Here is a 144179-nt window from a genome sequence, read left to right as displayed (position 1 = left end):
AATCCCAAATTTTATGTATTTACATCTAGTTAAAAAGGTTGTTGCGGTACAGCTCACTGTGGTTGAGCTGTACTGCAACTGAAGATGGTGTGGACTTATAAACTTGGGGGAATTACTGCCGAACCGTCAACTCCTGGACAACAGTTAGAATAATTTTATCTGAAGATAATAATTTTTCATTCTCTTTGAAAAAAAACTTACTGTATGCCATAATGTTAAAATGTACTTCATTAAAGACCTATATTCTGAAGCCGCACGAATGACACACGAGGTGTGCATCGTTTTTCTATAATTTGCTAAGCACAACATTCACATAACGCCATCGTTCCTTTTCGTAATCATTATTAGCGACAAATCGCCATTTTTTTTATTTTTTTACGCATCGAACCGTATTGGTCTTAAATATATTTAATTTTAAAATATTTAATTTTAAAATATTTAATTTTAAAAGATTTGAAATGGCTAAATACATCTCTTGTAATTTCTAAAGAAATATGATCAGTAACGAAGTATTAAATCATGGATAAAACCACCTGGACATTCTTTATTCAAATTAATAAAAAAGAAAATAAATTTGCCACGCAAGCAAACCTACTTTTTCATTCTCTTTGAACACTTATGTAGTGTGTACATTATCATATTATGAATGGAAGTACATTATGACACTACGTAATCGCCGATTTAAAAAGTGTGAATTTTTCTAATTCGTTCTTTCTTTTAGAAACAAAAATAAATACGTAGTAGAGAAACAGAAATATACAGAATAGTACTGACATCAACCAGTATATTCACAACTCATAACAAAAGAAGAAAATAAAGGATACCTTCGCCGTTTGATGGTTTATGTAGTTAGCGCCGTTGCATAAACTATGCTGTTTATGCATTCACCACAATAAAATCGGTTTAGACATTGTCTCAGTGGAAAATGTTTGTGCTTGATTCATATGCACACAGGATGACTTCCCCTTTCAAAGATGTGCCCTTTCATATATTCAGCATTGCCAAGTAAGTATTATAGTAGCAATTTGTGCGTCATGTTCACTTTAAATTCTGAAAATTACTTCACAAAATGAAGTTCGATTAAGTGCAGATTATCAATTCTATTTACTTAACATCGCAATGATTTTTTTATGGCTTATTCTTTTATAGGCACAGCAAATTGAGAAATATCTCCTATTCTTAGTCAATCATTGAAATGAAATCTTAGATTACAAAAAGGGCAAAAGTAAAGGCCGGATCCATGCAACAACCGGATAAAAACGGTAACTTGTCTTAGTGCAGAAGTAATTTGACAAGCCAAGTTATTCGACAAGACGTACATACTCGTATACAAGTATGTACGTCTTGTCGAATAACTTCATCCAACAAAATCTTCCAACACATTCTCCTCGTGCACAGTTTAAGAAATATGGTAACACATTGTTAAAGATACCACCAAGCAATTTTATAAGCTAGGTTTTAATCCTTTTTCCCAAGTAAGCAAAGAGACACGCAAGTCAAGTTTGCGCCTGAACGTAGTTCAAGTCTGAGGCAACTCGTGTTAAAGGTCCGATCTCTTTCCTTAGTATTTCCCCCTAAAAAACTTTCTATAATAACACATTGTTGCTTTGCGTTGGCATATCGTAAGTATGCAAAGATTTGGCAGCTCTCTTTCAAACAAAACATTGCCATACAAACAAAACAAAACACAAAGAGTAGCGATGGTTTTTCTTTCATAAAATCTTTGGTTGCGTTACAATCATGGAATAACAAACTACTAACATTATTTAAAAAAAAAAGGAACAGCGATGCATATTTATGCATTATAACTAATGATTTTTCGACTTACTTGATCTACAAACTATGTGGTGTTTTAACGTGATCAGAGCTGCTAATATTATTTACATTCAAATTATATATATTCAAACAAACAGCATATTTTTATACACGATTGGATGTTCAACATTCACAGCGCATTTGCCACCTTCGTTATCCTGTTACATCTAAGTTGCCATTCTAAGAAAGAATACTTTTAGGATCATCGTCTACTTGGCCAAGAGGTTGTCATGCCAACAATGACGTCTTTTCACCGAATATGACGCAAGATTTAGATTTTTTGTTTGTTTAGAAGAGATGAAAAGCAGGAATACTCATATGATGAAGTAAAGAATGAGAAATATTCCAAGAAAAGAAGGGATATTTCTTCGGATTTCTCTTTCTAAAAGTCACGCCTCCCCTAATGCAAACACAGTGTTTTCTCGCTTTCTTCTTCTTCTAGAGATCTCTTTCGAGCTTTGCTTTCTTGTGTGAAGATCTTGACGTCAACAATATTTACGAAAGATCAGAATGCAAAATTAAGTTTCCTTCCTTTAATGGGCCATAATAAAAAAACGCCCATGCAACCAATTTGTAATGAAAGAATTTGGAAACGTTTTGAGCTTCGCTAGCAATATTTGTTTTACAACTTACTGATTAGATGCTTATGTGAATATACCTTCTAAAATCACGCAGTGTGTAATTTGAGAACATTTTATAAAGCACGACTGGATAACAAGGATATTGAGTTGTGCAATTTTTAGACTTTCTCACGTATTTCTGTTTTCTTATTTTCTTTGTTGTAGAAGAATAGAATAGAAATACCTGTGGGCGTTTAAAAATTGCACACTTATACAACTCGGTGTGTGAAATATTGAACTCATACTGAATCCTCACTTTCAAAGTTTAATACGAAACCGAATTATCTCAACAAGATTTTGATGGCTTTTCCGAAGGAGTTCATTTTCTTCCATTTGGAAGAAAATGAACTCCAACATGAGATGTAAATAATTATTTACATCTCATGTTGTTTTAATATCTTCTTGACTCTTAATTCACATATTGCCCATCTTATTTTGGAAAATAAAGAAACAAAATTATCCACGATTTTATATAAAGAAACAAATAACTTGTTCTTGAAATTTTTAAGTTCTCTAAGAAAGTAATCCAGAGCTATCAAATATAAAAAAAAAGGCTTCGATGTACGAGTTATTATGGGGCATTACAGTACTCAAATATATATACGAATTCTGTCGATTGGCAGATATTTCCGCCTTTTTACGAGTGATTCTTAGTGTTGCACCCTAATCGAAAGTTCAGTTCACATGTAAGGTAATTTCTATGATAGTTTATGTTGAATTATTTGAAGTTTTAATGAAAATTATTTAAAATTTTAGATATTTTGTTTAATATAATAGTGTTTGCATTTGCCATTTGTTTTGTTACGAAGTAAATTTTGTGTTCTCTTTTTCAATTAAAATTTTCGCACATAATAAAAATTCACAAATTGTTGTACATAAATGTGAAGCAATAGGTTATTTTAATAGATTGCCACCGAGGGCCTTACCTTACTTTTCTTCATTAACTACATTTCTGTCCATCATCATTGGATTGTTTGAAAATCTTGTTTACTTCGAAAATGTTTGAGAAACGTTTTTTTTTCTTTCACAGCATGACGGTAACATAAAATGATGATGATGAAGGTCGCTTTTTGTTCATTAATGTTTTTTAACACAAGATAATGAGGGTAAATATTTATTATTATTTCTGCTAATAATAATGATAAAATAATAATGACGATGGATGATTAGTGTTTCTTATTCTTTCTTTAATATGGATAATAAAACCATTTTAATAATAAAAATTATTAGTTATCAATGTTTATTTTATCTTCTTTTAAGAAATATACCGATGTTCATTATTAACAAGTTGAAGACGTTTAGTTTTTTTTATTAAAAAAATACGCTATTTAATATAAATAGTGAGAATGTCTTTCAAAAGAAAAACTTGAAATATTGATGTAGAAAGATGTTTCATAAATTGAAGAAAGTAGAAAAGTCAAAAAACTGAATTACGAGTAACTGAAAGTGAATGAAAAAAAAAGGAAGAAACAAGACTTAATAATATATACACTATATCGTACAATCTTCTTATATTTCTTTTTCCTCGAGTCCCTAAAAATGTGTTCAACAGCATTGCATAAATTGCGTAATATGAAAAAGCTGTAAAGTTTTCGATGATCGTTTATTAGACATAGCGGCAGCTTTCACACGATTCTCCACTTCTCGTATGACAGCTGTTACTGGACCATCGTCCATCTGACTGACATGTCGGAGTTGCCTGACACAAATGTATAGAAAATTATAAGTGAGATGGAAACCGCAGGACATCCGTTTTCCTCGCGAAGAATATCTGAAAAGAAACACGCTACATTGTATGACGTATCAATTCCACCTCCGTCAGCAACTTTAAAACGACGATGTTCTGCTTTGCTAGCACTAAAATGTCAACCTTTCATTCAATGTGGAAGCAGAAAGCAACTGACGAACGTTTCTCAGGAGTGGGAGGAAAGGGAATCGTTGGATAAGAGTCCGTTTGTCTGAACTATGGCAGCTATTTTCTCTACGTACTCTGCTTGCTTAATTTACAACCCTCTTTCGTGAACTATGTTTTGTTATGTTATTTTCGCAGTGGAATGTTTCGGTTCTTTTCTTGCTGGCCACTAAAATCATTGAAGGATTTCGTACGTTTATTAAGAGCTTAAGATTAGTGGGAGACTTTCTGATCAAAGATCAGAGACTTTCTGATCAAAAATGCAGGCTTCAAATTTAATTTACCTTTTATTTACCTTATATAAGTTAGTGATGATGCTAGATAATCATTTAGTTTTAAAAAATTCAAACCGAAAAGAAATTTTATTCTAACTGCTTCAAGAGTAGCTGTACAACTTCTGTTTGCAGTAAGCATAACAGCTGTCTTCCTGTCAACGTTTCGTTCGAACCTTCCACTCAGACATACAATGGGAGGTCACAGCGGTGCCCACTTCTAAAACTACAATAAGGACTAAATAGTTTAGTTTAAAAGTATATAGAGGTTTATTAGGTTATGAAGTATAAATAAACCAATATATAATAAACATAGGTTTAGTTATTTATATTACGTAATTTAATTTTTAGCTATTTTAAGTTTCATATTTATTTAATTATCTTATTTAGTTAGTAAAGATATGAGAACTAAATAAAACTATTATTCAGAAAGTTCCATAATTTTTTTTTAATTTAAATTTTGTATTTGATTTTTTTTTCTGTTTCTTTTATAAATCTAATGTCCCCAAAATTTATTTCTTTAAATGTATAAATTCAAACTATAAATGGCGTGCAACATTTTGTAAATTTATTAAACTAAAAATGATTTATCGTCATTGAATAAATTTAGATGTATTAAATGAATTAAGTGTAAGGTGGATTTAGTGACGAATGGACTACATTTTTGTGAGATTACTACTAAGTAGGAGATCTTACAAAGGATCTCTTACACGAAGACATATCGGCATTACTGAATCAAATGCCAGCAGCACTCAGCAGAAGTTCAAATCTCAGTTCAGGGCAGTAGTGGATTTACAATTCATAAACACCAAATACAAAGCAGGAGAAAGTCTGGCTCATACGTTCTCCTTGCTCTGGACTGCACTATTGTCTTCCTGCTATATTAGACATGATTACTATTGAGAAGTATTTGGAAAGGCTGAAATAATCTCCGATATAGCAACTGAATTATTATCAGGGATATGATGACAAATATTCATTCATTGACAAGTGGAAATTGAAACTGTTTTCTGGTCATAAAACATTTACATGCTGAACTGAAAAAAAATAAGTTATGTTCATAATATACAGAAAAGATACAGTTTACCCTTATACACTACAAAAATCTTGCAGAAAACGAACCAGAGAAAATTAACTCGAATTATTAGGTCAGTATTCTTAATAGCATGCCTATATAACACAATGATATAAATTTGTATCTCGCATATAAAAACCATCGCATTTTTATACTCTGTACTTAATATGGATATCATAAGATATAAATAAAGCTGCTTTTTATGTTTTTTTTTTCATTATATGTTTTATGTTCTTTCATGTTTCCGTGAATATAGAAATTCGCGTATATATAACTATGTCTGTTAACTATTCTATATATTTCGAAATTAAAATAAATAAACAGGAAAGATAGGAGCGGTGTAGAAAATTAAAAAAGAATGAGCACACTTAAAAAAAAAGAAGGAAGAACTTCCTACACATCGAATCGAACTTTTTTTAAAAGTGCATTTAGCTAGCTTTACTCAATAACATATCTTTTATAACATTCACTGACTTATCACAGCGCCTGACACTCCTTAGAGTGAAGAGCACGTGTTTACTAGTCAGCTTATAATCACATGGTCAGGTCGAAACGTGCGCAGCTAAAAATCGTCTCAAGATTTCTTATTGGAATTCTCTCTGCATCAATAATCTCACTCCAAAATTTCAATATATCTAGCGTATGGATTAACATGGTGCAAGTAAAATTTTGAACCAACTTTCAGCTCTGTGTATAACGGCAATGTGAACAGATGATTCTGACGCATATTTCATTATTATCTTTGCTTCACTTTAATAAAAATCTATACGAAATAAAACCACTATACCGTGAAGATCAAGTGGACCGTAAAATTAACAAATGGCAGTTCGTTGTCAATTCGCATTTGTTACAGTTTATTGGAGAAATGGAATTAATGGTGCATAGAAATGCATAAACCATGATCTAAAGAAAGCATTCTTTAAGATCGCGAGTGTTTAAAAGACAAGAAATTACAAAACATTTCACTATCCTGTTTCTTCGATATAAAAGATGAAAACACATTTCTTAAGATTCATAGTGAAGAATTTATGGAGACAAAACACACGTGCTGGAATAATTACTAATAATTAAGAAAGTAATATTCAATGGTTCGGCTTTTGTATTGAGGTCATCATCAGAAAAACATATGTACAGGACACAAGCTACATGACACTACACAAACGTAAGCTGAATCTAAATGCTTTGTTAATCGTTTAACTAGCCTGACCTCTGGTGGAAAAAAAATAAATCAAAACAATATTACTAAACAAAATACAGGCAGTCCCCGGGTTACGAACGAAATACGTTCCTGAGAATGTCTTTAAGTTGGATTTGTATGTAACTCGGATCCCTGATGAACAGCGCCATACGGCAATAATAATAATAATAATGAACTTCATAAATGACCGTTTAAGACTATCAACATTAAAAGCTTTACACAAATCTAAGTTAAAACAGCTCCACGTAGACGCAAATGCTGTGATTAAAACTATCACAACCAATAGCATAAAGGAAATAAATCAGCTCCTATACAGCACAGCCTATGTCATTACAGTGAAGCTTGGTTGCAAACCGCAAGAGCAAAAGCCGAGGATGAAACAATATGCACCGTGGAAAATCCGATTGGAACGAAAAGTCAACAAACTTCGAGCTGATTTGAGCAACTTACAGTTTTAAAGAAGGACGGCTGAAAAATAATAAAATCTAAAACAAACTGATTAACAAGTATAATTTCACCAACAAAACAACTGCTGAAATTACTGAAGAGCTAAAACAAAGCATTAAAGCGACTGCGCAGAAAATTAAAAGATATGAAACAGTAATAAACCAATATGTGCAAAATATGCAATTTCGACAGAACCAACGTCAGTTTTTTCAGTCTCTCCGGAGAAATAAAAATGAACAATCATTCACCAGAAAAAGAAGAAACACTCAAATTTTGGAAGACAATCTGAGATAATCCTATTGAACACAGTAAAGATGCTTCATGGATTAAGGAAATAGAATAAAAAAATGAAACAAAAACAAATGCAAAATGTCATTATCACTAAAGAATGGTCAGCGCACAAGCTAAAAATTAAAAAACTGGAGTGCATCTGGCAAAGACGAACTACATGGATTTTGATTAAAGCATCTAACCAGTCTCCATGATCGAATGGCAGAACAATTTAATTGTTTGTTGCAGCCAGGCTCAGTGGAAGACTGGATGATATCTGAGAGCATTTTTCTTTTCATGAAAGTTAAGAATAAGGGTGTAGACCCAAGTAACTATCGCCCAATAATATGCCTACCAACTATGCTTAAGCTGTTCTCTGCAATCACAGCAAATTCTATATACCACTACTTATCAGACAATCAGATTTATCCGAATGAACAAAAAAAAGGCAATTTTCAAAAATCATGAGAAACAAAAGACCATATCCTTATTAATGAAATGATTCTCAGAAATTCAGAAACGCGAAAAACTAACTTAAACATGCCATGGATAGACTATAAGAAAGCATTCGATTCCCTCACACACTCCTGGATCCTAAAATCACCACAAATATTTGGAATTAGCAAAAACATATGTTCGTATCTGGCTGCTACTATGAAATTATGGAAAACAACTTGAATAGTGAATGATGAACGATTCAGAGATATCAGTATTAAACGTGAAATTTTCCAAGGCGATACCTTGTCATCATTGCTCTTCAACATTTACTGTTATCTATGATTCTGAACAAAACAAAACTTGAATATGAAATTCCTAAATGTAATATTAAAATTTCCCTTCTATTGTATATGGATGACTTGAAGTTATATATGGAAAATAGGCACAGCAAATAGACTCTTCACTGAACACAGTTCATATTTTCAGTCAGGACATCAAAACGGAATTTAATTTAGATAAAGGCAATTTTATCTATTAAACGAGGAAAAATTAATGACACTAGCAATTTTAATTTTGATCAAGAGAAATATATAAAAGCAATTTCAGCTTACGAAAATTATAAATATCTAGGACTATTAGAAGCCAGTGACATTCCCCACGCGAACGTTAAACGACAAGCAGCAGCAGAATACACCAAAAGAGTTAGAAATATTCTGAAAACAAACAAAACTAAATTGATTAAATACAATTAGAGCAATGAATTCTTGGGCTATACTAGTGATCTAATAGCTGGCATAATAGATTGGACAAAAGAAGATCTGGACAATTGGAACCCTAAACTAGAAAACTAATAACTATGCATTATGCATTAATTCCACGAAGCGATGTTGACCGGTTGTACCTACTAAGGAGAATAGGTGGACGGGGTCTGCCGCAAGTGAAACAGACTGTGGAAAAAGAAGAAATTAGCTTAAAAAGCTACATCAACAATAGCTCTGAGAAAATGCTTCAAGCAGTTATACAAGAGGGTCTTCTGAAAGCAAAAGGAAACAAATGCGATTACGAAAAGGAACAGCAAAATAACCGATTTGTGCGCTGTAAAAATAAACCTTTGCATGGCCAATTTCTTCGAGATACTGAGGACAAAATTGACGTGAACAAGACGTGGCTACAATATGGATATATTAAAAAAGAAACAGAAGGATTTATTCTAGAAGCTCAAGAAGGCATTACAAACTAATGCAATCAAAGCAAAAATTTGAACATCAATAATAACAGCAAATGCAGATTATGCGATTAGAAAGATTAGACTGTAGAACATCTAATCAGTGCCTGCAGCAAAATAGCTCAAAGTGATTATAAATATCGCCATGATCATGTGGCCAAAATAACTCATTGTAAAGTATGCAAAAATATGGCTTTCCTACTTCTGATAACTGGTGGCAGCATAAAATAGAGACTGTATTGGAAAACGAAACAGCAAAAATTCTCTGGGACTTTAGAATACAAACTGATCGGCATATGGAACACAATAGACCTGACATCACAATTATCGAACATCGACAGGTTTGGATTATCCAAATCGCAGTACCTAGTGATAATAACATTAACAACAAAGAACTGGAAAAAATTACTAAATATCGAGATCTGGCAATCCAAGATGACAGGCTGTGGCTTAAACACGCTAAAGTTATCCCAATAGTTATCGGTGCACTTGGCGCAATTTCAAAGAAGCGCTCGAAATATTTACAGCAATTAAGCTTCTTCGAAGTGATCCCATATGACCTACAAACAAAAGGCATTACTTGGAACAGTCCATATTTTACGACGACGCCTGACAGACTATATTCTTGGGTAGTATTTGAATTGTTCTGTATAATCAGTCAAATTGTTGTTTAAATATGTCTAATCTTGTTTTTACTGACTGTATCAATTATGTTAAATAATAAAAACCCTGTACTATAATAATAAGTTACAGAAACTATTGTATTCTTTGTTTCAATTCAAAAAACAGAACATAAAAACAAACTCATACAAAAAGCTTTGATAGGAGACAGGAGAAATTTTAAAAAAAAAATAAATAAAGCTTGCATCAATGTCTTGCTTAGTGGAAGAGAATTTTTAGGAAAGAAGGGAGGCTAACATTAACCGGAAGATGATGTAGATGGTGCTAGAGAGGATGGACCTGGTGCTGGAGAATTAGGATTTGATTCTGTTGCTGGAGGAGGGGAGCTTACCACTGATGTCGGTTTCTTGGAAAAGGTATCTAGGGTTGTTTCCAAGCATTTTTCTTTTTTCATCATAAATGGCCTTGCAGCAGCTGATGTTTTCACTATTCTTGCTCCTCAAACTTAGCAAATTCTGCTTCAATGAGACGAAAGGCTTCATTTGATTCTTTTGTCGTAAACTTTCTTGGCTCTGGAAATTCTGATTCTTCGTGTTCTTGTGTTTCTATCAGCTGCTTCTCTATCTCCATTGGTTAATTGGTTTTCATTGGTTAATTCTTTCTTGTGAATGGGACTCTGGTAAGTCAGTGACATAATTTTCATTGATGTCCAGTTGCAGTGCATTGCCACTATCCCCACCGCTTTTCTGGCTTCGGCGATGTCTTCTTCTTCTGTGAAGCCACGAAAATCATCACATAATTAATGGCGCACTTTGTTTCACATCCCTATAATTGCTGATTGCGTCCCTTCTTTCAAAGAATCACCAGTGTTTTTGATGGCATCATGGTTGTTATAATTCTTCCAGAACTCTCTTAAGGATATCATATCATTTTCCGTAGCCCTGACTGCTTGCGAGAATGTACGTCGTAAGTAGTAAGCCTTAAATGCAGAAATGACTCCCTAGTCTATTGGCTGTAGTAACGAGGTACTGTTGGGTGGTAAAAATACGACCTTTATATTAGCATGAAGGTCATCTAAAGATGTTGGATGTCCAGTAGAATTGTTCAGCGCAAGCAGAATTTTAAAGGGAATTTTCTTTAAGTAGAGTCTCTGGGAAAAATTCCCATGTTACTCCTCTTAAACACTTATTATAATTACGGCTATTATAGCCTGTTTTTGTTTAGGAGTGTCCCTTACTTAAATACATTGGCTATCAATACTCAACAGGGGTATATATATTTAGGGCATTATTGGTCAGTATAGAAAGCAATTAAGGTAGAATAAAAGAGGTGGAAAATTTTTGTACATACCTTGTTTTGATTCCAGGATGTCTTCCAATTTCATGATCCTGCGTAAGGTTGTTTATGAAGGGGGGGGGGAGCGTGGGGTGTGTTTAGAGGCGGGAAAATAAGTTTGGATAACCCGGGTTAATATTAATAATATATATATAAATGTATACATATATTATTTTGAATTAGGGTGCATTTTTGTGGGGAGGAAGGGTATACTTATGTGGCAACTGGGGCAGGGTTAACGGAGTGTGGAACCGTTTCGGTCGTGTAACCGTCCTCGGAACTTTTTCGGGAATTTTCTTTTCCGAACAATAACGTTCCGAATCGGGAATAAAAGAGTTCGAGAACCAATCTTCAAAAAATGGCAAGTCTGACCCAGGTCCTTAAATTTGACTTCCAAATAACGGGAAGACTGCTTCAATGATGCGTTGAAGTGCTTTGTTTAACTGCGGGAAAGAAACTAATTCCCTAATTATTAATTTAATTATTAATTATCCTTATGTGGAGCCTTGAGAGTCCGTTCGTAAATACGGAACGCCGTAAGTCGGATCACCCGTAACCTGGGGATCGCCTGTATATAAAGCATTAAAAATTAATTCATGAAATAAACTTTTCATACATATCAGTATAATAATATGCCGATGATAAAAGAAAAAGGTTTTATAGCAGAACAACTACATTAACCAATTTCTAGTCCTCTCATATTCAAGTTTTCTTCAGTTGTTCTGGATGCTATATGGGAGATCTTTAGAAATATTTCTGCTATAAAACCTTTTTTTATCATCAAAATGCGCGTATTATATTGATATATTATACTGATATGTATGAAAAGTTTACTTTATTTTGTGAATTAATTTTGTATATATTTTGTTTAGCAATATTTTATATACTTTTTTTTATTATTTAATTTCTTTTTCACCAGTCAGGCTAGGTAAGCAAAGCAGTTTACAAGAAAGTGGCCTATATTCAACCCTTTCCCAAGATGGGCGACAAGTCACTGCTGTCTAACTACCACCCTTTCCCGCTCACCTCAGTCCTGTCTAAAGTAATGAAAAAATCATCAATTGCAAACTCCTGAACTACCTTGAAGACAAACACCTAATTAACGACAGTCAGTATCGATTCCGTCGCTGAGGGTCAACGGGAGATCTGCTCACATATGTCGCCAATCTTTGGACAAATGTCGTGGAGAAGTTTGCCAAATCTCTAAAAGTTCCACTTGATATCTTCAAAGCTTTTGACTGGGTCTGGTACAAAGCTAAACAAACTATCATTATCTGGTCTGTCTTAGGAATTCTGTAGTTGGATTGCCAGCTTTCTGCCTGGACGCACACTGTATGGGATGGTTCCTTATTCTCTCACCATTCGACTAATTCCGGGGTTCCCCAAAGTCCTGTCCTCTCACCAACCCACTTCCTGATATATATCAGTGACTACTTCAGCTGACCTCCAATCCAATCCTCAGTTTTGCAGATGATAGAACATGGTCCTCCGTTTAATTTGATAGACCTTACTCTACACAACTTACTTCAGCCTACAGAACATCAACCACTACCTCCCTCCATTCTAATCTCCAAGCCACTTCCAATAAGGTTCAGATAACCTCGTCAATTTCAATGCTAATTAAACCCAATTATCTCTTATTTCTCATAAAAAAGAACTATTTTATCCCAGGATATTTTGAAAACACTCAAATTTCCAGACATTTTGGGATTACTCTTCTTGGAATTATTCTGACATCTGTCCTCTTCTGGCATGAATACATCACAATAATTGCATCCTCAAGTTCACAAAAATTAGGATTTTTATCTTCCTCAAGATGTTACTTCATCCCTGAACAGCTGTTAACCTTATACAAATCACAAATCTTGCCAACTTTTGAATACTTTTCTCACATATGGGGTGGCCTCCCTTAAACGCTCCCTCAAAATGCTTGCGGGAGAGCAATTAGACTTATTAATAACCCATCTCTTACCAACTCACTCCAACACTTTCGCACAGATGATTAGTCTCGGCACTATGTGTAATCTACAAATATTTCCATGGGAAATACTCATCTGAAATAACAGCAATTATTCTCCCACTCAGTACTAAGCTCGCAGGAACACATGCATCTGCTGCTCAACATCCCTTCAGAGTGCATCTTGAAACCCACAGAACAAGTTTCTTTCCTCCTCCTTCATCCCTGCAACTGCTGTATTGCGGTACAGCTTCCCCCTGGTGTTTCCCAAGGAACAAGATATAAAATCTTTTAAATCAAATGTGAACAAATTTTTCCTTTCCCAACCCACTACAGATATATGGTATATATGGTAACGTATTGTAGTTTGATCAACAACAGTGTATGGGCTCAAAACATAAAATAAAATAATAGCATGAATTAGAGCTCAATTTGTTTTACCAAACTTCTTTTATTGGCTGCAACTAAAAAAAAAAAATGTTTAATGCTAAAGTTTAACAAATTTTAGTTTTAACTTTGATTTTTATGGGGGGGGGGGTAAAAAGAAAAGAAAAGAAAAGAGAGAGAGAGAAATCATATAGTAGCAAGTGACAATAAATAATGTACTTATGAGCGAAAAAGTTTAATCTGTGTCACTATAAAAGCATGTGTCATTGAAAACGTATTTTATGATAATTTGGCATTATTTCTGTATTTGGTGTGTAACATTTCACATTTCGTTGAACAAAAAGACTCGCGAAATCAATTATCAGGGAAAGCAGAGTATTCAAACGTAATTTACTTTGCATTTTAAGTCATTTTTGCACGAAAACCGAGTGTCAGATGGATATATTCGAGATCCCCGAATAAATTTGGGATTGACTTTTCAGTTCACAAAACCTTGCCATTGACTTACTATACTTGAATAAAAGGCCCGAGTGTATTTGAAAAAGTCCTCTTATATATGTGAATAACTTTGTATCGCATTTGAAATGTCATCGAATCAGCTAACCTGCTGAACACATTCGTGGCAAAGAAATAAATTTCAATTCAGAAAAGTGACCTAGTTCTCGTCTTTCTGAGATGAAGCTGATGCAAAGAATATCCTTTTATTCGAAGAAATGAACGGAATTTTATTCTAGCACTTGAAAGGAAATATTTCACATAAAGCTTTTTCTCTCCATCAGCGGAGAGATTTTCTAAGATGGGGTTTCATGTTGATTCACTGCATAATATTTTCACACACACACACACACAGATTACTACTTTTGCTTCTCGAATGTCCGCGCAGTTACCCCAGTGGCTATGCGCTTCACAACCATATGCCTGGGAAAGAAGTGACCTCGGTTCGATTCTCGTCGCCGACGTCATAGCTTAGGATATTTCTCAGATATATGAGGGTGGTCTGAAACGTTCTTGGCCTCGACTATAGATGGCAACACTATCGGCAAGATTTTTGCCTGGGTTAGTACGTCTGTCATTAGCATTCATGTGAAATTGCAAGTCATTCTATCAAGAAGTTTGTTTTATACAGCTGTCTGAAGCGAAAATGTTGTCTGTATCTCTTGAAATGGATAAAATTGAGTATCGTGTAGTGATAAAAATTCTTTACAAAAGAAGGTTTAACGCCGAAAGAAATTCATTCAAAGTTCACAAAAATTTGTGGGCGCTCTTCTCCTTCGTCTTCGACAATTAAGAAATGGGCTGCCGAGTTTAAACGTGGCCGTACCAGCATTGAAGATGATCCACGTGAAGGACGTCCAAAAAGTGTAACAGCAACACTAGAAATCATTGATCAAGTGCACGATATGGTATTGGATAAACGGCGAATCGAAGTGCGTGAAATTACTGAGACTATAGGCATTTCAAAAGAACTTGTAGGATATAATTTTCATGAAGAATTGCAAATGAAAAAGCTTTGCGCAAGATGGGTACTGCGTTTGCTCACAGCAGATCAAAAACGCACTCGCATGAAAATCTCTGAACAGTGTTTGGAGCGTTTTAACAAGAATAAACCTGATTTTGGGCGTCGCTTTATTACTATGGATGTGACTTGGATTCCCCATTACACCGGAATCTAAACAGTGGATAGAAGTCGGTTGTTCAGCTCCAAAGAAGACAAAGTCGATTCCTACAGCAGGAAAGATCATGCCATCGGTGTTTGGGGACGTTAAAGGCATTTTGTTTATTAATTATCCTGAAAAGGGTAAAACAATAACCGGGAAATATTATTCCGATCTTTTAACTAGAATAGACGAAAAAATTCGTCAGAAAAGACCCAGTTTGCAGAAGACAAAAATCATCTTTCATCAGGACAATGCACCTTCCCACAAAGGTGTTTTGGCAATGGGAAAATTAAGGGATCTGTACTATGAATTGTTGGAACATCCACCCTATTCCCTAGACTTAACTCCCGCTGACTTCTATCTCTTCTCAAAACCAAAATTCTTCCTCACTGGTCAGCGTTTTTCTTCTAATGAAGAAGTGATTGCAGCTGTAGAGGGGTATTTTGCAGATCTTACTGAGAAACTACAGGGACGGGATAATGGCGCTGGAATAAATGTATTACTCTTAAGGGAGATAATGTTGAAAAATAAAAATTTGTAAATTCTAAATTTATTTTTTTATTGTTAGGCCGAGAACTTTTCAGACTACGCTCTTAGACAAGTTAGCCGGTCTTGGGTGGACAGCAGGGTTTTTTCCTCCATAGTTTTTCTGGGGTTTTCCTCCTGCCAGCAGGCAATCCCTGTGAAGTGTGTGTGTGTGTGTGTGATTGCCAGCAGGCAATCACACACACACACGGATTGCAGTCAGGAATACATAAGCCCCAGCCATAGGTCTGATTCGTCAACTATACCGTTGCTGTTTCCAATGGTGTCGTACTCCCCCGTAAAAGGGACCTCTCGGCTGTTATATCATCATACGCTAAATAAATAAATCTTCTCAAATATCAAAAACACGTTTCTTGCTAATTGTATGTTTAACAGAAATGTTACGTTAAGAGGTTAGCATTAATATTTTTGAAAATACTTTTCAAATGACCGATTTTCAGTCCTTTAAATCTGTCAGCAAAATTTATCCCCTATGTAGCAGGTTAGCTGATTCGGCCATAATGGGAAAAATAACGGAATCTAGCAAATTGGCTTGCGAGTGCTTGCTACTTCTAATACTTTTCGTTTCCTTGGAAATGGTTCCACGTCCTGAAGTAAATTAAATCGTTCTATGACATGCAGTTAGTTTTAGCATCGTTCTTTTAAGTCAAATGATGACTTTTTTGACCCTTTCAGGGGAACCTTTACGTTTGACAACGTAAGAGGAGCTCGCAAGTTAGGCATCCGCAAGCACTGCAATACTCAGAGATAATTGGCACAAAAACGATAAATGCTGGGAAAACAACGCTGAATAAGTGCAGAGCAGCCATGATAATGAAACAAGTTTCCATTTTGCTTTTCTTTCTAACGCATGAGCGTCGAGGCGTTCTCGTGGAATGCCTCAGCTGTGCGGCGTGCCGGGCGGCCTATCTGGCGCGACTGTTTTAGCAGGCAACTAACAGCCGATCAGAACTGCATGGACCAGAGAAATACGACTGTCTAATTAAACCAAAGCATTGCGATGGCCGTTGAGAGGTGTTGACGCAATGTGATTTCTGCCCACTGCTGTTAATTAGTCAAAGTGAAGAAATTCAATCGCGCGCGAGTAAACGGTGGGAGTAACTGGGACTCTCATTGAGATGGACGTGACGGATCGAGCCCTGGTTTAGTCAGTTCTTAAGCCCGTGTTTGAAAATCCTGGTGGAAGCCCAGGTCCGGGACACCGTAAGGAGACAACCGTTGAGAGAATTTCAAGTGCTACTCTTTGAAACGTGGAGTTGGTCGCCCACCTTGGCTTACTTGTGTCTCCATCACGGAAACTTTAAGACCAATTGACAATGTCCATGTTATGTCGTGGAAGCGTCCTTAAAGGTTCTCATCTTGCCCCTACCGACGCAAATCGTAGGGAGGGTCTTTTCTGGTTCTCTGGTATTGATGTGCTCGTTGGACTGGGTCTGGTGGACATGATGAGACGATCCCTACCTTAATGAATTACTCTGTGAGATGAAACAAAATATATTTAAAGCTCCAGGATAGGGGAAGTCTTTCATTTAACTACTAGTATTAAGTTAGATTTAAGTTAGTTTAAGAAAAACAATAATAAGTCACGTACTTGGTCAAATATATAATGAAAGATACAGAAAAGGTGCAAGTTCGACTGGCCGAATCGTTGGCAGCCCTGACCTGGCGTTAACAGGATTATGGCCGACACCATCGCTGCCCTTAGGACCGAAAATCATAGTAACAGAGGTCATAGTTGGTTAGTGCATGGCCATGTCGTACTTCACGTACATATCCAAATGTCCAAATGAACGCCTTTAGTTTCAAGATGTGGGATGATTATGAGTGCAATTAGTGCATTCCACTTAAGCACTGAACGTCTTTAGGTTCTTAGTTTGATGAGAAAGCAGATTGCCCATTTAGCCAGTATCATCAAGAGAGTCCATCCTGCTGATGACTAGTCGTTGCGATAGTAATCCTGCTAAGTACCAGAGGAACCTAGCAGGATTCGGACACTTGGTACATGTCCTTGGTCGAGGGACCAGTGGTGCGAAGCTACCATGTGTGGAATTATGACCGAACGCCTCTAAGTCAGAATCCCGTCTAGTCACTGCAATGATACCGTGCGTGCCTCGCGCGTTGAAAGGCAGCGCTAGCCGGAGTTGCTTTCGTACTGTTACGGTGCGATCATTCTGGAGATGAGTCAATGGAACGGAAGCATCAAGGCAGTGGTTGTAATTCAGACTCTGCGACCGCTGCTTCCTATGCCGCACAATTCAGGTGTGACGTGCGGGCACCAAATCGTCCCAAAACCACCTAGGTCAGGGGTGGGCAATCTTTTTATACGTGCGTGCCAAAATCGCCAAATCTTTGATGCAAAATTTTCTCACGTGCAAACCGAAATTTTAGGGAACAAATTATTTGGAGTCTTTTAAAATATTGGGAGAACCTTTTCAAATAATCAAAAATCACACTAGAGCGATAAAATCAAAGAATATTGTAAGAGTGATTATTGTAAGTCATGAAGATTGAGTGAATGTAAAAATTAGTGACGGGATTTTTTAATTAAAAGTCCTACTCTGTTGATAGCGTGGATATTTTTTATTTGTGTTTAACTATGATTATAGCTGACATATATAACTTAAATACAATTTTAAAAAGCATTTTTTCAGATCAGCAAAAGAGTAAATACATGTAATAATTATTTTTTTTAAATAAAGATCAATCAAACAAGTTTTTCAACTTTTTCCAATATGTTACAGTGCACATCGTTCTCATAATCGTTTTACTTGACTAAAGCACAATAAAATAAAATTATTCTTTTATTAATTCGTAATCCCTTACGAGTCTTCTCCTTCTTCTTCAACCTTTTGGTTCGGTCCGCTGCTGGACGAAGGTCTTCCCCATGCTTTTCCAGACCACTCGGTTTTCTGCCTCTCCCATCCATCTCACTCCTGCAATTTGTTCCAGTTCATCCCTCCACCTTCTTCTCAGTCTTCCTCTGTCTTGCTCCATCCATTGGTCACCACTCTATTGTTTTTCTACTCCATCTCCCATCACTGCATCTGGCAATATGACCAGCCCATCTCCACTTAGCCTGTTGAAGGTATTTTATTTTACAATATCTATGACACCTGTTTGAGATCTTATCCAGGTATTTGTCTTTCCTTTAACGCTATCGCTATTTTTAGCATACTTCTTTCCATGCGATGTTGTGTTGTTCTCAGCTTTTTGTTTAGAACTTCTGTTAAAGTCCATGTTCCGCTTCCGTATTTTAGGACAGGAAGTATGCACTGGTCGAAAGCTTTCCTTTTTAGACTCATAGGGATATCACTTCTGAATACGTCTCTTATTTTCCCATAAGCCATCCATCCAAGGTGAATTCTTCGTTCAATCTCTTTTCTTTGGCACTCCTCAAAGGATAACAATTGGCCCAAATATACATATGAAGTGGCTTGTTCTATTTCATGGTTTTCGATTTTGAAAGTTCTATGGTTTATGTATTTATTCATCATTATTTTTGTTTTTTCTCTATTTATTTTTAATCCGATTACTCTGGAGGCTTCATTTAGCTGATTTAACCTTTCTTCTAGATCTTCAAGATTATCTGCTATTAGGACAATATCATCTGCAAATTTCAGATGATGCAGCCTTTCTCCGTTTATGTTTATTCCTTTTGTTTCCCAATCAAAAGGAATTTGGGAGATATGGTGTCTCCTTGCTAGACGCCTTTTTGTATTGGGAACTTTTCACTGTTTTTATATAATTTAATTACAGAAGTTGCATTATTGTAAATATGTTTTAGTGTTTCAATATATGGTTTTTCAGTTCCCTGGGGGTATCAAGTGCTTTTAGCGTTGCAGATGTTTTAACTGAATCAAATGCTTTTTTGTAGTCTATATACTGTAGGCCAGACATAAGGGTTTATTACATTCAGTTGATTTTTCAATGAGCTGTCTTAATGTGTGAATATGGTCCGAAGTATTGTAATTCTTTCTAAATCCAGCTTGTTCACAGGATTGCATTCAATCTAGTTTAGATTTTATTCTATTATTTATAATTTTTGTAAGCACTTTATATATGGTGGGGAGTAGGCTTATAGGTCTGATGTTTTTAATTTCTTCCTTATTGCCCTTTTTAAAAATTAATATTAAATTAATATTAAATTAATATTAAAAGTGAATTGTTCCATTTTTTTTGGAATTTTTCTCTGTTTTAGGCATTTATTAGAGTTTAGTCGGCTGTGTGATGACAGGTCTTCCTCCAAATTTTAAGAAGTCTACATAATTCCATCTTCTCCTGGAGCTTTTCTATCCTTCATTTCCCGCAGTGTCATTTCCACTTCACCTTGTAAGATCTCAGGGGAACCTTGTTCCTCCTCACTCGAGTTTTCCATAGATAATTCTTGGATGTCTCTGTTTTTGTCTTCATTGAGTTCAGTATAAAATTCCTGAATTCTTTTGGTTATTGCATCTCTATTTTTTATAAGTTCACCTTTGTTCCTCTTACAGCAGCTATTTCCTTTTTCCAACTGATAATGTTCGTCTTAGGACATTCATATTACCATTTTTTTCTATTGTTTCATTAATTTTCTTAGTATTATATGATAAAATATCATGTTTCATCCTTTTACGTATAGTTTTAGAAATTTCTGCATATTCTATTTTATTGCTATCATTGAAATCTCTTTACATATCTCTTCTTTTCTTCATCAGATTTAAGGTTTCCTGTCTTAGCTTTTCCTCTCTTTAGTGCCGTTTTACACCTCCTATTTCTAGTGCACAATTCAAGATAGATTTTGTTAAGATTTCATTAGCATCATCGATGGCAGTAGCTGTGGTTAACTTTTTTTTAGTTCATTTTTGAGTGATTCTCTATAACAGCTTTGATTGTGGTAGAGGTTTTGTAGATTCACTAAATTGGACTTCTTTTCATATGAGCTTATTCCGTTCCCATTTTTTGTTGATCCATACTTTTTCCCTTACTAGTCTGTGGTCATCACTTCCTGTGTTAAATCTATTAAGCACTTCGGTATTACTTATTATATATCTACTGTTCGAGAGGATGAAGTCTATTTCATTACAAGTTTGTCCATTTGGGCTTCTCCAAGTCCATTTTCGGTTGATTTTCTTCTTGAAAAAGCTGTTCATAATAAAGAGGTTATTTTGTTCAGCGAATTCAATAAGTCTTTCTCCTCTTTCATTCCTCTGTCCAAATCCAAATTTACCGATGGAGTTCAGATGGTCATCTCCGCTTCCAATCTTGACATTAAAGTCACCCATCATTATACATATGTAGAATTCTTTAGAAGTATTTAATGTGGATTCTAATGTTTCATAGAAATCTTCTATCTCTTCATCTGGATGGTCCGTAGTTGGGGCATATAGGAGTTTGTATACTTTTCAGTTGGTATCTTTTATTTATGAAGACCTACTTCAGCTATTCTTGAAGTTATTTTATTAACAAACAGGACATTGTTCTCGATTGTTTTATTTATCAGGAATCCTACACCACCAGCTGAGTTTCTGTTACATTCACAGTGGTAGAGTAGATGTCCATATTTTAATCGCATGAGAGTTTCTTCTTTCCTTCTTATCTCTTACGAGTAATACATAAAAATTTAAATGTTATTTTATCTACATAATATATTACACAGAGGTTAATCTTTACCAATTTTTAGCAGAAAACATCAAATCAAAACTAGAGAAAGAAAAATAGTGGACGTTTTATTTCTTTGGCATGAATAAGACTTCTGCTGCTGCATCACTGATGAGATAATTTATATCCGGTTTATCTTTTATATCCTTTAGAGATATACATGCGCTACTAGTTTCATCTGTAAGGCTACTGTTATTATTACGAGACTTAACAAAGTTCATCACTGAGAAGAACAATGATTTACAAGAATATGTATATACAAAAATGGATAGTAATGTTGTTACAAGGGTTTTTAAACATCCAATAGTTTCTGGAATAGTATTCCAAGTCCTTAATATCTCGTTTTCCGCACTTCTCTCTGTTACTCCCGTCTCTAATTGCTCCTTTGCAATATTTTCCGAGTCAACTTTGAGGTCAACAAATTTCTGCTTCCAAATTGAGTTACTTTGAAAATCAATCAACTGCATTTCAGGATCATCCATATCTATCCATGAAAACATTTGTAAGTTTAATTCATCCAGTCTATAGTGTCTGGAAACTTAATGAATTTTGCAGTCTCTTCTAATTGTCTGAACATAACAAACCTTAGAGAAAGAGAACTGCTCAACACAGTGACGTTTAAAAATATTTTGTGAAGACATTGGCGGTCGGTTTTGTCATCTGTTTGGAGGTCATTGATGTATTTCTTTAGGTTTGGAAAATATCTAAATCTCTCACTGTCTCCATCACTCTTAAAAACTCCTAGTTTCATTTCAAATGCGTTTATGTCATCAAACACATCAAGAGTCTTACTCCTTTACCATTCGAGAACCCTGTAGTTTAAGATTTAAGTCATTTAAATGTTCGCAAAAATCTGCAGAAAACATCAGTTCACAAACCCACACGATGTCATACATTTCTTTATAAAACATTTGATTAGTCAAAAAGAGATTTATCTCATCCAGGCATTCAACAAATCCTTTCAGAACAAGACTCCGACTAAGCCAACGAACATTGGTGTACATTAGTAGTCCTTTATACACAGCGTCCACCTCATTCAATGAATTCTGAAATTGTCTTTTATTCAATGCACGTGCAGAAGTGTACTTAACAACCTTGGTTACTCTTTGCACCACTTCTTGAAGTTCCTTTGGGTTAAGATGTTAGATGTGTATTTATTTATTTATTTAATTATTTTTAAGGTGACCTCTGGGTTGCGTGCGGAAAAAAGTCGTTGGCATGCCACGTTTGGCACGGGTGCCAAGGGTTCCTCCCACCCCTTACCTAGGTACTGTCTGGGTGTCGTGCTTAGAAGAGCAGCCACCATACTGCGATCTATTGAGACTCATCCTTTAAACTCCTTTATTCATATCTCTCAGTTTTAAAATTTTAAATTAAATGGGGCTCATCTTACTCTTCTACCCATCGCTAATATCATATTCGTTCATCACCTCTGCAATCTGCACTTCAAATTTCAAAGATAGTTTTATTATACATGTACATGATAATTTCATTAGCTTCTAGATTTCAAGCGACACGTTCTGATTCCAGGGTGTCCCAATGATACAAAAGCTTTGCTTTTATATCAAGAGTTACATATGCAGGAACATGAACCGTAAGTTTAGAGAAAATATAAAGCCCTTACATGAATTATTTTTGTAAGTAGAGCAAGTTGGAATTCACATTTTTCTGTTAATATCAACAGTCAGTGGGGGAGGGGGGTGAAAACATTGTTCACGTATCGAACAAGCATATTACGGGTTTACCGGAATATGTAAAATTACTGTTGCAGTAGGTTTATTGCAACCAAACTGTCGATATCAGGGATATTTGTTTTCCACAGCAATTTTAATAAAATGTTTCGGTTCTGGTGACAGTTATCCATATTTTGTGGTACGTTTTGTCATTTAGATCCCTATATTTATTTTTTTATGTCGTTCTCACCCACTAAAGGTTATCAGTAAACCTATAGCACATTTATACGTGGGTGAGATAAGGATTTGTTTTTCATTTTTATCCATTTTATATTTTTTGTAATTTTTATTCTTTTTACTCAGTCCGGAAACCCTTTTCTAGAGACCAAACATGGGACTTTTTTCAAGCCACTTCAGACGGGGTGGTGATCTCACACCTGTCGATGAAATGCATCCTCCATCCAATTATTATTATTATTACATTTAAGATGAGCAAACAGAGTTAAGTATGCCACCTTGTTTTTAAATACAATTTCTTTTTTTTTATGTTGCTCCCATTCACGAAAAGTTATTTGTAAAGCTAAAGAACATTTTGCGCCATGGGTGGGCTAAGGATATTTTTCCCTTCTCTCTCCTCGCCTATTGGTTGGTGGGTAGCATGGGCTATTGATAGTTGACTTCTGTCGTTTTTCTCCCTATTTTTGTAAATATTATTTATTTATTTGGTATTTTTAACTTATTTCACATAGTCCAGAAACACTTCTGTAGAGATCAAATATATGGAACTTTTCAAAGCCACTCCAGGCCTCCAATAAACAGGGAGATGGTCTCACACAGGGTGATGAAATTTATCTCCCAACTAAAGACATTCACAAACATCCTTGACCATGGTTGGATTCGAACCCGCAACCTGCTGGGTGGAGAGCGGGTGCGCTACCCACTCGGCCAACCAGTGTTTCAAACGAACATTCTTAACCGAAATTAATCGAGCCTCACCTGAATAACTGCTGCCTAAATAAAATGCTTGGGTCGAATGGCCTGGTTGACCGAGTGGTTGACGCTCCATTCTTATACCAACTGACTGTCGGTGTAAATCCCGCCGTGGGTGTCGATATTTCTGAGTACCTTTAAGTCACAGATGAATTTCTTCGCCCGTTGTGAGACCGCCGAACCAATTCTTGGATGCGCGAAGTGGCTGTTAAAAGTTCAGTGGATCAGGGTTTATCGGAATATGTAAAAATAAAATAAAAATTAAACATAAGTAAATATAACAAATGTAAATAATCTTTATAGAGCTTTCCAGAAAAAAAAAAAGATAAATTAATGGGTATCATAAAGTTATAGAGTTTTAAAAAAAAATTTCTTTATGAAACTTTTTTTTTTCATTCCTCAAAAACAGAACCGACCAAACAGAAAAAGAGAATGCCTGCAACTTGCTGACGTAATACGATACGAATATTTCGTTATTACGGAATGAATTGAATGAAATGTTTTCTTTTTTTAACATGAATGGTTGGAATTTCAGAGAAGCATTTAATTGAGCACAAACAGATGAGAAGAAACATAAGTGCGTTGATTATTTTCTCCTTCAGGATGAAAGCAGTCGCTTCATATTAAACAGTACCTTGAAATGGCGAGAAAAAGGCTTGAAAATTGGTGCTAGTTCAGTTTACTCAAGCAAACACGCCATAAATACGAGTTCCTCATAGCACTCTGAGGTTGCAACAACCCCTCTTCAGCTGCAAAGACTTGAGTTCGATTTACGTTGCATTGCCGGAAAACCTTAATATGTTTTGTTCATATGAGGTTCTGATATTTTGTTCTGCTCAAGAGTGAGACACAGTCGGTTACAAACTGAGGTGGCAGAAATTTCTTCTCAAGACAAATGTGGATCTTCTATTCTCCAAAATACGAAGAGCAAGCAGGAAGCATCATGTACGTGTATTTATCGACAAATGCAAGCCAACAAAGAATTCTTTAATTGCTTTGGCATAATTAAAAGCTACAAATAACAACAGCTTACTAAAGTAGGTCCAATAATGTAATCTGGATGGCGCATAAATAATGATTATATTATTATTACACATCCTGAAGGAAATTAGGAAAGAACACGAGGGCAGGTTTTACCACATAATCCAGAGAAATTTAAACACAGGGTGACGGTACACAGAAGATCATTTCCACATAAAACATTCATTCCAAAATCTTTTTTCGTAATTAAATAGTTGTTTGGTTTTTATTTGATATAAAAAAATCGATTCTTAGATTCCATACAACAGAAAAATCTGTTCATCTAGTCTAAATCAAGTAACCATCAAAAACGGGAAAAAAAGTTCATAGAGCCTTGACAAAAGCTGAAAGAAATCTTTGAATCTTCCTCCATTGTCACATTTTGAAAGAAATATACGAGGTATAAAGAGGCGTACTGTATTTTAAGGAAATCTTCTCTCTGTTAAAATAGAGTTGCATCTTGGTTTTAACTGCCTGAAAAACTAACCCAAGAATAAATACAATTGCAAGCACTATGGGGATGAGAATTGTTTCTCATTTTGTCTGTTTTACATGATTAAGAATCTCTCAAGAAGAAGAAGTAAAATATCTATGTGAGCCTAACTAACTCGACCGTAGTTGAAAAGGTCTACAAGTCTTATTTTTCTTTAAAAAATATTACGCTGAACTTTTCCACATGTAAAGTAAATACCATTCGTCCAAGTGCATCATAAAAATATATATATAAAAAAAAGAAAATAAAAGAGAAAAAAAAGTGAGATTGTAAAAGTATTGGAACTCCTTCCTCTTGTATTAAATAAATTAAAATATTTTATTCTTTTCAGATGTACATGCTAATTTGTACACTTATAAAATAAATTATGAAATTCATTTATTTTTTCTTGACAGGAGTTTCTGCTTCTTTAGATGATTAACAACATCCTGGACTGCGTTTGTGTTGTCCTCTGAGTTGGACACAGCATGGCCATTGATTCTCTCTGCTACACTGAAGCTTTCTGTCCCCAACTTAGGAAGGTTCAGAAGAACACTTGTGTTGTTTTGGACAGAAACCAAAGTTGATGAAGAAGAGCGAGCGAGGACATTGCTATGTTTGAGAATGCTCACGCTGCTGATTATTTTCTCCACGCATCGTCTGGATAGTGGTTTGTTTCTTTCATCGTGGGCGATTTTCTTAACTAACAACACATATTAAAACCGCATAAAGTTAATCATTAGCATTTGTCATTCCATTTTTCAATTAGGAAAACCAATCAAATGTCTGCTAACCCTTTCAGTTGTTAGCATTCATCTGGAATGTTTCAAAAGCAGAAGCAGGCAAAATAGCCGTAAATATAATAGTTTCAAAAGCAGTTTGTCTCAGTTTGAATCGAGAACACGAAACGTTTATTGAAGGTCGTGTTTTAATTAAAAAAGGTTCCAAATCATAAAGGAATTATTTCTGAATAATGGAAAACTAAAATTTAAATTCTGCAGAACTATGAAGTAAATGTTATAGATATTTACTTTAGAGAGCTTTTTGCACTAGTATTTTTGTTAAATATAAGCAAAAGCCTACTTACTTTATACTCCTGAAAATTCAGTTTTGATTACAATCAACTTCCATATGAATATGCAAAAATGTTGGCGTCAACACTAGTGAAAACAGTTACTTGCATCGATACTGTAAAAACGAGCTGTTTTCGCTTGTTGCTTGTTTCTTTTAAGATCGCTTTAAACGCGGCCTAAAGGATTGTTATTGCGAAGGCAAATGAATTAATGCCTTACTCTGAAATTGGCGTGTAAACGAATAATAATAGCTTTAATAAAGAATGGCTACAGGGATAATGGGGCTAGAAGAACGCTGATCAAATATTATTTAAATAATACTTTTCCTTAACATATTGAGTATAAAATTAACTAATTGGCAAAAGGAGGTGAAGGGGCAAGTTTATTTGGCCGCTTAACAAAATAATTATTTTTAAGTGTTTTCTAAATTCAGCTTGATTTGCAGAGAAATTTTTGAAAAAAAAATATAGAACTAGGATGAAAATAAATTATTTTTTTAACTAAATTAATTACTTACTCAGACCTTACGCCAGCTTAAACCTGCATTATCACGTGCGCTTTAAGAAAACACTAAGCGAAAGACCGAGAATAAAGGGAGCTCGAGAAGAAAGACAGTCACGTGTATGTAGAGCGACCTTAGCGCTCTCCTCGGTGAGCATCATTAATTACTAATGACGGTGGTGGTGGGGCGTAAAACGTTCGGACTTTGTGCGTGTGTCTGGGGATAAAAAAAGAAAGTTGCCAACCAACCAAGCAGGCTGCAGAAGGAACTGTATGAAAAAAAAAAAGGAGGTAACTTATGTTCTATAAACAATGACAGAAGTATCAGAAACACCATAGGATATTGAGTTTGTTGCTTTAGTTCAGTGAATACATTGTGGTCTGAAGGCAGCAGCGAAACCTAGCTGTCTTACTCGCATGTAGTGCCTGGATCGAGTGTAAGTGGAGTATAAATGGGATTACAGAATGAATAGGTGAGTAGGGGTGATAAAATTAGTAGGGGAATAACACCTGATAACATTATTCATAAATTATAGACATACAAAAATCAGCAAACGCCTTTTTGTTCCTGTATAGGGAGTAGGCGAGGCCGTTTTTTACTCCCTATACGGGAGTATACTTGTTAACTGGCCTACTCCTTATACGGGAACAAAAAGGCGTTAGCTGATTTTTTTTTATTATAGACATATATAAGACATGAATTATTCAAACTGATTGAGTAGTATAGAAAACTCATAAAAGTGAGCAAGAATTTATTGATCTCTTGGAAGACAACTCTCTAAATCAGCATGTGAAATAAAAAAATAAAAATAATAATAAAAACAAACTCAAAACGAAACCGTGTTTGACTTCATCACATCGTCAGAAGTGGTATTAGTTGAAAATGACTAGTTTGCCACAGTGACATTCTACACAATGACCTGGGTAGCAGCTAAGTGTGTGGATGTTCCAATTAGGATCGGTTACCTGCTGAAGTACAAAGTTGAAATTATTCCAAGCTCAGAAGATAATATGTTCTGTCTCGGTAAGTTACTGAATGAGAGAGATAAGAGAAGTATGGGAAACTTTGAAAAGATGATTAAATTATGCAGAATCCGAATACGCCCTTAGAGTTCAGAGAACACTAAGGTATGAATCAAATGAATGAATGCAACGATACTGAGCCAAGAGATTAATAAGAAGATGTCGAAGGGATTTCATGAGAATAACAGTGAAAGGAGTTATGAAACAAAGTGCAGACCAGAAAAGTAACGAGTGTTGTGCGGAAAGCTAAACCAGAGTATGTAAAGAAATTGGCTATCCAGGCTAAAAGCAACAGAAAATAATTTTATTGTTATGCAGAAAATAAAAGAAATAATGAATGTGGAAGATTTAATTTTTACTGATTGCGGATTATACACGTGTGTGAGTAGCAGGTGCAATTGCTCGAGTAATGAGCTATGATCTATCAACGTAGTATATGTAATTAAGCACAGAGAAACTGAAATTACATGAATATATAGAGTTACATGAGGAGGTTTGGCAGTGTTGCATAACCTGGATAACAATTTGGCAATAAGGATGGAGAGGATAATACCATCGTGTATACTAAATGAATGTTCCAAACTGGTTAGGACCATGACATTTTTATGTAATTTGAGTCCCAACTAACGAAAAATCCCACAGGAATGGAAAGAATGTATGAGAATCTCATTGCACAAATGTTATCCAAAGCCCGATGTACAATATCAATGTATCACTATCTCTGGTGTGGTTGTGATAATATTAGAGAAGATAGTAATAATTCGCATACAGAAATGGGTTGACAGAAAAACTATCCTTTGCAAGGAACAGCATGGGTTTAATAAAGGGAGATCGTGTTTGAGAAGTTTCTCATATTTTATAATAATGTTTGGCTGAGTTTACAGGGAATGGATATACTAATGGATATAATACTGTTGAACTTCGCTACGGCATTTAGACAGGAATCCCCACGAAAGGCTATTGCGTAAACTAGAATATATGATACAGAAATAAATACAGGATTTAGATAACTGGTTGGCTAACAGGCGATTATCAGAAAGTGGTAAAAGAATCAAAGTGATTTAAGGTGAGCAGTGATGTATTTTAGTGACCAATCCTTTTATCATTGTTTTTCAATATATGCATTTCTAATATTGGGAAAGACCTGTTCAATTGTTTGCTGATGATGCAAAAGTAGGCCAGGCAATTGGGGATGCTACTGATATACAGCAATTAGAGAATGATTTCAATAGGCTGGAAAGGTGAAAAAATGGTTGTCAACTCAACGTTCGAAAGTGTCAAGGCATACACTTTCCATACTGTAATATGCTTGGACAAATTGATTAGACCAAGAATCTTGAAGTTATGGTGGATAGAAATTTGACCTTCAAGAATCACATAGCAAGAACTGAAAATACAACTCCGAGGATAGATGTGGAAACGATAATTTGAATGTAAAAATAAGCAAGTCATTTTTCACTTTATTGATATACGACTTGACATGAACTACTGTGCGCAGATTTGGACGGCTAGGTTTCGTGGCGATCAACAAGCTGTGGAGATGGTGAAGAGGAAAGTTAAAATGGTGATACGGAATGCAAACTGCGGGGCAATGATAGTATGTGGACTGCAGACGCTAGCAGAAAAGAGAAAGAGTCTGATAAAAGTGTATTAACTTCTGAAAGGGTGTCATAGGATATCGGTTGGTGAAATATTTATATAGAAGGTGGAGAGAGAACAGGTGAACACCGTGGAGGTTAACGTGTGTGAGGGTCGAGAAAGGGGGTTAGAGCTAGTTTTTTCTGTCACAGAGAAGTGAGTGGATGGAACAGTTTACCTGTTGAAATTGTGAGTGCATCTGGCTTGAAGAGTTTAAAGAGAAGGTATGACAGCTAGTGTAGGTGAAATGGACTCCGCTTAATGAGTTTTTGTTTTAATGGTAGTTACTGATAATAATTATTATTAAGAGTATAGTTGTTTTCCTTTTGGATCTCGCTACAGTTAAAACTCCTATTGTAGCACCAGTCTGAATGAAAATTAAAGACAACAATGCATATACAATTTGGTCGTTTGTGGGTTAACAACACATCAGAAAATACAGAATGATACCTCTATAATCTTAGCAAAATTAATACGATTAAGCAGTTTTAGTTTAAATATGGAATCATCTAAATAACTAGAGCATTTTTGCCAAAAGGCTTTATAAAACGGGTATTTAATAAAGTGATATAAAAGTACTCCATTATTTTAAATGTGGTTATTACTTGTGATTCTGTAATCAAGCATAATTGCATTATCATTACATAAAAGTCTAGCTTACTCCTTTTTTATATAAGTGTTTCCCTGATTGTACTTTTTTTATTGACTATGATATTGGATTTAAAAAAAAAATTAAAAATCAAGTTAATATTGTTTAGAATATCACCGTCTTTCGTATACAGGCTAAGAGAAAAATCAAGTCAGGTTAAAACGAGTGTAACATTAGTTTCGAACAGTGAAGCATGCAAATAAATTATAAACAGGATAAGATTTCTATAACGGTGGATAACAAGAATAACTTAACGATTCCATTAGCTCATCAACAACTCAATTAAATTGCAGAGTTATTGCTGTTTGGTTTGATAGAGAAGACATGAGCTCAATGCAATCCCAGTTTTCTAGTAAAACGCAACGAATGCCTTTAACAAACAATAATAAAAAGAGCTAAGAAAAAAATCTTCTAATGGAAATTTGAAGGTTGTTCGCATTGAATCATCAGTCGAAATGTAAACACTGCAATACTAATTCGTTTTCTATTTAAGTTTCTAAAATTTTGTTGTTTCTCGAATATATTTGAGTTATTACACAGATAGTTACATCAGCAAAACAGTGTTCTGCGCAATGCTTATTCATAATATGCTATAACATTCAAAATTCTATTGCTCTGGTGCTCACTTGTTGATCAGAAAACACTTCAAAATAATTTACAATAAATACTGGTACGGCATGGCACACAACGCTATTTACAGTGATACTGGCTAATGACGATATATTACAGACGACATCTTGAGCTAGGGTGAACACACCGCATTAACCACTGAGCTCATTACTGGATCCAATTCGTTCATAAAAAATAATCACAGATGATACGATTATTCTTGGATTAATTCATTCTTCGATAATCATTCATTCGACCAAGTATTATTTAAATACCTAAAAACATGTGCGTACAATATGAATCCGTCATGTCTGTGAACCTTTTTAAAATGTACCGCCCCTTTTTTAAGTATAAAAATCACGAAAGAAATGGTATACCCCCCCCTACTGTTCATGAAGTCGAGGACATTTTAGACAATTATCCATGCTTTTTTGCTTCCATATTCAAAGGCAACTTTCTTTTTCGTTTTCCTGCATCTGCAGGTAGGAAGATGAACTGAGAAGCCTTTCCTGTTCATAACCATGAGGAGCACTCTTCTCACCAGCGCTTCCTTTTTCTGCACTCCTGGAATTATATGTCAGTAACTTGCCATTGGAAAAGCAATGATCCATCTCTAGTACCACTTCTGTTGTGTGAGTCACAGAATCGCACTGAAGTTTCGGATCTTCAAAATTGGTAAATTGAGCCGAGACTTTTAGAGATGTTGTTGATCCACTTTCACGTTTGCACTCATTCCTGGGAATATTCGGAGAGGGACTGCTACTACAACATACATCTCTTTTATCTGGAACAGAAGAAAACAAATAGGCCAATAACTACCATCCATGCATTGATCTTTGAATTATGTAGTTTATATATATATACACACACGAAGCAATAAAAATATTCAAGACAGTTGGAGTAGAACAACAATACTCAAGTTTCGTTTACACAGTGAATGTGGAAGAGTTTATGAATATTTATTAGCAATCGTAAATGAAATGATTCTTACCAGAGGCCGAGTGAAGAGAGAGAACCGAGCTCCTTCCTTTACTCAGGTACGTCAAAGACTGAGTGAGAAACGAATTGTTAGATCGAATAGCTTGATCGGGTTTCGTATTCCACCTCTGGATTACCTTCCGGAGTTCGCTTTGAACCTGAAAGCCAACATTAACGATCGCTTTTTAATAATGGCACAATAAATTCGGATAATTTAAAATTCTCCTTGTCAGTTGTTTTATGACCTTTCGTTTATTTATTTGTTTTTCATAAAGTAGTTTATGCAAATAGGACTGATTATATATTTTCTTAATTTCATGTTATTAGAAATTTCAAGATATGAGGAAAGCGCAAATACACTAAACTAGATTTTTTTTTTCAAAAATGCAAACCTTCCCTGATTAATCAACATTTCTTAAGTTTGCAAAAATGATTTTTTTTGCAAAAATTTCACGGATATTTTATGATTTCGACAATAAAAAATTAAAATGGTTTCTCCTGCAAATTTATTTTATTTAGAAACAAATTTTTATAGCGCAAACATTGCTGACATCTCATTGTAAAGTAAACCGTTCATAGTGAAAAAGAACTGACGATGTTTTACAATTCAAACGTTTTTAACTTACACTTTTTTGTGGTTCTGCAAGCATATTAGGAAGGGTTTCCTTAGGAAATGACATCCTAGATATACGTTCCCCATGTGTGTGTGTGTGTGTGTGTGTGTGTGTGTGTGTGTGTGTGCGCGCGCGCGCGCTTTTTTTTTTTCCTTTTCCCTTGGCCAAGGATACTACGAACGAGTACCTTGAAGTAAGCATATTGTGGGTTTTCTGTCGATGAGCATTCATCGTTCTTTTAGATGTGTTTCTCTCAAATCACGAATGCTTTCTCATAACTACGATAACCAAAATGCTCTATTGCAAGCTTTTTTATTCTCTCTTGTAAACAGCTTTTCGATTTTAAATCAGTAGAATTAAAGCTATTCAAACCTCTAAATTCTAGGATCGTCTTCATGACGAGTCTATAGTCTTTAAGTTTATTAAGAGCAGTCCTAATTTTACCTGATTTGAAATCGAAAATCTCTTTAGGTGAAAATAGAAAATGTATGACGGAATATTTTTTGTGCAGCAGTCATTGAAAATGAGAATAGCACATGTTTGGGATTGAAGTATTGGAAAACACATCTAGAAGAACGATAAATGCCCTTTCAGAGATAATACACGGTACACCTGCTTCGTAGTATTCGGTAAGAATTCTGTTTAGCTTTGAGGAAAGGGGGGCCTCGGTAAAAGGCAGAAACCCACGGTGTACATGTTTTGTCAAGGAAAGGAATTTTCTTCGAACTTAATTTTTCAGGTTAGAAACAGATGAATTCCATCGTAGTATACTCAGAAAACCACACATCAAACCCACGCTGGTTTCGAAATAGGATCTATAAAGACTATGCAATATAATTTAATTGCTGTAACTTGGTTTTATAAAGCATTCATAAACAATTTTTTACACGTTATTAAACAAGTCACTTTCACTTACCTCGCCATTGAAGAAACAATAAAGAAGAGCCACGAAACACCCCTAAAAGAAAAAATATATAGTGAAACATAGTGATCGGCTTGAGATTTGTTTCTATATAGTAAACTATTACTGATTATAAATTTAAAGTTTTGTTAATTCACGGTCTATTCTGTTAACTTTATTTTTCAGCTAGTCCGATGAAGGTCAACTAGCTCAACTGCAAATTATGACTGACTGAGAGAGCAGGTTATTAGGTAGGGAGCATGCTGAGTGTGGTTTTTGCTTGTTTTGGACCGAAAACTCTCTACCACTTTTGTACACGACTTCAAATAATTGTTGGCAATTCTACAGTAATAGTTTCATCCTGCTTCTAGTCAGTGATGATTTTGGGGTGAGGGGGAGCTTTATGTCTTGAAAATATAATTTACATTAAGAAAACACTTATAAATTCAGTAATATTTGATATATAAGACTTAATATATTTCTTAACTGTACTAATTTTTTTGTAATGTGTGTTACAAAAATATTCGCCGCAGCGGAATGCGGCCTAGTTGCCAAACGATAAAATATCTGGGATGTCATTTAGGAAGTTCTATAATGGTTCAGTTGTCCAACAATCATACACTTTCGTATTCCACTAAATAGCGATAAAATAGAAATCATGCAATGGCTTGAGTTCATTAAGTATCAGTGGAGAGGGGCGGGTGGGCGGTCCTCTAGTAATACCGTTAACATTTACAAGACGGATATATTAATGCAATTAAAATAATGGTCATATTTTCATTATTAACAACACTTCCAGTTTGCATGGCGATAGTGATTTTACTGGGATTTCAACTTGTCAACTAATAATGATCAACTCACTCGACCAATTAAACACGTGCAACCATTCTATAACAGAAGTTCAACGCGAGGCTCACCTGAGAGGAAGAGAACAGCTGATCAATGTACAACCAAACAACTTCCACCATATCGTTAATTCCCGAAGCCAGGGACATCGCTAAAAGGACGGCATAGTGAACTCCAAACAAAGGAACCAGGATCAGAGTGGACTTGAACCACTTCCTGAAATGCAGTGGAAAGTTTGGCTATCAACAACCTTCAAAACAAAGTAATAATTGGTAGTTAAAGTGTCCAAATTAACACATCAATGAGCAAGGGATCTTAATTTAATATTTAAAAAGTGTGCTCTTTTTCATATTTGGATAATAATCTAAAATATGTTAATAGATTAACCGAAATAGATAAAATCATAGCGATTTCTCCTTCTCACCTGTATCGATACCGCCTTGTCTGTAAAGTATTCGATGCAAACATCTTCAGGAACAACACTCGAGTGATGTTGACGAAGAAGATGAAGTTTACCTAAGTAAATTAAAAAAAAAATTAGCAGACTTGTCACAAGATACTTCAATGAGCTAAAGTCATTTTTAATACCTGATGCGTATTATTATAATAGGAGTCACAACTTTTATAACAACACACCGTGCTGTTCTTGTAATTTGATACAATAAAATAGACAAGGCGGATACGTCCTCGACAACAATAAAATGAAATTGACAAATAGCATTTCAAAAAATCATCTGCCTTGGACATAGTTTATATAAACACCTTCAAAACAATTAGGTTTTTTTTTAACATATCAGTGAACTGATTTTGAAAGAAGGACCTCTGAATATAAATTAAAACTCAAGAAATTCTGCAGTTGGAATATAATTTTGCTAAATGACAGCTCGAAATTCAGGTCGCACTTTTTTCACTTTTAAACTTAATTTTTAAAGATGTACGTTATATGCTCTGCTTTCCACGAAAAGATTGGGGGGGGGGGGGATTATACTGGAAAATGCGCAAGCTCTTTGCTTATAAATGAATAACTAAATCTTGAACTCTCAATTATTTATGTATAAACACGATTCACGGAGAAAAAAAAAAAGGTTTTTCCCTACTTTTTCGGTTAACTCAATAAAACTGATTTCGTAATTTTTCACTTACCAAAATGGACGCTGTGATTGGCCCACGGATGATCCAAAAATATCCTTGGTTCACATTGGTCGTCCAACATCTGTGGGAAAGTAAGAAATCGGTGTTGCGTTACACTCCTGTGTTATTTTTAAGAATATCAAAAAATAAATTTATGAAAATAAGAATGCGGAATATCTTTTTTATGGGGATTTTTATAGCAAATCGGTCTGCGACTTTGTGAGACTGCTTTACTGTGATGAGGTAGTGTCGAACCCACAGAAGAGAGACAGAGAGAGAGAATGTCTACTTTTTTTGACAAATTTCAAGAAGCCGCTGCCTTTTATATTCGTTTTATTCTACACTGCTTCTGTGTATCCACAGATACCTTCAGGTGGGAGTAAATTGGAAATAAAGGAAAAGATCATTTACTTCCGCTATTAATACTCTTCTCCTTGGCTTCCCGTGTTAGGCAATTGATTCCCTGTAACGTTTTCAAGGGTTTAAAAAGTCTCCTGCCCATCTACTCCGGAGTAATCCTTTTGATCGGCGTCCCTTTGGTTTATATTTCCAGGCAATATTGGCCATCTGTCCTCATTCATTCTTTCTATGTGGATTTTCCAGTTCTATCTATAGTTTGTGATGTCTTCTGTTATGTTAATGGATAACTGTTTTCTTATTTCTTTATTTCTTATCTTGTCTATTCTTTTATAGCCAGCGAGCGGTCTTAGGAACTTCATTTCTGCAGCATCCACTTGTCTTTACCTCGTTCTCCCCAAGTCCATGTTTCACTGCCATATTTCAGAATTGGTTCGGCTTTTATTTTATATAGTTTTATAATTAGGCGTCTGTTTACTGAAGTGTGTTCAAAGTTCCAATGAGTGGCAGGAATTTTTGCTTTTCATAAGCAATGTCGATTTTTCCATTGGGGCTTATGTAATTTCCTAGATATTTAAATTTGTTCACTTGTCCTTTTACTTTGTTGTGGATGAGTAGTTTACATCTTTTAATTTCTTTGCCTTAAAACTCTATTGATTTTGTTTCATTTATTGAGATCTTCATGTCAGACTGTTCTATTGTTTTGTTCAATACGTGTAGATTTTTCTGTAACTGGTTTTCATTCTCAGCAAAAATAACTTGATTGTCAGCATACAAAAAAATGGTTAATTCTTTATTTTCTATTTTAATTCCTATGATTTTGTTAATCCTCCATTCTCTTGAAATGTTTTCCATATATATATATATTGAAGTGTCTTGGTGATAATCCACTTCCTTAATGAGACTTCTATTGGTTTTAATTTTTTCGATTTCATTATTAATTTTAATTTTATTATAGCTTTCTTCCATTATATTTGCTATTGCTTTTGTGGTTTAATTGAAGTTTTCAGTTCATACAGTATATTGATTATTTTTGTTCTGTTAATTTGATCATATGCTTTCTCATAATCTAGGAAGGCCATATATGTTGGCTGGTTAAATTCTATTCTTTTTTCTATAATTTGTTTGAGAGTAAATGTGGGATTTGTTCAGGATCTTCCTTTCCTAAAGCCACATTGTTCTTCTCCGATAATTTCCTCAGCCCATGGTTAATTTACTATTAATTATATCTAGATATATTTATATATAGCATGTATTTAATAATATTAAATACATGATATTCCTCTGTAGTTTCCAATCTTTCCGGTTTTCTTTTTTGAATATGTTTATGGCGATTGCTGTCTCCCATTCTTGTGGGATGTTTGCTTCTTCCCATATTCTGTTTAGAAATTTGATTAATGATAATTGAAATGGTTTAGAGCTGTATTTGTATAGTGTTCTGAATTTATTCCATCTTCTCCTGTAGCTTTTCTATTTTTTTTTTTTTTTTTTTTTTGGTTTTCCAATATTTTCTTTAGATCACTTAACTGTATTGGTTCTTCATTATTTTTTTGACTTATTACTTGTTTTATTTCAGTTTGATTATTCTTTAGAAGCTGAGTGTAGTGATTTGTCTATTCTTTTGTGGATTATCATTTGTTTCTTGAGTCATTTTTAATGATTTTATAGCTCTTTAGTTGACGTCCATTTATGTCATGTTCTAATCTTGATACAAATATTTCCCAGTCTTGTCTTCTGATTATCTTGTTTTCTCTTCTTGTTATTGCTCTGATTCTTTTCTATTATATTTCATTTTCTATGATTCTGTCTTTTAACTATTTAAGGTAGATTTCTTTTTTCATTCTTAATAAAGATTCTATTTTTGGTTTCCATGTTCTTAGTACTTTCCTTTTCTTCGCGGTTGTGTCCCTTTGGCTTCATATGCTGCTTGTTTCACTATTTGTTAATGTTTTGCCATTCATTTTCTATATCTGTATCTTCATTTATTTTCTTTGTATGATTTGCAAGTCTTCTTCGATATAGTGCTCTGATACTATCTTGCTGTAACAGTTCAATCTTAAATTGCTCCTGCTTTTGTTTTCTTGTATTGTTTCTAGTTCTCTGGTTTGTTAATAGTCCTGATTAATAAATAGTGGTCTGAATCAATATTGCATCCTCTCTCTGCAATATACTATATACTCTGCAATTTCTTACCAACTTCTTTAGTTTTTCACCCACTACTATATAGTCAATGACACTTTTATATCCTATGGCTTCCCATGTATTTTTATGTATATCTTTATGTTTAAAGAAGCTGTTGGTAATTTACAAGCTATTATAGGTCACAAATTCCCTGAGTTCTCTTCCATTGTTATTTATGGTGTTTTCTCCTTGATTACCTATTAAATCTTTAAATTTATTTGATCCAATTCTAACATTGAAATCGCCTGCAATAATTAAGTAATCTTGTTTATTTGTGTTCTGAATTACGTTTTTATAGAATTCTTCTGTTTCAGATTTTTTCCTTCTTTGGGTGCATATATTCCTATGATTGTAATAAATTTCTTATTTAAGTCTAGCCGTTATTATTCTTTCAGAGATCCAGTTCTATGATTCAATTTTGTCTTTCCATTTATTGCTGATCATGATGGCTATACCTGCGGCTGCTCGTTTTTCGTTGGGTATATTAAACTGCATATTAAACTGTAGTTCTGAAGGTAGAGCTTTTTGATTTTTTCTCTGTTTCTGAAATTACTGCTACTTCTATTTTCATTTCTCTTAGAGCTTTTTGTATTTCTTCTATCTTATGATTGATGCCTTCTATGTTTACTGTTTCGATCCATATTCAGTTTTCGTAGTCCTTTTTTTCACTCCGTTTCGTTATCCGTTTGGGCTGCCGGTTTTTTATTCCCTTAAAATATCCGAGTAAAATGATTTTTCAGCTGGGCTGGTTACCAACCATCCGCAGCCTATTTTAGTGATGGGGCTGCCAGCTTACGGCCTCCAGACATGCCCGCTTTGGTCCGGGACTGCTTATTGGGTATTCGCAGCCAACCACCATCATTTCTGATGGCCGTTCCCATATCCGCCACCTGGGGACCCGCTCGGTCCCAGTAACTGTACTGCAAGGGCATTAATACTATTTTGCTAAATTACAGTTTAAGGAACGCTATATAAAAAATTATATAATATCTAGACTTTGATTTTTATTTTATTTAAGATTCTGGAAAGTGTCCTGAGAACTACCTCACATTCCTTAAACGTCTACGGTGAGGAGAAAAAAAATCGCCACTTGTCGGTCAAGCTGTTAACAATCGTAGCTTTTCCGATAAAAACAAATTTCCTGGTTTGCTAACATAGCAATTGCAAGATGAATCTAAGCAAAAAAACAATGATACATTTAAATAATGAGTTTATTTTCGACTGTTTCGTAAATAGTTGATAACCTGCTCCCGTTTGTATAATTCAAGACTTACATAGTGACAACTGTTGCCTTCCATACAATTTTTTTTTATACTTTTTACTATGAAGAGGTCGTGGATATTTTGGAACTTGTTCCCTTTGGAAAACTGTTTTAGATGAAAAATGTATCTTCACTTATTTATTTATTTTGTCCATTCTTCCATCGAATAGCATATATAACCTCATCTACTGAGTGGAAATATTTTAAAGAAATTTGGTATTGGGAATATCTGGGGATGGGGAGAAGAATTCAAGACTTTTTTTTTTAATTTGTCCAAATTAGTTACGAAAAAAACCAGTAATTAAAGCGATATCTTGTCACTTGAAAATGTTCAGGGCTATTTCTCTGTAACAAACCATTAAATGCCATTCCACTTAACTAATTTAATATAAAGTGTGTTTTAGATGTGTTGTTTACAATGTGAGAAATAAATCGAGTAAAATAATTATTTTACTCACTTGATCTGACAGATCATCTGTAACAATAAATATTATATTAACTGTTCTGCTTAAATGATTAAAGATTGTGATGTTTCGCGTAATTCAGTGTGGCCAAACAGGAAAAAAGTAAAGTACAGACTTACAGAATATCTTCCAACGTAGCTCTTACAGCAATCCACGGGACAATAAAAATTATGGGGACTCCTGAAAAATAGAAAATAGAATGAGGTGGAAGCGTAATAATAACAAATGTTAAGAATAAAAATAATTCACTTATTAAGATCTCATGAATAATTCTTCTTTGAAACAGAAGGCGAATTAGCAGTTACTTACCCCACCCCAGTACGACGTACCGCAGTATTCTGCTGGTGTCCGTGAACATGGACAGGAAGACCAGATTGTGCAAGTACAGACCCTCCATTAAGATCCAGCAGTAATTGGCCAATAAGAAATAATGCCAGAAGCTTGTAAACACTTTGCACTCCACATTCTAAAAAGAAACACCTAAGACATAAAACGCCGTTTCTAAGTGGTGGCTTTACAAGAAATATTGCAGCTATTAACAACTTTGGTCTGAAGTAAAAAATAATACGCGGAATTTTTAAGTACCAAGCGCAGCCTCTGTGGCTCAGTCGATATAGCCCTGGATTCGATTCCCGTCCATGACGCCAGGAACCCTTATCTGGTCTCTTTCCATTAAAGGTGAGTTATCCCGTCTCATACGGAAGTAGGTGGCTTTTTCACCCTTAAACTCGAGTTTTTCGCCCCTCAGAACAGACAAACTTGCCCTTGAACACACAGATCAACAGTCATAAAAGACATACTTAATCCCTCACTACTCAACCAGTCATAAGGGACGGTCGAGGAAATGGGAGGAACCCCATACGAATAAATAAATAAAAGTACGAATAATTTTAACCAAGTGATTTAGTATGCTTATTTCATTCAGATTGCATGTATATACTTATTAAGATCTCATGAATAATTTGAAACAGAAGGAGAATTAGCAGTTACTTACCCCAATCAAGTATCGCAGTATTCCGCTGGCGTCCGTCAACATGGACAGGAAGACCAGATTGTATCAAACAATTTATCAAAAGATCACAATAGCGCATGTCTCAGAGAGAGAGAGTGTTTGTGTTCAAAATAGTAACAGATTGTAACAAAACAGGTCGTTATATTCTTAAAGAATCAGCCCATCATCCTTGACAAAAAGCAGGAATCATAAAATGTCTAATCAGAAGAGCCAGAACTAATTGTTCTACTTCTAATTTTCTACAGAAAGAACTTTCTACTATCCAACAACACATGAAACGCAATGGCTTTTCCGAAAAGAGTACACAACATCTTCTCGATTCTTATAATCCACCACTAAACAACAAAGATTCAATACGTCGAGTTCCAATTCCATACATCTCCGGAATTTCAGAACCTATCTCAAGAATTCTGAAGAAATATGAGTTAACAGCTATTTATTCACCTATTATCAAATTATCTTCCCATTTTCCTTCTCCTAAAGACAAATGCTCAACTATTTCTCTTCCTGGACTTTATCAAATTCCCTGCAAATGTGATCTCTCCTATTTTGGACAAACTGGACGCTCTCTAGAAAAAAGAATCCAAGAACATCAATCCTCCATTCATCACAACAAGCCCGAAAAATCTGGATTGGCTCAGCACACTGGATAGAAACTAACCACAACATCCTTTGGTCAAAAACTCGCCTCTTACATAGATCATCCCGCTTTAAATGTGAACGTTTATTCATTATTCAAAGAAAGCGTGGAGGCCTTGCTCCATCGTCCTAACCTGCATCGAAATGATTGTATATCTGTATCAAAAATCTGGGAAAGTTTAATCAGGATAACTCATTAATTCATATTAATTGTATGTTATTTAAAATTATTGAAAATATTAATTAATCTTTATTTCAATCATGTCTCTGGTTAAAAATATTTCCTTTAATACTTAGTGATATAACATCACGCGGCTTGTTCTATTTTTAAATGATCTATTGTTAGTATTCCACCTTGTATTTTTTAAAACTGTTCTTGTAGTGCCACTGAAGATGATCTGCAATTTTCCGACCGAAATATTTGGCTAATTAAATATCTTTTTTGTGTTTACATGCTTATATTACACAATCTTTATGTCACAAGTATCCTTAAAATATCAAGTCATACACGACTGATAGTCGTTAATTGCTATCTGATTTATGTTGAATCAGAATCCTATCACTCACTTCATATACAGTATTATACATTATATATGTGTACGTTTTCTGGCACAACTAATTTATATCTAAATTATATGTTTAGTATCAAATATAAACAGATATAAGGTCATTTCTCAACCAAGATGCAACTTATAATTCACAAAAATCAATCTAAAATGAAAACGTATGTTAACAATTCTTTAATAAATAAAAAAAGGCCAAAAATATGAAGAAATTACGAAATGACCTTGCTAGATTTCAGGCAGCTGGATAAATTCCTCGGTGAAAAATCGAGGTTTTTCATCGAGGAATTTATTTTATTATTTTACTGGAAAGGGCCTGTACTTGACAATTGGAGCCACGAAGTCACCCTTCGTGGGCTCTAACTCAATCAATTATACATACGTGAATTACAGTTTCAGGACTTGTTCGCCTGCAGTTATGAATATCAGAATTTTTTTCTCTTTCCGATTTCGGAGAAGAAAACTTTTGAATTGATCCTCTATAAAATGTTCTGTCCTCTAGAAAAACAAACTTTCCATCATTCTTTCTCTGTTAGTGCATTTATAGGCAGTGACAATGGCGCTACAAGTTTAATAACATCCGAACGTCCTTTATTACCCTTTAATTACTTACTATTACAATTGCAGAAAGTGCAGTCACTGGCATTCCGTCGGTTGTCCTTACTTCCGTTTTGATTCCGACTCCGCCCACGAACAGAGCATCCTTCAAGAGAAACATCGTGGCCCTCATGATGAAGGACAGGAAAAGCTGCAAGTGCAGGTTATTTCTTGGACATCGCAGTTTCCTGCAGAACGATAAAATGCCAGAATCACATTTAAACAGCAAGTATCAACATACCATTATTAAAAAACTCAATAAACAAATATGAATCTTCTGTTAAATTATGACATATTTAAATATTCGGTAAGAAGATAATAGAGAACAACTCTCATTTCCTTTTGACATTTTGAAATACGTTACTCAGAGTATAAAATTTGTACAGGCAAATATTAACTTTGAATGCAACTTAAAACGGATATTTTGATGTTTTTATCAATCTTTAAAAGCTAGTGTAAGAAAGGACTCATTCTTACTGTAAACCTTAGGCAATTTTTAAGTTATTTTATTTCTTTGTAAAAGCAGGAGTAACTTACTTGAAGAAGGCTAAGATGAAAAAGGCGATTAACAGCGTGACTAATGAAGTGGTGTATCCAAATCTCGAAATTAACTTGATGTTTGGCAGATGAGGCTGAAAAAAAAAAAAATTAAGCCTTGCTTCGGAAAAAAATCAAAACATTCGTGCATAAAACGCGCGCACACACACACACACACATACACACAGACAGAGCAAAGTAATCACATATGAGGTTTTTATTACACTTCGTTCTGCATAAATGAAATGCGCAACACTTTGTTTTATGAAGTTTTTATGAATATAATACGAGTATTTTCCAAATATTCTTTCATAAAGCAAATAATCTGAGCATCAAAATGCATCTTTCAATAAGTAATAAGATAACCTAAACTAATAGGTTTAGAGAATGGTCAATATTTTAGAGAGTTTAGTTTAAATGGACATTCTTTGAACACCTTATGAGACTCTTTAACATACAACTTTCTACATGGTAAGAAATCATGATTACTGTCTGATCCTGGTTTAAAGTACTTATATAGAGGTTAGCATTATATCGAAATATGTAAGAATGCGTAAACGCAATGTTCGGTATTGAATTCATAATACATAAATGACGTCGACAATTTCTTTTCTGATATCTTGCTACAAGAGTCATTTCACAAATTCTGCTAAATGTTCTCCCTATTGTTAAATCAAACAAAGTGCATTCTCAGACGTTTAATATAATATCTATTCTATCTTAGTATTTCTTCTCAACGTCTTAATAAAAGTTTTGTATTTCGGTCAACATTTTTTTTCGATACATTTGCAAAACTCGACAGTACTACTGGAGCAAGTTTTCCACGAAAAGATTTCAACTTAGAAAATGGATCGAAGTCTGGACTATAGGGGAGTTGGTGAGAAATAGTTATCAGCCATACTGCACCCGTAATACTATACGCAAAACACGTGACCTATCTGCCATGCAAAATTGCAACCTGGGTCACGTTCTTCCTCCTCACAGTTTGACTCACTCATGCTTACAACTGACATCAAAGTATAAATCATTAGCCCATACTTTTTGAAGTGATTTTGAAGAAATCTTAAGTGATCGTGGTATAAATGTAAAGAAAATTCTGAATGCCGCACATGCAAACCTAATAAAAACAAAAGCCAAGCTTTTTCATGTTTAGCTATCCGCATCGCGGTCGGTGGCATCGAATGCTGCGATTGCACTTCTGTATCGCAGGTGAATTAAACTAAGAAAATATCAAATCCTTCTAAACTTTTTTTGTATCTATTAGTTAGTGCATAATTTTGGAATCCTTGTTAAGTTGGATCGCATCTCGAACACGAAATACACCACAGAATTTCAGCTAATTTAAAAATAAACCGAGTGCATTGTCTATTATTATGTTACATTTTGCTAATTTTTATTAGGAACGTTCTAAGAATAACAAAGGAAAATCGCGAGTATTTCGATCAATCTTTCCTTAAAAGGAATTATCTCGCTAGAAAATGCATGGGCAAAATATGTTTGTTTTTTAATTCACTCTGGAATAATCATCAAAACAATGAAAAAAAGCAGCATCTGCTATGAATTATATAAATACCTTCAAGTTCTGCAAAAACATCTTGAACACCTTTCTTGGTAATACCGTGAAAATGGATATAAAGGAGTTTGGATAAGCATATTTTTTCTGAAATATCCAAGCCGCATCGATTGAGCAAAGAAATCTGCATAATAACATTTGGACATAAAGTACAAAAGCTATGCAAAAAAAAAAAAAAAAAAAAAAATGAAATCTTTGAAATTTTATTAAAAAAATTAAAGGATTACCGGAATACAAGGCGAGAGTTTTCTAGCTGCTTCGTGTATGACTAATAATGTTTACAATAAAGTATATTTAAAATATTAAAGGATTTCATAATCACTAAACTTCACATTTAATTTTCATCGGAATGTACTTTAAAATGAAACTAAGAAATGTATAATACAGAAAAGAATAATCATACTATACACCCAATTACGTTTCTAATACTAATATTTTATAATGGTTTTAGCACTTAGCACAATGACAATACTGAAATGCAACAGGATTCTCAGGGTTCGGATGCCGCTATTTCTCCCAAAGAAAAAGTGCCTCCGATCATCCTTAGAGAAAAGCATAAGTGGGTACCTTTAAGATCCACAATGTCCGATTTGCATATTGGCTTCATTAAGGCCAAAAACATCGATGAAGGCATAAAGATCCAGCCAGCAACAGTGACAGACTATAGAAGGTTGACCAAAGAACTGGACGACAGAGGCATCCAGTATCATACCTTTGCGCTCAGCTCCGAAAAAAACTTAACAGTAGTCCTTCGTGGTGTCTGTGAAAACATTGACACAGCAGAAATAGCTGCTGACCTAAATTCTCAGGATCTGCCTCCAGTCAAAGTCAGCAAAATGTACAAAGCAGACAAGACTCCCATGCCATTAGTCCTTGTTGAGATTCATAATTGTTGAGATTCATAAAATATACAAGGATATTTACAACTTAAAAACAGTCTGTGGTCTCATCGTCACACCGGAACCATTCCATAAAATATCATCTTCTGAGCAGTGCCATAGGTGCCAGAAGTTTGGCCATGCCCAGAATCTATGCAGAGCGGAATATAGATGTTAAAAATGTGGAGACAGCCACCCAACCAATACCTGCACAAAGCCGAGGACCACCTCGGCCAAATGTGCAAAGTGCAGTGGCCCTCATCCTGCGAACTACAAAGGATGTACTCAGCACCCAAAGAACAGACGGATGGAGGTAATCAATCAGCCCTTCAGTACAAGAACACCAGAGGCCTAAACATCAAAACCGGAGACTCAGCAGCCACAGTCGGAGACCTCCAATAATAGAGACACCCGAAAGCAAACAAGAAGTTATGCCGATGTGACCCGTACAATTAGACCAATTTCAGAACAAAATCAACTAAGAGCACCTAAAAACCTAACAGCTGTTATTACAGCCTCACTAGCAAACATGCTACAAAATTTCAGCCTATCAAACCCCTGAAACCTCCACTAAAAGATTTCTTCGCGAAACACAGGTCATCCTCACAGCTCTCATAAATGAATAGTAACAAACTCATTCCAGCATCTCTTCAGTTAGTTGCTTGGAACGCAAATGGCCTCAAAAACAAAATTCTGAAACTCCGAGACTTCACATATAGGTATCAACCAGATGTTATTTTAATCAGTGAAACTCATTTAAGACCCTCGGACAATCCTACAATAAGAGGGCTATCACCTATACAGAAATGACAGACTACTCTACAGAGGCGGCGGTACTGCCATCTTCATTAAAAACTACATTAAGCACCACTCTGTGAGCAATCCTTCAACCACTAACCTTGAGATCACAGGAGTGGATGTAGTCACCAGCTCCACTGGCAAACTGAAAATCTACTCAGCTTACAATCCTCCCCAAAAATCTCTACTTCACTCTGATCTAAATGCCATCTTATGCATCAGAGAGCCCACCATTATTGCCGGGGATCTGCATTCCAAGCATCCTGTGTGGAATTGTACAACTACAAACAAGAATGGTTGCATCCTTTCCGATTACTTAGGATCAAGCAACGCTGTTGTGACAGGCCCCACCGAACCAACTCATCTCAGTACGTTCGGCACAGCTGACATCCTGGATACAGCTATCCTGCAGGATATTAAACTTCAATACAGCATCATATCTATGGATGAACTATCATCCGATCACAATCCAATTTTACTACAGCTGGGAAATCAAGAATACCTGTGTCCTCCTTCTCACTCCTACATTGCATGGGAAAGACTGTCAACAGCACTCAAGGATTACATTGGACCTGTTCCTCACATACGCACAAAAGAAGAAGTAGAAACTGTAGTTACAAATCTCACACAACAAATTAATTCTGCTATAAAGGTAGCTTCCTCCTAAAAATCTGCCCGCAAGCCAGATCGTTTGCCTGAAGACATCATGAACTTGATCAGAGACAAAAACAGAGCTAGGAAAAGATTCCGTAACACGTGTGCACCACAAGATAAAATAAATCTAAACAGATTAAATGGGGCAGTAAGAGATGCACTCAAAGCTCATAGAGACCAAGTATGGGATGAAAAGTTATCCTCCATTTCACTTACTGATCACTCCATCTGGGGACTACTGAAAAATATCAAAAACAAAGACAGATCCCTTCCCCCAATATTCTCTGACCAGGGCCTTGCTCACACAGATGTAGACAAAGCAAAAGTTATAGCATACAACTTAGAGGAGCAATGCAGGCTTTCGTATGGAAACCTTGACTTTAACCACATATATAAGATTCACAGCAAGGTCAGACACTCACTCAAACTTCCTATCACCAGCACTGACCATATTGCACCAACATCACCTGCTGAGATATATGACATTATTAAAAAATTAAAGAACAAAAAAGCTCCTGGGCCAGACGGCATTACTAATTGGGTGATTAAACTTCTGCCCCAGAAAGCAGTAGTGCACCTGACCAGTATAATAAATGCAATTTTAAGATTTCACTATTTTCCTTCCACGGAAACTGGCTGACGTAATTCCTATACATAAGCCAGGCAAAGACCCACACCTACCGCAAAATTATCGTCCAATCAGTCTCATCTCAAATCTGGGTAAGGTTGCAGAGAAGGTCATCCTCTCATGACTTCAAACCTCAGTAAATGACCTAAACATCCTCCCTAAAGAACAGTTTGGTTTTAGGCAACACCATAGTACTACCCAGCAAATCCACAGAATTGTCGAATACATCACCACCAGCTACAACTGGCACCAGTGCACAGGTGCTGTTTTCCTATACTTATCCAAAGCATTTGACAAAATCTGGCATTTTGGACTCCTTCCAAAACTTATCTCAGCCGGTACCTCACTAAAAATGGTTCATTTAATCCATTCATATCTTCAGAATAGATCAATGCAAGTAAAAATCAACGGTTCTACATCCTCCCAGTGCCACATCTTTGCTGGAGTGCCGCAGGGATCTCTACTGGCTCCATTGCTGTTCTCTATATACATGTCAGACATTCCACACAATCCGATGACTTCCATTTTGGCCCTGTATGCGGACGATACGGCAATACTAACCAGATCTCTCAGACCCCATTTCATTACCAGAAAGCTTCAAGAAAACATTCTAAAGCTGGAGGGTTGGTTTTCTAAGTGGAGATTGGAAGTTAACCCCCAGAAAAGCTCAGCCGTTCTTTTCTCAAAAAGGCCAATGTTTCCTGTAGGAGATGTGTTACTATTCAATACTAAAATTCCCTGGCAGACAGAAACAAATTACCTGGGTGTAATTCTCGACAAAAAGCTATCTTTCAATCAGCACACTAAGTCTGCGTGCACAAAGGCATCTAAAGCCATAGCTCAGATCTATCCGCTAATTAATAGAAACAGCAAGCTCAGCAACAGAATCAAATTGCAACTATACCAGATGACAATTCGTCCTATAATCACCTATGCCTCTCCGGCCTGGAGCCACACCTCTAATGCTAACATTATCAAAATACAGCGAGTGCAGAACAAGTGCTTGAGAATGATTCTGAACGCCCCGTGGTATGTTAGAAACAATCAACTCCACAGAGACACAAATATTCCCTATATTTTCTCTTTTCTACAATCCTTAGCAACCAAGTTTTTCCTAAAGACGTCCACACATCCCAACGATTTGGTTCAGCAAGCTGCAGCATACGATCCAACGACATATTCAAATATAGAAGACCAAAAGCTATATTAGCCTCCTTTAGTGATGCATAATCTCCATGCCCATTCAGGGCGAGCAATCTGCTCATAAATTTTACCATCATTGTAACCACAACAGATAGCGGGGAATAAAAAGCATCTTGCTTCACCCCCAAAGACATAAATGTTAATTGTCATTCTGCAAAGTTTTATGCATATCTGCGAGAACAAAATGCGCATTTCAAAGGCATTTTCGTTGCTAATTTTAGATTTAAGATTAAATTTGCTACTGACGATTCAAAATTTCTGCTGCACGCTAAGAGGAGAAACAACAGTACTTATTAAAAGATATGTGACACATGTTTCCAATAATTTTAAACTCCTACTTTCCCAATTCTTGGATCATGTTTTACATGATATATATATATATATATATATATATATATATATATATATAGGATAAAAGTTTGGTCTACTAAATTTGGACTACTAAAAGAAGTAAGTTGAATTTTTGTTTCGCCAAAATCAAGAAAATTTGATCTTCTATCACATTACTTTTGGGAATGCCAAACATCTGGAAATAGTTGTTAATAACTGAATCATTTTCTTTAATTTAAAAACGATTAAATGTCATGCATAAAGAAGAAAACTTCTTTATGCATGACATTTCGAAAATTTCGAGATCTAAACACGACTATCAAAGTGGAACATTTGAAAGCGTGATTCGTAGCTTGAATCCTTTTGCAATTATCGACAGTCCAAGAATGACGTTGACGGTACCAGTCCAGACGTCGTTTGGAGTTGTGTGTGTATGGGGGGGGGTAAAGCTTGTTTGCAGCACCCTTACCGTAGTAACCTAAGACATGGAACTATGTGGACAATTCTAGTGCGTCCATACATCATTTTCCAAGTAGACAGCCAGGTTTGCAATTGATGACATGCGGTATTCTTGAACATTCCGAGACAGAGCTCGTCGAGTGTCGGTGACTTCTCTGGTCATTTTCCTGCTGTGGTAGCACCATCAACTTACCTTCTACGAATGACGTAACAAACAGTGGATTTCGGTATACTGAGACGGGTGGCAATGTCGAGGATAGAAAGATAACTGTTGTGACACCAACTATCCTTCCACGTTGAAAGTCCGTCAGTTCAGCTGAAAGTGGCATTTTGTCATCGAGTACAGTGCAAAACATGCAGCACATTCCAGTTTTTATTATCAGACTTACGCTGCCACTCTGAATATTTGCATGTGGTAGGATCCGAAATTTTCACAGTATGTAAGGCGTCCGCATACTTTTGTTAATATAGTGTATATATTGCAAATTTTTAAAATGACACTTACCTCTAGAAAAGAACTGTTGTACAAGTCAATGTCATCGAATATTTGAAAGTCTTGTTTAGAACACTCCGTGTAATTTGTCCACGTTGTATTTGTACTTTCATTTAACCACCAGGTGCCGGCACTTGTGCATCGTCTAGAAGCAAAGGCTGTGAGAAATCGAACATTTCAATAATATCTGTAATTTTATCATTTTAGACGTTAAAATCATGGTAATTTCCAAATTTGGTAAAACTCTTGCGTTGATTTAACATTAAAGTATAATACTGCATAAAACTTAATGATCGACGTATGTGGCCATGAAGGATATTCTGATTTACAAAGTGTTATTTCAAAAACAAGATTTAAGAATAATTCTAAGTTTTCTTTAAATATCGTTCATTCTTTTAAAATATTTCAAGAAATAAATCTCATGGAGATTCAAAACAAACACTTAGTTCTACAAAAAAATTATCCAACGATGTTAGATGTAAACATTCTTGTATTCTAAAAACATTCCACTTAGAAAATACGAAGGACTGGAAGAAAGTTGTCCTAGGGAATTACATCAAACAAACTGCATTAATATTTTAAATACGAAACTGCATTAGGGTACTTAGGATTTTATAAATGTTGTGTAGCACAAGAAGTTATATTTAGCGACTACAATCTCATCGAGAAACGCTGTTTGTCCAAAGAATGTTTTAAATTAGAAAAGTGGAAGAGAAAACACGCATTAATTCTGTAAATGCAATACTTTCTTCTTGTTCAGGATTTATGAAAACAAAAAACATTTTCGTTAGATTCATCAATAAAAAAAGTAGCTATACTTAATAGAAAAACAGGCACAAAATGATACTAACAAAGTCTATAAATAATTGTAGAACGACTTACCTTTGGTGTTAAAGCCATGGATGTATGCTGGACAAGGTACTTGGAGTACAGACCCACTGGGGGCGTGAGGCCAACAGTAAGCACCATCCCACACAATTGGACAATAAAGACCTAAAGCAACATAACCAATAAATAAATATAATTTAAGATGTGATTATTTTCTTTTCCATGCTGTCATCTACATTTAAACTCCATTTTAAAGCTTAATTAACATGTTTTTTTACATGCGAAATGTGAAAATTATTTTAAATAATTCAGGTTTGTATTTTCGTGCAAAAACAATAACTGAGCAAAGATGAACATTGTTTAACGAAGCATGACGAGACTTTTTTTTAGGTTTCAAACAAACGTTTAAATTTCTGGTAGGAGTGTTCTGTTTGAAACCACACCATGTCAGTTTTTGAACTGATATATACCTTATGCACCTTAGTATTTTACTGCCCTGGAACTAACTGAGATATTGACGTTCCTCTGTCATCATTAATCTATTTTTCTACTTCAATAAAAAGCTTTTTTTTGTCAAAAATGGAGAGTTGAAATATTATATATGTACATATCTTATTTATTGATATAGATGAGATGTGCTATCACATTTCCTTAGCATAACATTCTTTTAGCATGTGGGCTACCACTGAAAGTTTGGACTATTCTTATGGACGGATGAAATGTTACATCAGGATAATAAAACTTTTTCAAGTGGCATGTAATGTTACCGCATTATTATCCAATGGTTTTGGCTAATTTTTTCGTTATTCGCATGGAGAAAGCATTATGTAGGTCAATGACATTCACGCCAATTATTTGCTGTAGGTCCTGCTGTCTCTCGTGTGGGAGAGTAATGTGTATGTATGCCACCCACAGAAACATTTAAGAAGATTTTGCAAGTATGGTGGGTATGTAGATTAACAGGTACACCGTGCACTTTCTTTCTGATCCTAACTAGGATACTATTTAAAGAATTGAATAAGAAAGTTAGATATTGCACCTTACATTCTTCTAATAAGAGGAATCAGAGAGAACAGTATTGTATGAAAGCAGCAATAATTTTAATTTTCGTTTTAAATTTTAAAATAATAATTTCCAAAATTTTGAAGAACCGCTAGTACTATTCGAATGAAAATTAGAACAGTAATAACAGCTAACATTAAATGTGTCTATCAAAACCAAACTTTCCTTAGATGGAACTACAATGGCAACTTACCCTCGGTAGGTGGCACTGCTGATGATATTTTTTCATTGCATTCCTTTTCCTCTCTTTTAATGGCTTCAAGTTGTTCCATGAATTCACTGTTTAAGGGGGAACTGCCCGTTTCCGACTATAAAAGAAATATTTTAGTAAACACAGAAATTACCTTAACTGTATATGCAGCAGTGTGTAATGCATAGATTACATAAATGCACTTTAAAGCTATTCTCTAGTCAAAGGAATTGATGATTAGAAGATCAATAATCTGAAATAAATGCATTTCTAGAACCTCAAGAAGAAAATTGTGATTATAGACAGAATTTACTGCTAGTGAAATATAAATCACTGAAATAAAATCAGCTAAGGCTAGGCAAATGCTATAGGATAGTCAGAAATACATCCCGTATAACAAGACCTCAGACAACAAATTATATCACATATGAATACAATAATCCCTACGGAAAGGGCACATGAAGCTTCTACATACCAGACATGCTAAATAAATTACCTTTTGAATACAGAAACCTTACAAACTACAATAGCCTGAAAAGAGCCCTAAGGACATACTATGAACAAGAAACACGCACCCTACACACCACACGAACTTAATGAAACACAATATATTCGCTCAGGCTTTCCAGTTCAGCGACGCATCAAGAGATTGCAAATGATCGCGCGCGTGTGTGTGTGCAAATTTCTCGACCTACAGCTGTAGTGGAAATCAGACCTATCAAACATCAGCCTGCTTCCCAACACAGCCAACAAACCAATAAATAATAACTAATCGGTGTCATACTCAGATAAGCATAATAAATAAGCTTCGAGAACGAAAGCTGAGAAATTACATCTCATCCAAGATCAACTCATCTCATCTTCCCTCTTTTATCTTGCGGTGTCGAAGGTTTATTAATCATCGGACGTCAAACTGTTCACAGGATAAGGTGGTCAGCCCTACGCCCGGTGTATCTTATGTCTATAGTCAGGGCCGTCTCCAGATTACATCGCGCCCTGAGGCAAACAATTTAATATCACTCCTAATGGTCATAAGACAAAAAAAAAAAAAAAAAAAAATGAAAATGAAAATCTCCAATTGCTGTTTTGTTTCTACTACAAGAAAAACATTAATGCAAAACGATTACATAATAATATTAATTAAATGTTTGCGCTACGCAGATGTCGCATAATAAAACTGTTTTTAAGCCCTTCTAAATTTAAATTATAAGCTATGTCCCTCTATCAATATAGTTGCTGGACCAACCAATCTTTTTTGGGTCATTGCTGTTCGCAAATAATTTTTAAATCAGTCTAAGCTTGGAAAAACCTCTTTCCGTATTTGCTACGCTAAAAGGAATTGTTAGCGTAACGACGGCGCCTACCGCAATATGGCTGAACGAGCGCCATTATTAAGCCGCGCCGTGAGGCAGGCTGCCTCTATGCTACACCTTGTCGACGGTACTGTCCGTAGTGTTGAATACTCAAGGCCGGTTTGCCTGCTTTACTGGCTGAAAAATCCCAGGATAAACTAGTGAAAAACCCTACTGTCTACGCCCAAGACCGGCTAACTTGGCTATGGCTGAGGAAAATCCTTTAGCTCCTCACGTTACCGACGGGATCTAACCTAGGACACTCCTCCTCCAGGAATATGGTTGCGAAGCGCACAGCCATTAGGCTAATCGCGCGGACACCAAGATCAACAAGAACAACAACAAAAAAAATAATAATAATATATATATATAACATTTAAGTACAGTAGTTGCAGCCAGCGCTTAAATGAATTAAATGAAAATTGTAAATATATATAACTCATTGTTAAATGTATAAATGTTGTAAAAAAGCATATATTATTCAACCGCAGAAGCAATAAAAAATGACCAACTACAGTAACTATTGTTAATACATTATACATAAAAAAAAGAAAAATCTGTACGAATTTCGTTGTTACGAAGCTGTTGTAAATATGTAATCATAATTTTCTTAATAAAAGAGGATTGAATTAAAAAAAAATTAATCAGTGTATGTATCATATGTATTGAAATATACGGAATGTATATATCATTTGTGATGAAATGTAAGTATGACATGTAATTTCAATATGTAATCACAATATGTAATCACAATTTAATGAAAAAAAAATATTATATGTATGCAATTTATCTGAGAAATAATAAAACGTTAAAAAAAGTATTATTATAACAGTGTAATTATTTACATTACACTAACTGGGAGCTACTGGAGACAACGCCAATGCAATAAAAAAGTGATTTACACTCAACATATTTTCAATAATTGTTTTATTGATTTTAATTTAATTAATCATGAATTAATTTTTATAAGAAATTGCTCCAAGCTAACTCCTCTGATAAGTATTCAATAATGATTATATATTGATTAGTACACGTCAATATACAAACAATGACTGTTTTTTTACGAATACTGAGTTCGATTTTAACCATCGAATAATTTTTAAGAGTAATTACTATTGTTTACTGAACTCTCCTGACAAATCTCTATGACTAATGGAGATTATTATTAATCCAAAATAATCTGCACAAGATGAAAGGTTGCGGATGAACCGGAAACTTGTGTGCATACTGAAAAACTAGTTTGGTAGCAAAAAATCTCTCTGCCTACGAAACTGTTAACTTAGTTTTAGTTCAAATGATATTAATAATAAGATTTCTTTTCGTATTACAAGAATCTACCCCAGGACTTTTCAACCAAGCACTGGATGCTTTTTTTCTTTTCTCCACACACGTCCTGATATTTCTTGAAATTCTGTCACGCATTAGAAATAAAATGTGCCCTCGAATATGAAGCTCGCAGTGGAAACGGAATTTTGAATTCATTTGGAACAAACGTTTAGAGATCATTTTTACGACGTCCTTAAGAGGATTTGAATGAGTTTCATTGGCAAACGCGTTTCGCTCCAGCCCTGGCTGAAAGCTCTCCTTGGCACCAAATCAAATTTATTCTTCATGAGTGTTCGTGCCTCAGACAAAAAGTTATTTGTGCAGAAAGCATTTTTGCCTTTCTCAAAAAATTCCACGGAGGAAGTTTGAAATCCATTCGTCGCAGCGGATTTTCATCTTCTACTATTTTCTGATTAAGTGTAAGAGCAGAAACCGATGAAGTCCTTTCAGAAACGGCGATCGGTGGAATCTGTAATAACCTGTCATCCGCTTCCTCTGTTTCATTTGTTTTCGAATATTACCTTCATCTCTCTCTCTCTCTCTCTCTCTCTCTACCAAGAGGAATTTTGTTCCGCAGGTTAGTGTGTGGAGATTTGGTGGCCTGTCAAATATTTCGGTATGCGCTGTTAGCATTTTGTACTATTGAAGTATCGTAACGTGGCCCACTAAACCCACTTTTTCTTTCAATAATGAAAGGGAGGGGACGAGAGATTAGTAAAATTATTAGATAATGCAAACTATTATGTTTTTTCAGCCTTTGGAAACTAGTAGGTTTAAAAAACTGCAGCTATAAAACCGATTCATAACGTCTGCGGTTTAAAGCATAAACGACAGGAGATTCTACCACTTTTTAACAGTTCTTTCCAACTAGTGAAGGAAAAAATATTTTGAAATCGTAAATGATGGTAAAACCTACGGAAAGAAATTCTACAAGTGTGCAGTATTTGATCAGTACATTAAGCCAGGCTCGCTTTGAAGATGAGTGTTTGCAAAGCGTATTACAACAGTTGTCGAAGCTTCTCCAACATCAGAAAGAATATTCACGGCTTGTTCTAAGTAAACGGATTGCTTAATAAGTTTTACGAGCTCAAATATGATACTTGAAATATCTAAAAACCATTGGAAATATTTCATGACATCGGTAAGACTGAAAAAATTATCAAGTAGAAAATGAATTAACCAAAGTTGTTTCGATAATAAAATGAAAGTTAATTATTCAATCAAAATGTTCTTTACTGTTATGAACAATCATCTAACTAAAGAAATGGTAGTTAGATGATTTCAGTTAGATGTCCTGTTTTTAAAACATCACGAACAGTGTATTTTAAATGTAATTTAATTAAATGTAAAAATGTAAATTAAGAAAAGTAAAACGACGCAAGAGCTATCAGTTTACTTCGTGTTTTCTGTAGTCATGAAATAAAAATTGAATAACTGAAAAGAAAACGCCTTCAGTAAATGGGGAAAAAAACACGAAATTCAAAAAAAATTATAAATTTTTTCCATCTTTTTTTCTCTCTAGTAATTTGGCAGTATTTTCAGTCGTGTATACCCGCTTCTTAATGTCTAACATTTCTTTCGTTGCCTATGAATGTGGGTGGACAGCAAGTCGTACTAAAACCCAGAAGCTTTACTGAGGCTTCCAATAGGTAAATGCTCTCCCAATAGAACAGGCTTAATCAGACTTGTGCATGTATTAAACAAAAAATATCTACAACCTGAATTTTGTTTCCACATTTTTAATAGTAGCAGAATGTCATAATGATTTGCCCTATTAATCTCTAACCAATAAATGCAATTTGGTTGGGTTTCCTGACTAAAATATTTTCCGAAGAGCTTTGGTCCAAAATATTTACTTAAAGAGGGCACAAATCTGCTGTGTAATCACTACATTGCTACCATTATATAAAAAAAATGGAGTTACAAATTATAGCCTTTTTTAGTTTAAAATAAAAACATGCGAATTAAGCAGAACTCGAACCAAAAAAGCTGGAAAATAACAGCACGTATTTATGCACCTTTGGCGAAACACGTGTGACTACTGCTACCATGGAAACAAGGAAGTATTCGGTTACGCTTGTTTGGGTTCGTGTATTATTTGATTTTCGTATAACATTTACAAACCAGCTATAGATATTTCCAGTTGAAGCATATTTCCCTTTCACTCTTGGCTGCAGCAGGCATCAAAGAAACGACAGGCGAATCACAAAACTGTTTATTGTACCATTTCTAAGTGAATCACATCAGAAAGTTTTCTACGTTGTTTATTATTCGCGACACCAGGATAAGGACAAAGCTTCGTAGAGAAAACTACGACAAAATTATGTCAAACAATATCTACATTAGTCACCGGACCGATTTCTAGTTCACAGGACGATTCCCCTCTCTTTCTCTCTCTCTCAAGACAACGTAACTAAATAGAACGGTCAGTACGGCTGTGGTAGTTAGCAAGGATTTTTTTTAATCGGCAAATACTATTTTGCTCAACCAATAGTTTAGGAAGCTGAAGTTTTCTGGCCGAGAAATATCACGCAAAAAACAGCACGTACATTCATGGACTTGCTGGTTTTTCGCAAGATGGTTTTTGGCTTCCCTTTGAAATCTCTCTTTCCTTTCCCTGAGGGAGTTTATTTTATTTTTATGCCGAATTTTTGATCGACGACTCTTAAGTATATTTAGCCTAGCTTACCACCATTCTTCTCTTCACCATAGCATCTTCCGGGTATAAGGCGAATGTCTGCAAGAATGTTGTTCAACATTAATAATCGTATGAGAAATGTTAATCCTGTGTGTGCATTTCTGTCAACCACGAATTTGCAGATTTAAAAGCAATTTTAAGAATTAAACGTGTTTTTTTTAATTATTGATGTAATTGATCTTTAAAACAACATTCAAGTCTGCTCTCATTTCTGTTATAATTTCCTAATGTGCCAATACTGCACATTACTCTAATTCTATTAATACGGTGCTGAATGTATTAACTAAGTTTCCAGTGAATCAATGGACACTTGTGAATGAGCAGCCACTGCGACATCATTTTCTCATAAAGGGTCAATAAACACTTCTGGAATAAGCTCTATTCAGACTCTTAATTCAAAGATTTTAATCCGCTGAATAATTACGAATAATAACTAGGAGGTGGAGTGCACTACACCTCCTAGTTCATGAGGCACTCCAATAATTTTGTCAAATGCAAATGGTAATTTTAACTGACTCGTATTGCAAAGAAATTTTTGGTGTGCTACAATTCGGATGACAAAATGGGGTAAAGAATAATTATTTACAAGAATTAGAAGCAGCTAATTCTCGTGGGATTATAAAACTTCCTTCATTTTGGAAGCCCCGTTTATTTATTTTTATTTTTTTCTTTAAACCGAACTTGGGTTATCAGGAAAGTCCTTATTTATTAAATTATACAGCGAATGCGCGCATGGACTCTGCTAGGCTATTTAACTAGAATTATTCATACGCATGCCTTGATAATATCCTGTGGGTATTCTTGATGAAAACAAACGGCACACCTTATTCTGCTGTTTGCAATTAAGCTCCAGCTAATTGGTGAAAATTAGTGCTACAAGAGTTGACCTCAGTAATTCTTGGGCGTGTTTTTAGTAGTAAATTACGCATCGGAATTTTTTAAATGTGTAGTTAAAAATAAGAGTAAATAATTTCTTGATTTTTTAAAGATTTTTTAAAAAAAGAAGTGTACAACTAAGGAAGCAGCTGAAATTAGTACGAGTATAGAAACTTCGCGCATCGTTTCTTTGCGAGACAAAGCACGATCTTTGGAATCGTTGATAAGACATCAGTTTCTTCTTCTCCTTCTGTCTTTTTTTCAGAAGTATCAAATTTTCCTTTAAAGTGACGATCATGTTGTGTAATAAACATTGGCATAACTAGATTGATCCAATATTACTGGGTAAAAAAAATCAAATTTCCATAACTATAAAATTAATTTTTATTTCAAGTGAAATGTGCAAGCATCTCAGGCCATTATGTAGAAGCAGTAACGCACCATTGTAAGAGGCCTATAGCAGGGGGGGGGGGGGGGAATGTAAAGTACTAGTTTAAAGAATTTTGCCATCTTAAACGCCATTCCACCCTCAAAAAAAAGTACATTAAATGATCCATATCGTTCTGTGGGAGGGCTCTTCTGCTTTCGGATATTCTTAATATTCAGTCCACTAATCGTATATCCGGTAATCCCATTTTTATCTTCCACCCTTCAACCTGCTTAAGTTTTGTTACTGTACACAAAATGACGTCAACTAAAAACGAGCTTGAGAAAATTTGTTTTATAGAAGGCATATACTCTCGGCAGGAGGATTTTTTCCTCCTATCTGACTGTTATACAAACCCCCCCCCCCTTCCAAAAAAAACTACTTTTTTTTTCATATCAGACTGTACTTTTGTTCTTGATAATTGAATGGGCTTCCAATTAAAATTAGATTAAACTGTGTACTGAAAGCGAGGAGTAAAATTCATAATTCCTTATTTATCCAATAAGAATAAAAGAAATAAAACGTGACAATTTTTTTCTTAAAACTGTTGTTTTAACTTATTTAATCCTGAAACATTTAATGATTTCCCACAATCTGATTACTTTCCACTTGCTATTAAAACAACTATTCACTGAGTTGTATGTTTATTTTAATATTTTAATGCAAAGAACACTCGGAACAGCTCATTATGCTGCTAATTGACAGCTACGTGATTAGACTCAGATTATGTAGTTTTTACATCTTTGTTTGTTTGTTTATTATTATTATTCACATCACGTATACAACTTATACATATTATACTATTCAACTTGTATAATATGACAATATTTCACAATACAATTCAATGCACAGTACAATGTTACAAAATAAAATTTAAGCATTACTATCATATTCTGTTGGTACTAACTCTTATTATGGCTATTCTTTTATTATGATTAATAAAAAGTTTTCTCATATATGCAAGTAGAATATAATATATTTCGAATGGTTTAGAGTAATGTAAGTTAGTTAATGCAAATAGTAACCAAGGGCCGTAGACATACTGGTTACTAGAAAAGTAATTAGCTTAAAACAGACACTGAGAGTCCTGGGACCGCATCTAAGAGATGCGGTCCCCGGACTCTCAGTGTTAATAATCAGTTATAATAATGTACATGTTGATATTTTAATTCCTAATTGAATGAACCAATTTGTAAATCAATACCTTAATTGGTTATGATATATGAGTTATAATGATCTCTTACACTATACGTTTAAATTAATTGTCAACATTCTTTAATCCCATAAGGTAGTTTCTCAATCTTTTTCTGAATACATATTCTGAGGTTATAGATTTAATTTCATTCGGAAGTTTATTATAGCTGCTCGTCGCAATGTACTCGAAAGATTTATGAAAAATTTCTTTGTTAGCCTTAGGTACTTCCAGCGCGTTTCGACCGCAGCGCAATCCATAATCTACATTATATACCAAGACTCTTTCAGTGTTTCTTTTTTACATATAACAGACAACCATAGAAATATAGTTTCTGAAATGGTAGAATATTATGAACGATATACAGATCATTGGTTGAGTGTGAGAAGTCGGTAGTGGTTATAGCTCTAATTATTCTGTTTTGTATTCTTATTAATGGAAGCAGATTGTTGTAATAATCTCCACTCCAAAAGGTGATGCCATGTTGTAGTGAGAAATTTATCCACGAATAGTATAAACATCTTAAGAATGCTGCATTTACAAATTTTTTAACATAATATATTCCGTTAATTATGAACCTGAAGTTATTTGTTAAGAAAGTGGTGTGGGAGTTCCACTTCAAATTGCTATCGATATGGAGGCCCAAATACTTGACGGTTTTTGTTTTTTTTGATTAAGCTACATTTACAATTTAGAGTATCACCACATTTCCTTTCATGCCATTTTATAGTTATACTGTGATCTGATTTGTCTGTTAATGTAAAGTACATATCTCGTTTTGTCGGTATTAATGTTAAATCCGTTGTTGCTAAACCATATATTTAGTTTTAACATATCGCTATTAATCCGATTTTTTTTTTTGGTTTTTCAAGGGTTGTTTCGGTGTATACTAAAGCCGTATCATCAGCAAAGGATATCATTTTGCCAAAAAGTTTGTATTTACATAGATCACTAACATATATTATAAATAGGATGGGTCCTAGTACCGACTCTTGTGGGACCTCCGTATTTTATTATGTTTGTTGTGCTTTTAAATATATCATAGCTGGTATACTGTTTTCTATTATTCAGATAGGATCTGAACCAATCATTAGCAATTCCCCTAATGCCGTATTTGGACATTTTTAATAGCAATAGATCATGATGAACACAATCGAACGCTTTAGATATATCAAGAAAAACAGCTGCCGTGTGCATTCCTTCATTTATTCCACTATAGACCTTTTTATGAAACTCGACTAGCGCTTTTTTCAGTATTGCTTCCGGATCTGAACCCATATTGATTACTAGCGTAAAAGGATATTGTATTTAAATAGCTATTTAAGTGTTTTTTTTTTTTTATCAGAATTTCAAAAACCTTTGAGATTGTGGACAGTATAGATATTGGTCTGTAATTTTTGATTTCATTTCTATTTCCTCCTTTAAATAACGGTACAACTTCTTCCCGCTTATATATATATATATATATATATATATATGTGTGTGTGTGTGTGTGTGTGTGTGTGTGTGTGTGTATATATATATATATATATATATATTTCAAACAAATTTCCGTGATTGCTGATGAGAGTCAGATAAGTTTCAGTCGAATTCCGCAATACTAGTGATACTCTGATACCGCAACACTATGATATTCGAAGAAAGAAGACGAAAAGATTAATGGTGCGTATAGTATAGCATTCCGTAACTGAAAATTTTAAATATTTTCAGTTAATTGTGACTGCACTTCATTTAACTTCGGAAATCAGTCTTAGGCTTAACAATAACATTAAATATTCCCAATGTAGAACTAAATAAAATATGCTTAAGAATTATTCACGTTTGAATTTCGAACTGAACGCGTAGGTGCACATTAAAACACAAGCTTATATTTGCTGCAATTTAATTCGACACCGTCTTGTAAAATCTCGAAATATACGCAGGCTGATAGTGAGTAAATCGGAGTTCTCTATGAGAGTGAATAATGCCTTCCCCTTATGATAATCACAATGTGAGGTTACCTTGATGCACAAACTCCTAAAACCTTATGCAACTTTATTTTTATAACACACTAAGGTTTTTTTTTTGTATGTTAATTAATTAATACACTTTACTTAAAAATAGACTACAGAGGTGCACGTTCGCTTACCCAGCTGAAGCAAATGACGTAGAACTTTGGATGAAAATTTCGAAACTTGCGTTGAGTAAACCCGCATGCATTCCGACTTGGACATCCCCGATGAAAGAGGAAAAACACTGAGAGAAAACCCACAACTGAAGAAATCTGTCTGCGGTAAGACAACTAATCCGTGCTAATAGTACTCTAATTGCCATCAAATCTGAAGTATCGCAAAATCTGAAACGATTTTTCTAAACGTAATTTCGCTGTAATAATTCCGTAGTCGATATCTGAAAAGATAGCACTCGCCATCAACGCAAGATGGCTTAGCATAGCGAGCCCTGCTCAGCAGGGTTGTCGACCGAGAAGCGGGTTGTCAGCTGTTGAAAATAAGGAACACCAATAAGGCATTGAGGTCGAGAGTATTTATTTTTCTGTGCGTGATAAATCAGCTGTTTGTGTGTTCAGTTGCCAGCAAGCGTGTTTCAACGCCGTCTGTAAGATGGTGGGTGTGGATGATTTTGAGACTTGAAAACATGACCAAAAGCCAACTAGGAGATGCTGCAGGACGTGTGACACAGTAATACACCTTCAAATAAACATGTTACGTTCAACTATTTAATAACAGATTCGGAGCTAAAGTTGCTTAGAGAAGACGCATACATTTTGCAAAATAAAACACTGAAGATGTTTTCACTAATGAGGCCTACGTGATAAATTTTAAAAAAAGTGAAGAAATATACTGACTCCCAATTTAATAACAATGAATACAAGACTTCCGACAATAAAATAAATAGTTTGAAACTCAAGAACAGTCGACAAGAGTACGAAATCCTTTTGAGCCTTGTGTTCGAAACTAGAGGCCAGTCTGTACGGAGCTGGACATTCCGCCTTTCCCTATGAGTGGAATCGCTTATTAGATATGTCAAACACTAAGGATTAATGAACTAGGTCGAGTATAACATCATAATGCCTCCTCCCCTTTTGGTGTTGCAGCTTCTAGTATCAAAGGTTTCCATTAACCATTTAAACAAGAGGTGGTGTGGAAATTAATGCTAGCGTTTGACTTCCAGCTCGTCTTTCTGCAGAAAACATTTCTATCACTACAAGGACTTGCAGGAACTGAGCGAAACGTACCCCGTTACATCATTCTCGAGTTTCGGCACAAGAAACAGAGCTGAAATTGGGGTACTTATGCAATGCCCCCCCCTTCCTTCCTGGGAGTCTTCCATAATATCCAAAGGATGCAGAAGGAACAAATCACGCCATTGACTTGAAATACCAGGAGTGCACTACGAGGTTTTCAACATCTACCCGTTGGTAGAACCAACATCAAGTATTAGATTCTTCAAGTTACTCGACATCTACCATTATGATGCCCATCATGTCATATTGATGGGAGATTTCAATTGTGTGGCGGACCCGAGTATAAACAAAATGGGCGAAAATCCGAGATCCAGTACAGCTTACTACACACATCTCGAAATTTACTTAAGAAACGCTCAGCTTACTGATATCTGGAGGGCTAATAATCTCTACTGTCGGGATTAACGTGTACATGCCAAGGAATCGCAACAAGGCTCGACAGCTTCCATCTTTCACCATCCCTTGTCCCCAGAGTCGAGACTGTCAGACATGTTAACGTCAACGCAAACATCTCGGACCACAAACTAATTGTACGCAATACACACTGTCTAGAAAACGTTGAAGTTGGTCCAGAACCCTGGAAGTTACCACCAAATTTCCGTTCTCTGTTCTCAGCCAAGTCACACTGATTTTGCTACAACTGGAGCAATGCTGGCTGTGACTGTGTCAAGTGGGCAAAACTAAAATACCATCAAAGAAAACACGATTAAATGGGAATAAGAACGTGCCTTTCTTCGCAGATTTCGACTCCGTGATCTCTACAAGGAAAGAAACTGGTTTCGTGCAAGCCAATACCAAGGCTTTCCGTGGCAAAACATCATCCGTGACATTATTCTCGACATTAACATGGAGAAACAGAAACAAGTAGAGTAAAGGAATTTTATGATAAGGCTCCATCTGCGCTTGGAACATAGGCCATCGGCCGCACTCAACAACAGGCTCTATGTCAATTTCCTACAGGAACAAACCATGCCAAACATCCATGAAAGTGGGTGCGTAAACATCCGACATCTTGAAAGCCTTCTGGGAATGTTACTTTTAACTCTAGCAAGACAACAGTACATCCTAGGATTACTCCTGCTGGAACATTGACTCATTCCCTGCGAACATCGCGAACGAAGTAACATCAACCTTCAAACAATGTCGAACCAATAAAGCGCCTTGACCGGACAGACTATGGACAGAACTTTATCGTGAAGTCTGGGATTTCATCTGTCCTATTCTCACGGTACTCTAACATCTTCTTTGACACAAGAAATATACAGCAAGACTTCGGGGAATGCCATACCTTATACATTCGCAAAGCAAATATAGATCTCGCCTATCAAAAATTGGACGCCTATCAATCTGCGAACACGTATTATAAGATCCTCGCCCGGGTTCTGAACAATAGACTGAAAGTGGGAATAAATGTTCCAAGTGTATGATGTTTCCGGTAGATCGATAGAGTTAAATCTTATCCTACTAAGAGACCATTAAGTGCTTCTTGATGTCGACCAGCGTTATGTCTGGTCAACATCAGAAGTGCTCAATAGCATTGCTGTCCATCGATCTGATCCCAGCTTTCGACAGCGTCCGTCATTCTTTTCTCCTCAATATCCTACAGAAAGTTGGGTTAGCAGTGGCCTTCTTTCCATCATTGACGAAGACTATAGCAACAGTTTCACTAGTCTCCTCAACAATGGGTCAAACAAGGATATCCTCTCAGACCGCTGCTTTTTTTTGCACTAGTTTTTGAACCATTCCTATAGGCAATTAACAACTCTCGTGCTATCAGAGGGATTCTGTTAACTATCACTACGGATGAATCCGAAATAATAGCATATGCGGATGGTGTGGTGTGTATCCTCAAGACCAATGACTCCATCAGACAAAACCAAAATTAGAACGTGTTGAGTCTGGCCCAAACATCCCATTGGGTTTCGTCTCTACAGAAGGTCCCTCACCATCTTAGGGGTTCTATTAGCAGCATAGCCTGTATTCGACATCGAAAACCTTAAAGTTAGAATAATCGAAAGTCTCGAGGACTGGTTAAACGGCCAGCTGTCTTTCCTCCACTGTTACAGTTTCAAGCCTAGTAGAACATCGTCAACATTACCATAGGCAAGGATCAAGAAAAATGGCTATATAAGAAACTCTTGAAGTTTATCTGGGAAAAACTACGTTAGGAGGTTGATATTAAGATCCTTCAACTTCTGGAGAAGCTTGGGGACTTCAGCCTCCCTGTTTTGAATATCAGGTACCCGAGTAACGCATTCCACTTTAACACGATACTCTAAACCAACCATCTCTTCAGTTATCCAGTTCGGTATTTCTTGTGGATTCAAGCTTACCCTTTTTGGAATCACAGACCACCAAGGAGGAAATTGTCCCTTGCCAGCTAATAGAACAGCTCCGCTCCTCGGGTATCAACATCACCAAAATCTAGAAAAGCAAACATCTGGTACCAAGACTTCGTAAACATACTTTGAGAAGTTCCCGATTTATGGATCAATATCTTATTTGATCACCTCATCAAACATCAAGGCTATCTGTCAAGAAAGGACCTGGCCTGGAGAGTAGCCTATGGCAACCTTTCAGTTAATATGAATATGTGGAGGTTCCACAACATCAGGAACCATTTTGGTTCCATCTGTCAGAGTTTGGACCCCACGGAGCACGCCTTCTACGAGTGTCCGATATCCAACCAACATCATATGGAGTAGGTTGAGGGACGTTCTCCTCAACTTCGCCCCCCCCCACTGCAGGAACAATATCGGGACTTTTGAATGCTGGCTGCGGAGACCACTCTACACGAAGGAATGTGGACTGCAGAATTTGGTGAACAGTAAGGAAGAAAGTTTGCTGCTGAAAGTACCTTCAGGACTGGGGTAAGCTGGTACAACACCGGGCAACTCGTTGCAAAGGTGGAGCAAGCTAACATCACTCCTATCTCAGAGATGACCTTGCTAATGCTTCTGCCTGGTATCTCCACTTGGGCCTGGCTCCCACTGAAGAGACCTCAATAAAGGTCGAAACTAGTCTGGGTAGTGGCCCTTTCCTTAATGCACAACATTATACATATCCGCAAGGAGATGTGTCGTGACAGTGGATGGAATATGTCACTGTCAGAACTTGTTGATTCAACTTGAAAATACAACTTATGTTCGACGTGATGTGACGACATTTCTAACATGAGCTTACTTCTCCAAAAGGTGGCGCTACCACTTTGGCAAAAAGAAATCAGAATCATTTAGGCAATCGGTTACATGCAAATGATGAGCTCGAAAGATTTTAAAATATTTAAATGGCATTTAAGCATCGCCGAGAGGACAATTACTCTGTGTTACTCTTTCAGTCGTTAAATTAAATGTGTGTTCATATATAGCCGCGCCAAGAGACTGCCCCAGTTTCATTACGACTAAATGCAGCTGAAACGAAGGAAATAAACTGAAAACAGAATCGGAGAATTCAAAGCTACGCCTCTACGAAAAAAAAAAGAGATTTCACCTGCCAGAGACCATTGTTAGAAGATTCTCTCAGAGGGGAGACAAGGAAAACAGTGCGAGAGTAAATACATGAAATGGATATCTAAGCAGATTGCCAATCTGCCTTTATTCGATGTTTATATTTCCCACTTGAGCAATTTTCAGGCCACACCACGCAAATTTACGGTGCTGCACTTACAGTTAATTTTTTTAAGATTCAGCTAGACAGAGTAATGTCGCGTTTAGTTTCGGAGCCTGCAACTCGAGATGCAAGAAACCAGGGGCCAAGTGACAAAATCTTTATTCCTGACTTGCATATTTATAATTTTAGGACACAAAATGCATTTATTATTGCTTTTTTCATAGACTAAATTCATAAAAATTGTTTCAAACTGCTATGGAGTCTCTTTATATATATAAAACTAGGATTCATATTAAGGACTGAAGTAATTTAAGAAAATTTTATCTTCCTTAAAAAGTGATAACTTTAAAAAAAAAAAAAAAAAAAAAATAGGATAGAAAAAAGAGAAAAATCTCAACACGTCTTGTGAAGAGGAAATGAAAATAAACGATTTCGCGAGTAAAGAGATGAAGAGTGAGTCGCCTTCCGTGTTTAAAAATACTTCCGTCACCGAAGCTCTTTATATTGGAGGTGAGTTTACAAGTACCTGAAGCGAGAACTCAGAAACCCCAAAAAGAAATCATACTCCTGAAGATATTTTATGATTTAAATTTTATAGGTAATAGTTAAGATTTAACAATTAATTGATTGTGAAAATTAAAGCGGTTCCAAATCATGCCAATGGAATGTCGCATCTGTTGTTGAGATGCGACATTGCGCTGTTGAGAGTCTGCTCCCTCCCCTGGCAGATGCGAGCAACACTACCGTGGAAAAATCGTTTTATCAAAAAACTCTGAATTACATTTAGAGATGTACGAATAGAAAACGTATCTGAGTAACTTTGTAATAAGTATGTTCACTACGAAGAAGCGAAAAATCTGTGGAAATTAATGGAATATTCGTAAGAGTATTCGTAGATATATTTTCGAAACTAATGCAAGGCAAAACTATGAAAGATGAAAGTAACACAGAGGAAAAAACCTCTCAGATAATATTTGTAAATTTTCATTTATTATCAAAAGAATAGATATCTATATTTTCTCGAACTAATGACTGCAACAAAATAGTGATATTTTGTTTAGAGAGGGTTTAAAAATTGTGAAAGAAATTTTATTTTAAAACGAACTACAAAATAATACCAGGATGTATAAAATGGGAAGCATCTCAGTTCATATATTACAGAATGAATAAACATATCCAGTGAACAAAAAACAGAATTCCTTTTTTTTTTTTTTTTTAAACAAGCGACCACAGATAAGTAACTGGAATTCTCCATAAATAATCGCTGACAAATCGAATATTTTCGCTAAATTTATATTACATCAAAGTTTCCAAAAAGCTCCACCTTTTGTTGAATATTTGCAAAGTAGCCCATGTTTACACTTGTAGCGCTTATTTAGTACTTAGGTCAAAGTATGACCATTAAAGACACGGCTGGAATTTGTTAACAGTTTGCTCGTTCTGAAGCTGTATCCAAATTGCGCAAACATGTCGAATGACCGAGAATTCGCTTTAACGAATGCCATTTTATATGTGGAGGCAAATTCCATCTTGAACCCTCTTTACAGAGCACACAGGCAGCCATGCTTTCGTACCGATTTCTCCAAAATACGTTCCACCTAAAACATGTGTTGAAGAATTTCAATAAGAAAATCGATTATTAATAAGCAGCACTGTCAAGCTACGGGGAAAGCGAGTGGTTTAGAATTTAAATTTACAACAATCTACTATCAGTGAAATTTAGAGCATCCGCTTGACTTGGAGAGGCGTCTCAGTCTATAATTAATGACATCCTTCCATGTTTAAGCCCAATGAGCAGCCGGGATAGAAAGATGGCCCCCTTTAAGTGGCATTTCGCGCACTTTCTATTACCTTATCACGTGGTCCAAATTACAAGCTCTCAGGTGATGTATCGTCTGCGTCAAGCGGCACTAACAGCCTGCGCGATTTATTTAACACGAAAACCGACTCCATAAAAGAATAGCTTTCGTTATTCAATTCACTGGAATAAGTAAAAATTAAATAAAATTATAATAAAAACAAAACAAAAGTTACAATTTTTCTAAGTTAACTGCAGCATTTTGAAATGTTTCAAAGTAATCCTGTACAGTGCAAAGAAAATTAAAAACAAGAATGGGAATGATCGCAGAAATAAACATGAAAATTTAGAATATTAAAAAAAATCTAATCTCTTTCACGAATAGCGATGTAATTCTAAAAATTGCATTAAAGAATCGTTTTTGGCGTTTTGCTCATCCCATCCACCATTCTTCAATGCAGGAACTGTCCTCCCCCCCCCCATAAATTGATCATTTTATATTTCCGATTTATTTTCTTGCTAATTCAACTATTCTTTTTTGAATCCAATTTTATTAATGGACATTCTATTCCAATCTTCTCTATCTATTCGCCGTGCGTTGCAATCGACATCCTTAGTCATTTCTTTTTTTCATTTTTTATTCCATCAAAATGTATTAATTATTTTTTGCGGCGTTTTCTTTCAATTCATACAACGCGATCATCTTATATTTTTGATGTTTCTATTCTCTTTTATTGTTTCTAGGATTACTGATTGTTTTTCGTTAGTTCTTTATTTTTTCATGTAATTTAAAAATTCCGATATTTTAGGTCTTCAGGAATTGTACTCATTCTGTGTTATATTTTCACCGTCCAGTTATTCCGAGGTATTTGATGAATTTCTCCAGTATTTTCCCGTTTAGTTCCCGTTTACATCTTATAAGTTCTTTTGCAAATGACCATTGCTTCTGATTTCTTTGTTGATATTTTGCATGTATCAAAATGTAAGTTTCATATCTGTTGGAACTGAAATAAGATTTGGAGGATATCTTCATTTTCTTCAAATAACACGATACCATCTGCATATTCAACCAGATGTGAATCTTCTTTTTATTCCATTTAATTTGGTCCTTAATTGCTATTGTTTTATCCCTTGTCTGACTCCCTTTGGAGGGATTTGCTGTTTATTTCTATTAATATATTTTATTACACAACAGTCTTGTTTTGTGCACACATCTTGGATTGTTTCGATAATCGCAGACGTACATTTACGGATCCTGGTTGATACATCTCCGAGACATCCTGTAATTTGATTCCGTCTAAAGCCTTTTACCTAAGACAATGATAGATATAAATATTGGATTAATGTATTCTATTTTTAGTATTTGCTTTCATCAATGCAGAATCGGTACATGCTCTTCGCTTACGGAATCATCGTTGTTCATTATAATTTAGCCTTCATTCTATCCATATTTGATAATTATTTTAAATATATTTTAAAGTTGTGCACAATATGATCATTACTCCATAGTTTTAGAATTTTTCTGTTTTTAAAAACTGGTGTCGTAACATTCATCCTCCATTCGTCGGGATCTCTCTTTTCCTAAATATTTGTTTAATAATTTCTCACGTTTTCGGCTATTTCTTTGTAGTACGCCCACACTTTATAGAGCTTCGCTTGGCTTGGTGCCAAGAATAGTCGATTCATGCTGAAACGGAGAAAGAAATGAAGGATGTACGAATTGGTCGCCAACATGCGAAATCACGTGCTTTCTTGTTTGTCGCTGTACTAGTAGTAGCTTGATATTTGTTGTCGCTTTTTTGCATTTTTTTATTATTAATTTGTATGATGGATCCAGTACAGTCAACAAGTTCTGGTGTTAAACCTTTCAGTAGCTCTTGCAAAAGAATATTGCATAATGTGCTGATATTCTGCGAGAAGGCAGTCTCCTTGTTCCCTTTCTCAAGTCATAAAACGTGCAAGTGCAATTGATAATTATTTTGGAACTGAAATAAGATTTGGAGGATATCTTCATTTTCTTCAAATAACACGATACCATCTGCATATTCAACCAGATGTGAAATTTCTTTTTATTTCATTTAATTTGGTCCTTAAATTCTATTGTTTTATCCCTTGTCTGACTCCATTTAGAGGAAGTCGACTGTTAAAATTGATATGTCGAAACATTTTTTAGCTTTCAAGAACAGGCGATTGAAAGTATTACAGTTCAAAACTGGAGAAAATATTGCTCTCATGTCACCTCATTGGAAAATGCGTATTGGGACAAAGACGGAATTATCGAAGAATTATGAGAACCTTTGGTGATCAATTTAAGTGAAAGTGATGGCGATTCGGATACCGATTCAGATAACTATGAAGTTAAAAGGATTTGATAATGGTATTTTTTTTCAACCGTTGTATTTGCATGGGTTTTTTTTAAAAGATTCACAACGCGTCATAAATAATTAATCGGTTTAGGACATTAAATTGTCTCAGTTCTCTCAACTATAAGTTTAGAATATCTAAGTTCATTTGAAAAAAATTGTTTTTCTGTATAATTACTTTTATTTTATACAAAACTTTCTTAAAAATAAATTTCGTTAAATTTTTGTTTTAATTTTTTTAATACTCTACGTACATTTTTCCAACTGTTATACAAGCAAAATAGTTACCACTTTAAAAACGTTCGTAAAAGAAAAGCTAAATTTTCCGACCTGTAATAACAAACAAACTCATCCCAGAAGATGGATTGATTACTCTATTATCGGAATAGATTCTCTTTTTTGTGACATGCGCAGAAGTGTCGCAGGGTCTGGAATCTGTGGGCGTACTATTCTCCATATTTTGTTATAAATTCCAACTGATTTTATCTTTTTCAATTATAAGATGACGGATTCTATTTATTTCACCGTTTTCTAGCTTAAACCAGTATTTTTCAATTATTTCGTCTCCATATAATTTGGTAAAATAGTTTTCTCTGATGAGTATGTATTCTTATTGAGTATTCAGAAATACTTTAGTTATTTCTTATTCTTTTAATCTCTTCGTATTTCGCTATATTAGGCTTACCTCAAATTTTTGGCCTATCAATGTTATGAATTTCTTATACTTATTTCTTCCATTAAAATAGTTAATATGAAATTATTTAACTAATTTTACTATCGATCCTAAATCCAAATTTCATCAAGAGACAGTAAGGAACTTGTATTTTCGATTAGTTTTGCGAATAAACGTGCATTTAACTTAATCATCGTTTTCATCGATCAGTTCTGAACTTAGGAAATTACGGCAACGTATCCTCCGATCATAATAATAACCAACTCTTTGCCATATCATTTCGTTAGTTTGAAGTTTTGGCGATCAATATTTACACTGTTCGTGCGACAACTGTCATGAAGTACTCGAGGTAGTTACACTCTTCAAACAATTCTATCGAGTGCTGAGTTTTCGGTAAATATTCGATTAATGTGTCAAAAGTCAGAACGTGTTTTATTAAGCTTCATCCGTTGTTGACTTATATAATCTACAATCTTCTTTTGCCCACGTTGTCTCCCACAGATAGCCCGATTAAAACGGAATTTTTGCAACAATTCCAAATTTAAACAAACTCCGTCCAGGGAGGGTAACTTTCATACGGACTGTCAGACAATGAATCTTAGATAGACTTAACGTTCTGCGAATGCAACTAGAAACGGATTTGTTCCATTTCTGCTTGTACTATCTTTCAACATTGTGACGTCATAGCACGCGGCATTCAGATGAAGTACTTGTGGTATTTTTCAGTCAAATTCTAGAGTAGATTATAGTTGGAGTAAAAATGGGTTTAATATACACAATCATATTTACTGCATAAAAAACACGCTTTTCATTTGCAGTGCTGAATAATTCCATGCTCATTTGTGTATGTGATTCCGATGTAGCAATTTTAAGAACACTTTGCCGTGTCTTATCCGTTGCCTACCATTTACACACCATTAAAGAAATAAATTTAAACATCGTGGAGATGTCATTTGTGCAAAAGGCTCCATTACTGAATACAGATGTATTCACTTCCTGTCATAATTGCTTAAACCATTCAGGATTACGGATATTACAGATTCTTCGTGGAAGTCTTTAAGTTTTTCAACATAAAGTCCTATTATTGTATGCTGTGCTTTCTTTATTAAATGCTGACGAATAAAAGAGAAAGTACTTGGAATGATGCAATTTAAAAAAATAAACACAGGAGAAAAAATGCCTTTTCAACTGACTTTTCAAACCGACCTGATGAATGTTTCTGAATTTGTAAAGAGGGATCCGAACCCAGTCCTTTCTCACCACTTTCTTCCTAGCTAACATTAGGTAAAGATGGGGAACAAAAAGATATCACAATATTACCGAGGAAAGTAATGCACGATTCATATGGTAAGATGTCCAGGAAATGTTCCCACATTTTGATGTAATCATTGATGTGAAAATTACCATCTTAATTAGGACAATTTTAATGCCTACTCAAGTTGATCGGCGTTTCTCCAACATCCATAATATTATCATCCCGCCAATATTAGTACATCGAGCATCTACCTTTTTTACTTGATGTATAAAAGATCATAAGGTAAATTTCATATTGGAGTAACAGTGAACGTCTGCCAGTGAGACATCAGTTAGTTGTTCCGAGCTATATACAGTATTTCGAAACAATATTCTTGTGATTTGATTTGATGAAAGAAACTGTATTTGGAATGGTTGGTGACAAACTACTAGCGCGAGGTATCGCAGATTATCTAAATGGTAGACTGGTTGATTCTGGAGAAGTTGAATTTCCTTTCCTACAGCAAAAGAATACCAAAATATAATATCGATGTTTACACTGCCGTTTTGATATATTAGAAATCTTGCACGGAGAGCGATTTTTCTGAATACTTTCATTCATGCAATCCTGAACTTTCATACGATGTGAAATCATTCTGCAAATATCAAAATATGGGTTCAAATCCACTGGAGCATCGATGTTGGTGATAGGTGATTTTCGTATTCCGGTGGGACGCCATCAGCATGCTTTGAACATAAAAATGACCAGGTTTGTTCTTCAGAACTGTGTGAATTATTGCTATCTATCTCTCTCTCTCTAAGCTTGTACTCATTATTCAGTAGGTTGGCTATAGGAGTGAAATGAAAGTTGAGATAGCTCAACAAATATCTTCAAGGATCTCCAATAGCGAACTGCTGTAAAATTCATCTAATAGCTGCAGTGTATTTTGCAAAACACTTAAAAAATTAAATCACCTCAATAGAGCATCTTGTTCTAAAGAGGAAACATTTAAATCCCAAAAATAGCGATGTATTTGTAAGTATTCTACTAGCTGATAATATGAACAACATACTGTCTTTTAGTTCCAAATATAGGAAGGGATCAGTGCTATAGAATATTTTGACTTCTTTCTCACAGTTAGTACAAACCCCTTACGATGTTATTACTTTGGCCAAATTATTTATTTCATTTTGTTTGGTGTGTGCCCTATTTTAGTCTACAAAGAGAATTCCTAAGGAAGAATGTCGGGTTGAGTTGAATCAGTTGAGTTTTCTTATTCTATAATTTTAAGGAAAACTTTAGAGATTGCCTTTGGTCATCCCCTTGTGTTTGTACAGCTGCTGGTTACCGCTGAAGATGCCAGTTTAAGTGGAGTGCAAATATTGAACTTTCGAACAAAGCTGCTCTAACCAAATGTCACGATGTAACTTCGCTTTTTTAAACAGCGGGAACCCGAGTAGATTTCTTGAAGGTTTCTTGAAATACAGACAGTGAAGTTTTCCCTTTTTTTTTTTTATAACATAACCCGAACTACTGAGTGTTATCACAGCAGGTTCCGCAGTATATAATCTTTCTAAAAGCTAATTCAGAATTGAATCCATTCAGCAGAACAGTATTTTAAGTAGATTTATAGAACTATTTTTGATGATCCGTTCTGCTGGTAATATAATAAACAATGGTGTATCTCACCACACTTAACTTACGTCATCATATTACAAAGAAATTTGCGTTTAAGTATTATAATAAATGCGACAAATGATCATTTCCAAAGGTTATTAGTAAATTAATTTTATATTACTTTAAGCAAATTCTTTTTAATTAACTAATTCTGTTACGGTGGAATAAGCTACAAAATTCACGTATTCAATGAGAGAAATGAAAATAAACGAATATAAGGAAGAGAGAATTAAGGGGTAGACTATTGGCCAAAAAGTCGTTACCTTCATGAGTAAACGAACATTTGTATTTCTACGTGTGAATAAATCTTGTCAATCTCCCTAATACAATGTGTATTTTTGCACTATGGAATTTTATTCAGCTAATTTTATATTAAACTATAATGTGAAATTTCTTAAATATATGACCATTGTGTAATATTTACTTGCAAAATTTTGAATGTTAAATAGCAGGCATCAGTAGGTAGATGTTATCCCGTTTATCGAGACGAATTTAATTTTTATTTGAGTTTGATCAATTCCTAATCACTCGCTAAAACTTGTAAGTTCTTCATTGTTGAATAAACTGATGAATTTTTAATGCAGGTTGGTATTTATGATCTTCGATATAATGTATCCAGTTATTTGATGTTTTGATCTTAACTGGACTGTTTGCAGTCAAGAAAATATGCAAACGCTGCACTTCGCATAATAAACACCGAACTACACTAGCCTATTCTTAAAAAAATGCTACTTTTGAGTGTTTTTCTTACTCTAAAATGTGGAAAGGTTTTCTTGGATTTTTGTTATCAAAATAAAAGTTAATATTTTAAAATTAAAACACTGTTAATTACTCCGTGTTTCTTTACAGGGATAAAAGATTCCAAGAATAAGTATGGCTTTATACAGAAACTAAGTACCGAGCAGGCGCTGCTGAACTTCACAAACTTGATTTATTCATCACAAGATCAACACAAACTAACTTTAGCAGTTTTTCTAGACCTCCATCAAGCTTTTGACGCAGTGTCCCATGATATTTTATTTATAAACTAGAGACTATAGGAATTAGAGGCTGTGCTCATGCCTGGTTTAAAAGTTATTTAACGTCTAGAGCAGATGTAGAAAAAATTAACAAAACATATAGCAATTTCTTTCAGTTAAATGCGGGTACCCCAAGGCTTTAAGGCCACTATTATTTATATCAACGATTTCTTTGATCTACAGTTATCAAGTAAAGTGGACAACTTTGCAGAAGACACTGATCTGAAAATAGTGACAAACTGACCCTGTGAATAAACTCACTCCCAATGCTGAAGAACAAAATTTGTCATTTTTAAACTCAGATATACACCAGTTAGTAAACTAATTTTTCCATACGTATATTCACACATAACTGGAATTGAAAAAGTAATTTCAATTGTAAATGCATGGTGGGAATTGGAAATGTGGATGACTTATTTGGGATTAAACTTTGGCAGCAACCTAAGTTGCTGTCAGTTTTTGTAGCTGGAAACCATATCTTAGAGAAGCCTGCAACAGAGTATGATTTTTGCTATCCCGAGTTTTTCCTTTGATAAAGAATCTAACTGCGACAATGCCAAGAACATTATATTTCGCCTGGATACAGACGAATACTATGCTGGAGAGGAACATATCACACCACACTGACACCATCAATCTCATTTTAACCGACATCAAATACAGAGACACTACCGTTAACACCAAACATACCCTATTAAACGTTTTACCCTTAGACAGTTATATATCTATAGGATACTACTCTTCCTAAAGACTGATATTCAGTGAGTAAGCATTAGAAGAGATACTTACTGCTGCATAAAAAGCGGGCTTAAAATATTTTAACGCTAAAGCGCAAAAATAAATAATGCAGAAACACTGTTTGGCTCCAACACTTTTTAATGACTCACCTGTCTTAATATGAAATCTCAGACGTACTTCAATTTCTATAAGAATATTGAAAGTTAGTTTAGAATAAAATGAAAAATTAACCAATGCGAAATATTCAATCAATTAATGACCTGCATTTTTCTTATTCTGTATTGATACCTTTCGTTCCCTTTATATTGTTCTTGACTGTCAATATTTTATATACCGCGCTATTATGTTCTGTACATTAAGTTGTATAATCGTTAAACCTTTCGTAACCCGGATGAGCGTGTGCTCCTGGATTATACATATCTCTGCCTTATAATTTTATAAAAATATCAAATGAATGATATGTAACGAATTTTATTTATATTTATTTGTAGATATACTGTGATTTATAATTTAGATGTAGAAAGAGAAATATGAAAGAAATAGTTTAAAAATTACAATAATACAAATAACAAAATTCAGACCGAGAATCGTTGAGATTTTATCGCTTTAATTCATTATTCCTTACAGCGTTTGTTTGTCGTTGCTAAAAGTACGGAAATGAGGTACTATTTGAGGTTTTAAGTTAAAAAAACGAAATCCAATAAATAAAATGATATCTGAAACACATGGTACAAAATGCTGAACAAATATAGCGGCGATTTTTGTTGGAATGATCAGTGGCGGGTTAGGCCAATCCATAATGCAGCAGCGTTCTTTTGTTTTTGCAGGATGTAAATATTGACTTCATTCCCATAACAAATCCAGAAAGTTCTTCAGGGAATTTGTTTGCTTGCTTGCTCCTTTTGTCAAAAACGATCTTTTAAAATAAAAGCGAGTCCATTCAGCAAGTTTTAACAGAAATGGTAAATACAAATCTCACCAAACCAGAGGGGATTTTTATACACGTACAGAGGAACCCGACGACCATTCCAAAATACACTTAAAATGGGTGGGTGCGCTCATTCGGTTAATAAATAAAAAGTCCGAAAAAAAAATTAAGTCCTACAAGACGCTCTAAAAAGTATGAAAATTCACTAGGCAAAGCGCTTTCCTTAGAATGGGCACTCGCTCACCCCCCCCCCACTGCATCTTTCCACTTATCCCGCAGAAACACTTTTATTGATTAATTGCCTAAATAGGTGGTAATCCGTCAATATTTTCTGTAAATCTCCCAGGAGATCATACAAAATCAAAACTAAAACCGCTGGAGTTCTTTCAAGCCTTTGAACTTCTAAAACAACACCACTTCAACAAATTCTTATAGTAGGCAATGCCCATCACGGCTACTTGGACAGATCTTTTGCTTGTTTCATCTCAACTCCATTCCTGTTTCCTTCCCCTTCAATTTCCCACTGTCCCAGAAACAACCATTTTCCATATTACCAGTGATAGCAATAAAGAGGTAGTTATTAAAAAAAGGACTCCGTATTAGATGAGTTACTCAGCTGACTGCATCGCTGTGTCTGGGCACTTCCAGTAAGGACGGGGGGGGGGGGGTAACTTCGCATTATGCTCATTGTTTTGGATAGGATTTACTCTAACAATTTCGAAAATTAAAATTTTCTGCACCTTAATAAATTAATGGTTGATTTAAAACACTTATTTGCGTATGGAAATTTCAAAGGCAGTTTCAGAAGTGTGCACGTGTGGTTGAAAATGATGTTGTATTGCAGATAAGAAAAAATGTTTAATCTCAAAAGCTACAGCAACAGAAAAGGAGACAATACTATAAAACAATGCCTGACAATGAAAGAATGCGTAAAAATACATGAAGATCTTTGCAGTAAAATGTGACAGAAAAGAAAAGGAGTACAACAAGAGCAAGTAAGAATTAGAAAAGCCTTCTTTTCATAGCTACGATCTACAAGAAGCAAAACAAGAGATAACCCAGTACGAGAAGCACAGTGTAGAACCAGACCAAACGAGCTCAGAGAGAATTGCAGCCTCAGAAAAAGGCTATGTTAAAAAAAATAATAATAAAAACAGCCGGAAGAATTGAACAAATAAACTAGTTAAGTAAACATAGGGGAATTAAGAAAAAAAAAAACAAGTATGATAAAATGTCATTTCAGTTGACACCATTGAAAGCCCGATGATGCAAATGAAAGTGGCAGGAAAGAGAGAAAAATAATACTAGAATTAATTTGAAATGAATTCGTGAAATAAGTAATTCCACCTTTCTGTCGTTTTCCGACAGGTGACTTTTTGTAGGCATTGCCCACAAAATATTCCTGGTGAGATTTTTACAGGGTAGTTCACCATTGTTTTCTCCATTCCTCCAATTTTATCCCGGCTCAGGACCGGCATATGACTGGGACGTATTCGTGACTGCAATCCATGTGTGTTCTCGGGGCCGGTTTGCCTGTTCTGGGGACAAAGAACCCGAGTTTCCGGGAGAAAACATCCCACCTCGACCAGATAAAGGTTTCTCACGTCACTGACCGGGAATCGAACCCAGGTCTTTCCTGCCAAAGGACTTCGTCTATACTGACTGAGCTACGGAGGTTCTAATCAGGGATAGGTGGCCTAAAAAATTTGAGACTTTAATGATTTTTTTGCGTGTGCGCGCTAAGAAAAAATGTCACATTGATGAAAAACTAGATCGACAGTAAATAACTAACGCTTTCAGATGGAAGCTTTCCATCTTAAAAAAATCCCTTAAGAAACAACATATGGGACGTCATAACGATGAGAGGTTCAATTTCAATGGAATTACGAAACACCTGTAATAAAACGCAAGCCTTACAATTATCAGACAGAACACTCTCGAGAGCCTCGATTGCCTCAGTCAATCTGAAAACCATCACCACAGATTGATATACAAGAATAAAAATCATTGAAAAAAAAAAGTTCCTTTTATTTGAAGTGAATAAAAATTCTTACGAATCGTTCAGTTTTACTTATTAAGAGAATCAAAATCAAAACAGACAATATAAAAAAAAGCAATTTGACATTTTCACTTGCTTCTGTTTTGCGTACCTATTAGGATTTGTGTTCGTACAACATAAAATAAAAGTCAATCCGAGTTATGACTAACATTAAATCATCAATGACGGCATTATACGTTTCGAGTTCGATTTTAAATTAGGTAACTACGTTAAGTTTCTTAAATATTTTATGCAGAAGCCATCAAAATATGCGGTCAGTCTTTGTGCGCGTGTTTAAAAAGACCTTTCATTTAATATTTGCTGTACATCGGCATGTTATAAAGAGCGCCTAATCAGAAAGAAAAGAAAATTTCAGCTTCATTATTCGAAGAAGTTACAAACAGCTGCGACTTTGAAAGTGTACGGTTTATTTTATTTATTTATTTTTATTATATCGAGGGAAAAAAATCTTAAAATAAATTCACAAAACGAAAAGTGTTTTCGTATTTCGTTTCAGGAGAAAACTGTTATCATTATTAGTAATTGCACTAGTTGAAATGCGATTTTCTTTTATTTATTTATTTTTTTTTTGAGCCGGTTTAAGATTATTACATGACAAGAAACATTTTAAAATAAAAATTAGGTACTTTAATCATTCGCCAAAACTAATGCGGAAGGACCAGATACTTGCGTATTCACAAAAAATAATTAAAAGTTTGATACCTATGCAGCGTGAAAAATATTCCTCTGAAGCGTAAAACAAACACAGTCCACGATACACTACAATCGCAAAGGGAAATTAAAACCTGAAGCGCCGTTTTGCATCATTTGGAATGCAGTTACAGCGAATGCCTTAAACTTGATATCTGCTTTGTGTCAAAAGTAAAAATGTCAATTTTAAGACGACTGCTGGTGGCCTTTCTAATTTCAATTTACCACTTTGAATTGTAAAGTGACTTACTTCGCTTTTAAGCGTATCAGAGGCTGAAATATGAATATCTTTCAGAGAATGAATTACTTGCTTAAGGGTAATGCTGTCTTTCAGTAAGCAGTAATAGAAGGGTCTTCATATATTAGCCATCAATCAAAGTGGGCTAATTTAACTCTCATAAAATGAATGGTTAAATTTAGTTTCTAGTGAGGTATTAAATAATTATCTAACAGGGAATTGAATAATGCCTGCTATAAAAAGCTTTTTAATAGTTATTATACTCGGTCTTGCTTTTCATGCAACTTAACTTTCCTATTTTATAATTTTAATTTTTCTTTTGCCGTTTTTGTCTTTTATATGTGCTATATGTTTTATTAGTGAAAGCTCACGAAATGCAACACGATAAAAATATTTTTTCGATCCAAAATTAACGGTCTTATGGATCATCCTACACAAATTTAACGAACTCGGAATTTTTTTCCCCTACTTTTCGGACTAAATAATGAACGCAAACAATTATAATTGGCACAAGGTATAATAATTAGCCTCTAAACCAGTGGTTTTGAAGTCAAAAACTGTCGCCTATCATTGAGATATTCCGACAGTCAATGATTTAATTTTTCCAAAGCTCCTTTCGTACTTCCATGCATATTACGGAATAAACTTAAACTCCGCGTTGTCAAACGATACTTGCAATGCTGTCTGCGATGTCTGACTAATACAATCGATAGCGACGCACTCCCGACTATCGGATGTTTGAGCGAAAACATCCTCCTTCACCAGAGCGATCCGTAAACTATTAAAGGCTTGGGAAGTCAAAGAAATCGGTCTTCGAATCAAGAAACAGAAATCTCTCACCTGAATCCACACTTTAGTCCTTAAGTAAGTTCGTAGACACAATACGCCTCTGTGTCCGAAGCACGTGCAACCACAAAGTGACGCATATGTCTACCGCGCGCCAAACTGTGGCGAGCAGAGAAAGCGTGCGGTATCCACCAATTACATTGCTCGTCGGTCGGATTTTACATTTCCTTTCGCCATTTGCTTGTGACATAGTTACGGCCACCAACAACGCCAAACAAGTGGAAGTAGACGGTGAAGAACAGCTACGAGGAATGAACGGAGCACCAGGTTAGATGGAGAAATGCTCCGATGGCAATAAACATGGTGTCCTCCCGTGATGAGTCTTCGGACTCCTTGGAGGTGTCAGGAATAATAATAACATCTTAAGTGCACAAGAATGGAAACAAACAGACAGACGGCATTTACAAACGAAATGATGTTATCGATTTAAACAGGTCAGAAACGAGACAAAGTAAAAGACCAGTTAAATAATTGCAACATGGCAGACGTATTTAAATAAACAACCTTCAACGTAACAAAATCATGATTATTTCATTAAAAATAATTAATTAACATTCCTTAGTTTTCCATCAAAATGAACACCGCGAAAGGATACTAGATGACCAAATCACTGACTGAATTGCATTTCGTTTTACGCTTATCTAGATTACGACAATAACTGAAAGTCGTTGCGTAGGGTGATGAAATGCTTTCGAAACATTATATTCGAACGTTGATGTCGGTTTAGGACCCACCTGAAAACTCAACACTGCTTAAGTAAAATTATACCCGGAATTTTATTTTATTTATTTCTTTTCATGTGCGTTTCATCTTCGATATAAAACACCATAAAATTATTTACTAAAAATAAAGAGACAAGGGATTCATGTCGGAGATGCAAAATTATACGAATTAAGTGGATATTAAATCCAACATCATTTCAAAGCCTACGGCAGAAACTATAGACGTTTCGTGCGAAAATTTGATCGGAGAGCTTCTGATAAATACGCTCGCTGCAATACTACTACGAGTTGCCCTAGACCAGTGTTTCTCAAACTTCAGATATTCGCGGCCCCTTCTTAAATTTTCATTATTACCAAGTAACCCTAATTAATTCAAAAATAAATTTATTAATTAAACGAATAAATTAATTAATTTAAAATAATAAAAATCTATTTCATTTGAATTTATTTGTTCATGTAAACAAAAAATTTTTATAGTATCTCTATAAAGTAAAACTTCATAGAGATACTATAAAGTTTTACTTAGTTGAAATAATTTATTAGCAATGAGAGGAGCGAAATTGCTTATGGTGAGATAAAATTTCAGCAAAATTTGGCTCTATAGTTGTTAATTTCAATCTCAGATGCGGTTCTATAATACGATTCCTCTTCTTCGTCTTAATATCTACAAGGGCCGAAAATCCAACTTCGCACAGATATGAACTTGGAAATAGAAAAATGAACCTTAGAGCTTTATCTGTTAATTCAGGAAATTCATTCTGTATTTGTAGCCAAAATGATGATAACGTATTCTCGCTGTATTTATTTTTTAGGAAACCATCAGAAGCTAGTTCTAAAAGTTGTTGTTCTTCTAGTGACGATAGACCCTTTAGCATAAATTTGTTTTTATTGAAAGGGTATCTTATCCACTCAATATTAATGTCCAATTCAGGGAAATACTTTTCTAGATTCATTTGTAAGCTTTTTAAATGTTGCATGATAGTAATTTTCACATCATCATCAATTTGTTCATTTGAACTTGCGAGCAATTCATGAAGCGATGGAAACGCGTCCATTACCAACCCGCTTTTGCCATAACTTCATTTTTACCAACGTGGCGTTCACTTTATCTTGGACATGAAATATAGAAATTTCCTTGCCTTGTATAGATAAATTAAGACTATTTACTACAGTAACTATATCTCTCAGGTATGCTAATTGACTGAGCCATTTCCAATTATGTAAATACTTTTTCAATTCAAACTTTTCATCAAGAAAAACGTGTAGATCATTCCGAAGTTGAAATAAACGAATAAGAACTTTTCCACGAGAAAGCTACCGAACATCGGTATGGAAAAGAAGTTGTGGATAGTTGCTTCCCATTTCTTTGCAAAGTTGAGAGAAAAGTCTGGCATTTAGAGGACGGCCTTCAATATAGTTTATGATTTTTTACAGCTTCATCAAGAACTTTTCTTAGGTCTGTAGACATCATATGTGTAGCCAAAGCCTCCCCGTGTACGCAGCAGTGTGTCGACTTTGCATTTGGAACAACAGCTCGAATCCTTGAAACGAGCCTTTTTTAGATTCGACCATGGATTTCGCTCCGTCCGTGCTTATTCCAACACAACTTTTCCAATCAAGCTTGCTTTGATGCATAAAGGTATTTATGCTGTTGAATATTTCTTCTCCTGTGTATGTTCTGGCAAGGGTTGGCAATATAAAAGGTCGTCATGAATTTTTTGATTTTTTTCGTACATAACGAACACTAGAAGATTTGCAAAATTTGTAATGTCGGTGGATTCATCTATCTTCAACGCATAATAACAACTCTTACGTATATCGGATAACAATGTTTGTTTTATATTTTCAGCCATTTCAGTGATTCTTCGATGAACGGTACTATTCGAAAGGCAAATCCGATCAAAAGATCTTTTTGCATTATCTCCGATCATAATTTCCGCTATTATTTTTGCTGAAGGCTTGACCAAAGTTTCACCAATTGTTTCCGTTGCACCACTTTTTGCTATTAATAGCGACACACGATATGAAGCTTCTGAAGCCTTCATGTTTTCACCTCCTGGCACGATCGACAATACTTTTTGAGATTATTTTAAATTTTTTAGTTTATTTTGAAAAAAATCGATAGGTTTGTCCTTGCATTTATTATGTTTCGATTCAAAACGGCGATTTAAATTACATGGTTTCATGCTTTCATTTTTTAAAGTTTCACCGCAAATTACACATAATGGAATAGGTTCCTCTTCATTTCCCGTCCATGAAAATTCACATTTCAAGTAATTTATATCGTACTTACGAAGTTTTCTCATCTTCTTCCTAGTTGGTTCTTTAGAGATGTCAGACGACACACACTTATCAATTTCACTTGATCCAGATACAATATCAACATTTTCTTGTCGCTGACAGCTACTTGTATCTACTATGTTCCTCTCTTTTGCGCATTTTAAAAATCCAGGCTTTAACCAGTGATAAACGAACAGTCCTTCAACAAATGAACTAGAAACAGACAGCAATGGTAGGCCAGTAGAGATAAAGCAGCTCTGAAGACGTTCATATGATTGGTGCGGTATTAACAAAAGATCGCGCTACTAATTGACAAAAGCAAGCCGACAGTTTCAGTTAAAATGCTAATTCTCTTCAACCGAATTCCTTATATAATATCTGAAACACATTCACTATTTCTTATTTCTTAGTTTTTTTCTATATTTCTTAGTTTTAACACGTTCACTCAAACAAAACCATATGTTGCCGGTGCACCATATGGTTTTGATTGTCTAATATACAACATTTTATGTGGGAGGGGTCATACGATTAGTTCCGTTTTTACCCAGTTGTCTCTAATTGCACTATTTGTTGAGAAACATATTACACAGCCTGCAGATGTCTCTGTACCTTATTCAGTGATCCAATAGGAACGTTTTACGATCTCAAACTTAAATGTTATTCCATGCGTTAATGATGCATAGCCGAAAATTGCCACGGACCCCCTGAAGACCTTTCGCGGAACCCCCGGGGTCCGCGTACCACACTTTGAGAAACACTGCCCTAGACGAACCTAATAGGTGGCATGCATGCTATATAGCGTCCATATATTCGCTTCCTATTGGTTCATTTTGATAGATTTCGCTGACCCGACAGCTCTTTCAAACTGATTGGTTTTCGTCAGGGATCAGACAGAAACCAAGAGATCAAAAACTCTCAGTACTAAAAACCTCGAAGCGTCGGAGAGGTGTATTTCTTTCGTCGGCTTTGAAATAGTGTTGGATTTAATGTCCACTTAATTCGTACCAAAAAATTAATTAAGAAAACAACTAAATTAGTTTTCCTGTTTAGTGTTCTATAACTGCCGCACGTCACAATCATTTTGTGTCATTACGGTTAAATAAAGAATGCGGAAGCACTAAACTGCTATCATGAATTAAAAATATTTGCTGTGCACAAAATTCATAAAGCGTTGTGACTTCACCATGCACATAATTAGCTTCAAGTAGAATTTATTACCTGATTTCTACTCAACTTTAATGAATAAATAAGTATCTTATATGGTGATCTATGCCATTTAATTGCTGCTTCGAATCCTTTAAGTTTTATTCCGAACTTTTTCACATCATGTGGCAACCGATTCTTTGATAGTAATTCCCCCCCTCCCATTAATGGCAGTGATGATTTTAAGGTCGCTCACGTTGCAAATTCTGCCATATACTGCGACCATTTTTACTCGTACTGGGAAAGGATGGAGTAGAATTATGGATGTGACATTTAATGTCAATATATTACATATGTTAGCTATACAGTCTTCTTTCGGTTGGTTTATTTTTTATTTTTTGAAAAAAATTCCAAGTTTACGAAAAGAAACACCCTGCTGCCTCCACAACCTACGCATGATATTTAGTTCTATTATTGTATCCTGGATGGAATTTGAGCACACGTCTTTCTAATCGAAAGAGTGTGAATAGTAACCTCTCTCTCTCTCTCTCTCTTTGTTTCATTGAGTTATCACATCCTAAGGAAGTGGCCCACTAAACAGTCTAACTGGGTGGCATTTTTCTGTTGATTTTTTTTTAATATTTCAATCCCCAAAAACAGAGATCAAAGATCTATAAGAGAAATAGTACCGTATGTGAGGAAGTTTTCAGGGATAAAGATTTTGATGTGAACGTTAAATGGATGTCGACTAGGCAACTTGATTGCTTACATGATTAGAGGAATGTGGAGGAATGGTTGTGATCATAGTTCAACAGGACAGCATCCATGAAAATACTTGCAAAGAAAACAATTCAGAAAAAAAAAACATCCCTGAATCTTTTTCTGAACAGAAGTTATGGAAGTATTCGTGCCAGAACGGGCTAAATGTGAAACTGAATCTAAGAAGAGAAAATTAGCCATGACTGGAGATCGGAACGCTCTCAAAAGGTAAGAAGTTGTGGCGTAATATTTTCTGTCAATTAGGGGAAGTTTATATTTCTGATAGCATTGAAATTTACTCAGTAGATTGTCCTCATCCCACTTGAGAATGACAAGGAGATTAGCATTTAAGACATTGGTTATGGAAAACAGATGGACTGAATTATTCGACTTAGAATTCTGTTTATTTTGTCTGATATCCCTTTAATGTAGGGAATGGTCACAATTTTATTGTAGTCTTGTTTATTTTTGTTTTAAGTGAGGTCTTGCACAGAATTTTGTCCATTTTGGGCTGTAACCATTTTTTAGGAAGGCATTGTTGATAACTTTTAATTCATCTTTAAGTGCTTTTTCATTGGAGTAAATCTTCAAAGGCTTGTTTTTAAGTGTATTAATGACCCCTAGTTTTTGTGTTGTGTGGTGGTAGGAGGTTTTGTATATATATTGGCCAGCAGTAGCGCACTCAGGATTTAATCTTGGAGGGGGGGGGGGAGACAGTTGAGTGGAGGATTTGAGAATACACACCACTCATCGCATACGACCTATGACTGAGCATCTGCAATGATCGCTAATTCGTAGGTAGTATAGAAATAGGACACGACACAACACAGATTTTAAAAAAAAATTAATTTCAATTAGGAAAAGATTTTTGGAAATTTTTCTGGTGTTTTTACCTTTTTCTTTGGAGGGACAGGGCCCCCTTGTCCCTCCCTCCTCTGGGTGCGTCACTCCTGGCCAGTATGTGTCGGTTTCATAAACAGTGAAGGAAAGACTGCCAGGAGGAAGACGTGTGACAAGTGTATCTAGAAACAGAAGTGTGTTCTGCTTTTCAGTCTGGATTGTGAATTGTATGCGTTTGTGTTGTTTGTTTAGTTGGCTGAGGAAAGTGTCTGGCGGCCAAAAAAGGCACAGCCATGGGCTAACCACTATCCTTCCCCCATTGCTAATTTTTACATGGAACATAAGAGGAATCTTGAGCAACGTGCTCTAGATTCCTCTCCTTTAAAACCTAAATTCTGGCTTAGATACGTTGACGATGTTTTCGCTCTCTGGGCCCATGGCCGCTAGACACTTAGTGATGACGCCAGACAATAGTAATGCTGTGATATATGGAGGCACATTTCGCATTTTACAGTTCAGTTAAAAGTAAAATAGAGAACTTAAATTTCTATCTAGTATTCAAATAGGTTTAGTTATTTAATCACATTTGCATGCCTATTGGTAAGATATTTGCTGTAAATAAAACTGAATAAAGATTAGCCGAGTATATTTGACATTCCTCATGATTTTATATCCAAATAAAAGAAACAAAATTTTTCTAATTTTACCTAAAACATTTGCGCTGTATTAAAGCGGATATAAAATCATGCCGCATATCTAATATACTCATTAAACATTACAAACTTAAAACATGAGCTACCACAAGGATCGTATAGTCTTCTTTTATTGGCTTGTAATGAAGGAATAGATTAAGTGAAACTTTTATCAAAAGCACTAATACATGCAAGACGACTCAACGGACGATTAGACAGCACTTGCATCTATTAACAAGTGCACGCTACGGTAACTCGAATAGCAAAAATTATATTCTCATCATCACGCTGGTCAATTTTCAAAACTTTCCATTTCTTTCCCTGTGACTATGAAATGAGGATGCATCTTCAATATCGCCGAAACGAAGGCTTTCGCTCTTCATCGTTGCATGCACTGTATGTTTCGTATGCTATTGAACACGGAATGAACACTGGATACTCGTGTCGATTTGTGCAAAATGGTGAACATTGATTAACCAATAACATTCATATAACGTAAGAAAATGTTATATTTCACAATGAATATCCAATGAACTTATTACTGAATATTAATTTATTAAAATACTATAATATAACATCATCATTATTATTATTTTGATATTTAAAGTCTTGAAATTACACTTTTTTTTATAATAAAGGATAAATGTCATATCCTTCAGAACTGACGATCAGCCAACTCCTTGGACTGTTTCTATCTTCAATTTCTTCTTGTACAAATAAGAAGCAAGATTTATTGAAGAGTGTAATTTGCTCAACTGTAAGAAACTCGCTCATGCATAATACGGTACAAGCCTACCCCATGTTGTCCCTTTCTGGAGCCAATAAACGAGTTAATTCTACCTCTTTCAAGAGAGCTTAACTACCCTGATATCACAATTATAATTATGTGCGATACAAAAGTTGTCTGAGAAGTAATAATTGATTCTTATAGATTTTTAGATGTTGAGTTCAGAAAAATAGTAAAAAAATTCCATCACCCACCAATTTTACCCCAATTTCTAATTTTATCGTTTTTATTGGTAGTATTTGGATTTAAATGCAGCGCATCGGTATTTATTTTCATTTTCTTTTAATAATAGCTAATTAGTTGTATAAGTGCTTTTTTTGTAATGCCTTTTTATGGTAAATAAAGAAATTTCCAACTTCTCATTCTTAAGATAGGAGAGGGAGCGAGGAATGCAGATAAAAGTGCAGGTGGCTACTTTGAATCTGATTCGCCGAGATAACAGATGACTTTCCTGTTGTCACCGACACATTTTCTTGTGTGATTCTTTAGTTGAACTTTATTCGTTGACTACTAAGGTTGTCATATTTCTGAAAGGTGGCATATTTTCTAAGTTAGTGTGAAGAATTAATTTGATGTATTTGAGGTTTTTCTAATGATTTTACGTAGTGTCATGTAATAGTGTTGATGTCATTCGTTAAAATACGTTTAACTGTGTTTTAAGTGGTGTTTGTAATGGCTTCAAGAGGTTGCAAAAATTCACCTAACAAATGGGATACGCCAAATACCTGTGCTTTTTTGTGCGAGTGTGACAGACGAGATCGAGAGTAACATTGGATCAAGAAGGAATGACCAGAAAGAGTCACATTAGAACCTGGAAGTAAAAACGTGTTAAACGAAACTTTGGTTGCTCGGGAAAAAATCCTTTAACCCCCGCTTCATATAAAGCTGAGATCAATGATGCACTTTGTCAAGGCTTTGACGAAAGGAGGAGAGTGTTTTAAATACATCTGTGCAAAGTTTCTGGGATTATCTAGCAAAATTGAAAGAAGGTATTTTTATCGGTCCGGACATCAGGAAACTTATGTAAGATAAACTATTTGAATCAAAAATGGCAATTGTTGAAAAAGAAGTGTGAAAAGCTTTGAAAGAGGTGGTGACCAAATTTTTAGGAAATCACAAGGACCCCAACTATAAAATGATTGTGGAAGACATGCTACAAAAAATTCAAGGATTTGAGATACTCCATGAACTTAAAAGTCCACTTTCTCAACTCTCATTTAGACTACTTTCCTGAGAATCAGGAAACTGTCAGCGAAGAGCAAGACATCAATGTGATGGAAAGAAGGTATCAGGGCAGGTGGAACGTCAGCATGGAGGACTATTGCTGGTTGTTGCACAGAGACGACCCGGGAAAAGAATTTTACAGAAAAAGTTCAAAAAGAAGCTTTGAAGGAAAAAGAAAAAGACACAACAGCGAAATATAAAGTATGTACTAAAGATTAATCTTTAGTTACTTTAATTAAAAAAATGTTTTTCCAATACTTTCATTCCAAAAATGTTTATGGAAAATTTTAAATACTGTTATTTTACTTAATATAATGCGTTTTAAAGCTATTTTACTGTAATATTGAGATCCATTTTGTGAAAACTCCTTACGTGATAGAGAAAAATGGAAGAGGTATTTGAAATCAGCGGTCATAAATAAATCAGAAACAGTTAGTAGTTTCCAGACAACTTTTCATGACTCGAATTTTGTAGGCTTTGTTATTGGTCGAGTGGGAAGCGTTAAAATACAAAGAAGCTTTTCACTCTTATAAGAGAATGTCAGCTCCAGATATCAGCTTTATAAAGGACACTTTTGTTGAGGGCCAAGTATCTCCAATGTACGTCATTTGAATAATCACATGCCATTCGAGCTTATTGAGTAGGACCTCTATGAAGATTCAAACAAACTACTGTAACTAAGAAAAAAAAGTTACACCCTACGGAAGAGACATCTCAACAATGAAAGAGAAATACAACTACTCCGATACGACCAATCGTCACATACTCGGGGAACTGGCACATCATAAAGAAATTTCCAACATTTAATGTTTATAACTTTAATAAAAGAGCCAACAGGCTGTTTAATGTTTATATTTCCTGTGCAATCAGGTGTACTAACACGAAAGAGTTTTTTTTTTTTTTTAATCTACTCTATACTATAAAATGATAAGCTGAAATTGGAAACGGATGTGACGTCGGCTTGAAACGGATGTAGGCTGTAACGTTTTTTGTAACGTTTTTGTCAAGTTATTTGAAACTCAGGGACAACCCTGAGTGTCGAGTCTTTATAATTTGAGTCATCGGAATTCAAGGAGAACCGGCCTACCAGTCCGGAACACGGGGGGGGGGGGGTTTGAGCGTCGTAGGCGTCAGAGCCCCCCCCCCCTAGTTAATAAATAAAATACTATTGAATGAAAGTTTATGTTTCCGTTCAACGGATAACAGTAAATGATATTTTATGTTCAATCGATGATTTATTTTCGGTGTAGTTCTAAAAATTAATTCTAAAAATAGTTTAAGTAATTCTAAAAATGTTTGAGAAGTAAATTTAAAATTTAAATAAATTTATTATAAACTTGATAAACTTGGAAAAACCAAACACTTCTTGAAGACAGCGTTGCGTTAATTTTTCATCTGACTAGATTTCAAAGAATCGAGGGAATGCAAACGACACAAAAGAGACAGGAAGCCGCTCGTGTTCAAGTTTGACAACCAGAGAATGTATTAGTACTGTGGACGGGATAATAATCTTTATATATTTGTGTTTTTATTATGTTTGCATGGTCCGGAGACCTTGCTCTAAGCAAATTCACGCCTCCTTTAATCAAGACGATTAACTGAGGCGGTCCTAAAGACAATCGGCGGTTGGCGAGCGGATGAGTTAATCAGCAGACCGACGACTGATTTTAAATCTGTAAAAAAAATAGCACCCGAATTTGTTGGCTTTAATTCTGCTTTTTTTCCTTTTCGAGATTTCTGTGCTGGTTATTCATTTTAATACTGAAATGAATAGCTAATTAAGTTTTAATAATTAAAAATAAAATTATGTATGCAATTTACAAAAGTAACCCTAAAAGAAAGTTTTTCTATCGCAATGAAGAATACCAAAAGTGTTAAATAGAATCTCCAAAATGAAACAGCCTTTATACTGAGGTAACGTTCATGCAGTTTATTACATTGAGTACACCATTTTAATTCAAATGCTAGCTTGCCATAAACTTCAGAATATCTGCAATTCTGAAGGAAAATAAAGCAATTTATTTGTTTATTTTATAGCACACTGATTGGTTTGAAACAAGCTAGGTGGTCATAATGTTTTGGCTCATGAGCGTGTGTGTACACATCTTTAATTACAAGGAAGCATATCTTACACTCTAACAACAGATTTCGTTTTTGAAAGCAAATATCAGTTTTATTTTAATAATAGAACTTGCTAATAATTAGCAGTTGGATAAAAATATTTCCATTTATTAAAACTTACTTCAGCTATCGTAAATTTCACTCAAGTGGTGGAATGCTTTCTCATAACATTCTTAAGAAAAAACTTTACTTGATTATTCTTGCAGAAAATTTTAATTATTTAAATCAATTAGAGGGGCAAAGAACCCTGTTTGCATGAAATAAAAACCCAAATTTCATTTATTAAATCTCATTTATTTATTTATCATTATTTTCAGTAACAATGAGTCTTAACGATAAATACTCAAAACGTAACTTAATTTTAGTGGTTTCGTTATAACAGTTAGTCCACAGCGACCGTCTCGATAGATGAAATATTCCATGAAGAATGAAATCATAAGAGCACAAAGATTTTGTTAAGCTTTTACCATATTATTACGAATGCTGATCTTACCGTAAAGAGCAAATCGTGTACTGTAAAGGAACACCGAACTGAAAGCATTGGCGCATTTTTCTAGGCTGCGTAAGTGCTCTTTTCACGATATTGAATTGAATAAACGGCGGGGAAAGATATCTAATGAATTAGTTGCAGTGTAAGATTCGTAAAACTATTTTAGTAATACTCTGTGGTAATTTTCGATTCATTCGCTTTACATAAGTTAAAGTCCAAGACATTACAAGGAGGCTTCAGCTTAAAGTTTGAGCTCGCTTTCTGTTCCACTCAACGTGCCACTGACGGGTGGCACGTTACTGTGAAGAGAGGAAAGACTGAAGGTCTTGGGCTCCAAAAACTAGCTCAGAGGAGTAAGTGGAGATATGACAGAAGTTATTAAAGGTTTTATAGGATTGACGATGACTTTGTTGATGACTTTTTCTGAACAGTGCGAGGAGGGAGAGAACGAGGGTACGTCCCTAGAAACTGTAAAAGTGTGGTTAACAAGGGTGGAATTAGAATTTTTTTTTACTTGGAGGGTGGTGAATGTGTGGAATGCATTGTCAGAGGTGGTTGTGAGTTCTTCGTCTTTGAAGGAGTTTAAAAAGTATGGTAGGTCTTGTGTGAAGAATGGTTTATGTCATCATAGTGTCTCCCGCGATGAGTCTTCTGACTCATCGCGGGATGGATATTATAGCGTTGTCTCATGGAGACGTTATAATATTAATAATAACATAATTGTAAACTTGGGCATAAACTATTAAATATGCTCTGCAAATAGAAATTCAGAAAACTAAAAGCTAGGCCTCATAACTACCAAAAGATCACGAAAACAATTCGAATCAACGCAGAGACGAGAATATGAAAATGCTCTTTTCTCGGTTGTTGTGTGTGCGTATTTATGTGATTTTAATTCAATTTAATTTCCTACTGCAGTCAGTCTTCTCCGATTTTCCAAACCTGCAGCTGCTGCTCAATACCCCTTCACAGTGCGCCTTGAAACCCATAGATCAAGGGTCTTTTCCTCCTTCATCCCTGCAACTGCTGTACCGTGGATCGGTCTCCCTCCTGTTGTGTTCCCCAAGGAATACAATATTCATTTAATTCAAATGTAAACAAGTCTCTCCTTTCCCAACCCACCACCCACATACGGTTCTAATGTACTAGTGGTTGATCAACCAACCTCTCATGTATGGACTCAACATAAAAAAAAAAAAAAAAAATTCATTTCTCTTCGTTTTTTTTCCCTTTATCCATTTTGTGGTGGCATCTATCCTCTACTTCCAAAAAAAAATCCGTTACATTTTTTTACTTTCCTCTCAACATATTCGAAAAAAAAAAAAAAAAGAAATATAATCCTTAGAACAACAAACACCAAGTTTGAAGATTCTCAAGCATCGTCCCTCAGTAAAAGATTAAAGTCACTTGTAACAACGCACTTAATATTTTATACTTTATTTTATTGTTCGATAAAAATCCATTTTTTTTCGTGGGGATAAAATGCTACAACCAAAAAAACAATTCCGATTCATCCTTCTAGTAAACAAGAAAAAGTGGACGATTAGTCTGTACATGGGGTTCGTTAGGCAGCAGTTTCAGATTTCATAAACAGCTGCCAGAAGATAAATACTAAGATAAGCAGAGCCTTTTTGAACTTTTTTTTTTCAGTTATAAACGAAAGTTGCAGAAAAGCCATCAGAACAAACGATAAAATATTCCGTTACCAATATCAGCAGAATCTACTGACGAATCTTAATATTTCAAGTGAAATATTAAAAAAACCCGAAAAAAAATAATGAAAGGTGTCAAAACAAAATTAAAAAAAAAAAACTTTTCTGTTCTTCTATTACATGACAAGATGAGCTGAGTAACAGATGGAAGTTTCTGAAAGCAAATTAAAAGATTGCAAAAGCAACTCAGGCTATGAGTTGCTTTTGCGTTTTATGTTAATTGCGTGTGTTCTAGCGGGCGGTTTTGCCTGATTTGCGGGAAGAAACATTCGAGTTGCCGGAAGGGGGAAATTCTGAAAGCGAATTATCCGTAGTGACCGGATAATTCGCTTTCAGTTGAAATGCCCTACATAAAAGGGTCCTTCGCTTTGTAGATGGGATTCGAACCCGGGTCTTTCCTACGAAAGGGCGTCGCTGAAACCGACTGAGCCAAGAAGGCTCAAACTAAAAGAAATGGAATCCCAAAATTCATTTCTGCTAATGAGAAGAGTTCGCCTTTCCACCATGAGGCTGCATCAGTTAAATTGTGGAGAAATGGAATGAAATTAACAAAAATATAATTAAGAATTTAAAAATAATAATAATAAAAGCCACACTTACTGTTTTTTCCATTGTATTCTGTAAGGATTGAAAGTACTGTTCGGTTGCAGCATATTAAGGAAGGAACGTGCATTTCAGGAATGTGTTTGAAGGCTACCTCAATAACCCTTTGTTGGAGACAAGCATTCGTCGAGATCTGATCTGTAAGGAAAGAAATTTGCAATGAAACAACTGGAAGAAGACTTGCATTGATCAAAATGCATGCAGTGGTTGGTTGATTGGATATTACAGGGAAATTGCTTCCTATTTATTTTATTACAGGGCATTACTTTGTGAAAGATTCACAGTTTCTCCGTATAGGTTCGTAAAATAGATGGCTCAAACGTATTCCTGGGATATCAAGCTGATTATTTACTGTAATATGCTTAACTAATCGCATTGCTCCAAAGCATACTACAGGAGTGTTTCTATTTTTTTTTTTTTTTAATAGGCCCCACACCGTTAAACTCGGTCATGGTTAAAACAACATACTTCTGTAGCCCGTAAATCGCAGCTATCAATTGGATGCGTGTTTCATGTCATAAAACGTCTTTTTTGCATGTTGTAACGTTAAATCTTAAATATCGATCAAGTAGTAAAATACGCGAGAGGATGAAACTCACTACAAGCACGTAACGACGTACCCTCGATACACCGAAGTTAAAGTTGTGTATAACAAGGATAAGTCAAACGATATGCTTTTGTTACTCAATTTAAAATACCACTTTTCTATATAACTTTATTTTTTGTTTGAATATTTGGATGAAAGGTCTGACACTGTTTAAAATGATCACAATTTTACACATAATTGTGCATTTTATTTGTTTATTCAAGGAACGATGTTCCGTTGCTTTTTTCTTCTTCTCTAAACCTTTCTTCATCAAAATACCTTTCAACTTGTAATACAGAATTTTACAAACTCCGAACACCTACCTTAAACTTTAAATTTAGATGGTAAAATGCGGGTGCATTTGCACCGTAGGATGCCTCCACTTTCTCATCAAATAAGACTATCTTTTTCGACGATTTCCCAACTCTGAGCGTATCTGAAAATGGCTTCCTGGCCTCCCAGTTAGTTTTGATTGTCCGAACGTTTCGAAAATGATTTGTGTTAGAATTTCGCTGAAGTGGTACACAGCAAATGTATATCCTGATTTTCATAAACACTTCGACAATTTCTACACTGAAAATATCCTACTTTCCAAAGGTGGAAAAATACCATCGCGTGGAAGACCAAAGAAAATCAAAGTTACATATGGGGTTACCGATAAGACTTTTCGCTTGTTTTTATCCTACTTGGGGAGTGTTTCGTTCTTCTGTGAAGTGATTTTTGTTTCTCCCGAAGATTTCGAAAATCAAAGTGGGAATAACCCACATATCGAAATGTGTAGTTTTGTATTACAAAACTTGCTACGGACTCAGATAGTTGCTACAAACGAAGTAACTTGAAATAGGAACCCATCAGCGATATCGGCATTATTTTTATACCATTGCTCCTCCGTGATTCTAGATAAAAGAAAAGTCTGCCTTTGATGCAGTCAGATGCTCATATTAATCTGATATTAACCAAAGCGCTTGCGCGTTTGAGTTACTTAGGATGCCTTTCCCAATGGATGATATCGGCATTTCATTTGACTAACGCAGAAATAATAATAAAAAAAAAATTACAAAATAACTCATTTTAAGGTTATCCATTTAATTCCCTTTTATTACTATTATTATGGGCAACTCCAGGGAGTCATTAGACTCATCAAGGGAGGCCCCAAATCATATTCATCACAACTATCTGACATTCATACAGTATCTATCATACCTCGCCTTAAACTCATTCACTGTCACAGCATCCACTACAGACTCAGGGAGCGCATTCCACTCATTCACTACTCTAAAAGTAAAGAACCCAGCTCTAACACCTTTACTAACCACACTTTTTCCCAGTTTCCATGGATGTCCCCTAGTCCTCCCACAACCAGCCCTGTTCTCAAAAATATCTTCTGAATTAATTTTATAGAAACCCTTCAGTAATTTGAATGTCTCAATCATATCTCCCCTCCTCCGCCTATCAACCAATTTTTGCAACCCACAAATCCTCAACCTGTTCTCATACGGTTCATTCCACAGACCTGCTATCATCTTGGTCACTCGCCTCTGGATCCTCTCCACCTCCTCCCCATCAAGTAGAAACCTAGGTGACCAAATCTGAGCACAGTAGTCTAGATGGGGTCTTATCAAGGCTCGATAGAGAGGAACAATAACCTGCTTGTCTCTGCTTGTCAACGTATTCTTCAGCAACCAAGTGATTTGATGAGCTGTTTTGGTCACTTTTGCAATGTGTCCCCTAAATTTCAATTCCTTATCCACCAACACTCCTAAATCTCGTGCCTCATCAATTTCCTGGAGCAGGGTTCCACCAATGCAGTAAACTGCCGCCAATCTTTTCACCCCAAAATGCATAACCTTACATTTTGCCACATTAAACTGACATCCATTCTCCTTAGCCCAGACCCCCAATCTATCCAAATCATCCTGCAAAATTTTGACGTCATCTGCATTCACTATTGCCCTACCCAACTTCGCATCATCCGCAAACAAATGAACTGTTCCTCTCAGATCATTTCCTATATCATTTATGAACAAATTAAACAGCAGTGGTCCAAGAACAGATCCTTGTGGCACACCACTAGTCACAGGCCGTCTTGTGGACTCTACTCCCGAGTAAACCACTCTCTGATATCTCTCCGTCAACCACCCTCCTATCCATCTCACCAACCCTATGTCCATTCCCATATGCTGCAATTTACTGATTAGAATTCCATGTGGAATCCTGTCAAAGGCCTTGGCAAGGTCCAGTAGAATCACCGTAACCCCATTACCCTTATCCAGTTCAGCCGTCACTGTGTTATAATACGTGAGCAAGTTACTGAGGCATGACCTACCCTTCACAAAACCATGCTGTCCCCGATACAGTATCCCATTTTCTTCTATCCAATCTTGTATTTTCCTCTTGACTATTTTCTCTAAGACCTTGACAATGATTCCTGATATGCTAATCGGTCGGTAATTTACAACAGCAGTCTTGGAACCACCTTTATGCAGTGGAACTATTTTCCCCTCTTTCCACCCGCTCGGGACTAACCCAGACCCGAGACTCAAATTAAACAAAATGGTCAAGGGTACTGACAATACTTTAGCTGCTTCTCGTACAACACGACCTGGTATACCATCCAATCCCACAGATGTATTGACATTGAGGTTATGCAATAGACTACTCACCTCCACTTCATTAACCACAATTCCCGTATAATCTACTGGTTTATTCGTTTCTGCAATGTCACCACCTGGTTGATATACTTTTGCAAAGTGCTCATTCAGTAACTCAACTATCTCAACTGATTCAGTTACCTCCCTACCATCGGCATTCTTTAAAATCAATCTGCCATGTACATTTTTCCTTTTACTTGCTACATATCTAAAAAACTGTTTAGGATTCTCTTTAGCCTGCATGGCCAATGTTCTTTCGTAATCCTTTTTTGCTTTTCTTACCACACTCGTCACCCTTCTGGCCTGCGCTTTATACCATTCATGTGCCTGCCGGTCACCCTTCTCCTTAAATTCCCTCCATAGTTGTTTCTTTTTTTGCAACTCAAGCTTAATGGTGTTATTCATCCATTTAACCCCTACTTGATTTATTATTCGGACTCTAGGTATACAATCAGCCATTGCTTCATGCAAACACTTCTTAACTACCTCCCATGCACTATCAACTTCTTGTCCTTGCAGTTGTACATGCCATGGCACTGAACCAATCAAACTCCTAAGCTTGTCATACTTTCCCGCCCGATAATTCCACATGTACCCTGTCTTAATTGAAAATTCTACACCTTTAGCCACCTCCCAAGTTAAGACCGTATGATCACTCTCACCGATTGGTGGCAATGTGGTCATATTTGTTACAGCCAAATCCTCAGATGTAATTACTAGGTCAAGCACTCTCTGACCCCTAGTATTTTCCATTACATGCTGTCGCAGATAGTTATCCCTTAATAACTGCATAAAATCCAGTTCCTTCCTCCCGTGTGTCCTCTCCTCACTCCAATCAATGCGACCATAGTTGAAATCTCCCATAATAATCACCCTCCTTCCACCGATTTCTTCTATTTGCTTGTGCATACTGTCACCACCATCTTTTCCATCACCTGATCTATAGCAGCACCCAATTGTATATTTAGTTCTGCTAGCCACAATCTCACACCAAATGGCCTCAAATGTGCTCTTTTCTCTATCCTGCAATTCAACTTCTATTCTCCTTGGCTGGAGCTCATCAGCTATCATCAACAATACTCCTCCCCCCATTTTATTCTCTCTGTCATTCCTGAACACACTATACCCATCACATTCAATCCCACTAGTTATATCATCTACAGTCAGCAATGTTTCACTAATACCTATAACCTGTGGTCATGAAGTGCCAACCATGGCCAAAAACTCTTCCTTCTTGTTCCTAATACTCCTAGTATTAGTGTACATGAATTTAAGACCCCCATTAGCCCCAACCCTACCTTGATGCCTTATATTAACTATCCCACTCTGATTTGTTGTCCTTATTTGCTCTGGCATATTATATTCATTATTACATTCAACTGCCTCCGTAAGGACTGTATCTCTACCCCCCCCCTAACAAATCTAGTTTCCCTGAATTTGCACATCCACTACATTCAGCAACACTTTCTCAAGTCTTCTTACACCGTAACCATTCAAATGCAAGCCATCCATCTTATATAGATCCTTTCGCCCATTAAACTCACTCCACACATCCACAAAATCCACACCACTCGTCATACATAACCCACGCATAAGTCATTTGCAATTATAGCCCTCCTTTTAAACATTTCACTGTCATACCGTGGCAAAAGACTAATCATTCTAACTCTCTCACTCTTTTCTTTTGCTACCTCAAACAATTCATTCAGGTCTTCTATCATTTCCATTTTATCTCCTTTCAAATCATTCGTACCTGCCACAACAATCATTTCTTTCACCCTTTCCTTTTGCTCTCTAATAGACGCAGTTACGTCCTTTATGGTCGCACCAGGTTGGTACGATTTTGTCAAATCCTCTACTAACACACCTCGTACTAACGAGTCTCCATACAGCACTCTATCCTTCATTTTGTTCATGTTCACATTCATACGTCTATTTTTCCTGTCATACCTTTTATTATTGGTTGGTTCATTCAGTCTACTTTTGTTCATGCATTCTAGCTGCTGTTTTGCTCTTTCTATCGCACTATTCAACAACGCAATCTCACTCAATGCATCTATCTCATCTTTTTTGTTCTCTGAGAAACCATTTATACTATCATTCACACTCTCACAATTTTCATGTACAACCTTGCCGTTTCTTGTCATATCCCTATTTCCTTCATTTTGAAGGTTGACAAAAATATCACACTCACGATCCGAAATACACTTCAATTACGCATTTTCCCTACATTTTCTACACACATTCAATCCTTTATCATCATCTAACCACACTCCGACCGCACTCCGCAAAGCGTACATTTCACAGCTAGTACACTGACTCATTTCTTTTATGCTACCGTTCTTTGATAACGATGGCGAACCTTCATTACTGGCCGCCATTTTCCTACGCACAGGTGCCATATTTATTTGTAACGTGTTTTGTCAAATTAAACGTTATAACACACCAAAAATAGACGCACTAAAATACGCAAGGCAAACAAAACAAAACTACACAATATTAAGTAATTTGTATCGATAACTGAAAATGATACTTATCTTATCTGGAGCTTGCACGAACACTACTCATTACGAATTCATCTAGCGGCGACTTCCGACATAGACTATGTTATAAAACACTTCAGTACACTAACCACGTTAATAAAGCTCTAATAATATACCAAAATTAAACACTTAAGTCCATTAAATTGAATCCAAAACACCAATAAATCAACAAAAAACACAAATCTCTCAGGATCTCTCCGATAGCACGACCGTTCACCAGCTAGCCTTTTCTGGCTAAAAATGGAAACAGAATTGAATCCAGCATTTATCCCACTTATAAATCTTAGAGATTCTGGTATCGTCGGATTCAATTTTACATTTCCTCAACTATTTTGTTTTTCCTGGGTTCATTTCTGGTCGCCGAACAAAGGAAGTCTTCGGAGCCTCTTTCAACCAGTTCTCGAATTATTTGATTGTCTTTTGCACAGACAAGCACTTCCCCCCGAAACCCGGTATTAACCCATCATCGCAGACAAGTCAATCAGAGGATTCACTGTCAACAGCCAAGACTTCAGCCAATAGTGATGGAAGGATGCAGATAGTCCTCCATTTAAAAAACAATTACGACTCAAAGACTGCTCTGCCTACTTCTTTTTTGTTTGCTTAAAAAAAGATAGATGACGATATAATACAGAAAAAGTTCATACTTAGGCAGTCGTACTATTTTGAGTATGATGTATGAAATGTTAACATCTGAATTAATATCTGCTTTGGGGCTTAAACTGTCCGTCAGTTTCAGTGATCTGAGGCGTACTAAATTTCAGAATTCGCAACTGTTCCGCTATATGTTTACACCATGACCGAGCGAAACACTACCTTCAGTGACAGACGAGAACCCGAGTTCCCGTCTATCACTAAACGGGCTGAACCCAAAGAACTGTTTTCTTCATAATACTGCAAATGGACTTGGCTCACACAGAATGATTTCAGTTTGATATATTTGAAATAAGATCCTTAAAGACAAGATTAAGATTAAAAGAAGAGCAGAGATTTCCATACTGCATTCTCAATAAAACACGATTCTGAACAGGTCGTCTTTGCTATGAGATTAAAAAACAGTGAAAAGCATTGGAATTAATTATGGTTAAAGGGTAAAAATTAAAACTAAAAGGAAGCCAAGTAAAGTAAGTGGCATATCTGATATGTTCTTACAACGAATAAAATAGTCTTCAGAATGAGATCGTAATGATGTATTAATATTCCTGTTATTGAACTCCATTAGGATGTGCGCAAAACGCGATGCGACTTTACTGGAGAATGATGTTATAACCAAAACATTGCTGTTCTGTACCTAACAAATGTACTTGCATACTTGTATAAAAATCCATAAATTCCTATTTTACATACCGTAAAGACCGAAACAGATCTAGACAGACACCTCCAACACAATCACGTGAGTATCAAAGGGAACGAGAAATCGATAGTGTGAGGTGTTTACTTAGCTTTGTGATGGACACAAAAGCATAAGACTTTCATTAGACGCACTGACACATTTGGAGCAACACGTAGCGAATATTTCGCTAAGCTTAAATCCTTTTCAAAGAAAACAACTCATTCTCGCAGGTGACAGCGTTGCATGGACGGAGTGTTCAGAGAATCTGCTATCAGCACGTGATAATTCTGTTGATCATTCCATCGGCAACGCAGATATACATACACGCACTCTCAAGCCTTAAGTAACATACTTCTACCATCAGCATAGATATTACAGAGAACGAAAACAAATTTTGAAGCGCTGTTCGCGATGCTGCGGAGTCAATCATATGAATGAAACTACGAAGTGTTGTAGTTCGAAATCTGAAATTTTTGAGTTAAGGCAAAAAAAAAAAAACAAAAAAAATTGAGTGTTTGCTTCATGCGAAGTTTCATATCCTGAGTTAGAAATTTTCTTAATTCTGTTTTTGCTCAATATTCTAATTTACTTTATAACGTAGGATAGCTGGAGAATAAAAAAAAAAAACTTTAGGCAGTATTTATGTAAGATGAAATCCATTTGCTAACTTATTCGCCAGATGGCAGCACTACAAATTTATACTTATGATTTTGGCAAAAACTGAATTCTTTGAGAAGTGTTAAAGAAATTGTGAATATCAGATGTCTCAAATTAAATGAACACTTAGCTTTATATTTCATTCAAGTTGCTTACTTATCTGTAAATTAAACTCATTTCTCAAGGAAGCATGCCTTATTTGCTCAACAGTACAGATCTCACTCCACATTGCATTTTTTTGTCATCTCGTTTGCATGTTGTTATGAACACTCAATTTTCCGCTGTCTACCCGCCTGCGATAAAAAGCAAAAGAAAATGTATCAGAGAAGCAATAATGAAGAGAGAAATACTAATGCAACAAAATACGAAAACGACAATGAAGAATGAAAAAATGAGAAAAACAACTACAAATTGAAAACTAGAAACTACGAGCAGGTAAGGAAGGACAAAAATGTATATTTCTAGTAGGCTGAATGTGTTATGAATTAGAATCGTCACTTAACCCAATGAGTCTGCTTGGACGAGAGATTCAAGCTGTGAAACAATGCTAGGTAAAGTTCATGAGATGTTGCACGAGATTTTGGTGTAGGTTCTCCATGTGATGAAATTCGGAGGACCAAATTTTAAATCCTGAAAGGTATTTTGAGAAATCAGGCAGGAACGTTGCATGTGTCTTTCGATGGCAAGTTATAAATTCCACTGATGTCTAGTAATTAAGGCCATACATCAAGAAATTCGTGAAAATGCTTGTAAAACACGCTTATGGTCGCCCCTCACCCAGAACTTCGGATCAGTTATGAATTAATCGTCCCTTGAAGGGTTATGTTCACAAGCGGATTATTGTGGAGTATTTAACTAACTGTACTCAAGGAGTGGGTCCCTATTTCTCTCTGTTCCCTATAAGTAATGCAATTAACAGTCAGGATGTGTTGGTTTTGCGCAACTACTCAACTTTCCAACTTAAGACCTGGATTCGAATCCGACGTTTGGTGTGTGTGAGAGAGAGAGAGAGAACGCTTTTAGGCGGTACACGACATTAATCTCATCGTGTGAGAGATTGCTATTCCGCCTATATGATGTACAATAGTTTGACGGTTGGTCTAATGAGGGGGGGGGGGATATTCATGCATTGTTTGCAATGTTGTCCATGCTATTGCACTGAGCAGTCACGTGGAATATCATGGTTAATGCACTCCCTCAATTCAATAATGATTACAATGACCTGCCACTGTTTCCAGTACTACTTGGATGTGGTTTGTCATTAATCTGTCGAAAGTTATACAAAACATTTGAAATGAACAGCAACTAAAAAAAAAATCTCAATGCAATTTTCAAAAGACATCATTCAGAATTATTTTAAGCGAACTTTTTTCTAAACCGGTAATTATCATTTCAATTGTGGTCATTTGCTAGAACATGCAATCAGCATTCTGAATAGTTGCAATTATCCAAATTTTATTTTCTTCTTGCTGCATTAATTAAGAATAGTAATTGTGTCAAGGAACCAGAAGACAACATGCTGCCACCCTCAAACGAATAAATAAAAACAAATTCAGATTCTGCTATAGCGTATAGTAGCCGAGTGTTGCATCTTAGTATAAATATCTTAATTAATTAAATTAAGATAATTAAATTTGGTGTCCATTAATGAAATTATGTTGAAAACTAACATAAGATGAAGTGCACAGATGACCAGGCTTCACTTTCTTTCAATACGGACAGATTTCTTACATGGATAAAGTTCTAATTGAAAATTATAGACTCTGTGGAATGCAAGCGAGGCACGAAATGTCTCCGCCAGGTATAATGAAGTCTAGCGATACTGCAGTGCAACCTGGGAAGGAAAAGGCCTGCAGTTCCGTTTACCCCTGCTTCAGAAATGCAGAATCTTTTTTTAAATTTTTTTAAAGAAAGAACATAAAATAAACACACGGCAATATTTTTTTTAATTTTTTTAAGATTGTATCTGTAAAATGTTAAAATCTCTTATTTGGAATAGCAACATAACCTTATAAAAGAATGCAGCGTTACCAACTTCGATAAATATCGACGAACGGGCACAGCGAAAGCCTCTTGAAATTCAAAAAGAGTTCCCAGATTTCAGTTTCCAACTCGTCTGCGGTACTAATGCACTGGAGGCCATTCATAAATGGGAACGGCCTCAAATATTTTTTGAAAAACTAATGCAATACGCATTTCTCCTCATTAATAAAGAAAATAAAGCAATGCCATCCAGACTGAGTTGAGATGTCACCAAAGCTCAATTACGTCCATAACTCTGAACTTTCAGAGTTTCACAATTCTGAAGTTTCACAATTCTTATAACTTTAGAATGAAATATTAAAAAGATTTCTACTATTTTTATGAAATAAAAAAATAGTTTCAAAAATTTAATAAAGTTAAGTTTTATATTTATTTCTTTGAAAAATAAAATTACTAAACATCGCGAGTGGAGGGTGATTGAAATGCATTTCCTGAGAGTGTGATGAGTGCAGGAACAGCGAATGTTTTTAAGTTGAAGTACGATGAGTTGCGCATGTGACCCACGATGATTCTCTTGACTCAAAGGAAGTCTGTTGATGATGCCGGTAAAAGCACAATCACCATCTCCAAGAGAACGTTTTGATGATATCAACGGTATTTGATGGATCTAATTTTTTTATCTGTAAAACGGAACACAAAGTTTGCTCTTCTGGTGCAGTTTTCTGCGTTCAGTGTTTTGGATTCAAAACCGACTGCTCTCGAAAAGCAGTTTGAAGAAAGTACGCATTTTGCAATAAAATAATAGGAAATCCAAAGAAAATTTCATCTCGAAATCTCGTGAATGCAGCAGTAATCTGGACATACAAAATGCTGACTGACATTTTGGTATATCATATCTTCTGGTTTTATCTCAATCCATTCCACTAGTCAAACAAAATCCCTCTTTGTGGAGGAAGAAGATTAACAGACTGTTCTCAGGTGTCACACTGAAACTGAAGAGTTTCAGTGTGACCAAATCACAATTGCAAACGTCCGCTGCAATTGTGATCGGATAAATGAAAAACATTCTACCTCCGTTTCATTCATAATTCTCATGTGATTTATTCCCCCCCCCCCATCAATAGGTTATAAGTCAATACTGCGCAAGTCCTTTGTACGGAATTCCTAGTTCATCCACGTAGATTTGCTTAAAAGGGAATTTTTCTGCACTTACCGAACCAAATAATGAAATCGAGTGTTACCACAAAGCTGATTTTTCATAAGCAAATCTCACTCAAGATGCTGATGATGAAACATTGTACATCTATTTAAATACATGCCCATCCATTCCTTTATAGTTCTTATTAAACTGAAATTATTAGCGGTATGTAGTTTTGGTGCAACATAACATGTCATGCATAATATGCAGGCTCAGTTGAGGAAACTCACTGAAGAACAGACGCTGAACTTTATACTTTTTTCCCCTCAATTAACGAGTTCATAAACCTTAATTCTAAGTATTCTTACAAAAAGTATTAAGTAAAACCCACAGTAAAAAAAATATATATCTTATACTTTATACTATGCGTGCAAAAGGATTTAATAACTTTGTGTGTAAGGGAAAAAAATCCCACGCATGCATTGTGTGTGTGAGAGTGAGAGAGAGAAATCTATGAGAAAGTAGGAGTACCCAAATATTCGTTTAGCCTTATCTTTCAACATGCAAAACTACGAAGTCCCTGACATGAGGTCTTCTGATCAAACATTTCAGTATCACAATATCCAATGTGTAAATCTAACAAACTTCTGCACAAGGTAAGGCCTTAAAACTGTTGCCCTTCCACTCCAACAACATCTCGCTCTACGTCAATGTGTCATCTCCCAGCAAAAAAAAAAAACTCTCCAGCTGGGATATCTTTCGAAAGAGAGAAAACAGGGTGAAATATTTTATAATTGCTCTTGCTTACTTCAAATGTTTTCTTTCGGCTTGAAGGTCAAAAGGAATACTGGCTCCTGTTGATTGAATCGTATAACTGAGTCTCTAGTTACCGAAAGTTTACCATTCATGTAAAGTCGCCACTATAATGTACCCCTTCCCTAAGTCCATTAATCCTAAAAGCATGACGTTCTCAATCTAAAGAAGAAAGTCGCCTTTCAAATTCAATGGAGACTTTAAGACGGAAGAACTTAAAGACAAATTTGTTCGCATTGCCTTTAGGGTCGCACTGTAAAAACTTCAGCATTGACTGCACCAGAATAATTTCCCAACTGATTTCTCATTGCTGGAACTGAAAGTATCTCGTAAAATATTTTAATGGCACTGGAATGCAGAATGGAAAGCTTATGGCATAATATGATGTATACTTGAAACTCCGATGCACACTACAGACATCGTAAAAACGTTTATTTCGGCGTTGTGCATATTTTACAATTTCCATAAACGTTTTGATAGCAAGGAAGATTTGGAAGTTGTAAACTCAAATAGACCATCAAAAATGCGGAAAGGGGCACAGTGCCAGAGTTAATAATTCAACAGATCTGAAACTGAATTAGATTAAAATATCCTGGGAGGTGAGCATCACCGTCGGTAATGTGCTGTACCACGTCATTACCATGGAATAAAATTAAGTCACACACCTTAGCATTTCTCTCTCTCTCTCCACGCCCATTGAGTATTTGATCACGAGGACCAGCAACACAACAATAAAAACTTAAATGAACTTGGAAAGTTAAGTAAAATGTAGAGGCTCCTTATTTTATTTTATTTTTTGAGACGGTATTTGTTTAAGTCACTCGCGAAATTCCGATTTACACCGAATTAAGTATTGTGTTTTAAACGGTATGATTTTCAACTAAAATTAAGTAGTAATCCAGTTTATAATCGAATGATTTAATGTAAACGCAAGTAAGGCCACGGATCCTTCGTTCAAATCGTGTAACGTCTTTTATGCAGATTATAATAACCCTGTGTTTTCGGCAATAAATACTCCCGACTGTACGCAAAACGGGATCCCAAGTCAATGTTTACTGCTTCTTAGACGATAGTTGAATCCACGTCATACGCCTTCGTGACCCCGGGGGAGCCACTTGAGTCACCAGTTTTGGCACTATTTCTGAATTTTGTTTATTCATATAATTTTAACAAAATTCCTAACTATCCAATATAATTGAATCTTCTTTGGCGACTTTTATTTACACATGCCCTTTAATTCTTCCCTGAGCAACGATGAGATTAACAGTTTTGCTTCGTCTGAAGTAGCAGAAGAAATTTTTTAAATCATTATGCAATCATAATTTCTAATAACATCGCTTAAGTCACTCAAAGAAGTGTTTATGCAGATCTCCTTCAAGCTTGACTTACTTTGTATTAGATCCGCTCATCAAGAACTTTTCAACGACGTTCCTTTTTTGGTAACTTACGTAATCTGACATTTCGCATGTAACCAAAGCGTTATTCTTGTGTGTAAATAATTAAAACAGTCAGAGAGATAAGCGAAATAGAAACTGTGTAGGTTTTGCTTGCTTCAGGGTAATGAGAACAATTACAACTATTTGACACAGTTTCTAGAACGAGGTGTTTTATGACTTTCATTCACGAAAGGATGAAAACCTACAAGCATTAATACCTTGAGTGGGCTAAAGATTTTTTTCTATTTTTTTGTAGTTTTATTCATGTTTACCTATTTCAGAAACCCTGCTGCAGGCACCAACACGGAACTTTTTCAAGCTACTTCACGCTTCCAGTAAGCAAGGTGGTTATCTCACTCATCGATGAAACTCTTTGCCCAAATAAAGACAATCACCCACGCCCACGAAGACCTTCGAACCAGTAACCCGTCGGCTAGAGAACGAATATCGTGGCTCGATTGGATATCACATCATAAAGGGGAATGACGATGTGCACATTACCTACATAACCAGGAATAATAATAATAACGCGAATATTATCTCGAAAACCAAGAATACGCATGAAGCGTGCGTTATCCGGTTAGATCAGGTATGTGTGCATTATTTGTCTTGACAAAGGGCGATGAGACTTGATTTCTCTTGTTATACGCAGCGCTGTCTGACCTGCGCCATGAAATGTATTTGCTAATCTGAAACAGCACAAAATCAAGTGAATGAGTTTTAGAAACCCGAATTTGTTAATCGGGCAAACTATTGCAAAAAGAACCTAAATTAATCCATTCACGTGAGGTGTGGGTTAGCTGTATTCAAGCTACGACACTTTCGACAATATTTTTACTGATAATTCGACGCAAGTTTCTCGAAAATCCAAACTCCTAACGTCTGCTCTATGTTCTTATTCCAGCACGCCTCCTCGCCGATGTTCCATTAGTTCGTCTCGAGGGATTAATGAGTGCTTAGAAGCGAAGAGCAGAAAAGAGAGGAGTCACCACGTGTGGGTGTTAACACAACGAAGTCATTTGTTACTTTTAATGAACACCTTTAAGTAGAAAGAGACGAAAATTGGTGATCAAAAGAGCAGGAGACCCACTCCGTATTGTACTGTGGTTCTGATGGAAGTGACTTGCCGCTAAACCCTTTCTGTGTGTGTGTTCCACTTTATAAACATCTCAAAACATCCGCGCATTCAAATTCCATTTTTCTATTTTATTGTCACCACACGCGTTCGTGGAAGGAAATTGAATTGGAATATGGCAGAGTGAACCGAGGATAAGTTGCCTTTCTTACATTTTAGTGAGAACAATTAAGGAAAACAATGTAACGTCAAGGTCAGAGTGAAGTGATTAATCTTTTTTTTTTTTTTTTTTTTTTTTTGCCATTCGATGTAAGTGTTTAACTGCAGTGACCCTTCCTTCCAGCCGTGGTTTACTAAAGAAACTTCAACTAGCGATCGAAGTCAGTTATTCAGAAAACAATTCGCTTATCCCAAAGGTTCGATGACGTTTTCTATGCAAACGCTCAGGCGTGAAAGGTGTCATCGGAGAAACAGAAGGTAGAACGAACTATGATATTTGTTCTGAAAAATATAAAAAAAGTCAATTAAATGTGTTAAAAATTAATAAGGTAATGTGCTGCCAACTTATAATGTCAATAAGTATTAACTTTGAGCTAAATATTTATTATGTGAAAAGCATATTTTTAATAAATTTAGAATTTTTCAATTCAATGTAAGGTAATGCATTTTGCGGGTATGTTCAAAGAGCACTTTGTTTCTGTCTTAACCTTTTTATTGAAGTCTTGTGCTTTGTTTTATATCTAATATTTCGTTTGTAGCCACAGAGTTGTTTGTGTATGAATAAATATCAGCAATATAAAAGCCAATGGAAATGTGTGGGTTTTGCTTGCTCCGTTGGTCAAGAGCAATAAAGTCGAAGTAACACATTTTCTAGGAGTTTTTCTTGTCTCTGTTGTGGTTCTATCAGATATTGCAGTGAGTAAGGTGTGGATGGAGTAATTCGGGGAAATTTGTGAGCGATCTGCCAGAAACACAAGATGAGAGTATGTTGCAGTAATTAAGGGAAGAACATGACGCAACCGATGGTGATAATGTGTGCACACTGCGCAGTCGAGATCGCAGTTTGATATACCAGATTTGGTTTGCAACGTCTCATAGCAACAAAGAATAGTTTGGACAAGATTGAGACAAGCAGAAAGAAGAAAAAAAAAGTTAGAACTTTTGTTCTCTTTAGCTTCTACAAGTGAAGAGTTTCCGCTTTGTTAACGTCTATTATCTTGCTCTAAGCTTCCATTCGGATCGGTTGAAATGAAAATAAATTACTAACCAGTTACTGCATGGAATCCTTTGTCTTTTTCCAATTTTTTTGTAGGAGTGGGTGTGGAAAGTTCTGATAAACACCTATATCTTCATAACTCTACTACTCGTATGCTCTTTCTTTAATATCGTTTTTGTCTAGGAGTTTGCCAGAACTTTCCAGTCCCCCCACCCTCGTACTGTCCTTTTTGTATTTAAGACTGGAATGATGTTCTAGCATCACAATGGTCGGTCGTGCGCTTTATCACTCTTTCTTTCTGTCATTTCCTTTTCTAAGGTTATCGATATCACTTTGGAAGCATTATCGTGACACATTAGCAATCTCGAGGGATTTGACGTTAAGTGATTTGATTTGTTCAACAATTAATACATCTGAATCAAACGCGCTGAATTCTTCTTTCCTTCAGTCTGTATATGCGTATGTTGCACTTGAATTTCGGCATTCTTAGAATACAGCAAGAAGACTGCGCACTTTCCAAGAAAACACTTGCAGATCAGCCAGTCCATACGCTTTGCATATGCAAAGTGTATCGAAACATGCGCAATTGATGTTAATACATAAACAGTAAACCCCTCGGAATATGGAGTTGAGTCTCCACCAGTTCTGCAACACTCGTCCATCGTTTCGGTTTCTATTAGAAACATTTATTAATTTGTTTACGGGATAATTTGGCGACGAAAAATAGTACTTGAATTAAGTAGACGATTAGCGCAGTTTAAATAATGCATGATAATTTCAATTATCATGCATTATTTAAATAATTTCAACTAATAATAATCATATTATTATTAGTTGAAATAACTGCTAATGTGAATAACGAAATTGTTTCTTAAAATTATGTAAAGCATTATTAAAAGAGTAAGCAAATTCTAGTTTAATTTCTTTTAAAACAGATCTTTGGGGTGAGACTCGCGCTAAAATGTTGCTCGTCTCATTCTTAAAAGAGCTCTCTGCATATCCGAGACGTAAGTTCGAACAACTTAGCAACCCTACAGTAATTACCATGGAAATATGAAAGCAGTAGGACAGTGCACCCACCTATAAACAGGTATTTCAGCTTTTTCTTTTAATTATGAACTAAGCCACAGTTTTCATCCAATATATTCGCACTTTCTTCTCGGGCAGAGTTTGGTCAACTTTATCAGTTACGATCGGACTTATAATTATATGGTGCTCGGTTGATAAATCACTACACTTGACATCGTTCAGATTTGGGCAATAATTTGTTTTAAGCAGCTTTTTATTTAGTAACCATGGAGATTTATATCTGTTTGAATACCTGATGTCATTTGAAGAAATGTGATGATGGACTCCTCTGCAAATGCAATAAAAGGCTTCCGTTGCAACATTAAAACAAAGGGGAAATGGGCACTGGAATATGAAAATCGCATTAATCGATCACAGCAGAAGCAGGTAAGAGCAAATCATGGATGGAAACGAAAAATGAATTAATTTAAAAGTCGATTAAAAGCTGTGTCGCTTTGATTACTTTTCTAATCCGAATAGCAGAGAAGAAAACGATTGCAAGAACAGACATTCGTCAAAATGGGGCTTCAAAGGTCGTCAGAATTAAATTACGCTTAATACGCGATTAAGTACAAATAAATGAAACCCAATCACAACAACCTTGCTCAAGTAATTAATTCCTCTTCCTAAATTGCGTCTGGAGTTGTTAATATCTGACGAAGTGGAAGAGATCACGTATGTCCAAAAGATGATCATTAACTTGGCTGAGAGATAACCAAATTGTTTATTTCGAGAACCTTCACTTAGGAAAATCTTATTCCTCTGCACTGGTTGACGACGCCATCTTTAAATCATTTATAGTTGCACTATCGACAAAGAAGGCTAATTATTGGATCAGAGGTGTAACGAAGCAGCTACCTACAACCGAAACAGAAGATGCACCATCCACTTCCTCCTTAAGAATCAAATAGCTGTCCCCGCATTATGTCACATTGCACACTAATGTAAATATGAAGTAATTACAATTCTACTTTCATCATAATTTCTAGTTTAGGAATTTGTTTGTGCGTGACGGCAAAGTTATGTTGTTTATAATACTAGCTATATCTATATCCATAACTTTGCCGTCATGCCCAAACAAATTCCTAAACTAGAAATTATGATGAAAGTAGAAGGGTATCCATGATCTTCCGCCAGCAATGGCCAACAACGTGCGACTAGATATAGCTAGTATTATAAACAAGGCTAAGCCTCCAAAAAGCAATATGCCACGTAAACAAATAACTGCCCTAAAAAAAGTTATATAATAATAAAAATATTATTATTACAAAAGCCGATAAAGGAAATGCAACAGTTATCATGAATAAAGAAGAGTATAACAGAAAAATGCAAGATCTCATATGTGACAGTTCCACATATCAAATTATACATCGAGACCCTACGATCTCTAAAAAGAAAAAAGTCCGAAAATTACTGAAAAAAGTGACCTCATGGCCCAAAGAAATCATCAGCAAAATAAAACCAATTCATGTTAAATCACCCCGTATTTATGGATTACCAAAAATCCACAAAACTAATATTCCCCTACGCCCCATAGTTGATAGCATAGATAGTCCCACATATAAACTGGCCCGGCATTTAGCCAAGTCGCTTGCCCCCCTTACTGGCAACTCCTCTACTTTTGTAAAAAATTCAATCCATTTCAAAACACTGGTTAAAAATCTAATCCTAAAAGATTCAGACATAATGGTTAGTTTCGATGTCGCCTCCTTATTTACCAATGTACCACTTATAGACACTCTTGATTTAATCAAGTCTAAATTTCCCCCAGATATTTTTGAATTTTTTCAATTTACCATGAATTCAGGTTACATTAGATGGTGGGGGGGATTCTACAAACAAATTAATGGTACTGCTGGGTTCCCCCCTCTCTCCCCCGTTAGCAAATTTTTACATGGAACAATTTGAAAACAAAGTACTTACCACAGCTACATACAAGCCACAAGTGTGGTTACGCTATGTAGATGATGTGTTCCCATCTGGCCCCATGGACAAGACACTTTGGATGCTTTTGTCACCTACCTAAACAGCCAACACCCCAAAATTCACTTCACGGTAGAAAAAGAATCAAATAACTGTTTGCCATTTCTTGACACATTAGTCACCCGCCTTTCAGATGGTGCACTATCTTTTTCTATTTACAGAAAGCCTACACACACACACACACACACACACACACACAGGAAGATACCTACATAAACAATCACATCATCATCCAGTCCAACAGTACGGCATTTTAAAAACACTTACACACAGAGCCAGAGCTATTTGTTCTAACGATACAGCTCTGACCACTGAACTCCAATACCTGCGCCATACGTTCTTAGCCAACGGCTACAATCCCTACAAAATAGATAAAATACTACATAGTCCCATTACTCTGCGCTCCCCTAATACACAAGAATACAACATGACCATTTCTATTCCCTATATCAGAGGTACATCGGAAAAGATAGCCAAAGTATTGTTGAAACATGGCCTTCGCACCACTTTCAAACCTCATGTCAAGCTGGCAACTCTGATCCGCTCACCTAAGGATAAACTTCACCCTTTAGCACACCCAGGAGTGTATGAAGTTCCGTGTGACTGTGATCTGGCCTATTATGGGCAAACAGGAAGATCAGTGAACATCCGCCTGGAAGAACATGAAAGATACATTCGCTACTATTACTATGGCAAGTCGGGACTGGCAGACCACGCTTTGGACACTCCTTCACAAAGGATTAGATGTAGGAAAACGAATGTGCTATTTATAAGTCGTTATAAATCTGAAAGATTATTTTTTGAGTCAGCAATGGCTTTGAAGAATTCTCCCAACCTTAACAAATATGGTTGCATTAATTTGCCAAAAATTTGGGAGACGGTTATCCTAAGAAAAACTCCTGGATAACTGCTGTTTTTTTTTTTTCGTTAGAGGGCGCCAAAAATAGGACTTTAGATCTTTTGTCTTTTGCAATTATATTGTTTCACTCACTCACTGTCGCGTTTACATGTGTGTTGTGCTCTGATGATGCCGAGTTGAAAATTAAGAAATATAAGCGTTAATAAAACATCTTTGTTGTTAAAAGTGTTTGTGGTGTTGTTAATACCGTGAAAAATAAGTCAGTCTTAACCTGGTTGAATACACTTGGTGAAATGGCCCCTGAAGGGAAGGGAAATCGACTCAGACCCGAATCCCTTTTCTAGTTTGATTGATGCACTTTGATGCATGCGGTCAGTAGTAAATATGTTTACGCGAATTATTCAGCAGAAAAACAATCCAGATTGTGTCGTATTTACGGTTAGGGAGAGTTCAGCAGTTCGATGAATATTTGTATTCATTATTAATACACTGTCTTAGTCACTCTCATTTTGAAAGTTCAAAAGTGCATATCCAAATGCTTTCACTAGCCGAAAACTCGGCGGAATTCTTTTTTTTTAATGAAAAAATTTTAATTCCGCATCCATGCAATCAAATCCTATCTTTTTTTTTGTGTGTTGAGAGAGGAGTTATTAAAATGCAAGAAAAGTGCATCGAGAGATTGTTTTAGCTATTCGTAGATCATTGAAATGTGAGTGAAGTGCGAAGCAGTTTTTAGTTTTCTGTTCCTTAAAAAAAAAAATTTATTTTCTTTTTTGGTATAAAAAAAAAGATTTCTGGTAAGATATGAACTAAAGTAACGAGCTGCGAGATTGAAATAGCAAACACAACTGAACATCAACGCTTTGAGAAAAAAAAGCAGATATACAAATCTATGAACTATTTGCCATAAAGAATAGAATTAAACATTTCCTGTCTGGGGAAGTTGTGGATCAGTGAATTGATTTTTATACTATTCCAGTCGAAAACTTCGCCGTAGACGGTTCACGTTCTCCTGGATCAAATCGGATTTTCAGAGGCTTCACAATAAAGCCAGACATATTTGTTCATTTCCAACCTTCCTCTCATCCGTTCTATTTCGAACTGGAGAATTAAAGGACTCGACATTCAGCTGGTATCGAGATTACTAGCATCGAATCCAAGGAGGAATGTACGCTTTGATAAATGATTATTTGATGTTTGCGTATCAAATAAACATATAAATGTTTATTTGATAGAAAGAAACGAGTGTCCTTAACGTCTGTTTAAAATATCTTTCAATTACATTAATTTTAGAAGAGATAAAATAAATAAAAAAAAAAGAAAGAAACAGAACTTAAGATTCAATCGACGTCATCTCAGAACAATCAACTCTACCAACACAATCCGACTTAATCCACCAGCTTCGCATTTGAGAACGCATTGGATCACCTACTAATACTGTCAATAGGTCTCTAAATTACAGATTGTATGACAAGCAGTTTGCGTATCGAAGAATTCAATGTGTGTATGTGTGTGTGTGTAAATTTAAGTTAGCCTTAGGAAGATTACTTGCTCCTACCCTATAAAAACTACTGTTAACACCACCTAATAGTAGACTAGAGTAGCAACTCTGAAACTCTGCAGAATATGAATAACCCTAATGTAGGACACGAAGAATTATATTCGCTTCACGATTAATTCATTAAATTCATCAATACAAAGGTTTTAATAAAATTGTCTAAATGAACAACTATTATTTGAACTGCTTAGATTAAGCGAAGGAGAGTGAAGTCATCGGCAGAACTCAAGAAAACGCAACTATTTTCATGTCCTTAAACATTTTATAACTTTTGTACACAAAAAGTGTACAAAAGTTATAAAAACGAAAAAATGGACAATAACCGCTTCAAAATTTGATCTTTTTTCTATTGATTGTTTTCGACAAACTTTATATATCATATTTATCTAATCGTTAAATTTTTGCTCATTAAATAATAGTTAATGCTTAATTTATTACGGAAGCTTAAGCATAATAATAGTGAGACATGCGGATATCCTGCAAGCTTTCATTGCTTGTTCTTGTATTTTCTTTTATAGCTAATGTCAGAGTTATTTAGCTCTATTCGTAAATATTTTCTTTTACTAACTTGTTCATTTTACTTTTTTTATATCATTTTACATCTTATGGGGTTCTCTGTCAAATCGATGTTATTTTTTTTCAGTCTTTTCTGCTAATACCTTCATATTTTTTTGTCTTTTTCTTAGACAAAGAAAAAATATTACTTACCTAGTTAATCAAATTAAGAGAATTTTGAGGTCACGATTTATCGTTAACCTCAAAAACTGCCTTCAATCAAAATAATTATAAAATTTAACACAAAAAAGAAAAATGGTGTTCTTACTATATTATCAAAACATTCTAAAAAATAATACTTTTCATTTTTTTTAATTTACTATAAATAAAATTATACCACAAAAGAAATTATAAGATTATAAAATACCAATAAAGGTGAGAAAGGTCTAGATAGTGACGTTCCCCCGAATTCATGACAATCACACGTCGGCGTGGAAATGTGCTGTGCGTTATAATGGACCAATTTGATGTGGCTATCGGCCTTCGCTTACGGGCATCTTCTTAGTCTTGAAGTCACTTCAGGTGCAAACTCGTGTAGTGGAGCTTCGGAAAGGATAAAACAAGAATATAATTGCGTGTCAAATATAATAAGCTTAATTCAATTTTTCCCCACTCGGACAACAGTAAGTCTCTCTCTCTCTCTCCCCACTGAGAATTTTAGACAGTCACATTGAAGGTGCCACAGGTTTTCGCTAAAGAATATTTGAACCACGCAGTTACCAAACATACTCGTATATGGCATGGATACAATTATAACGAAGTGGGACTGCCGTTATAATTTCTCTCATTTTAACGCAATAACTCGCGTTATTGCGTTAAAATGCGACGAAAATCGTCAAAGTTTGGACGTCTGCTCTCTTAGAAAGAAGGGAACCCAGCGAAGGAAAGAAGACGACAAAACATGGACCGAGAATCGAATAGACTATTACAAGCATCGCTAATACAGACAATCACGAAAACTGGTGATGGCAAGTGTTTATTGTTATTTTATTTTCTTTATTTGGAAGAGTGACAATAACACAAACGTGTGGAATAAAGTTAGAGTCAGCTTAAATATATTAAACTGTCTACAAATATAAACAATGTTAATATATATATATATTATAATATAAATATAATATGCATAATTAACATTTAAAACTAATAAATATGATATAGAATATGATACACCAATTAAATTAATGCAAGTGTTTTATAATTAGTGTAGATTGCAGATAAAAAAAAAAAACGTAGCATTTTCTGGCCTTTGCGAGACTTTATGCTAGCACTCCGAAGAATACAGACTACCTGATATTGAAATCACCCCAGAATAAATAGGACTGAAAATATTTTAATAAAGTGTGTAAATGAATAAACCCTCAAGGCTATTAAAGCATCGAGGATGAAACTTGATACTAAAAGGGCGTGATGCCGTTAACCTTGATACATTGGGAAATAAAGTTCCACGCAACAATGATGAATCCTGGTCATTATTTAAAATTATCAAAAGGTTTGCACATGCTCATTTCCATTTGGATATTACAGGGGGGGAAGCGTCGTGTTGCTTTTCTGCAGAAATATTTCTAAACCTCTCGTGGTCAAATACCTTCCGAGCGGTAGCGAAGAATTGGCAAAGGTCAGAAAACTTCCATCAGCATTAAGGACTATGAAATGCAAGTATATATGCACGAAAGGATGCCTCCGCTTTCCAATTCACCTTCTCATTAGGTAAGATTGTCTTTTCAATGAAATTTTGAATGCGTCTAAAAAAAAAAAAATTTTTTTTTTCCGTTCTGCAGTTGAAATTTTTATTTATATTTTTAAAAATTAGGTTTGGAATTATTTCGATAATTTTTGGATATGCAAATTTATATTCATTTTCATGAGCTTAATCAAATATTAGATAAAAAAAATACTTCACTTTAAGAAAGAAATCAAAACGAATATCGCCGTGGAAAAGATCCAAGTAAAAAACTATGTATGGAGTTACGAATAGAAATTTTTCATTGGCTATCCCACGCGTGGACTGTTTCATTCTGAGAGTTGATTTTTGTTTTTGTCAAAGATGTCAAAACAAGGTCAATCGATTGGAAATGTTCAGGAATTATTTCTTCGTACGATAACATACGGATTAAAGTGAAAGGAATCCAGATATCGAAATGTTTAGCTTGTTTAGTATTAGAGAACAGAAAACATCAGAGCCCGCCAACGAACTGAGTTGAAATAGGAAGCTCATGGGATTCGACTTCATCTTTATACTATTGCATATCCGCTATTTCAGATGATAGCTAAACCTGCCTAACCATGGAGTGAACCTGATACTACAACATTATTATACGGCTACCTCCACAGAATCCGAAGACTTATCGCGGGAGATCCAAATTATCCATACAATAACTATCACACCTCTCCTTGAATCTATTAACGAACAAAGCACTCAAAGTAACTTAGCCAACCTATTCGATTCATTCGCCGCTCTCCAATTAAACAAAATTTAGTCCTAATCCCTTTGCTGACTCCAGTTTTACTTAACTTCCAAGGATGATCTTGTTCCGCCTCCTTTAGCCAAGTGCGGAAATAAGAGAGCCTTTAAGAAACTGAAATGCTTCTACAATACTCCCTCTTATAAACCATCTTCTGCATTGCAAAACCTGTCTCCCCTCATAGGGAGTATTCGAAGCGCCACTCACCATCTTGAACGTTTCCATTGCTTCCCAGCCCCAAGAAACTCAGTTTACCAGACCTATGTATACCAATCCAAATGTGAACAAGGCCTTATAAAGAAGAAGAATAATTTATTTGTTAGTGATCTTCAATAGCTTGAGCTACCTTTGCAACATGCCCTCTAAAGTTAAACTATCTACTACCACACCTAATTCTCTAGCTTCATCCATTTCTTGTAACACAGTTCTCTGAATGGGGTACACAGCTTGTGATCTACTTATTCCAAAATGCATAACTTCACATTTTTCCACATTTAACTGATACCCATTATTTTTTGCCAATATTGACAGCCTATTTAAATCGTCCTGCTAGTTTTTCACGTCGCTTTAACCCTTACTCTACCCAATTTTACATCTTCAGCAAACAGCTGAATATTTCCTTTCGGGTTATTTCCTAGGTAATTTAGGTACAAATTATACAGTAGTGTTTTAGTGTAGAGCCTTGGGGCACATCACTGGTTACCTGCTTTCGCCTGGATTCTGCTCCTCCATATACCACTTTTTTGATCTGTCCATCAGCCACCAACGTATTCACGTAACAGATGGACATATCCCTTCCCATCGGTTCTAATTTGGATAAAAGAAGTCCATTCCGTATTTTCTCAAATGCGTGTGAAATTCATCCAGCAGAATAAGTGCATAGCGATTCCCTTTATGTAACGCAGCTGTCACTATTCTAAGAAGTTAGTACATTTCTAAGGCATGACAGTTTTTTCACAAAACGATGTTCCTCCTCAGAGTATCATTCTTATCCATCCATTCCTGAATTATCTTTGCGACTAACTTTCTGGAACTTTTACTACCAATCCTGAGATAGTGATTGGTCTATAATTTATGCAGTCTTAAGACCTGTCTTATGCAAAGGAATTATTTTGTCCTCCTTCCACTCCCTTAGAACTTTGCCAAAGCTAAAACAAATTAAAAAGTGCCTAGTCAGAGACACTTGCCAGTTCCCTTGCACCTTCTCGTAAAACGCGAGCTGATACCGATCTAATCCCACGGCTGTGTTTACATTGCGATTGCGCAATATCCCAAGAATCTCCAGTTCATTCACCTCCGTTCCTATAACCGTTCAAGTCGGATAGGTCTATCACAGCAGTAACCTCACTAGGATGCTCTACACTTGCAAAGTGGTCACTCAGTAACTCAACTATTTTATCCGCTTCTGTCACCTCGCAACCATCATCACTCATTACGGTTAATCTTCCACAGTAATTTTCCCTCTTACTTGCACGTAACGAAAGACTCTTTGGGATTTCCTTCGGCCTCTTCTGCTAATGTCTTCTCTCGGTCTGATTTTGCATTACCATGGTGGTCACCTTTCTCCTTATAATCCTTCCAGAACAATTTCGTTTTCTGCAGCTCATGAAGATGCGTATCCATCTGACTCCTATCTGAATAACCCTCCTGCCCTTCGGGATACAGTCTGACACTGCTCCCTCCAGGTGCCCCTTAATTATCTCAGGCACTGCTAATATCCTTCCCTAATTTTATGCCATGGCATAGTTTCAAGCTTCCTCCTAAGCATTTCATAATCACCTGCCTTTTAGTTGCGTACCCCTTCGTAACAGAACATTGCTCGTGTTTCACAACTGTCCAAGTGGAGGAGGCATGGTCGCTCCCCAGTAGGAGGCAACATGGCCACCTCCGTCATAAATAGCTCTTCCGATCTTATCTAATACTCGCACACCCAGAGTCTCTCCATCACATTGTGAATTTATTCACAGTAGGTGAATAAATTCTATTTCCTACCTTCCATGAGATCTTTCTTCCTTCTACTCTGTATATCCACAGTTGAAGTCCAACACAATAATTACTCGACCTTCATTAATTGTGTTAATTTGCTGATAGATGCTTTACAGATCATCTCAAGAAATCCCTGGCCTATAGCAACAACTACCGTATGTTGATTCTTGTTGACCTCAATCCAATCTCACACTTGACTTCTTCAAAAGAACAGCCTCCTCCCTGCGTATTTCCTGTTCCTTTTGACTGCAATTCATCTATTATCAGTAGCAACCTCCTATCTTCATAAACTTGATAATTTAACAAAGACAGCAATATTATGGATAAACAATTTTAGAAATTTAAGGAAACTGAACGACTATAAAAGAATAAGTCAGAATGAAGTAAACACCATAACTGTAAAAGGTTAAAAATACACTAGAAAAGGATGAATAATGTGGATAAATAATTTAAAACCAGAAAGAATGAATAAATAAAAATCTTTTTATGAATTTATAAAACTCTTTTTTTTAAAAAATAGAAATTTAAATAATCCTGCTTGATATTTAAGCAATAAGTTAATTTATAATTTTCATAAAACAATTTTCGCTCATGTTTACTATTATTTGTGCAGAAGGATTTCATTTTAATTATACACTACTTCAGCTGAGGTGAGTGAGAGAATGCACGGGAATGTAAGTGCAGCGAAATATTTCGACGTTCAGAATGGGGAGTCCCCTAAAATGAGATCTTCCAACCAAACACTTCGTTAATGCCAGTTTCCTAACTGTAAATTTCTCTCAGTGGTGGCCCGTGAAGTTTTAAGTGGAGGTGCTGCCTATACAAAATAATTAAAAAAAATTTTTTTTTCCTACTTAGTAACCAATTTATTAATAAATAAATCTGTAGATTTATTTATTAATAATAATAAATTTAGATTTATTATAGATTTATTTATAATGGATATATTATAATATATATATACAATAATAGATTTATTTATTATTTAATAATAAATAAATGTAGATTTATTTATTATTAAATTGGTTACTGATTAGGAAAAAAATATATTTTTTTTTAAATTATTTTGTATAGGCAGCACCCTCATTTTAAACTTCACGGGCCACCACTGATTTCTCCCAAACTCGCCCATAAAACCTGTTGTCCTCGGATCGCAATACATGTCGCATTGTAAAGAAATGTTTAGCGGGGACATCTCTTCAAAGTGTAAAAAAGTTTTATGACTGCCTTTGCTTACTTTAAATGTTTCCTTTCCGCTTGAAAGTCAAAAGGAATATTTCGTACGCCTCGTTTTAGTTTGTATAGCGTCCTGTCCGAAGGGGATGGCCTTCTGTTGATGGACTAGTATAACCGAGTTAAAGTTTCTTAAAATATAACATCGGTGTAGTCGTTGCGTCCTTACTCCGTTAATTTTAAAACCTCGATGTTTTCAATTCTTAAAGGAAAAAAAAACAAAGCTTGCTTTCCAATTCGGTGGATTTAAGACGTAAGAACGGAACGGAAAACTCGTTAAAACAGAATTTAAGGTCAAAATGTGGTGGTGGTTGGGGGGGGGGGGGATTCGATGTTAGCTGCAGCACAATAACTCAATTTCCTAATTTATTTCTCCTTTCTGGAACTGAAAGTATCTCATTAAATATTTTTACTGCGCCCAAAATGAAGTCTCCATAACTCTGATAGCGATGTCGGGAGGTAGAAGAGGACTTACAAGACGCTTCTTATGTCAGCATACTTGAGCCTCCGATAGCGCACTTCAACAAATCGTAGTCCCTTATTTCGGCCTTATTCTTATTTTACAGTCTTCTTAAACTGTGTAATGGCCAGAAATATTAGGCAGTTGTTTTAATTTTCAAGAGGCCAATAGTCAGTTGAAATAAGCCTGTTAGTAATGCGTAAAGGGGCGCCCATGCCAGAGTTGATAAATGGACAGATCAGACATTTAATTGCATAAAAACAAAACAGAAGACGAGCGCCACCGTCGGAAATATGCTGAACCACGTCATTACCATGGGATCAATTTAAGTTATGCCTTTTGATATTTTATCCCCCCCCCTCGTTTGACCATGAACAGTAATAAAAACTTAATGCCGATATTTTAATATAAAAAGAGACTGATGTTTCCGGAAGAAAACACGTTCATGTCTACATGAAAAGAGACTGACACATAATCGTCCCCAAACCCCAGTTAATGTTTGCAGCTTCTTTGGCAGAAGTTAAACCCAGGTACATCCAGATGACCTCGGAGAAGCAGCTTGAGTAACTGTAAGGACTTTTGTAACGAATGCTTGTGAATTCTCTTCAAATTGTGCACTGGCGGCGAGGAGACGCGGCTGACGTCATTTGTTTTGCGGATGGGAGCGTCGGTGAGAAGGAAAGATATAAACAGTGAGTTCTGTAAGAAGAGGGCGAAGTGTGCGGGCTCTGTAGTACGGCGACGTTTAGTTGTGAATGTTTTTTTTTTTTTTCGTTTGTTCTGTGCTGCTATGTGTTTCATGTCAATAAAGGGTTAGCAGCTAATCTCAGCGAGCATTCATTCTGCGTAATGATTAGCACTTTCACCAGCTTTACCATTCATCACGAGTCCGAGTTTTACTGTAACTAAAAGACCTCTTCGGATCTCTCTCTCTGTACAATTTCTCTATTCATACGGTGATTGGCCTACGTGTCCAATATAATCGAATCTTTGTAAACTCCCCTCTTCATTACCATTGAGATTAGTAGTTCTGCTTCATCTGAAGTGACGCAAGAAAACTTTATTTCGTTTATAAATCACTCCGTTGCCTAATTTTAATAATTCCATAGTTTGGCAAATCTCGTAATAATGGAATAAAATGAAAGCTTGCAAGTCAATGAGAATTATTTTCCCCTGTTAAGAGTCCGTTTTTCTTTTTGTGATTCTTAATGGCTTACTTCAAAATTCCCTCCTAATGTGGGACTAAAAGTGCTTAAGTATATCACAATTGCCATGGCAGACGACATAAATTGCTCTGAATATTTCGTGGTGCGATCTTGTGGCTCGTGTGCATTGAAGGACGAAATCCACCTGCAGTTCGATTCGCTCGGCTCAGAACAGCTAATTGCTGAAGAGTATCTAAAAGCGTTTCTGCATCTTCTTTTACATTCACTCGACCCAATTTAATGCTTACACCGATTTATCATTCTACAATATCTCACTCTGAAATAAACTGCATTAGTCTATCTATTATGGTAGGTGGATCATTTTGTGTGCTTCTCAAAAGAATCTCTCTCTCTACTATATAATGACACACACACACACACACACACACACACACACACACACACACACACACACACACACACACACACACACACAGCAATCCTTCTGGAGTGGGAGATACAAAAATGCAAGAAATGAGGAAACGTTAAAACGATACAATGAAATTAAATGTGAGCAACACTGATAGAGACAAAGAGAACCTGATGCAAGTGAGTCTCTCATCTACTGCAACCTTAATCAGCAACATCATAAAACAATCACAAGGCGGAATGTCAAAACGGAAAGGGTACGAAGAAGCAATTGGACTGCGTGTATTTACGATGAAGTTTCCAGTACTCGGTAAAGCAAGATCTTCACTTTCCTTTAATCTTCAGATATGATGCGCACTGGTAAAGGATAAATGTATGTGGTCGGTGATGATGAAAGGACAATGGGATGGACGTCGAAATGAGTTCAAGTAATCATTCGCTGACAACTGGGCACAAAGATGAAATATGAATGAAGCAAGAGATGTCTGCGTAGCATCTTGTTAGCTTTGTGCAAGCAGGCTCATCAGCACAAAACGATGAAATAATAATAAATGTAACCTTTCTTTGCTAATATATATTTTAAGCACATATGTTCTTGAGGATCTTAAAATATGTTTCGTTTATAAAAGCACGGCTGGCATATTCTCGATTTACGGAGTTGAAGGTCGAGCGCCTAAGAGGTGCTCTGACCCTTTTGGTTTTCTTCAATACAACAACAGATACAATATTAATCTCCCAGGTGGAGCTATTGCTCGTTTAGGCAGCAATATTTCCAATATACATTCACATTATTTGATGGGTATAATGAAGGACAGAACGATTTTAACATTTACACTGTCAAAGTGAGGCTGCCTCACTTTGACAACGAGAAAGAGAGAGAGAGAGAGAGAGAGAGAGAGAGAGAGAGAGAGAGAGAGAGAGAGAGAGAGAGAGAGGGGAGTGTTTGTCTTAAAGAGACAAAAGGTTAACCAGACCACTGAAGAGGAAGATGAATGCATCATATTTGAGGAAGGAAACGTGAGCGAGCGATTTACTCCCCACAATTATACGAATTTCTTTGTAAAGCAGAGGAGCATTTGAGTGACCTGTCATAATCAACTAATTTCTATGAATCGTTTGCGCCTTCCCATAAATTACGTCAGTCAACGAAGTTCTGTTACTTTTTTTTAATCAGATCCTTCTCATTTGCTTTCTTTTTATTGGATCCGTAATCTAGGTGAATTTTCAACGGCATTACAGTTTTCAATGCGTTTGCAATGCATTTTCTAGAATGACCAGCTAACGTACGTATGCCTGGCATGAGTGGAGTTCAACGAGGCTTTATGATTTCTCATCGTGCAGCCACGTACGACTTTTGTCAGATCTATTATATAATGCGCCGCACAAAATCAAATTAAGGCTTCAAAACCCGAATTTGTTTTCGATCGCTCTTTTTACTGAAGCTAAATACTGCAGAAGAAATTTACCATAATCAGCTCAGAAGAGGTGGGGAAAACCGCATTCAAACCAGTAGCATTTACGGCAATTTTTCTACCCTGATAATTTGACGGCAGTTTCTCCGAATTCCGGATTTATAATTTCTGCTCTAAGTGCGTATTCAGAAACCCACTGGAGTCGTCACCGATGTTCCGTTAGTTCATTTGGAGGGATTAACGAGTGCTTAGAAACGAATAGAAGAGGGACATTGCAGTGTGTGGGTGTTAACACATACCGAAGCCATTTGTTGCTTTAATGAAGACCCTTAAGTAGAAAGGGACGGAAATTGATGAACGGAAGCCGGTCGGCATTTGTGTTGCTGACGGAAATTATTCGTCACTTAACGCTACGCGCACGTTCTCAAAATGCATTCAAATTCTATTTTTCTAATTTATTATCGCAACACACTTTTTTTGGAAGGATGAAGCGGGAATGTGGCAGAGTGAGGTAGGCCAAAGTTGACTTTCGCCCTTTTTAGTGTGAAAATTCGAAGAAAAGAATGACAAAGTCATGTTAAAGTGAGGTCAATATTTCTTGTCCTTTCGTGCACTTATTCCACTAAAGTATTCAGTTGAAGTGACGCTTTCTTTGACCTGTGATTTACTCAAGAAACGTCTTAAAATGGCGATCGAAGTCCGAAAGAAATTTTCTATGCAAACACCAATTTGAACATCAAAGAAGTGAAGAGCGGAACAAAACGAGATTTTTTTTTTTTATTGAAGAATGTTATCATAAAAAGAATTCTGGATTTTTTTTTTTTGAATAGCAAATTTATAGAGTTAATGTGTTGTCTACTTACAATGTGAAGTGTTCTTCCATAAATATTTGCATATTACAAATTTATGTGCCACGCATATTTGTTGACGTATTTTGCTGTCGTGCCCCCAAAAAAGTCCGTTGTCCCTGTTTTAAGTTGTGGCGTGTCTTGTCAAGTTTTGCTTTGTGTGGTTACAACGTTGTTCTGGTAAAGAGAAACCTCGTGGGTCTTGTTTGATTCGTTAGTCGAGCATAATGAAAACTCATGTACTTGTTTTCATTATCCTCAACGTAGTAGATAACGAAACGACTAGACCGAACCAACGCACGCATTCTAAAACCCGTCGGTTTGTGTGTTTGGTCGATCAAACACAGGAAGTGTGTCTGGAGCAATTTGGGGAAATTTTGGAAAGCCGTTTGCAATCCGATGACACTAAACGCGCGCATTTCGAATAATGAAGGGCACGACATAACTTTATTTTCAGCATCATTTGAGCACTGCGATAATCGTTTATCATAACGCCATACAATTCTTTGTTTAGTCACTACGAAAGAAGGATGTGTTACTGACGTATTACCTTGTTCCGTGAGCTTCCATTCGGAGAGCTGACGTGAAGCGGTATTACGTTTCAATACTTTGCATTGCTCTACTTTTAAATGTTGACGTTGAGGAAAACGCTCTAGCAGTATAGTGATCGTGCGTTCTTTCGCACCGTGTTGGTCCGCGTTATTTCTTCTTTTCTTTTTAAAGGGTGACATCGCGTTTGAAGCATTAACGCGATGCCTTACAATCTCGTCAGACTTGACGCTGGAGTTTTTTAGTCCTTCATTTCTGAAACACTCGTCCATCGTTCCTCCCGCTATCAGCAGCATTTTAGGATGCTCAAGTGTATCGTCATCGGTCTTTGTTGAATAACCCATGAAGTTTATTCCATATGTGTGAGCTTTCGTTTTTTTTTTCTTTTTTTTTTTTGCGTTGTGAAAATAAAAAAAGGAAAAACATTTTGCAATGTCGATACGAATCTTTGCAGGTTTTTTTTTTTTCCAGTTGCAGATCTGCTCATTTTGTTTCAATCCACCACCCTCATTTTCAGCATCATTTGAACACTGACTGACATTCTCTTTCTCTCTCTGGAATCTTATTTTGTTTTGCTGAAGTGCTAGTCGGAAAAAAGAAAGGAACGAAAGAAAAGAAGATTCGTGAATCCAGACTAAATTTACAATCGAAGCGAGCAGGGACAACATCCTAAATCTACTCTATAATATAAAATGATAAGCTTTTTTTGTAACGTTTTTGTGTCAATTTTTTTGTCAAGTTATTTGAAACTTTTGGAAACTCAGGGGGGTACCCTGAGTGTCGAGTTTTCAAAATTCGAGTCATCAGAATTCAAGGAGAACCAGCCTACCAGTCCGGAACTGAGGGGGCGCCGTAGGCGTCGGGGGGGGGGGAATTGTTCACCTTTACTAGTACTTAAATATTACTGAAATATCGTTTCCTTTAACGCCATGAAATTGCAGTCTTTTCAAGTGGAGCATAAAAAGCTCCGTGAAATATGGTAGCTTGCTTATACAACAGTTAAGTGTAATAGCAGTCACTGGAAATTGTAGTGTTTCAATGTGGAGTCCCCACATCTGTCACCAGAGTGTGGCAACTTGTTCCATTTTTTTTTTCTTTCTTTCAACGTAGAAGTCACACCAATCTGAAAGCTAGCTGATATGTGAAATTTACGACTATCTGGTCTTCTATTAGTTTTTGCGAAGCTATAATAAAACCTCATAGAGAGCAAAAGCAAGGTCATAACTCCAGAAGCATCATTATTAAGTGAATGGTCTTTGGATGTCGTTGCAGCATAAAATTTATTATGGAAGGAACACCAAAAGAAAGTGAATGGACTTCTTTTTTACTACCGTGTTTTGATTTTAAATGGCGAAATCTTCTCGCTTTAAAAATGGTTGTGTATCCAAAACATTACTTTATTATTTTATTCGTTAATGATTTTCAGCAGACATCGATAGCACTTAAATTGAATCATTAGTTACCATGACGATAATAATGATAATATAGGAAAACATATTTTGTTCATCTGACTTTTAATATTCATTAGAGTCAACTGTTAAAACTCTGTGCAATGAATATATCACATCATGGAATTCATTTGTTTCATTGAAATTCATGAAAACGACTTGAACAAGTCATTTGATATTCGTTCTACTTGACTTGTTACCATGGACACGATAGATGTAAATTTTACATTGACTCGCGCGCACACACACAAAAAAAATTTCGGTTTTTCTCCTGTAGAAGAACCAAAACTGGTATCGAAACGGATTCAGCAAATATAATATACTAACCTCATACCTTTAGGCTTCCATTTTGACCGAATCGTATACAACAATAACAAAATCACAATATGGCGCCTCTGGTCAGTAGTGCAAGAGGGGAGATAATCTGCTCTATGGAGAGAGAGAGAGAGAGAGAGAGAGAGAGAGAGAGTTATTGGTTCGAATACCATGTAGTTGAGGAGATCCGTCTCTCTAAATTCTTGACTGTTTTCTACTATTAATAACCACTGGTGACAAGCACTCACTATTATTATTATTATTATTATTATTAAGGTAATCAGTTACTTAGAGCTTCTTAAATGCCCCCTCCCCCTCTAAAATGCTGATAATAAATTTGCCGCAATGAGTCCCTGCCGAAAATATCTCTTTTTTTATTGTTGTGTTTAATCAAATTTAATGGTTTATTGAAAATGAATTTGAATAGCAGCAGGCCATTTAAACAAATATTTTTAGCTTCTCATTACATTCTCGTGCTTATATTTCGTGTGAAAAGTTATGTAATCAGTCAACGTGGATTGAACGAAGCGCGTAAGATTTTCAGTTTAAACTAATTAACGAGAGCCTGTGTAGCTCAGTGGATGTGGCGTTTGCACACCATCGCGCTAGGCCGCACGAAGGAAGTCTTGGTTTCGAGTCTAGTCGGCAACTAGAGGAAATTTTTCTAAGCCTTTTTTCGACCGGTTCCCGAGTTAGTCGATCTCTGGCACGGGCAAGCAGGTTTTTCCTCCCGGAAACTCGGGTTTTTCGTCCTGTAAACTCAAGAAAATCGACCGTAGAACCCACATTATTTCAGACATTAAATATATTGTGTTAGGGTTAGAGACCACGAGATGGCGGCATATTTGAGCCGTCTCTCTTCACTGCGTACTGCTTAATTAGTGATAGCGTTGGGCCATCTGTCTCTGATTGGGTACCAGTGGAGATTGAACTGCCCACTCAGTCTCCAAAAGTTAGATAGGGCTAAATGGCCTCGCCTACTCCCGTATATACGGGAATAAAAAGGCGTTAGCTGATTTTTTTTTTTTTTTGAACTAATTAACGAGAATGGATTTGACCCAAATTGTTCCACAAGACGGGAACTTCTTCTATGCAAGCGTGGCAACTTGACTTATTCTCCACGCTGATAAAAATTAATATTCAAAGTGGTTCTGGATGTTAGAAAGTTAATTAAAAAATAACGCAGCGTATATCTACTCTATAATATAAAATGATAAGCCTTTTTTGTCACGTTATTTGAAACTTTTTGAAACTCAGGGGCTACCCTGAGTGTCGAGTCTTCAAAATTCGTGTCATCAGAATTCGAGGAGAACCGGCCTACCAGTCTGGAACTCGGGGGATTGGGCGCCGTAGGCCCCTTTCGAATTTTCAAAATTCGAGTCAGAATTCAAGGAGACCGTCCTACCAGTCTGGAACGTAGGCGTCACGGTGGAGCCCCCCCCCCCCAGTATACTATAAAGTCAGAAAGTTTGATTTAAGGATAAGCGACTTTACAAAGAGGCAAATGATGGCGAAAAATATAAATAACTACCCAAATATACTTGAGGCAGTCAAGTCTCGTGTTGCATAATCAGAGCCTGGTCTAGTATTGCATAATCGTACTTGTTGCGAATGGCATCACCCCTTGTGGCAACAGTCTAAGTTTCTGACTAACTCGCGTAATCATTTGCAGTCGTTTATAAACGTACATTTTGGAATAATTTCATCTTATATCGGCACTAAAACCTCTTACTGTTTAACCGAAAATTCAAATAACTGCAATTTTGAGTTTAGATTTTAGTAACGGAGCAGAAGACGAAATATCATTAAAAGCAATCATTGAATTCTATCTGAATGTTTATTTGCTGTTTTAAGAAGCTATTTTTCTTCAGATTGAGGAAATAAAAATTGCTGCTAAATAATCGGGAATGAGCTGAAGCACTTTTACCAGATTTGTGTCATCGTTTTATCAGCAATCATTGCAAGATATTTAAGCACCACACTAATACGAACCAGTGAGTTTGGAATGCGTTTCTTCTAAAAAAAAAAAAATGCTATTCATTTTAAAGAGTAAAAATCGGTGAAACATTCTTTGCCTCAAAATCCAACTCACTCAGAACTTAACCCTTTCCGAAGAATTGCGAATTCACTGAGATTTCTGTTAAGACTTGTCTTATGGGTTGTTATTTCTTTGATTTAATCTAGTCCGGTCCTCGGTGAAATAAATCAAACTATTGCGGAGTTGTCGCATTTCTATCTCAAGGTTCTGGAATATTCTCATTTGCAAACCAACAGTCTTTTTCCGCATTGTCTATAAATACACAAACCTGATGGCGGTAAACATCGAATATGCTACATTTAACCGGAGTAATCTGATGAACACGGATTAAGACTAAATCTTAAGGTGTTATTTAGAATTTTCAGCTGGTTTTACGTTACTGGTACATAATGAAATAAGATTAGATTTCGGTAGGAAATCCAAAACAACTTATTTATTTTGAATGCTTCCAACTGCATTTGAGCTTACCCCACGCGAGCAAACGCTGCAAACAAATCCGGATTAAACGAATGACTTGAAGGGACGCCAAAGGCTAATACTACACATGCTTTGCCAAAAGCCCATCCCAGTAGTAGAGCTGAAATATCGCCAGTCTTATAAATCACAAGACCTTCCATCGATCGCTTCGAACTACGGAGGAGCTTCTGTTCATAAACTGAAGTTTTATTATTTTAAAAAGGTGGGTAAACTTCCGTCAGACAATGATACCCATTGTCGATTTTTATCTTTAAATCATTTCTAACCATAAATGGAGCAAATTTGTTTATCTCAATATCGTAGATTACTACAGAAAAATCCGTGAAAATGAGACCGAACTGTACCAACGTGTTACTTATACGGACTGAATTCATGGCGGATTTGGCATTTTAGCTCCATCCGCATAGCGAAAAATCCTAATTCACAACATGAAATGCATCAGGACCATCCAAATGTAGTATGATCCATACTTGGAAGTAACAAAGCGTAAAGAGAAAGTGTTTTATTGTGACATTCCCCGACAATAACTATAATTTCTGCTTAAGTATAAAGAGCTGATAAGCTTCATTTCGGCAATGAAAACATTACTTAAATTAAGGGGATATTAAATCCCGCATAGTTTTAAAACCGAATAAGAAACTCAAAGATCGGAATCAGAGAGTTTCTTGCCGAATATAGTAAACTATAAAGTATCGGCGACACTAGCCAATTAGCCAATGCAAGTGATCCTAGTACGTAGTACAATACCAGGGCAACTCGTTGCAAAGGTGGAGAAAGTTCAGATCGCTATTCTTAGGTATTTTCCATAATGTAAAAACACATTTCCTAGGAAATGTATGCTGTTATTACATTATGGAGGGAGGTCACTACCCAGAACGGTTTCAGCACTTTTTGAGGCTTCATCAGTGAGTAGAATGGGAGTTCATGTCTTTCATCATTGGACTTTGGAGTATAAAGATTGCTGAGGGTCAGCAGGTAGTAATAGGGGAAGTTAAAGAAAGGTAGAGTAGGATAGTAGGAGATAAAAAGAGGCCTCAGTCAACCTGTTTAGCTGTGTAACCCGAGGTTGCGGCTAAAAGGTCTGTTAAACATAATCTCCTTACACCTGTTCTAAAAAATAAAAAAAACTTAAAATTTACACTTCACTTTATACGAAAAAGATAACTTTAGGTTACATTAATCCAGGTATCTGGAGACGTCATCTCGTAACCCCTAAAAAAAGAAAAACGTTTGTTAAAATTTGGAACTTAGATTCTTCTTAAACTATGCCTTACAACTGAAAAAGAAAAAAAAAGAGAAAAAAAAACTGCGATAGCGGGATCCGTATTGAGGTGGACTTTATCAACCAGAGAACCGAGAGTTGGGGGAAGAACCCGGCCCGAGTGATGCAGCCCACAAGGAGCTGCACCGCCTCGACGTAAGCCTTCGCAGCCCGGGTTCTCAGGTCTACCCCCTCCTTAGTGAGCTAGAGAAACCAATAAGTTGTACAATAGAATTAAGTATTTAGTTGGTCCTGAAAGGAGGACAAGTTTTTAGTTTGCCCTTAACTCTTTTTTTGTTGTATTTTTCTGTAAGATTTGAGAAGCTACTGTTTTTTCCCGGCCATTTATTATTTGGTGAAGAGCTTTATACAGACTCCTTTCCGTTTCTTCGTTTAATTCAGGGATTCCTTTTAGCTGTGCTGGGTTTAGTTCACTTAATCTTTCTATATAGAGGTCTCCCCATTCTAAGCTTATGGTCTCAGGACCTGTGAGAAGGAGTATAAGTGCTCCTATTTTGTCTATTGCCCTTTGGAGGATTACCTCAGAGTCTTCTGGGATTAAACGCATTAGAACCCTTTGGGCGTCCACAGCGGGGATGGATTCTTCCTCCGATTCCTCGGCTGAGGTAATATTGCCTTTTCTTGATTTTTCAGTCTCTTCTTGATTTTCTATTCTGATCTCCCTTTCTTCCTCTTCCTCAGAGTCAGATACTTTTTCTGGGCATGTGTTATCTGGTTTTGTTCTCTTCGTTTCTCCTTCTTCAGGGCTGATTGGTCTTTTTTCTGTGTTGTTGCTGGCTTCCATTTCTTCTACTTCTGTGGTCTCTTCCATCTCGATGCGAGTTTTCCTTGCGTTACGTTTCTTTTTTTTCTTTATTTTCCATTCTGAGTTTTTCGTGGTGGCGGCTTGATTTCCTGTTGTTACTGTCACGATAGCTGTGGGTTGAATGACTGGAGAGTCTTCCTGCTCCGTTGCTTTAGGCTCCTCTGCTGTTTTGCCTATAACTAGAATGTCGTCCTTTTTTTCGGGTTCAGGTTTATTTACTGGAGTGGCTGCAGGGGTTGGCGATATAGCACCTCCTATTCGTTCTGCTTGTGTCCTGTTGGGACAAACGTCTACCTTGTGGGTTGTATTTCCACATTTCAAGCAAGGTGCCTCACACTGACCTAGGGCATGTCCTGCCGCCATGCAGTTCCTGCATTTGTTCTTCGGGCAGTCTGCACCTAGATGTTCGAGTGATCCGCACCGAAAACATTGCTTTCTTACACCAGGGTAGTTGACTACTACCCTGGCAGAGCCTAGAAATACAAAGTTGGGGACCTCAGCCTTCATCTCCATAAGGAAGGTCACCTCGCCAGTCTTCCAGTCGGGGTAGTCGGCATCGTTGGTGATTTTGACGTCCCGTACGTCTCCCCATTTTGAGAAAACCTTTTTGATTATCTCACTCCCTTCCTCGAGATATTCTACAGGGAACCTTTCTATTCGTAGTGTCTTCAGTAGGAATCCCTAATTAAACGAAGAAACGGAAAGGAGTCTGTATAAAGCTCTTCACCAAATAATAAATGGCCGGGAAAAAACAGTAGCTTCTCAAATCTTACAGAAAAATACAACAAAAAAAGAGTTAAGGGCAAACTAAAAACTTGTCCTCCTTTCAGGACCAACTAAATACTTAATTCTATTGTACAACTTATTGGTTTCTCTAGCTCACTAAGGAGGGGGTAGAACTGAGAACCCGGGCTGCGAAGGCTTACGTCGAGGCGGTGCAGCTCCTTGTGAGCTGCATCACTCGGGCCGGGTTCTTCCCCCAACTCTCGGTTCTCTGGTTGATAAAGTCCACCTCAATACGGATCCCGCTATCGCAGTTTTTTTTCTCTTTTTTTTTTCTTTTTCAGTTGTAAGGCATAGTTTAAGAAGAATCTAAGTTCTAAATTTTAACAAACGTTTTTCTTTTTTTAGGGGTTACGAGATGACGTCTCCAGATACCTGGATTAATGTAACCTAAAGTTATCTTTTTCGTATAAAGTGAAGTGTAAATTTTAAGTTTTTTTTTTTTTTTTTAGAACAGGTGTAAGGAGATTATGTTTAACAGACCTTTTAACCACAACCTCGGGTTACACAGCTAAACAGGTTGACTGAGGCCTCTTTTTACCTACTACTATCCTACTCTACCTTTCTTTAACTTCCCCTATTACTACCTGCTGACCCTCAGCAATCTTTATACTCCAAAGGCCGATGATGAAAGACATGAACTCCCATTCTACTCACTGATGTCCACCTACTGTGAAGTCCAGCCGCTGTTTTTTCCTGAGATCGAGAGCCTGAGAATCCTGTGTGAGCCCTGCTGCATGATAACTGCAAGTCAACTTGGTAAGACCCTTATCTTGTTATTTTCCTGTTTTTCTCTGGTATTTTTGATATTTTTGATCTTGCCTGTCGGTCAGTCTTCCGCCTGTTAGTAGGAGATTTCTGCGGACGGGGAACGCTTGGCGTTTCTCTTCCCCCCCCCCCCCTGGAAGGTCCACTGGATCCTTCCTTTTTTTTTCGGGAAATTATAAGGATACTCATAACTTTCTGATATGACTTCCTTCTTACCTAGAGTGAAAACCCTCGGTTTCGAGGTAAAATCTAACATCGAAAAGCGGACGTTCGCGAAAGCTTAATAGATACGGTAGGGATAAATAATATATTCGGTTTTACCCCGTACGGGGGAGGGAGGTTCCAGGTCGTTGTAAAAGACGAAGCAACGAGAGAAAAACTCTCTTTAGGAATTCAATGCTAAGGACAAAAATACCTCCCTACTTTAATAGGGAGTATGTTAAAAACGATCAGAATAGACAGATTCCCAGTCGAATATTTAGAAAGCGGGGACGCTCTAATTAAGAATCTTTTTTCCAAATGGGGAACAGTTAAAGAGGTCAGAATAATGCAGGACAGTGACTTCCCAGAATGGAAGTTGGGGATAGTATACGTCTCCATGGAGATGAAAACACCCGTTCCTAACTTCGTCTTTATCGGTTCAGCCAGTCAAGAAGCAGTGCTTCAGATGTGGATCCTTCGAACATATGGGGGCAGACTGCCCCAAAGGCAAATGCCAAACCTGCTTGAGAGCAGGTCATGGCCTGGATAAATGCGATCAAGCATGTTTAAAATGCGGGGACACAAAACACAAAGTAAATGCATGCCCGCGTACAACAGCTGCGGAAATCACAGGAGGTAATATAACCCCTGACTCCGCAGTACCTACAGAAAACCCTGCGATTGCAGAGCAAGAAGCAGCTCCATCCGTACAGCCAACACCTGACACAATGTTGATAGCAGATCCTAAAGTGTTGAAACAAACCACACCAAGAAAACCAGAAAAGAAGAAGCAGCGCTCCTCAAAGGTAGAAACCCCTACCAGCAAAACAGAAACAAGAGAAGAAAAAATGGAAGCAAACAGTGCCGCAAAACGCACGAGAGACTCGGACACGGAAGAAAATAAAAGGACAAAAGCCAGCAGCCCAAATCCAACAGAAAATAATAGTGAAACCCCAACACCAGTAAAGGAAAATCTAACAACAATGGGGGAACCAGGGGAACTGGAATCCCAGATCTCCGGTAAAGACGACTCTGACGACGATATGAAATTCTAAGACAGCAACATGGAGGATAACAATACAACAGCCTCCCCCCCCCCCCAGAAATCCAGGAAGTTCGTAAACGAATTAACACCTCCCCCAACCTCTAAAATGAACCAAAGTTTAAAAATCGCAACATTAAACGTAAGCGGTCTGCGCAATCCTCAGGCGCAAAGCGCTGTCTGGAGACTGATGCTAATGCATAATATCAACATTTTATTCTTACAAGAAACCCACTTTTACAAACACTGGGACGTGGAGAACTTTTCGAGAAGCTACCCGGTTACCAGCTACTGGTGCTTCGGGGAAGCTCACTCGAGAGGGGTGGGGATACTAATTCGCCCCCCCCCAATCGCGGGGGGGTTCTTCAATGTCCAGAAAGACGCTGCGGGACGTTTTTTGTCCGTGGACTGGAAGTACGGTGGCCGTAACACCCGGTTTGTGGCTGTCTACGCCCCGAATAACCCCCACCAACGAGACGGTTTCTTTGCCACACTGGAAAACTATTTTCTTGGTGCGCAACACCTAATCGTGGCGGGCGACTGGAACTGTATAGAAGATGCACGATATGACAAAATAGGCGGGAATGCTAACAGCGGAACTGGCGATTTTGCAGCACTGAAACGTTGCTGCGAAAACTTCGACCTTGTCGATATCTGGAGACGGCAGAATCCACTGAAAGTCGGAACAACGTGGTGCCGTGGTCGGATATCAACAAGGCTCGACAGGTTCTATGTATCCCAGTTTTTAGAACCACATGTTCTTGGGGTACGTCATATCGCTGCGAGAGATCTGCTAACAGACAACAAAATGGTACTATTAAAAATAAGGATACCAGAAATAATAGAAACAGCCAGAGGTCCTTGGAGGCTCACTCCCAATTTCCCCAGTCTTTTTAGCGATAAGCTACAGAACCTCTGTAACGAATGGAGAGACACTAACTGGGACTGGGAAACCTGGCTACAGTTCAAGTCGCAGGCAAGGGAATTCTTTCAGCGGTGTGGGCGTGAACAGGCACACCAACAGAGACAACGTCTGAGGGATCTCTATAGGGAGCTCGGCTGGTACCGCACCAACAAGCGGAGAGGAATTCCCTGTAGCGATCTTATCAGACAGGTAGAAATCGAGCTACATCAAGAGCGGCAGAGTAGAGTCGAGAACCTCGATTTTCGAGCGAGACTATCTCAGATATTTGGAAACACCTTCCGCCGCTTTCTACAATCAACAACGGGTGGCGGCAAATGACCAGCGAACGGTTTACCAGATCCAAGAGAATGGCAAACTGATAAAATCAACCCCTGAAATACTTCGCATCTTCCATCAGCAGTACCTCGGCGCCTTTTCTGATCAGCAGAGCGCAGATGTTTTCAATGAGTGGGACATCACACGTCTTCCCGAGCATCTTACCGCTCTGCATGACAGGCCGATAACTGCTGAGGAAATAAAAACTGCTTGCAAAACAATGAAGGCAAGAAAAACCCTAGGATTAGATGGGTTAGGGAGATAGAATTCTATCGATCTATCTGGGACTACGCACTACCAGTTTTAGTAAAAATATTTAACGAATTCCTCACTTCGGGAAATATCCCCGAGGAATTCGTTAAAAGCTACACAATTTTTATCCCAAAGAAAGATCGAGATCGCACCTTGGCAGATAGCTGGCGACCGATCTCCCTAACAAATTCGGATTACAAAATATTTGCAAAAATTATCTGCAGCCGCATCAAATGCGGTATAGAAAAAATCATAAGAACCACCCAGGTTTACGGAATACCGGGTAGATCGATGGAATTAAATCTATTTTTCTTACGAGATCTAATCCGTGTGGCCAAAAATAAAAATTACCCTTTGGCACTTCTCTCTACGGATCTGGAAAAGGCGTTCGACAGCGTCAGACACACGTTCTTGCAGGACATCCTTCAGAAAATAGGTGTGGGCTGGAGGCTTAGGCAAACAATCAAAAACATCTACGCAAAGGCCTCTACCCAAATAGCTATCAACGGATTCCTCTCGGAACCAGTTCCTATTAAAAAGGGGGTAAGACAGGGCTGCCCACTAAGCCCTCTCCTCTTCTCACTCGCGTTAGAACCCCTCATAAGAAGAATAGATAACTCCTCTGCAGTGAGAGGAATACCGTTACCCCTAGTCTCCAGACAGAGCAAAATTGTAGCATATGCTGATGATGTAGTTGCGACGCTCAGAGATTCTGAGTCCATCTAGATTTATTTCGGCATTTTGCAAAAATTCAGCATGGCCAGTGGTCTTCGCGTTAACACTTCGAAGTTCTCTTACTGTTTATATATATATATATATATATATATATATATATATATATATATATATTAAAATAAAATAATAATAATAAAAAAAATAAAAAAAAAAAATTAAAAAAAATAAATAAATAAATAAAAAAAAATCCGAGTTAAGTTTTATACTAAAACAGGTGTTAGAAGATGACCTCCAAAGACACCTGATCAGTTAAATTGTTAATTTAAAAGTATTTTACGAGCGCATATAAGAAAAGTTTATTTTGAAGATTTTTTTTAGAACAGGTGTAAGGAGATGATGTTTTACAGACCTTTTAGCCACAACCTCTGGGTTATACAGCTAAACGGTTTGACTGAGGCCTCTTTTTACCTACTACTATCCTACTCTACCTTTCTTTAACTTCCCCTATTACTACCTGCTGACCCTCAGCAATCTTTATACTCCAAAGGCTGATGATGAAAGACATTAACTCCCATTCTACTCACTGATGAAGCCTCAAAAAAGGCTGAAACCGGTCTGGAACCGGTTTACCTAACCTAACCTCCCTCCATAATGTAATAATAGCATACATTTCCTAGGAAATGTGTTTTTACATTATGGAAAATACCTAAGAATAGCGATCTGAACTTTCCCCACCTTTGCAACGAGTTGCCCTGATATTGTACTACGTACTAGGATCACTTGCATTGGCTTATTGGCTAGTGTCGCCGATACTTTATAGTTTATTATATTCGGCAAGAAACTCTCTGATTCCGATCTTTGAATTTCTTATTCGGTTTTAAAACTATGCGGGATTTAATATCCCCTTAATTTAAGTATAATTCCTGCTCTTTCCTCGTGTGTACACGCAATCCTTAATTTGTCACGTGTAGGTTAACAGTTAAACTCTTGGCTGACTTGTGAAATGCTTTCATACATCGAAGATTTTGTGCCGAAATATACACATTTTGTACAAACCTGCGATTGTAGGGCTACTCGTATGACAGTCTCATAACGCGCTGGAAATCTGAAAATGGTGCCATTTCAAACTCTCACTCATTTAATGTGCATGTCACTGGAACGCCGGATTCAAAAAAAGGAGTGCTGTTGCGGCATAAGCACGTCTGTGATTAATATCCAGATACTTAATGAAAAGAAGAGAATAATAATAATAATAATAATCGCTAAGTCACAAATGCTTGAAATCAAATCGTTTTCAGATAATAGCCCGAAGGAAAAGAGGGTCGAGCTGAAGAAATTCTTCCCGTACTTTTATATATTGAAGAGCCGGAATCTGCATTAATATAAGACATCGCCGCTTGAAAGAATTTCTTTTTCAACGCTTGAGGAAAGAAACAAAAAGAAAGAAACTTTTCGATACAAAGCTGATTCCTGGAAAAGTTCAGCGTGTTTTAATCTTCTCAAACATCTAATTTAAGCAGATCCAAAGAATAGCGAGCACACCATTGGCAACTCATAAGATTATCTCCACCCACCCATTTCTCTTTCTCCAGTATTTATTTAAGTTCTTTCACACACAGTTCAAATAACCAGTTCGACTAAAACGGGCTTTTATCACTTTGCAGTTAAACATGCATCCACTCGCAATGAATGACGGAGATTAAGATCCACAAAAACTCAGCCTACGAAAGCAGTTGTTTCTGATTCGAATTTTATCCAGTCTGAAAACGTTTTCCTTCCTTTATTTTCTATACTGAGTTAATTCTTGATGTTTAAAATGTCATTAATAAAGATATTGGTGTCACCTTCAATTATTTTCCTCATATAAAGATGAACTTGGTGTGAACTATCAATGGAACAATTTAAAACAACGATAAGCACTTAAAACACACACACAAATGCAGTCTAAAGAAGCCCATTTGGATCTTCCCAAATGAAACGATATACTCACTAAAATAAAGAGCCAAAAGGCTTCAGTTCGGCGATAAAAAATTGCATCGGCAAAGTAGACATTACGTCCATCATTATTTCAAAGCCTAATGTAGAAACTATGAAAGTTTCGTAAGTTGAGAGAGTTTGCAAGAATGCACTCCCCAGCATTCACGAGTTGCCTTAGTGCAGACTACTTAAAAGACAGAACCCCACCCCATGCGTCTAAATATTCGCTTTTTCTTCTTCTTCGCCTATGATCTCTTATGCTTTTAAGCGTCCAGATTTTGCCAAAGAGATTTCCATGCCGTCCTGTCCAAGGTTTGTTGTTTTGCTTCTTTCCAGTTAATCCCTTCTTTTCCAATTTTTCTTTAATTTCCTTTTGTCAACCTTTCCTGGGTCTGCCTATGTTTCATTTTCTATTTTCTGGCTTTCGTATAGAGTTTTTGATATTCTTCCTTCTTCCATTCGATTAAAATGTCCAAACAATCTCATTTGGGCTTGTGTTATGCATTAATTCAGAGGTGCACGTTGAAGGCTGTCTCTTATAGTTTGATTTCTTATTAGGTCTAGTCTTGTTTTTTTTGTGCCACTTTCCTGAGATATTTCATTTCAATTGTTTGTAGTTTGCGTTTCCTGTTGTTAAACACCAAGACTCACAACTGCATGTTAATGTTGGTAGAAACACTAAACGGTACACTGCCATTTTGGTATCCGGGTGACTTCTTTCTTATCTAGGAGTGGGCCTTTCATAGAATAGCTTTGTTTCCCCTCTTATCCTGTTGTTAATTTCTGTCTACCATCTTCTTGTATATATGATCCCAAGTATTTAAAAGGAGTGGACTTGTTCCAGTTGATGATTCTCTATTTTTATTATGTGTTTTTGTTGGTTTCTAGATATGATCATTGTTTTAGTTTTATTTATATTTATGGTCATATTCCTTTTCTTTGTTTCTTCATACCAAATGTTGATATTGTACTGCAGATCTTCAGCTGTATTTGCTAGAATCGCTACATCATCTGCAAAAGCTATGTGTGAAATCCTGGTTTCTTTCAGTTTCCTGTATCCTAGGTGGAACTTTTTTGTTTGGCATGTCTTTAAAATTTCATCCATTACTACGATCAAGAGAAGAGGGCTGAGGATACAGCCTTGCTTCACTCCTACACTTATTTCAAATACTTTTGATCTATTATTACAGGTTCTTACATAATTTCTATTACTTTTGTAGAGGCTTTGTATGGCTGCTATTAAGTTATCTTGTATCTTGTTTTTCTTTAATGTTTGCCATATTAAGTGTCTGGGAACTCGGTCAAAGGCCTTCTCAAAATCTATAAAACATGAATGTAGTTCTTTCCCATATTCCAATGTTTTCTCTGATATTTGTCTAAGACTGAAGATAACATCCTGTGTGCTTCTATTTTTTTGAAAGCCATATTGCATTTCATCCAATGAATCCTCTATTTGATTCCTAAGCCTCGCTTCTAAAATACGGGCATATAATTTTCCTGGAACGCTTAACAGCGAAATTCCTCTATGGTTTTCACATTTGCGGTTGTCTCCTTTCTTAAATATTGGGATTATTATAGCTACTTCCCAGTCTTTGGGAATAGTTTTCTTTTTCCGTGCAACATTGAATAGGTGTAAAAGAAATTTTATTGCTTTCGTTCCTAAATTCTTTACCATTTCTGGTGTTATTTGGTCATGGCCTGCTGATTTGCCCAGTTTTATTTATTGCTGCTAACAGTTCATTTGAATGAATTTCTTCACTCTCATCTTCTATTTTGCTTGTATGTCTTGCTCTTAAGGTTCTATTTTTTCCATGTCCTGCATCTTCCAATAATTCTTGAAAGTACTGTTTCCATCTTTCCATGATGTCTTGGGAATTTGTGAGTAACTTTCCATCCTTATTTTTGATAAACTTTATGGGCATTCCTTCTCTGACTTCATTCTTCTTAAAACATTATAGAAGAGTTTTTGGTTTCCTTTAAAATTTTGTTCTAAACTTTATTTCTTTGGTTGTTGTATAGTTCTCTACCAACCTGCAGCTTTGATGTTATATATCTCTTCCAGAATTGCTTTTTCATTTAAATTTCTTCTTTTAGTTCTTCAGTCCACCAGGGTGTTTTATGTTTCTTCTGTTTATTATTTAATGATACACCACAAATTTCTTTGCTTGTTTCTAGAAGAAGTGTTTTGAACCTGTACCATAGGTTTTCTACATCTTGGTCTTCATATATCTCTCTTTTTCTACTTCTTTCATCTTCTCTTCTATTTTACTTTTATACTCAATGGCTGTTTCTTCTTTCTTTAGTTTGTAATTCTTAACATTTATTTCCTTGCTACTTTTTCTACATTTTTCAACTTTTATTTTTTAAATTGTTTCCAATACTAATAAATAGTGGTCACTGCCTATTTCAGGACCTCTATAGACCTGCATTTTTTGTATACTTCCAGTACGATCTACTTATGATGCCGTAGTCGATTATAGATTTTTCGTTTCTACTCGGCTCTTCCCTGGTAAACTTATGGATTTCTTTATGCTTGAACATGGTATTCGCTATTACTAAATTATTTATAAAGCAAAGATTTATTATTGTTTCTCCATTATTATTCCGGGTTATTTCTCCTTGTGATCCCAACACTTGTTTCCATATCCGGACATTAAGGTCTCCTAGTAGTATGACATGTCCTTGAACTTCTTCAATTGTTTTTTGTAAGAGTTCAAAGAATTCATCTTTAATTTCTTTATTAGCATTATCGTTTGTACCATATGCAACAATTACAGTGAATACTTGGTTGTCTGATTTAAAATATATGTTATTTGTCAACAACCTTTCGTTTATTAGTTGTCATTTAGTAATATATTCTTTGAGATCTGGTTTGATTATGCAAGCCTACCCCTTATTTTCCCCATTCTCTTGGGTTTACCCTTGAATAGAAAAGTATATACCATCTTTCATTTTCTGGCAACCTTGACCTTTCTTTTGTTTCTGTGACTGCGTGCAGATCCAATCTTGATTTTTTAAATTCATCTCATAATTCGTTTTTTTTTCCATGTAGACTTTTTAACGTTCCATGTTCCGTATCTCATGCACCTTTTTCCTCACTTTGTTGTTAACCATTTAGGTAGTTCGGCTATCTCTTTTAATGGGTGAAATTTTAAGGTGTGCAGGGGATTAGCCTTCAGCACCCGAGTCTGGTGGTGGGGCTGCCGCCTTCGAGGCCCCCAGACCGGCCTATGAGGGAAGTGCTATCCTGTTGGTCCGCAGGAGGTATTTTATTTCCCTCCTACCCTTCATAGTAAACTATGACGAGCATTCCTCAATCCGCCACCAGGGGACGCACCAGATGGGGGTTGCAGGTGTCCCCACACGGGATATTCGCTTTTTATTAGTCAATTTTACTGGCCTGATAGCTGTCAGGCCAGTGAAACCTTATCAAATGGACTAATAGAAGTGTAATATTCTACGTTCTTCTTCGTTTTACCTTTTGGTTTATATCTTTATTTATACTTATTCTTATTTGTTATCCTTTACTCTTATCCTTTCTTTTATCTGTCTATCTATTTCCTTACTTAACATTATTTCTTGTCCCCCCCCCCTTTTCTGCTGCTAGTTAGACCTCGTTTTGAAGATCTAACGTGACAGTCCCTCAGCAATCGCACAATATCAATTAAGAAATTTATTTATCTTAACGACTGCGCCACTTAATTGACTTATTCTCGTTTGAATGTCAGGGAGAGAAGAAGACAAAAACTAATCTAACCCTTCTATACAATTTCCTAAAATGCAAGTCGTGGTTCGCTGTTATAATTTACTCCCGCAGGTTCGTTAATATTTTTCGGGATAGTGCATTGGCTTAGGACTGAGAACCAGGTAATTATAAACACAAAACATGTTTATTATCAAGCCAAAGACATAATACAAAACACAGAAAAAATTTGATTAAATATTAACTTAAACAAAATGCACATTAAATGACAAATTAACTCGCTATCTGAACAACAAACTATAATGCTTTCACTAGCAGAATGACTTAATCTTGCTTGTCATAAAAGTATCTTCTGTGGCACAATTTCTCATAAGCATGCACAACTATTCTAGGAAGGATATTACACTAAATTTTTTTCCAACACATTCGCTACTTATATAATACTATTTCAGACATTACTTCAAGCATCTTATGAATAAGACAACCTTAACAAAACAACTTCTTCCCTTATTAAAATGTTCACATATAACCGCCAGTCAACAAATAACCTCTCTCTTTCTATTACGATTTCTAGTTACAATCGTATTACATACTACA

General features: G+C 36.0%; 1 protein-coding gene across 1 annotated transcript; it reads right to left on the bottom strand.

The window, feature by feature from the left end:
* Window positions 1–31504: 31504 nt before the first annotated feature.
* Window positions 31505–132947, bottom strand: LOC150107069 (secretin receptor-like). Its single transcript, XM_090391602.1, has 14 exons — window positions 132828–132947; window positions 52242–52356; window positions 51041–51151; window positions 50171–50316; window positions 43143–43237; window positions 42649–42793; window positions 40104–40260; window positions 39914–39974; window positions 35544–35613; window positions 34825–34916; window positions 34472–34616; window positions 33570–33611; window positions 32053–32197; window positions 31505–31845 (listed from the first exon to the last, which is right to left on the bottom strand). Exons 1-14 carry the CDS (start codon window positions 132945–132947, stop codon window positions 31505–31507), a joined length of 1785 nt encoding a protein of 594 aa, XP_090247728.1.
* Between the last annotated feature and the right edge of the window lie 11232 nt (window positions 132948–144179).

This window comes from Typopeltis vanoorti, chromosome 4 (assembly GCF_054136105.1).
Source record: "Typopeltis vanoorti isolate ZY-2024b chromosome 4, IOZ_Tvanoo_1.0, whole genome shotgun sequence".
NCBI classification, from domain to species: Eukaryota; Metazoa; Arthropoda; class Arachnida; order Uropygi; family Thelyphonidae; genus Typopeltis; species Typopeltis vanoorti.
Note: the sequence above shows the minus strand (reverse complement) of the source record. Positions and strands in the feature narration are given on the sequence as shown.

Excerpts from the sequence above, each read along its gene's own strand:
- LOC150107069 (XM_090391602.1), bottom strand. The coding sequence starts at position 132,947 with ATGGAAGAGACCACAGAAGTAGAAGAAATGGAAGCCAGCAACAACACA. Across the intron at positions 51,152-52,241 it reads AGCAGTGCCACCTACCGAGG|GTCTTTATTGTCCAATTGTG; the intron begins GTAAGTTGCCAT and ends ATGTTGCTTTAG. Across the intron at positions 42,794-43,142 it reads TTCATCTTAGCCTTCTTCAA|GAAACTGCGATGTCCAAGAA; the intron begins GTAAGTTACTCC and ends ATCGTTCTGCAG.